The sequence below is a fragment of the Ammodytes marinus genome (assembly GCF_949987685.1).
Source record: "Ammodytes marinus genome assembly, chromosome: 8".
Classification (NCBI taxonomy): domain Eukaryota; kingdom Metazoa; phylum Chordata; class Actinopteri; order Uranoscopiformes; family Ammodytidae; genus Ammodytes; species Ammodytes marinus.
This window is the reverse complement of record NC_137212.1, coordinates 27,606,885-27,721,397: the sequence shown is the minus strand read 5'-3', so window position 1 is coordinate 27,721,397 and position 114,513 is coordinate 27,606,885. Positions and strand designations below refer to the sequence as shown.

Genomic DNA, 114,513 nt, shown 5'->3' with positions numbered 1-114,513 from the left:
CACTATAAAACACGATATAACAAAAACAAAACATAAACCCTTAGAATCCTAGGGGTCAAAACCATAGATAGGTCAAAACGCTGAGGAGTCGCGCTCACTCCGTGGCAGCAGGCCGCAGTACACACCGATGCGCGTGTCAGCCCGTGACGCGGCACCCATGAAGCGGAAGAGGAAGAGAAGAAGCAGAAGAAGAGAGAGAGAGAGAGAGGGCCAACGTCCTGCTCGGTAGTTCGCTGCTGCTCAGTGGAGTTCAGGTTTTATTCTCCTGACGGCGATGATTGACAGAGTCAGCAGAGGTTCACACGGGCATGTCCGCGCACTAGCTCGGTTGTTATCGTAACAGAAAGAACTGCAGCATGGCGAGTCGAGAAGGAGCCCAGAGTTATCGCCACTCTCATACGAGGACAAGAACACCATGTATCGGCTTGTTGAGGATGTTATTTATTGCTTTTATTCACACGACGCGGGCCAATAAACAAGGTTTGTAAACTTAGCTGGCTACGTCCGCATTAGCTCGCGCTAACTTCCGTAGGCAGGTTACCTCTACGGGCCAACTTTATCACGGCTAGCCCGCTACCTCGCTAACATTTCTTCCCTTCAAACCGTGCTAAATATTTGTTATTTCTCTTTAGCCACTGACAACATTGCATAAAGTAAAGAGGGCTGATATCATTGTATCTGGCCTTTAACGTCTCAGTAACTAAACGCTAGCTTCGTTTGCGGCTTGTTGTCATGTTGTCACCCTTTCCATATATGGCTAAGTTAGGTTAGGCTAACGCTATACCTAACAAACACACACAACAGAACAAGACACAGGCGGAAAGAGTAGCCCGTTAGCGTCATTGCTAGGTCTATAAGCTTAAATCAGCTCCTGTATAATCTTAATGCTTTTGAATGAAGAGGTGTCAGAATGGCAACACTAACGGCAAAATTGTCTCCCTGTTGCTGTCTCTCTACCTAACTCCACTTCCTCACACTAGACACATCATTGGAAATGTTTGAATCAACCAGGTGACTGTTGATTTGAAAACGTGCCTGAGGTTTTTTGATTTGACCCTGGCTGGGTGGCTTCCAGCTTGGCACTGATGGGTCCACAGGCCAGATGACAGCCGCGTTGTTATTTATCCAACCAGCGGACTGAAGGGTCCAGCTGTCAGATCTATACTGATCGTTTCAGGTCACGGTGATAAATTGTAGTGGCAATAAACAAAATACATTGAAATTCAGCCCTGACCTTTTGAGTGACCTAATTGTTCTAGCATATTACCACAGTGTCCTTTATTTAAGCAGCTATAGTGAGGCTGTCTTGGAGCATATCAGCAAGGACAGTACTCTGTGTATTGGAGTTCAGCTGCACAGTATCTGAGGGGACATGATGAGTTACAGTCACTAACGTCTGGGTGGCTACATCTTGTTAATATCTATACGAAATGTGTTCTGGTCTGGCCTGAGAGAAGGAGAAGTGCTCTCTGTCCTGACACCTCGTCTGCTTGCAAGTGTGACATTTAAAAAAAAAAAAAAAAAAAAAAAAATCAGAAGGACACTATCTTTTATGTGAGCTTTTTTATTACACAAATTTCCGCCACATAAATCTACCAGTCGTGTGAGGACAGCTCGATGTCCAAGATGAGCCGTGCCAACTTTGAAACGTGCCTGCTGCTGCTGCCCATAATTTGTTTACGATGGTTCCACCACGCGCTTGCAACACACAATACAGGCATTTTATATGTACGACAACAACAAAATTGAGGATCCTTACATGGTTTTACATGAACATATTGCAAAGTCACTTTGTCGTGCTACTACCAACGTCAACACTGCGAGCTTAACAAACTGTGGAGTCAGTCACTGTTAACGAGATCACTGCAGGTTGGACTTCGCTATTTAATCTGGACAGAATTACACAGGCACATGCCATTAGAAGGGCCATGTGATTTTTTTTAAAGGAGAGAAATTACAACATTTCCTGCTTCCTCTCCGTTTGGCATTTGTCAATCGTTACATTGGTCTGTAGTGCCACTGACTGTGACAGCATCTATTAGACAGATTGAGCACTAACAGAGTCCTTCTCTTGAGGGCTATTTGATATTTTTTCTCTTTCTTTTTGTGAAAGAGGTTTTCTAAATCGCTTGCTGCTGTGTCACACGAGAAGTAATGCTTCACAAGCGAGAGAAAACACCTTGACTTTGCCTAGACTTGTGATTAGTTTTCTTTCACTGTGTCTTGTCCCTATTTAGCCCTGTATGTGGTTCCACTGATATACACTAGGAAAACATATTTCTTCTCACTCTGTCCTGAAAGAGGGGACTTGAAATTGGGGGGGGGGAAAGATTCACTCCCCCACCATGACCAGATGCTGGCCCATGGCAGAACATCTCCAATGTTGGCTGTGTGTGATTTTAGTTGTGTAATTGTGATGTCACCATGACTCATTAGTGAAATCGAAAAAGGAAACGTATCCGAGGGGTTGTTGCATCAAGGAGATTAGATCATCTGCAACTGCTGCCGTGGCATTATCAAACATACGCTTCATAGAGCAGCTAGAGTGTCAATAGATTGTCCCAACGTATATGAACGGCTTGCCATGTTGAAAGCGTGCCGGGAACATGATCTGCAAAAGGTTGATCATGGTAGCACAAGCTCAGTGTGGTGTCGGGTGAAAAGCTTCTCACTTTATTCAAAGCATAATAAACGCTGAGTATATTGAGTGGAATTTTTAGGCTCTGTATAAGCTTGTAGATTAACACTTGGGAGTTAGGCAGTCAGTGCAATACATGTTCCAGTACTGAACGTCCTTGTGATAATAGCTTAGTGATTACTACCTTTTTAACAACTGGCGAATATGAGGGTGTGGTATTAGATGAATATATCTGTTGCAGACATGTCAGGCTGCAGACCCCTTATACACAGTTAAATGCCCGGTGGACTGAACATACACCTTCATAGCCTCCTGGGACAGACCAGCATGGAAGATGGAATGTTTCCTCTTGGTAGCTAGCAGCTGGTTCGGTCACCAAACGTCCACACACACCAAGCAAGAGTAGTATATGAACAAAGATAGCCAGTCGGTTGTCCCATCTGCTCTGAAAAGTGCAAGAGATTAAAGTTGAAGAGTTATTTTTAACAGAAGTATAACCGTTAACTGACTGCTAATAACAAATGAGTCTGGCTCTGGAGATTTAGGAGGAGGAGGTACTAGCAGAAATATATTTTTAGATCTGTCCAGTTCTGCTATAGTTTCACCGTCTAGTGTTCAAGTGTCTACAACTCTATTGTATTGCTAGAAATGGATTGTTTCACTTCTTGTTGATTATACTCATAAGGGCTTCCTGTCTTTTATTTCCACAGCATTCATTCAGTCAGACACAATTCTAGAAGTTTTACATTTTGGCGAGGGAAGCCTCTTACAGGTAAGTGCTATCATCTTGGTGTTGCTGTTAAGCCTGTAGTATAACTTAGCTCACATACAGAAACATTTCAACCAAAGCAGAGCAGCAAAAGTTTGAGTGGTTTTCTAATGACCTGCCTCTGAGTGTCATAATGTAAAGTCTGGTTAAATCACATTTCAATAATTGCTTATGTTTCTGTTCCGCTTGCAGGCCGAGTCTGACATTGATTTTAGTTTATATCATCAACAAAGGTAAGATTTAATGTTTAACTTTTATTTTTTATTTTTTTCTGTTAAATGACATAGTATAAGTGTGGTTGACGTAAACAGTTGCTGTTTTTATACATCTTCTATCTATATCAAGCATGTATAGGGGAGAACGTGGTAAATTGTCACACGGGTTGGTTGTCACAATCGTTATATCTCGGAACCAGAAGGCTCTGTCTGTGAAATTTTGGTATGTAAATATCCACAATTGGGGTCAGAGGTCACCTACATAGTCTTCCTTGGAGTTAGACTGCTGAATTTGAGGTGAGAGGACTGTTTGTGTTTTTCATGTCAAATTGAAAATATTTAGCTCCTCAGTATTTTTCGTCTAGGCTTTTACACAATGGGTTTATAACAAAACACTTGTTACCCATAAAAAGTGTGAAGGGTAAACTATAGTTTGGATTGTGGTTAGCAAGCTAATTAGTTGTCAGATGGTTGTTGGCCTTGATGCTAGCAAGAAATTCAAGTTGGGGTTGGTCGTCACATTTTTTGGGGGGTTGGTTGTCACATGTTATCCAAAGGCTGCAGCCAGAAAAGGAACACGATAACGAAATAAATTGTCAAGCTGTGTCCTCACTGACACCCCAGAGAAGGAGAGAATAGAGCAGGAAAAGGCAGCTAGCATGCAAAAGAAAAAAGGGCAACAAAATCAAAACAACCCAGTGCATCCCAAACTAGACCAGCTGCCAAGGCTACAGTAAGTTATGTAGGCCTATTTGTCAACTTGACAATGCAATTACACATTCAAATTTTGTTCTGCTTTCTTGTCTTCTTTTTAAGATTATTCCCATTAAGATAACATTGTGACAAACAACCCCATAGTGTGTGACAACCGACCCCTTGATGGGGTTGGTTGTCACAATGTGTAAGGGTGTCTTTGACGATTAATTTCTTCTTTATTACAATAAGATAGAAAAAGTGAGGGGTACACATTTCAAGCCAACACCTTAAGCTTCAATTTAATGTAGGAATGACTATTGAAAGATGTTTAGGTGATGAGCAATTCTCACTAGAGTAAAAAGTGTGCCTACTTACCCCGTTCTCCCCTACCCCACCTTGATTTAATTATTTTTTAAAGAGTTGTTACAAGAATATAGCCTGCGAAGTTCTTTTAACTGAACAACAGAAGGACACTTTATGATGCATCCAGTTTTAATGAGATGATATTCCCAGACAAAGTAGAAAACAGACAAGATACTTGTCCTGTAACAAATTGCCAAATGCGTTATCAGCCTCTGTGGTCATGCAAAGCAGTAAATACACAAAGTGTCTTTTTGTCAAGGCCAACCAACCTGGGTGGGAGCGGTACAGTTTGGTTCCACACGCAATTATTGACGTTGCTATTGTGAAAAGTTGGTAAAGGTGCCAAAATAAGCGAACTGTGCCGTACTTATTTTTTTGGGGTCAGAGGGTTGAGCTACACACTGCAGTCTGTTGAGTGGTGGAGAGAGTCATCACCTCTGTGCAACAGATGAACCGCCATGTGTAATCACCTTGGCAAGAGTGATTCATTTTGTTTTGAGAAAATGTTTGAGACGCAGCTCTTTGTTTATGTTAGTCACGTTCTTCTTCTTCATTGAATTTATTGGCGGGGGTCCCGCTGCTGTGATGTCATGATATTTACATAGCTGCCGCCTATCCCTGTCTGGCATAAACCCCGCCTACCAAGTATGGTTACTGTCAGCGGTGGAAATGGATCTAGGGATTCCATTCCATACCATACCGTACCAAAACGAACTCTACTGCTCGGTGGAAAACGAGGCAAGAGTATCGTGTAAGACTTAAAACCCCTAAAACAAAGAGCATCTTGAGCATCATAATCTCTAGCTGCCACAGCCTACAAGACAGTACAACTTTAAAACAGACAAGTTCGGTCTATAGCATGAAATGAATTAGACATGCAAAAAATAACTTTGTTTTTTTTGTCTTTTCTAAAATGACACCCATATGCACAGAACACCCCTCCTTCAGCATGTGGTGTTTTTCGTGATACGAATCGTCAGGGAAACCACTCGGTGGGTGTCACCTGTTGTCGGGGGCAGACCACATTGTGCCTCTCTGCTGCCGCAGCTTGGAAGAATTAAGTAAAACGGGGCCAGCCCACAAAGATGGGCTAATGTGGCTTTGACAGTTAGTTTGTAGCCACACTGTTGAGGCTGGGAGGAGCAGACAGACAGGCAGTTGGTTGTGTTTTTAAAATACATAGTGTCCTCCTTGGTTAAGTCACATTGCTTCTGTGTTAGGATCCCTCTGAGCACAGAGACCAACATACCGGTAGTTGACATGAGAATGCTCTGTGGGTAGGGGTTATTATAGTTTGCTTTTTTGTAGTTATATGAACAAAGATAGCCAGTCGCACTATTTTTCAAATCCAATCCAATATCTGTGTATTTTCTTTACATTTTTTGGTGGTGATATTATGCGTACGGTAATAAAGGTGCTTCCTAAGATCTGAACATGATCAATGAAGTAGGCAGCAACAGATCCTGAAAAGCAGCATTGGGGGAAAAAAGCTCATTTTATGATTACTACTTTTTTATTGTGTGCTTTATCATTTAGCTATGGTATTACAATTTAGTTTTCTTCATAGGGACTGTGTATTTTAGATCATGGCCTCAGTCTGATATACCAATGAGTGGATTGCAACCATATTGCACGATATCTGCTTGGATTGTTCCCATCCCTACTTTTTAGTATGAATCGCAAGCAGACTTCCGCCTCCTATATCTGGGCACTATACCATCTATAGGGATTGTCTAAGAACCGTGGATACTGCACAGATTTTGAATAGAGACGGTGAGTGGCTAGGGGGCTGTGTGTCCAACAGGTATCACTATTAACCACAGTTTCCAAAGCAGGAAGCAAGTGTAGTAAAATCAGTCCATTTACTTTTTCACATCATGTTTTAGCGTGGTGTGTGTGTGTGTGTGTGTGTTTTGTCTAGGTTTAGCATACAGCCAGCCTTTTTCTATTTGTACAGTGTGTTCCAATCCATAAAAGGGTTATCTTGCACAGGCATAGCATGACCACTCCCTCAAGTTGGGTTGGGGTTGGAGGGGAGGTTATTTTGCAGTTTGACTGGGTTTGTTTTAGGTTTTTACAATATAGAACTTCCCCTTTTTTTCCTCAATGTGTGCCTAGTGTTTGAAAATCCATTTGTCATTGTATCTCCTCCTAAAAAACTCAGTGTTATCTTTTGTGGGGAAAAAAAACGTACTAGTGGCTTCTATAGGAAAAATGTTTTTTTTTTAAACATATTCTCGCACAGGTTAAGGCTTAAGGATATTGTGTCACTAGACATGTGTAGATCTGAGGGCCAAGGAGGCACAGCCCTCCCCGTGATCACCCCGGCTACTCCAGTTACAAACACACACACACACACACACACACATTCAACACATTCAACACATTAGCTGTGTAGCGCCCAGGGGAAAGACTGCACAGAATTCACAGCCAAGATCCATTTGAATGCATTAATCCCACAAGAATTGAGTCAGTAGTTCTATTACTGAGAGGAGTGAAGACAGGCTATAGATGACAGATTATCCCCGAGGTAGGCTGCGTGGTCTCTGGCTCTGTGTGGATTACCACTGCTCCTCAGGGGATGGAAACCCATACCCTCTCTCCACTCAGCTCTGCTATTGGAGCACACTGCCACGGCCATTGTCTGCTCCCCACGTACACATAGGGCTTGGTAGTAAATGGCTGAAATTGATCTCTGCTAAATTGTCTGACTCCAGAGTATTGTTAAGGGTGATTACATGTGAGTAATGTAGCAGTGAATGAAGTAAAATGAAAAAAAAAAAAGGACTTCAGTAAAAGTTTCCCCCCGCGTGTCATTTCTTTACCGCTATCATCAGGCGTTGGCTTTTTCTACCATCAAACACCTGGGTCATGTACCACACCTGTACCACTGATGAACTTCTCTTTCCATATGATTTACATAAAGGCTCACATTACATACTTGTGTGTTAAGAGCGGCTACCCTTTTTAGGGGACGGCCTTGTCTATTGTTGAGATCCACCTGTTGTTGGACAGGTTTGGTGAGTCATGGCTGTGCTCCGACGCCCAGGCGGGTGCAGCCGATGCTCACTTGTTGCATTGGTTTGAGTGAAACACCTCACGCCGATGGTGACATTAAGAGTTACGCAGCTTTCTTTTTCTTATGCGTTTTGATCTATTATAGTCTTCGGATTTTAATGGAGCTTTTACCTATGGAAATATTAATATTCTATGGGAGCGGTCCCATGGCCAATTTAATGCATTGTTTCAAACCCCTGGCCACAGCCTGTGGTGTCGGTGTGTTTAGCCTTGTTTTTGTTTGATATATGCACACAAACATGGATACTTTTTTTCTTTTCCTGCCTTGGCTGCTGTTACATCTCCCTGTCTCTCACAGCACGTCCCCACACCGTGGGAACTGCCGACCTATACGATTTGAACCTCCAATGTTGGACTTCCACGAACAGTGAGTGGTTGTTTTATTCTTTTTTTATTGTTAATTTTTTTTTGTATTATCTGTCTCTTCAAAAATAAAAAATACATTTCACTTTGTACACATACACTTTCCAAAACAAGTGGATGGTTTACAGAGTGGTGCTCGGCTCTCAGAAGTGACAGACATCAGGCTCTCAACAATTGCTGAGGGAAAACTTAACCAAACCACATTCTTTAATGTTTACTTCCCGCGCCAGCATCTAGCTTCACCTAGACTAGGCTTAAGGGATGGCATTCCTCGCTGACAGTTGGTGCAAGTGTTGCCTATCTTACCAAGAGGCAGAGTGCAAATGATTTAGTAGCCCCTCAGAGGAGCGCCGTTCCCCTACACCAACCCACAGCCAGACACCCAGCTGTCTTAGCCCGTCCTCCAGTGTCCTACTTACTTAATAAACAATCCCCTTATCAGCTGTGAATGTTTTGAGGGCATGGACATGAAACCTTGAGAAAATTCTCACCCTAATACACTAGAAACAAATGCAGGCCTGGTGGACATGTTTACCTCTGCATTACGTCAACCCTTAGTGACACCTTATTCACTTTACTCAGAGGACCATGTAAGGGACTTTTCAGGTTGAATCCATTGAGTGGCCTTGTTTCCATCAGTATAGGTGCACCTTCTTTTATTTCTTGATGATGCATATAACATAACGTTAACTCAACGTCATTGTACATGAGGGTCACCCCTCAATTGGTCTCTCGAGGATAAATAAAAGTTACATGAAAAAATAAATAAATAAAAAATGAAAAATGGGGAGGATCATAGCACCAACTCCCCAAGTGTAAAGTCTCTGAGTTGATTGTCATACCATATTAAAATCAAAAGAAACCACAGTCTGCCTGGAAAGTGTGAAATCAAAGCAAACTTTGAATATTGATAGGCATTAGGGTAAATTGCAGTTAATGGGTTATAACATGCAAAGGCCACTTGCATGATCCCATTCCAAGACATGGACAATTAGGAGATTTAACCCCAAGCATCAGTAACACATCACCTTGTTAAGGTTATATCTGATATTTTTTCACCCAACTTGTTAAAAGTGTAATCCATTGCTTTGTGTATTATTGTTAACTTGCTCTTACAAAGACTTCTTTTTCTTCATCTGCAGGCCCGTTGGAATGCCAAAAATGGAGAAAGTTTATTTACACAATCCTAGCTCAGAAGAAATTAGTTTGATATCAATATCAGCGACAACAGCGCATTTTCACGCGTCCTTCTTCCAGAATAGGGTAAGTACTTCTCAGTTAATAAATGTAAATCCTTCAGAACTAAACAATCATCTAATCATAAACCCAGCTGTCACATCGACCTTTGTCTAGTAAAAACTTTGAAAATGCAGATTATCCTGTTATGACAAAGAAAAACACTTCCCTTGATCTTGAGTCACCTGGCTGTGTGTTGTTCTCAACAAGTTATTTGAATGTCATGCTTAATGAGCATTTTTTTTAATATGAATACATTAGAATGCATAGATATATAGCATAGATAGATAGCATATATAGATTAAAATGCAGATCAGAAAACAATGCATAATTCCTCTGTCTCTTGGGTGGCATTTTTATTTTATTTTTGTTGCTTTAAATTCAAGTAATAGTAAAGGGGCCTTCTTCAAGCAGCAACAGCAAACAAGTAAACAACAGCATATAGACACTGACTATTAAGTGGGAAGTCCTGTTGCAAACTACTGTACGTGTCAATAGATCATGTGACCACCACACCTCCAGCGATTGTATTCTCTCCAACTGTTTTTTTTTTTTTTTTTTTCTTTTTTTTTAAGAAACTGAGTGTAAGTTAATGACCCATGATGATCAAGAGGCACACAAACAAAAAAGAGTCAAAAGGACTATAAAAGTACACAGCAATATAATCAAGTTGTGGTATACACAGTCTTAAAACATGGCACATATACTTTTTATGGGCATTTAGTGCATAAAATAACAGTGAAATCAGTCATTTAAAACCCACAGGATGCAGTGTCCCGAGAGGATGGGTCCAAAATAGCTGTCATACTCTGCCTGTCCTGGAACATAAACTATCGCTGTGCCTTTGCTATGTATGAGAAAAGTTATTTTAGTGAAAGACCGCCTGTTGACTTCATGCAGTCCACTCTTTTTTTTTTTTTTTTTTTTTTTTTTACAGTTTAAGTTTAGTCGTATTTAGTCGTAGGCTACAGTTGCGTTTGCTTAGCTGATGAACAATTTAACAGGGCTCACACTCTTCACAATTACTTTACAATTGGCCTAAAAATAACTCGAGCAGCTGACTTTGTGCTGCAGTATAAGCTCTATCTATTTTGAAAACTTGTAAGATCTCTGATGTTGAAATGATCAGCGCAATGGTGTCATGAACAATCAACCAGCCTGTATTGTGTGTAATAGTAGTATAACTAACTGAAGGACTCTCCACTTTGAACCCTCAGAAAGAACCTTTTGTTATTATAGACACATCATCAAATTAACTTGCATCAATATTATATCAGTAACATTACCAGCTGATGCCAGCCCTGTGCAGGCGAACTGATTTTTAAATAGCTGCACACTGTGTAATAACTTTTTTTGTAGTACATAGCAGTAGCTAACTACAGTATGTATGTTCAGATATTTGCTAAAATGCAGTTAACAAGGTTAACCAGCAACCAGTGTTGGACAATGTATTCAGATCCTTTACTTAAGTAAAAGTACTAATGCCACACTGTAAAAGTTCTCTGGTACTGTGAAAGTGATGGTCCTGTGGTGAAAATGTTACCGGAGTAAAAGTATTTTGTTTAATCAGAAACATTTAGTGAAAAGTATAATTTAAAAGTAAGCAGTAAACTTGACTGTTATACAGTATGTTTTACAATTACTCATCGTTAATGTTAAATCATCATTTGTACCTGGATGAGGATGGATTTTGTATAGGACTGAAAGTAATGATTATTTTATTATATTATTATTCAAATAATTTATTGTTCATGAATTGATTTTCTGGTTTGTAAAAAAAAAAAAGATAATATAAAGTAAAAGCAGCAAAACCTCATATTTGAGGGTCTTCAACCATGAAATCTTGTACATTTGCATTAGAAATGACCTAAAGAATTGTCAAAATAGTCAATAATCGAATCGAATTTTCTGTCAATTGACCAATCAATTGTCTTGACTGTTTCATCTGTACTTGCATGAACCTTTGGACGTTTAGTCAAAGTAAAAGTATAAAGGAGCATGAAAAGATACGACTCAAGTTAAGTAAACATACCTTAATTCTTTACTTAAGTAGGTCAGTACTTGAGTAAACGCTCTTAGTTACTTTCTACCACTGCAAGAAACACAACACATTCCCAGCTCTGAATGTTAAAAACACAAAATAACAGTCGGGCGCATTCGTTGTTGCTTAAACCCATTAACTCAATTGGTTTAAATGCATCATGTGTTTTACTGCTCTGTTGTTAGCAGTAACGAGATGCTTCTCCCAACGTATGTTTTGCCATGCCGACAAATAAACCATGTTTCCTTTATTGCATGTGGAGACATGCCTTTATACAGGAAAGACCTGTTCTGTCCCTTCAGGCAAACTTAAACATATACTCCTTTGAGTGAAGTTGGGACACTGTAGTGCTTGCTAATATTTTGCCCCAAGACAGTGGTTATATAAACTAAGATGTTTGTTGCTCTTTGTCCATGCTTAAAAGGAACAGACAGAGTGTTGGCTACATGCTAGATACAAATTAGGCACTCTCATATTGTAGATTGATTCATATATCAAGAGGGGACACACTTAGGTCAGACACCAGTCACTGAGTACATTTACATGACCACTATCAGGTAATGGCAATAATGTGATTTAACAGGTTTACATGCGCTTAAGTAATGCCGTAACTGACAAAAACAAACAGTAAACATTAACCAGGCGATTAGTTGGATTTTTTCCCCAAGTACATGACATTAAATAGTTTTTTTTTTTTTCTAAACCTGTCAAAGCATCCTGTCTCTTATGGCTTCTGTCCTCATGCTGTCCGTCTTTGCGTTGTGCATATGATTAGAAAAAACAGAGAGAGAGTGTCAACCGCTACGTTGTAACACATGCACAGATGTTAAAGAACCAAAGAAAGCAGATTAACGGTATACGCGCGCGATTTTATGATCCGATGATGGCTTTCATCCGAAAACACAAATCTGTTTATGCCGTTAGTCCTTGAATAATCTGGTAACGCCATAAATTCGGATAGGGATTGATTTTATCAGTGTGCAAACTGTGCATGTTAATGTGTTCGATAATACACAAGGTATGGGTTGTTGTTTTTGGACATAGACGAGTTCAGTTTGAAACAAATGTCACGTACAAGCCGACTGATTCATTTGCTCTAATGTGCATATCAGTGGTTGAATAAAAAAAAAAAAAGATTTGGACCCCAGGTGTCTGGTTTACAAAGACATTGAGTGGGAGAGAAGTCAGTGTGGGTTTGAAGATGACACGCTGAAGCTTCTAGTCCTCTGTCACGGGATAGGCACGTATGAAGGCTTTCTACATGAGGGTCGACTAAACATAGAGATCCTTTACATGATACTGAATGATTTTGAATAGAGCATCATTTAAAAGCAGAACACAGAGCTCTTTGTAATACAAATGTTAATGTAGTTAATTGTCTGTCATCGCTATCAAGGAAATGAAACATTATTTTTAGTTGACTAATTGTGCATTAACAAAGCAAAAGTTTATGTAGTCATTTTAACGTCTTTAGTCGTGTGAATATGAACAAGGTTTGTGTGTTATTTCCTGCTTGAAGAAGGTTCCAGCCTATTTTTTACTATTCTAGCTAACATAATAGATGGCTTTCTCCTGCGCTTCTGCTAAGCCATTATCTGGTGAGAATGTCCCAGACTGAAGTCAATATTTCAAATGTTTTCTTTCCTCTGTCCTTTTTTTTTGAGACTGTCTGAACATTCTGCAGCAGCAGCAGAGGAGACACAAGGACATCCGTACATCCGTTTGCTATTCTATAAATTAATAGAAGGCCTCCATGGGAATCTGAGACGCAAACCACTGTAATGCTAAAGTTGGAGTGTAGCTGTAATGTTTTCATAGCACTTTTGAGATGTTTCAGGTTAGCTGTTTGGGGGTCAGTGCATGTCTTTGCCTTTCTGCCAAAGTGTGTTGTGTGTGTTTACAAGTATGGATCATTTATAATGTAGCCATCTTTTCTTTTCATCTGTCCTCTCAACAGATAATTCCACCAGGAGGGAACACGTCATTTGATGTTGTGTTTCTCGCGCGAGTAGTTGGAAATGTAGAAAACACTTTATTTATAAATACATCACATCATGGAGTGTTTACATACCAGGTAAAAAAAAAACAAATGAAGCAATACGTCTGATATGTTGAATGTGAAAGAGAAGTGACTCATTTGACCTCTTATCTCTGTCCTGGAGGTTTTTGGGGTTGGTGTCCCTAACCCCTACAGACTGCGGCCCTTCATTGGGGCTCGCGTCCCGGTAAACAGCAGCTTCTCACCTCTTATACACATACACAACCCGTACAGTGAACCACTGCAGGTAATTTTAGAGTTTCCACAATCTTTTAATGGTTACATTTGCACATGTTTCGATTTTGTTGTTGTGTGGAACAGCTGATTTTTAAAAGGTTGGTGGATTGATGTATTATGTATGTGTGGCTTTTTTCCATGTCTTCCCCTGCAGGTTGTGGAGATGTATTCCAGTGGTGGGGATCTACATCTAGAGCTCCCCACGGGTCAACAAGGAGGCACTGGGAAATTATGGGTGAGTTTTACGCCTCCAGTGGTTGTTTTTTTTTTCATTTGAAGTTTAAATACGATAATGGCCGTCAAGAGTATCCCACGCTGACCTCTCTCTCCCCCCCCCCCCTTCCAGGAGATTCCTCCGTTCGAGACAAAGGGGGTGATGAGAGCCAGCTTCTCGTCCAGAGATGTGGACAACCACACAGCTTTCATCAGAATCAAAACCAATGCCCCCAACGAAGACCAGTTCATCATCCTCCCTGTAGAAGTGGAAGTCACATCGGGTGTGTGAATAAACCTTTGAGAAAAAACCTAGAGTAACCATACTGTAATACTAAGAGTCCTCATTTTATTCAATATATTTCTCATTGTTTTGCAGCGCCTGGTATATACTCCTCCACAGAGATGCTTGACTTTGGTACACTGCGGTCACAAGGTATGGAGTCCTACAGAATGAGCTACGTGCTACAGTTGTTGTAGAGCAATCTTTCTCTTGCCTTTCTTACCTCACTCTCCATCCGTTCTCTTTTCCCAACTGCTTTGTCTTACAGATCGCCCAAAACTGCTGAATGTACACCTTTTAAATTCAGGAACAAAAGATGTTCCAATTACAGTGAGTATCCAAAGTAGCCTTTCTTAATTCCTAAACGGCCATCTTAACCCCCTCATGTGACCCCATTGTTTATTCATGCTTTACAGAGTGTACGTTCAACGCCATCAAATGAAGCGGTCACAATAGATTTTAAAGCAGTCACACTGAAAGCTGGAGAGAGCAGATATACCAAAGTTGCAAGCATTAGTTTTGATGGTAAGTAGTGTTTTTTGATATGGGTATATCTGACACTTTTTCACTTGGAAAAATGCAATCGGTTGGAGTCAGCTATTCTGGAAAACGCTTGTTGTCAAACCAACTTTTTCTCAAAACCATTAAATACCTCCTCGGGATCCGCTACCTGTCCATACTGTGTGCGCGCGCTGAAAATAAATCTGGTGTTGATACGCAGCCTGACTGTTAAACTGGTATGGTAAACGAAGGGGCACCACCGTAGCCAGCAACATGCCCATTTACAGAGCCTAGGCTGTGTATTAACACTTGATTTTTTTTTTTAGCGCACGCACACACAGTATGGACAGGTAGCAGATAGTGAGGAATTCAGTGATTTTGACAACAAGCATTTTCCAGAACCGCTGACTCCAAATTTTAAATAGATACGCCTAGCTAAAATAAATGCAGTCTTAGTTAGAATACAGGATATGTTGGAGACACAAGTTACTATTTTTTTAAGGGGTAAAATTTTTTTTTTTTATATTTTGCCCTTGTGTGTATCCTATAATAACTTTCTACTAGACATATGGACATTCTTCAGCTTTTAAAAGTTTTACATCATGCCCCATACTCTTTAGTTTTAGTATTGCATAACTTCCTCTTGTGGGGCCTGCATCCTTTTGCAGCACTCTTATCCACCGTTTCCATCTTGTTTTCTTTCATTGCAGCTTCAAAAGCAAGAAGACCATATCAGTTCTCTGGTAAAATTACCGTTAAAGCAAAAGAAAAGAGTTACTCCAAGCTTGAAATCCCATACCAGGCAGAGGTCTTAGAAGGGTGAGTCATTTTGTGGAAACGCATGGAGAGAGCGGGTGGCTTTATGTTACTATTAAAGATTTTAAAAAATCCTATAAGAGTTCTTAAATAAAAAAAATAAACAAATAAATGTTTCTGCTTCTTGCAGCTACTTGGGCTTTGACCACACAGCCACACTGTTCCACATCAGAGACAGCCCCGTAGACCCAGTGGACAGACCCATCTTCCTCACAAACGCCTTCAGCTTCGCTATCCGAATACACAATGTGTCGCTGCCCGAAGAAGCCAAAACCATGTTTAATGTGAGTGTCACCACAATAGGTTCAAACGGGTCGGTGGGCTTGTGAAGTGTCGGGGTCAATACTCAATATGTTTCTCTTTCCCCTTTTTAGGTGCATAACTTCAGTGCACCCATCGTCATCCCCCCACACCAGTCACATTACGTCTTCTCCCTCCTCTTCCGGCCAGTCCGACCCTCCATCCACATAGACAGCAATATCCTGCTCATCACAAACGCATCCAAGTTTCATCTGCCTGTCCGGGCCTACACAGGCTTCTTGGAGGTACGCAATCAATGGACCTACAGTCATTATTGTTATTTTAAGAATTATCTATAGCTTATATGAATTATTTCGGTTTTTTATGGGTGCCTGTTCATCCTTTTGCTGTAAATGTTTTCACTAAAATCAATCTAAAAAGCTGTTTTACCGAAAGTATACATTGTAATGGCATGATAACTTTCTATGTAGTAAAATAAAAAAAGTAAATAAGTGGGATTTTGGTTGCTGTGTTTTGCCGTTGTACTGTAAAATCTGTGATGATATGATTCTTGTGTGTGTGTGTGTGTGTGTGTGTGTGTGTGTGTGTGTGTGTGTGTGTGTGTGTGTGTGTGTGTGTGTGTGTGTGTGTGTGTGTGTGTGTGTGTGTGTGTGTGTGTGTGTGTGTGTGTGTGTGTGTGTGTGTGTGTGTGTGTGTGTGTGTGTGTGTGTGTGTGTGTTTCTTTGTGAACAGCCTCTGGTCCTGCCGCCCAGTCTGAAGGAGAACCTGCTGGACTTTGGTGTTCGCAGTGCTACAGACACCAGCAGCATCATATTTGTGGTGGTGAACAGTAATCCCATAGAGGTGAGATCACGCCTGATACTGCCTGCATGCGCTACAATCCACATAGAGCAGTAGCTGCTATTCCTAATGTGATCGTTATTTTCTCGCAGAAGGAAATCAATAGGTAGAACTTAGTTGCTGTATGATTGTCTTTCCTTTACATTGCCCAACACACCATTAGGTCCATTGTGTAAGGCCTTTTTACATTTTCTTTTAAATATGCTTACTTGTGCTTTTGAATAGCTTCGGTACAACAGTTATTTGTTACAACATAAGCCTGTATGCTGAAGACATTTCCATAGTTGTAGTCAATGTCATGCAGCTACACATTTTAGACAAATATATCCTGCAAAGAGTGCCATGCATTTTAAGCCTTTTCTTTCCCCTTAGCTGGAGATCAAGTCCTGGCTGGTGACGGGAGACAGTCTGTCCATGGAGCTACTGAAGACAGAGAAAGGAAACACAACAGTGTCCCTGAGTCGCCTGCGAGAGCTGCAGAACACTTCAGCCTCCCATCACAAAACAGTAAGAACTCCACACAGCCATTCCTACACTGCTTTTGGCTTCATTCTTCTGATCATCATGACATTACGTAACAGTGACATGACACAATAGGCTCTTCTGCAAAGTAGACGAGAGTAGCCGAGTGCAGTCGGGGGAGTGAGCAAAAAGCCTGACTGAAGCCGAGTTGGCTCGACTTGCATGTGGCGTCAGAAGTAGAGTCTTTGTTGCTCCCGCAGCCCATGGAACTCAACTGCAGCGCTAGGTCTGTGTCCGTCTTTATCCCGCGGTACTTCAAAGTCTCATGCAGCTGGGACGCAGCATGCCGCAGGTGCAAGTCAGACAAAAAGTCAAGCAAGACTTCTCGTGTATGAAAGCCAGTCAGTGCTGAGAACCAATCAGGAACTGACAAGTGTCGTCTGACTGTGACTCATATGATAAGAGCTGAATAAATATGAAATGAAACAGGATGCTTTGAAACATCAAAATTGATGAGTCATTTTTATTAGCTTCTTTGCTGTCTGTTTATAGTTGTGTTTTGCTGTTGCTGTAAGCTCAAACACTCAGTTGTCCAAGTACATTTGGAAATAAATTTGGGAAAAAAGTCTTTAAGAACCACACCAGATGGATTTTTTTATGAAGTGTTCTGTTATTGAATGTTTCTAACTAAAGTTACTGAATTTGAAATATGTTGCTATATGGTTGTTTGTGTCATGATATTTTATAACTTTATTTTGGTAATTAATTAATGAATGCTTTGATTTAGTCAAATCCATGCTTTTATATATATTTTTTTCTTTTCAAATCCATACCAAATAGAAAGAAGCTCATTTTTTCAAACAGAAAATTATCAGTACCAGAGAGTGTCTGGTATCACAACCCCTGTTCTAAAAACAAACATTTCAAATTTGAATTCCATATAATGCATTTGTTATTTTGGCCAAAACCAGTCAAATCAAATGTGCAACCTTTTCTTTATGTCGAGTTCACAAAATGTCTGACGAGTTTAAAAAAAAAAGTGAACAAGATCTTTAACAGATAACCACTTCCTCCCATTGAGATTCTGCAGACTGAGCACCACAAGGTCTTTTGCATTAAAAAAAAAACAAAAACAAAAAAACACTAACTAACATATGTTTTATCTCTTCAAAGGTAATATTAGCATCTGGCTATTATGCAGCATTCAGAGTGACACTTGTGGCCAAGGCACTGGAGGGCACGTATGACGGAGCCATACACATAACCACAGATTATGAGGTAGGTCACCAGTCCCAAATCTACTCTTTATGAAACACACAACTAGCTTCACGCTAATGCTAACGTGATTTCTCTGTCATTTCCCCTCAGATATTAACCATCCCAGTGAAGGCTCTCATCGCAGTGGGCTCGTTAAGCAGCTCTCCCAAACACATCGTTTTACCACCTTCATTTCCAGTAAGTACCCACCCCCCTCTATCTGATGTCCTGTACTGGCAACAAGCACAACATGAGATAAGCTGTCATATGCACAGCAGCAGCGGCAGCATAGTTTCCCGTGGAATGCCTTGAGGTATCACAGATCTTGACATGCCTGTGTATATATAATGTGTTTTTCTATAGGGGAAAGTTGTTCATCAGAGCTTCAGCATACAGAGCTCCTTTACACAGAAAGTGAGGCTACAGCAGATCCGCTCGCTCACAGAAGACATACGTTTCTATTACAAGCGGCTCCGCAACAACAAAGACGAGCTGGAGCCCAGGCGTAAATCAAAGGTGAGCCTCCGCCGTCTCCCTTGAGCGACAGTAGTGAGCCAATTAAGTTGTCCTTTTACAAAAACCAACATATATTTTTTTTCTTTCTTTTTCAGGTGGCAAATATTTATTTTGACGCCAGCTTACAGTGTGGTGATCACTGTTATGTGGGGCTGCCATTTGTGCTTAAATGTAAGTTTTTTTGTGTTGTCGTAACTGTCAAATCTCACAAAAAACGAGTCCAAATTAATGGGGGAAAAAACTATAAATATATTTTCTCTCCCAGCCGAGTCCAAGCCTCACGGGCTGGTGTTACAGGAGGATATCTGGGACGCTGATGTGGATCTCCACCAGAAACTCCTCAGGCGATGGAAAGAGCTGAAAGAGCGCTCAGGCCACAAGTAGGCACTTCTAAAGGGATTAGGGTTCATTGATCTCCGGGCTTTTGTCATCACATTTTAACTGTAAAATGAGTCACTCCACCCCGACGGGCTTTTACACAATATCACAAGATGTTTTTATTTTCTTACCAAAGGATTGAAGCCGTGTTTGAAGTCAACACGGACCTCCAGAAAAATGTTCAAGCTAAAATAACGGCACACTTGACCTGGCCCTCGCTGGTCAATTCCTCGCAGAGAATTCTGTTCCCGCTGACCAACACAAACGGCTCCTCTGTGAGTAGAAATAATCCGCCTCTTGTCACTACACGGGCACAAACACACACAGTTTTCAAAGGTGTCGTTTAAGTTGCCCGTTTGCAATGGAGATGGAACGTCTTTCTGTGTCTCTGCAGGAGGAGGAGGTGATTCTACAGAATCCTGCCGACGTCCTGGTCTATGTTCAAATCCTCCCCTTGGCCCTGTTACCCAACCCCTCAGTGTTTTCTGGAAAGCTGGCTGACAGGTGGGACATCTACACAACCCCGGCAGCACATTGTTGCTCTTTTATCTCCTCATCCAGGGCTACATTCACACAACAACGGTCTCGCAGGAATCTGTAAAATGTTTTCCTTTTAAGTTTGAAAAAAAATTCACATTTAAAAACACATTCCAAATTCACACAGATCCACAAAAAGGAACTAAAACTCTGTAGTATGCATGTGAAGCCAGTAGTTGGCAGTGAGACTTTGTAGTAGATAGCCCCTCTGGTGCAATTTTGCGCATACAAATGATCACAGTAATGGTGCAGCAAATCTACTATGTTGAAGGAGTGCAAGTCATTCAACTGATTTCACTCTAGAACCTGGTTTCAAAGGTTTTTTGTTTTTCAGTCCCCCAAAACGCTTTTGTTTAGTAAAGGAAGGGCCAAAATGTTAAAATGCTTTTACATTATATGTTGAAAAACATTTTCTTGTAAACGGACCCTTACTCTGACACTGATCTCCTCTGATTTTATTTTCCAGGTTGCCATTAGGAAATTTGTCAAACATCAACATTGACACAAATACCTTGGAGTTCCAGGTTCACAGAAATCAAGTGAGTGCTACGCGAGTGTCGTCGACTATCAGTCAAGAATTCAGAGAATGAGCTGTTTGGCATATGCTGTCATTGCTAAACACAGTCATGTTGTCCATGGCAGCATGAGGAAACAGTCATTGCGTTTACATGCAGACTCATAATCGGGTAAATAAACGAATAAGACTTCAACAGGACTTGTAAAATGCATGTAAACGCCTTTATCCGATCTACTTCGCACACAAATCGGCACATTAACGGACAAGCGAAGTCGGATAAGAACACCTAGATAACTCGTTCTTAGTCGACATTCTCTCTGCATATATACAGGGATCGGATATCGCATATCGGGAGTTCTCGTTCTGCGCTTGCTCGAGAATCCCTGCGGTGGATTTCACAAGGAAGTGGAAGGAGACGACGTAAAAAATAGAAGGGAACCGGACGTGGCTCTATAACCACTTGTTGAAAGGGCTACAGCGCCACCTAGCATAGCGGAAACAGCCAAGCATCGGACATTTATCCGATTCCTGAAAGGCCATGTATACTCGGACAAGTCACACGGTCCGTTCGAGTGTCTAGTTCGGTATATGTCTTAATCCAATCTAGCTGTGCCATGGAAACGCACCGAGTGTGTGTGTAACAAGCCTGTGTTGTTTGTTTGTTTGGCAGAGCTCCCTAATGAAGAGCAGTACAGGGTTCATAGAGGGATCAACACGACCCTTTGTGTACAATCTTCTCCTGCTGCCTGGAGAAGTCAAGTCGTTCAGTGTGAGGTTTACTCCCATCAGTAACCACAGTGTCTCCTCCCTCCTCATAGTCAGGTAAGCTCCAGCCTGTGAAGAACCAAACCAACCGGTCCCTTTTAGTCGGTATGAGCCTCCCCTCTGAAATGCTTTGCTCTGTTTGGGAATGTGTTTAGGAACAACCTGACCGTGATCGACACCATCTTACTTCACGGCCGAGGTACGACGGAGAGCCTGAAAGTAGCAGGGAAGCCTCCGGGACAAGGCAGCTCGCTTAGGTTCAAGATGACTGAGGCCCTGCTCAAAGACTGCACAGACAGTGAGTTTGTGTGACCCACTTTACACTGGTCATCCCTTATCTGGATATATCCAGATATGACTTAATACACTTTCATCTCTCTTTGCGTGGGCTGTATCCAAAACTTTAGCTGTTAAGTTACTACTATTAACAGTTAGTAGTAGTAACAGCTAGCAAGCAACAAGGCACACCCTCTGTATCAGCGTTTCTCAATCTTCTCCCAAAGGACCACTTGTTTGAGGCCATTTGATTGTCCACTCGTACACTGGTAGTTTTATAAACAGGGTTTTTTCCTTTTCATTTGAAAGAATATACCTGTCCCCACAAGCACAGATTTGGAAAATGATTCTGTCCACTAGGGGTGTGCACGTGTACAAGTGTAACCGTTTGGTAAATCATGCCCGTTTAGGAAAAATCAATCAGTGGGAGTCAGTCTAAAGACAGATGATCACTAGGCTATAGTTATGATCACTTCGAAGTCAAAAAGCAAAATTATGAAATATAGACCTCTTTTCCTCTATCTGTCTGCCTGTCTTTCTCACTGTCACTGCACAAAAATTACGTTGACCGTCAAAATATTCTGTTTAGCCCAAGAATCTCACTGATGACAATAATTATACAAATCCCACACAACTGCCTATCCTGTCTGAAGGAAAGGTTGTGAGGAGACATTTATCTGTCTCCTTATGCAATGTATTCAATATCCATTCATTGTTATTATCCCTTTTATTCATTTCAGAGATGAAAGCCAGGGAGCCAAACTTCACCCTCAAAAGAACCTTCAGAGTGGAGAACACAGGCTTGCTCCCGATCACCATCAGGTCGGCAGAAATCAACGGACAAGCTTGTGAAGGATATGGATTCAAAGTTCTCAACTGTCACGAGTTTGCCCTCAAGCCCAACGCTTCAAAAGACCTCATTATACTGTGAGTGAACAAACCTGCTATTTGTCATTGTCTGTGAGTATTTGGCCACGTCGAATTTGGAGCTCCACATTGAGCACAAGGTTGGCATAAAAATATCAGTGTTGATTGTTAACTTAAGTGTGTGTGTGTGTGTGTGTGTGTGTGTGTGTGTGTGTGTGTGTGTGTGATCACCCACAAGCTCTATTAATACTTGTCCTCAGCCTCTCTGGCTGAGTAAGCCTTCAGTAAGAGGATGAATTGGCTCTCTTGTCTCTCTGTAGACTCTGCTTGCTCCCCTCAGGTCTCATTTCTCAAGTCCACCCTCAAAATGGAAAGACACATATTCACTTGTTGGGTTTGCACTTGCTATCCCTTTACAGATTTCAAACCCCGAAAATATTCAAGTTAGGAAATTGTCCTTACATTTTCTTTAGTCAACAGTCATAATGACACCAACCCTGGATGTGTATCAAATATGTGTAATAGTGTGCTTGTAGTGTACAGCTGACATAAATAGTGTCCTCAAATGCAGTGTAGTGCTCGTGGTGACTGTAAGTTACATTTCTCCCATGAAGACGCTTCAGAGTTAAAACTGTCGCCTGTGGTTTCCTGTCAAACATTTCAGCAAAGGTGTCATTTAAAACCCTCTGTGTAGATATTTGCCGTTTTAGTCCTTCAAAATGCCAATAGACTGACGATCAAGTCTGCTTTGCTACGATAATAATGTTGAGCTATAAATCAATTGTAAACTCTCATAATGAATGGTTTGTTAAAAGTTTCTTAAACTGACCTGTTCAGAACTGTGTGCTTGTACATAGACTGTTCACCTTTATCATTCTTATTGGTACATGAAGCCTGGTTACATCACATGAGACATTTTGACACACATGTAAATAATCCAATGACATCCAAACTTTTGCTCACTGTTGACGATGTAACTAAACAGTTGCATACCATAGCTTTATGCATAGACTGCTAGCTCATTCAGTTGTTGCATCTAAATGACTCATAGATTCTTAGAACTAGCCACAACTGATGTCCTCTGGCTGTAACAAGGAGTCCTAGAGAGCTTTTGGTCTTCTTGAGTACATCCTCTTAAACTTCAACATTTCCTCCCTGTTGTCACAGGTTTACACCCGACTTCACGTCATCTCGAGTGATCCGGGAGCTCAAACTGGTGACCTGTGGAGGCTCTGAGTTTGTGTTTATCCTGAACGCCTCCCTGCCCTACCACATGTTAGCTGCATGTGCAGAGACGCTGCCCAGACCCAGCTGGGAGCTGGAGCTATACATCATAGTGTCTCTCATTATGAGGTGAGTAGCGCTCTGTATAACAACACAGCATTAAGACAGCCCCATAAGCACGTACACACCGTACTGTTTGGATTTGGTAAGACTCTTTTTTTTTCAACCCAACTACCAGTTGACATTTGTTTTGTTGATGTGTCTCCAGTTCCATGTTTCTGTTGGTGATCGCCACCTCCTACTTGGAGGCTCAGAGCATATGGGAGCCTTTCAAGAGACGTGTGTCTGTGGAATCCAACTCCAGCATGGAGACTGGGAGGCCATTCAATCTCAGGGAAATAGTGCAAATCCACAGTGACTCAAAGTAAGTGTAACACGGAAAAGGCTGACTGTCTATGGCTAACAACTGCCCACATTTTTGTTGTACTGTCTGGTACTGTGACTACTAGCTGGCCCCAATCACTGGCCATTGGGCAACTTTACTGAGACAGTTGCTTAGTGAGAGATATCTAATAGGATGATCAGCCAGGCCATTAAGTGGGACCCTTGAAAAGTTGGTAAAACTGTCACTGCAGCATGTTCCAGGTCATTCATCTTGTCTTTCACTATTTAGGTTGAATGATTATGGCGACCCAGCCCAGAGCTCCAGAGGGGTTTATGCGTCCAGCAACGGAGCGGCTCGGGTCGGAGGCAGACAGAGCAACGGCCGCACCTTATCGGACTCTGACAGCCAGGATAAGAGGCCCAGGCTCGCTGTCACCCGCCCATCTATGCAAGCTACTTCCTCCCAGCTGAGCAAAGGAAGCACAACCTCAGGCCAAGAGGGCCCTCCGGCCGGCTGCCAGCTGAACAACCGGAAGGTTCGCAGCACCAAACAGCTGGAGAGTCCCAGTTTAGCCGGGCCGTCGCTGCCTCACAGGGGCCTGGGCCCTGACGAGGGAGAATACGCCAGCCTGATAGGAGCCATGGACAACGACCTGGACCGACCAGACTCACACAGTGTGTCAGAGACGTCACAGGAACACAGCTCCCAGGCCATACAGAACAAAGGTACCAACATGTGTTTTTATCAGGAGAGAGTAGAAGAACCAATGTCATCACTCGCAGGTCTTTGAGCTTATGTTCTTCATATTGATTGCAGCCTTGGAATCTAAAGGGAAGCTGCGGGGCAAAACAAAAGCCCAAAAGAAGAAGGAAGAGAAGGAGAAAAAATCCACAGTAAAGAGTCAGGGAGACGAGCTGAAAGATAACATGGCCGACAATGACGACAGCTCCTCCACCACCACAGAGACCTCCAACCCAGACGTGGAGACAAACATCAAAGAGGTACGCCACACATAAAGGTCTTGTAGTTCAGCTGGAGTCCTGTGTTGTCATCATTCCTGTTAACTCTCCATGCATTGTATCTATCTGAGCTGGAATCTGGGCAAGATTTGACTTGAGACATGAAGGCAAAGAGCTCATGAGACTTGCCTGGGTGAAACATTTCTCTTATAGTAGCTCAGTAGTTTCCCCGCTCCAGCATATCGCTTAATGCTTGTGAAACATTCGGACCAGGTTTAAGGATGAAGTAGTATTGGATTTAGTTTTTTGCAGCGAACATAGTACAGACAGGTAGTGGATCGTGAGGAGATATTCACTGATGTTGACAAAGTGGTTTTGACAACAAGCATGACTCCACCTGTAGCTCATTGTGAAGCTTTGTGCGCAGTTGCACCTTAATTTTAAGTGTTTAACGGACCCATTCAGATGAGGTCATTCATTTCGAAGAACCTGTTTCTATTTGAGGACAAACGGGCAACACATTCCTTTTTAACTAGCAAGTCACAATGACATGATATTGACCTGGACTTGGTTTCCAAACACTTAAAAAGCACTTTGTCATCTACTGTAATGGTACAATACTGACCATGCTCCTATTCCCATTGTTTCTTCAAGGATCCTCTGAAAAAGAAAGGAAGGACAGTCACCGCAGGGAAAGTGAAAGAAGAACCTTCAATTTTCCTAATCAAACCCAAAATCAAGAAACAAGCATCCATAAAGAAAGAGAACCCAGCAGAGAAAGCCAGGTATGTTTATTGAATGGCATGTGTTTTTTTATTATTTTTTATTGCTGCTTTTAATTATTTAAACAAAACAAAAATTGACAAATCTTTATTGTCCTCAGTTCTCTGGAGCTGCCCTATGTAACTCCACTGGAGAACAAACAACGCAAGAGTTACACATCCAAAACCCTCTTCCCTCTCGCCAACATCCCAAAGACCAGACCCGTACAGAAACAGAGATGTGAGTTTCACGTCAATTCCTTCCGTTTTTTTCCCCGTCATTACCAGATGTGTTTGTGACACGTTTTGCTCCTTAACAGTAGATGGGAAGCTGGAAGATGGCCGCCCCTCTCTATTGTCCAAACTGTTGTCCGGTGGGGGCTCAGTGCCGGAGCTGGGGCACAGCAGCAGCTCTGAGGGGGAGAAGGAGTGTGCGTCTCCAGAGTGGGACATTCCCCTTTCCAAAAACAGCGTCCGTAAGTAAAGATCTGAATTCTGTCATTAGAGTCCGGCCCTGTCCATTAGTGGAAGCTAGCCCCTGATTGGTTAATGCAGTTGTCAGTCTAGCCTCCATTTAGACCGGGCCCTCTCCCCTACTTTCCGTCTGTTAGTGGAAGCCAGCACCCGATTGGTTTCTGTAGTCGATTACGTCAACATGGATCGACAAATAAGCTTGCGAGATATGGCTGGTCTCAAGACGCTAGTTTGACGACTACACAAACCAATCAGAAGCTTGTTTCTCCAGGCTATCCGGTCATGACCTGTGTCTCTCCTATTGATCAGCCTTACTATGAGACTAATCTGATTCTCTCCACACACACAGAAGCGGACAGTCTCCAGCAGATCTCCCTCCAGACAATGAACGCAGACCCATTCCTGAAGAGATCGGTCACAGCTGGGTTCTGCTCCTCTCCACCGACCTCCCCCAGTCTACTGTCCAGAGGCTCATACAGCAGTGTACTCAACAGTAACAGGTAGGAGAGTGTGAAACAATGACTGTCCACCAAGCAAAAAGCTTTAAAAGATTTTTGTATCACAAAAACAATAATCAAAATAATAATCTGCATTTACATGTTACACTTACATGTGACACTTTGTAGTTTGGTTTATTTGAAGCTAATGTACTTGTGTGATTCTTGCGGTTCTGAGGTCGTACCTTCATGGTTGAATGCGTCAGCTAAATAAAATGTAAAGTAATTAAAATGTGTAAAATCATGACGTTATTGGCAGTTATTACGTTATCTGTCATTATTACATTATTGGCTGCTACAGTGCTTCGAAAATGAAGTTAATAAGTATAGTATTATAGAACAAGCCTTTTTGTAAACTCTATTTTTACTAAACCAGATTATTTTATACATGTTTGACATTTTTGCAGTGAGGTAAACCAAAAGAAGGCGCCAGGAAATAAATTGTCTGCAACCACTCCACTCCTGGGTAAAAATGGGAACCCCACCTTTGCTGCTGTAGCTGCAGGTTATGACAAAAGCCCAGGTATAACACTTGATCAAAGGGCATACGTTGTTGTTCTGGTGTATGGTTCACAAGAGAGCGCTAATCTCTTGTGTTTTGTCGCCAGGTGGCTCTGGTCCAGGTAAAACTGACAGCCAGGGAAAGAGTCTGGCACACATGACATCAGTGGAAAGCGACAGCTCTGACAGGTAATGTGAGCAAAATGTCCACATTCACCACCAGGCATGGCGCCACGATACAATCTCAATTTTAAATCTTTACCTATTTTTTTTTTAATCTCCTATAGCTCTGGATTATGGAGTCCCCTTGACACCGCCAATAGTCCAAACTACCATTCGGCCAACTCATTCTCTGCTTTTGGACCCAACAATTCCTTCAACCTGACAGGAGGTAACCTGCGTGGCTCCAGGGTTCAGGAGCAAACAAAAGAATGGAACCTGTCTTTACAGTTTATGGTTGACTTGGCTGCATTCAAACTCAAGTGTGTTTGTGTTGTTTTTTTAGTTTTCAGTGGAATGAATCTCCCAAAGTCACCGGAGCCTCAGCAGAGCTGGCCTGAGTTCACCGCGGTCCCCTCCTCCATCTGGGACATACCGAGCAGTGACTCCCTGCACTCCTGGCCCAGCAGCTCCAGCCCACCCACTGCCCCGACCGCAGTAATGATCCCTCCTTTTGTTTTTCAATGGAGCTCGGAGATATCATTCAATGCTCTATTACTTCTCCTCTTTCTAATATTTTCTTTCATTCTTTTTTTCAGTCACTCCTGGGAAACGCCCGCAGTCCCTGGGCTGCAACCACACCCTTCGGAAGTTCCATTTGGTCGACGAGCGCAGATTCTGCCCTACACCCTTTTCCTCCCACCACCACCTCAACTACTCTGACCGACCTGGTGAGCAGCCCCGTCCCGTCACCGCCGGCTAACACCGAGATGAGTCGGACCTACAACCCGTGGAGCATGTGGCGCCCCACCCTGAGCAGACGCAGCTCCGAGCCCTGGCCTAGCTCCTCCGACAACGCCAATTAGACGGCAGGACTGCACTTAACAGAAGCACATCATGGATTTGATGTTTTTTTCTGTCGGTTGAATTCAATTCTTTTATAAATCAGAGAATCCCAACAGAAAGCTATGTTACCTGGAGTGTAAAGGCAATCGGTAGCCCAGTGCTGTAGGTTACCAAACCCTGCAATTTAGTTCTCTGCAGCTTTTATTCATGGGGGCAGAAATGCTAACTTTTTATTTGGATTTGTTTTAACAGGTGCCCCGCCATTACAAATGTTGATAGCATGGTTTGCTAAAGCCAGTGCAGACATGGTGCTGTTATAGAAAGAAAGGCTGGTAATGCTGCATTATTTCTAAAAGTTTGACACGGGGCAAAGAAGTTCAGTATTATCGTTGGAACAGACATCTTATTTTAAGCCATGTGTCTTCGCAGTCATTTTGGTTCTTATTGGTTTTCTTATACAAATTGGTTTGAAAAGTCAAATGAGCATACCTTTGCATTCAAGTGACTGCACCAGGCTTTTTTATTTGGCAGCAGGGACCTTTCATAATCTGAAAAGTGTTTCTTCAGAACACCAACAGCCCAAAAGCTCCATGAACGTTCATGTTGCCCGTTTTAAAGTGGGCCCTGCCCTAGAAATATCAAAAGTCTTCTGTGAGCATAAATTGGTCAAGTGATCAAAGAACACTTAAGTTTGAGGTTTGTGTTGTACATCGCCTCTATTTGTCAGCAAGTTTAAATAAAGGACTTCAGCAGATCATTGTGTACGTCACGTTGTTTCTTTATATTCAACCCTGTGATACATTGTCTTGGCCACTTGGCTGCAGCAGAAAGGAGTTGTGAACACATGGTTAATAGCTCTTTATATACAGTCTATGATTACAATGTTAAAATGTTACACCTGTTTGCAGAACACAAACGTCTTCCTTCATAGTTAGATTTATTCTTCATTATTTTGATTTTGATTGTACAGCTGATGCACTAACCACAACATTCTCATACGATATCTAACCCTACTGATTGGTGATATTATTTATCAGCCTTAATCATCTCTTCTACTTGGCAAGAAATATGGAATCATAAATATAAGCGTTGGAATTATTAATTCCACCAGTGCTCTTGATCAATTCCCATCCGTTTATGTCATGTATTCCACATTTTGGATGTTCATCTTGGATTTTAAAGGTGTAGGCCTACAAATGATCATCAAATTAATATTTACAATTTCTGTAGAAAGAGGAATTCCTGAATATGCATCAGTACTGGCTGTGCAGTCAACAGTGTAGCTTAACAAACGGCAGTACATCGATATACAGGTTACAAATCCAGTGTATACTTTGTCAAAGGGTGTATCATTTCTAGGAAGTTTATAAACAAATTAATGAACATTTTACTTGAAGCAGATATGTATTCTTGAATATGTGTGTGCAAATAGTATAGTATTATTAAATGTATGACTTAAAAGGTGTATACATTCTTACTTAAGTAGGATTTGAGCAAAACATCTGGCACATCTTTTTCACGTTAGATTACCTCTTGCATGGTTGTCTGACAGACTCCATGAGTAACTGACTAAACTTGGCAACATCACATTTAGTGAAAACACACACACTGTGGCTCTTCTTCAGCTCATTGGTGCGATCTAGTGCCATCATGCCACGAGCGATGGAACCCTGCAACTCCACGCGGACAGGACACTGGATTCTCTCAGTTACCACACTGTCGTCAATACAGGCTGCCATCGCGTAGGCATCGTAAGAGACGAAGCCGGGTCCAAAGTATATCTCTCTCTTAGTCAGCTTTTTCTCTTTGGAGAACTCCCAGCATTTAGATGTTATAATCTTCATGAAGCACGCAGCAGGTGCATCCTGATTGATCAGCCGCTTAAAGAACTCCTGCAAAATGATGTCGACAAAATGAGTTTGAAATAGTAAATGGACTCCACTTATATAGCGCTTTTCCCAGACTCAAAACGTTTTACATTGTTTTGTACATTCACCCAATCACTCATACACCGATAGCAGCAGCTACCACGCAGGGTGCAAGCTAACTATTGGGAGCAATTCGAGGTTCAATGTCTTGCCCAAGGATACTTCGACATGTGGCGGGGGATCGAACCACCGACCCTGCACTCGAGTGGCCGACCGCCCTACCTGCTTCGCCACAGACGCCTGCAGTCATACTTCTATTATTTATTTCTACACTAGAACATATCTTACCCATGTCAGTGCGTTTCTGCAGGAATACTCCCATGTTGCCATGTATGTAGGGCAGAGAAACTCTTCAAGAACAATGTAGGCTGACTCTGGATCCGATACAAAGTTAAACTCTGCACATAGTGTCACATTTCCTTTTCCTACAAAGACAAAAACAAGTTATAGGCTACAAGCCTACTACATGTTACAAATACAAACACTAATCACGTGGTGGTATTACCCTCCATGTTGCCACCCATAATGTAGAGATCTTTGAGCTTTTGGGGGAAACACGGATCCAGTCTGAGAGCCAACGCCAGGTTAGTGAGCGGACCAAGGGCCACCAAGGAGACCTGTGGAAAGCAGCACACTTCAGCAGTACCACAACAGAAAGCATCACACCTTACAGTAAGACCACAGAGAGGCTTCTCACCTGCTTCTGGTTTTCAGTCACCAGCCTAATCATTGCATTGACTGCATGCTCTCTCTGGATTTTCTCCTCCCACTTTGGGTCTTTGTCTTCAAACACATCTCCAAGTCCATCAGTTCCAAAGTGGTCACTAGTTTGGTTAGCGGCTCCAACCAGAGGACCACCAGAACCTCGAAACACTGGAATCTGCAGGGAAAGCTCTGTTCAGTGCAGCTTTCAGCAGGACTTGTCGAAAGACATGCTAGCAAAGCAGGCAGGAAATAATCGATCCTATGCTCTGCTTACAGAATAGGCTACTAAGGTTTCTTAGAAAAAAAATTATCAACCCATTTAATCACACTGCTAAACAGAATAACAGATTTTTTTTCTACAGTCTATGATAAAAACGCTTTTTTTTAACCATACACAAACATGAATAATATTTTCAGATTTACTCTGAAATATAGCCTACCAATGGAAGCTGGTTTATTAGTATGGAGGAGTATTAGCACCACAGGAAAGGGAAAACAATTGGGGGAGGATTTTTTTTTAAATGTATTATGCACCTCGAGAATAACGTTTTTTTTCCCTTTCCTGTGGCCCAAATACTCTTCCGTACATTAGCCTATTGCCATAGCCGTGTGATTATTATTGAAATACATATTTCTATAATTGTATTCCTGTTTGGTTTGTTGTTGCCTCTGTAGGCCTATGGAGTTGGCTATTATCTTAAGTGCTGTAGTTTAGCCTACCTCGCCCTGTTTTTCTTGATTTTGTGTATGCTATCTTATCTGTATTTCATTTCCTTGTATTCATAAAGATATAGCCCTTGTTAGGATGTTTTTTATTTATTAAATGTAGGTCTACTTTTTCATGTCAATCTATGATTGTCCCTAACCAATCAGCAACAGCAACCATACTGTTTTAATGTTGACATCGCGTTGGTCCAATAAGAATCTCGACTTTAACGAACTGCAGACATAAACAGAATAAATCATAACAAATATTATTTTTTTTCCTTTTTTATATCTTTATAATTCCAGATTTTCGTGGCTTTTCCTTCATACATCAAATGGTGTTGTGTAATGTACTGGGTGCTGCGTCATCCTTCATTGGTCTAAAAGTGACAAATCAAGCACATATGAGGTTTATCCCATCCAAAGGCCACAGTGATTGTTTTTAAGCAATCTCGAAAACAATTGTTTTTCTGCTTCATTCTTTTTTTTTTTTACATTAGAAAGTAGAGATAAGTTGGGGCACCCTTAGCTCAGTTGGTAAGGCCCCCCCCCCCCCCTCCGGGCCGGGCCCAGCAGCAGACCCGGGTTTGATTCCCGCCCACGGTCGTTCTCTGCATGTCACTCCCTTCTCTGCCCCATTTCACCTCTGTCTCTCTGCACTATCAATAAAGCATAAAAATGCCAAATAAATATCTTAAAAAAAAAAAAAAAAAAAAAAAGTAGAGATAAGTCGCCAACTAGTGTAAAGTATCATGATGCATTGGGTTGGTATTTCCTCCATCCTTCCTCAATTCTTTGAGTCACCAATCCCACTGGTTCATGAATTCTATTTTTATGACTGACTCACAATGACATTGTGCTTTCCTAACTTTCTGTTCTCTGTCCTCGTGTTTGGTATGGAAACCATGGCATTGTGTTTCTCTCTTTGGAAACTGCAGGGTGGAGAAGGGAAGACACTCAAATGTATAAAAAGAGTTCAGGCATAGCCATAACATGGCTTATCTAATCATTTAAATGTAGCAACATGAAACTTACCCCTTCACGCTCGCAGACGGAGAGCACCCTCAAAACATTCTGACACACGTGGTCAACTGCTGTGTTCCCAAACACACAGGTGATGCCCAGGATCTGAATGTTGGGTGCTGCCAAGGCCATCAGAATAGCCTGAGCATCGTCTATGCCACAGTCTGTGTCGATGATCACCTGCTTCTTTGCCATGGTTTCCTGTAAAGTTTTACATTTCAAAAATTACATTGAGAATATTCCATTAAGTCTTTCAAAGGATGTTTGGTTAAAAGGACAGGAAGAAGCATTACCTTTTTCTTTATGTTTAACATTGTCATACAAGTTCAGCAAAACATAACTTGCATTTTCATGTGTTAAGTAATCATATAGTGTAAGGTGTTTGCAGTGACTTTCATGCTTTTCACTTTTCTTTTTTTTATTGAACCAAACGATTAGATTTGAACTGACGCCGTCGCCTTATGTTTAATGTTAAACATAATGAAAACTATATCAGTGTAGTGATTAAGAACTATCATGGGAATAATAGTTAGTATTTTTTAAATGTATTATTATTATTAGTAGTAGTATTAATGTGAAGACTATTGCAAAATCGCAGAGAGATTGCTAAACTGGGTAGAAAACTAATTTGGATGTGTGTAATCAACAACAACAATTTTGTTACCATCTATAATTTTTCATTTAACTTTTATTTATCCTCGAGAGACCAATTGAGGGGTGACCCTCATTTTCAATGACGTCGAGTCAATAATACCATCTATTAGCAATAAACAGTGTGTGCACAGCTGCATGGTCAAGAACTGTAAGCTCACCCCAGCCCCAATCACTACTACTTGTCCATCTGAGCTCACCTATCTATCCTCTTGTACCAATGCGCCACCCAGTGTTCAAAAGCAATAACAACACATATGGCTCTAACAATTGTGATAATGTTTAGACCTAATATAGACATAATAATACATAATATCTACAAAGACAATAAGTCACACAGGGGGAATTTAGAGTGGCCAGTTAACCTAGGCTGCATGTTTTAGACTGTAGGAGGAAACCTAAGGATCTGAAGTAAACCAATGCAGGCACTGGGAGATCATGCACATTGGAGTCCCTCAAGTTCCTTTTGAAGAGCTGGAGGAATTTAATGAGAGGAGAACATTTTTTGTGTGTTTCTTGTGGATCTCGTCCATCTTCTGCTCAACACTGACAGATCCGTTAGTCTGACTGACCACTGGTCTCCTGCCGGTGGGCCTGAAGTTTATCTTCAATTATTTTTAGTAGACGAGACCTTTCCTCTGGTGGGTTTGGAATTCCTCCTCAACATCTGCTTTTACTAGTAAGAAACCACCCTCGCATTCACGCGATTCTTCTGATCGCAGTTTGATCTGGAAACAAAAAATGCGGAAGAGTTCCATACTTTCGACCACTTTCTTTTTGTCTGTTTCAGAGTCATACTATTTTATTTGCAAAGAAACCAATAGGCAAGTAACAATGTTCAATATTTAGGATTAGTTGTAAGGTTCTCTGTTGTAGCCTAAAACGTTATGTTTTAACTTTTTATGTAAATTCAGCATCCCGGATTAAAACTTTGCAGCAATATTTTGGTTCACGTCCGGGTCGATATCTAAGCATTGTATAGCTTGAACATAGTCAGAAGATGCTTTTTTTAAAAGTTGATAAAGAACGCTTGGAAAAGTCATAAGGAAAAAAAGTACACACCTACCGTTAGCCTGTGAAGTACAGTTACAAACCGTGCAGACCTCATCCGCGCGCCCCCAGCGCAGCCGCTCCTTAATAATTCCATGGTAGCACCGCTTGTTAGCAGTAAGAACAGGATATATTTAAAGTAGGTTTCAATTTCAATCTAAACCAAATACTGACTGAAATTACATAATTTCTTTTTTTTTTAACAGTTTAGGCCTACTTGATCATTTGTGTGTGTGTTGTAATTTAGCTTTAAATATTTTTGGACACCCCTATTGGTACTCGGAATGGTACAGTCCGCCAAACCATTACTAACATCAGGACGCCGTTTTGGAAATATTAGGAGTACATTTTTAATTTATGCGGATTAAAGATGAACCTAGGTTTATCATATGTGGTCAGCTTGAGGTTTTCACATTTCCAAGACCCGTTTGGACAAAACAACATTGAAAAATATGATTAAAAAATTACTTAGAGCAGGTCTAACCGCAAGGACTGTTTTTATTAGATGTATTGGCTAACCCTTCATTGGTAGGGGCCAGGGCCATAGAGCTGGAGTCTATCCAACACCTGTGCATCTCCTTTATACAATGCAGTGCATAATTACATTATGATCATAATGACAAAACAACAACATTCAAGACACCCACAGACACAATGATAACAAAAACATTTTAAACTCAGCACAACACAAAACACAGTGGGCTACCTAATTCAAATGATTCACAGAATGTAGAAATAAACATTTATAGATAAAGATAACATTAGTCAATGATGGTCAGACCAAACATGAACATAAAAGCCGTAATGAGATTATACACTGATGGTTTATGTGTTCATCTCAGCTACAGCTGCTTTACAGGTGAAATGTTAGTTAAAGGCCCTGGCAACCCAAATCCACTAAATCCTTGCAACTTTGGGGGGTAAAATCAGTGCTAATATGTATATGCAAGGTTTCAGGAATATCTGTTAGCCCCCCCCCCCCTGCAAACATACTGTCATGTCAGTTGGTCGACCATTTGAAAAATCCTGATTCGAATGTTGCCTTAAGGTACGAACACACTGCACATCGCCGCGCGGCGAGTTTCAATAGAAAGTCAATGTATTTCGAGCGCCGCCGCACGAACCGGCGGCGAACGGTTCACGCGGCGCGGCCAGGGGCGGCGCGGCGCGGCCACCGCAGAAGTTGAAAATATTGAACTTTTCGCCGCCGGCCGCGCCGCGATAGCCAATCAGCGTTCGGGACCACGTGCACATTCAATGAGTCATCGGGCGGCGGCGGACACAAATGAGCCAAAATGATCACGCGGCGCGGAACCTGCAATTCGCGCGGCCAACCGCCGCGCCGCGGAGTGCAGTGTGTTCGTACCTTTAAGGCGCGTGTCCACCTGCGTCAAGTCATATTTTGTTCTGACGCGACGCGGTGACGTATTCGCCGCTTGGGGGCGGGGGTTTGTGGGCTGGACATTATACGGTGACAGCGGGAAAATGTATCTCTAGATATGAAACCATAGCAACGGCAATAAACAATTTCTCGCCGCAGAGTTTCCATTGGCTGCCGCCCCACTTTTTGACGTTCTCATTTGCATAAAGTATCCAGCGAAATACTTTTTCGCCGCGCCGCTGTCGACCATTCGCCGCGACGTGCCCCATAATGCCTTGCGGTGGCGTTTCTGCCGTCTGACGTAGTTCCATAGGAAATGAATGGGCTTTGCCGTCGCGTCAGATAACTTGACGCAGGTGGACACGCGGCTTTAGACTAGAGCTATGTCTTGGGACGTCACGCGAAGGATCTCCGTTCAAAAACCCCAAAGCTAACTACAGGTGGCTAGTAAGAGCCACTGCATCTTGTTTTCATCATAGACAACTTATCATAGACTATATGTTATGACGTTTGATGCTGTAAGTAAATAAAATTAAAATACATTCAGGGTGACTTCTTTCAAAAACGCTGTATTTGTGGCTGTTCAATGCCTTATACTTCGGAAGGGAGATTGATAGGCCTACCACAAACAAATGCTGTGCTCAGCAGAAAAATAAGAACAAGGAAGACGAATAATTATAGAAGCCTGACCTGTTATGTGAATGTATACAATTGCCAGAAAAGTTCAACTGGGTTCGCTGTTGACTCACGTTAACTCCATGAAATGTTTTGCTAACTTTGTGCTCTTCATCATTCAGTAACCCTGGTTAAGTGTACATTGACTAAAGCTGTATTTCAGGCAATGTGATGGAATGCAGCACAGAGAAGATCATGTCATCATCTTTGTTTGCAAATATTAAATTACCGTATATTTAGCCTACATTTATGACTGAAAAGGTGTATACATTCTTATTTTAGTAGGACTTCAGCAAATCATATTTAATTCAAAAACATGAGTCAGTTGCATCTTTTTCACGTCAGATTACTTCTTGCATGGTTGTCTGACAGACTCCATGAGTAACTGACTAAACTTGGCAACATCACATTTAGTGAAAACACACACACTGTGGCTCTTCTTCAGCTCATTGGTGCGATCTAGTGCCATCATGCCACGAGCGATGGAACCCTGCAACTCCACGCGGACAGGACACTGGATTCTCTCAGTTACCACACTGTCGTCAATACAGGCTGCCATCGCGTAGGCATCGTAAGAGACAAAGCCTGGTCCAAAGTACACATCTCTCTTGTTCAGCATAGCCTCTTTGGAGTACGCCCAGCATTTAGATGTTATAATCTTCATGAAGCACGCAGCAGGTGTATCCTGATTGATCAGCCGCTTAAAGAACTCCTGCAAAATGATGTCGACAAAATCACTTTGAAGTGGAACAGACAGTCATACTTCTATTATTTATTTCTACACTAGAACATATCTTACCCATGGCAGTGAGTTTCTGCAGGAATACTCCCATGTTGCCATGTATGTAGGGCAGAGAAACTCTTCAAGAACAATGTAGGCTGACTCTGGATCAGATACAAAGTTATACTCTGCACATAGTGTCACATTTCCTTTTCCTACAAAGACAAAAACAAGTTATAGGCTACAAGCCTACTACATGTTACAAATACAAACACTAATCACGTGGTGGTATTACCCTCCATGTTGCCACCCATAATGTAGAGATCTTTGAGCTTTTGGGGGAAACACGGATCCAGTCTGAGAGCCAACGCCAGGTTAGTGAGCGGACCAAGGGCCACCAAGGAGACCTGTGGAAAGCAGCACAAATTACAGTAAGACCACTGGTACCCCTTTCACACCAACGGGAACCAGGTGCCAGCTCTGGGCTGGTGCTGGGGCCGGTTCGCTACTGGTTTCACTAGGGCTGCTCGATTATGGCAAAAATGATAATCACGATTATTTTGATTGATATTCTAAACACGATTATTAAACACGATTATTCACTGTAGGGATGCCCCAAAATGAAAATTCTGTAAATTATCTCAACATTGCATAAATTAAAAATTTGCTCCTCAAACATAGCCTACAACTAAAAAGACACCCTAAATAAATAAACAGTGAAACCTTCCAATCTAAGAGTAAAATTAATATTTTACTAGGGATGTGATTGTGAACAACTCATTTATTAGCACGTTGAGGAGGTATGAATCTACAAAAAGATCAACTTATTGCCTTTTTTTTACAGTGCAGGTTGAGTTTCTGAAAACAAACTGCACAGCAGCTGCCAACGTAATATTCAGACTTCAGAATTTGCATCAAAGCCCTAAAGATCATAAAAACAAGAGGCTTTATTTAAACGATGTCTGTGGTGTAGACTGAAACTAACGGAGGGAGGCGGATCACTGTATAGTTTCTCTAGTCGCGCTGTCAGTTTGGCGACATGGCTCTGTGTATGCAGGCTCGCTCAAGAAATGCAATCTGATCGCGGAAGCCTTCCACATCAACAACGTTAACGGGCAGGATATCCCTGGTTCATTTTAGCCGTAAAGCCACAGGGCTTTTCTGTGCAGCGACTCCCACTGGCGAGGTGTCACTGTGAATGACACCGTTACACACCGCCACTGAGTTTCAACTGGCAACTTGCTATTTCGCTCGCGCAAGGTGTTTGTGTTTCGATTTAACATCAGTCTTGGGCGAGTACTTTAACTTTATGCTGAATAAACCATTGCACTGCAATCGCTGAAAGCGAAAGTGTTCGGGCGGTGGCGTGGCAGAGCGCACACAGAAGGGTTCGCTGCATTTACCACACAATTACGGCGTGCGACACAATAATCGTTTTATTACGATTATCTTGTTTTCATGATCGGGGGAAGCCAAAATCGTAATCGAAATTGAATTTCGATTAATCGCCCAGCCCTAGGTTTCACCCTGGCACAAGTTGCGGACCGCTTCGTTTTCCCACTGACCAGAGCTGGCAAGAGAGCAACATCATGACGTCACGGTAAACGTCTGTGTACGTCGTCCGACGTCGGTGCTCTCCCTGCTAACCCTAAAGCTAGCGCTAGCTTTAAGCACAGCAACAGCGGTGGATACGTCTTATTTTTACACGTGTTGCCTCTCACTTTGCTTTGTTAACAAAACACGACCCATACAGCGTTTTCGCCAGTCGATTTAATTGCTACGTTCGCTAATTATGTTATGTTTACATCTCGTAGTAGCAGTGTTTTTAAATATGGCGGGCATGAGGTTTTAGTTGGTCTGGTTGGTCAGGATAATCCCTCCCCCGGCCCCTGATGTAGGCATTTCCAGACCAGCTCAAACCTGGTGTTGCTCTGGCACCAGTTTTTCCAGCCCGGAGCCGGCTCTCTCGCGGTGGGAAACCAAAAAACTGGTTCGAACTGGGCTCTAGCTTCGAACTGGCCCTGATTTTGCGTCGGTGCGAAAGGGGAAAGAGAGGCTTCTCACCTGCTTCTGGTTTTCAGTCACCAGCCTAATCATTGCATTGACTGCATGCTCTCTCTGGATTTTCTCCTCCCACTTTGGGTCTTTGTCTTCAAACACATCTCCAAGTCCATCAGTTCCAAAGTGGTCACTAGTTGGGTTAGCGGCTCCAACCAGAGGACCACCAGAACCTCGAAACACTGGAATCTGCAAGTTTGCAAGAGAAAAGTTCTGTTCAGCGCAGTTTTCAGCAGGACTTGATTATGACACTCAGCAAGCATGAAATAACCCTTAGATAGGATATAATAACAGAATACTGGAGGATAAACACTCCTGTTCATACTTACTTTTTATGTTTCATAAAGAATTATATCTTTAGCTATAAAAAATGTAATCTACCCATTTAATGGCACCACTCAACACATAATGACAGATTCAAACAAAAAGTAGGTGAAAAAGTGTGTTTGATTGCAGGTCACACTGCAGCTCGCTAAGCGAACACCAGGCCCTCACATTTCCATTCCTGTTAGCTGTGTAGCTCTTCTAGCACACACACCAGGCACTCAGCAGTGGTGACAGCTCTCTGATCAGGGACTGTGTATGCCTTAGGCCCCTTGGTGAAGTATTCCATGGCTACAAGTAGTAGCGATTACCCTGTTCTGTGGTAGGGAAGGGGCCCAAGACGTCAACAGCGGGCGACTGTGGCTCAGTTGGTAGAGCGGGTCGGCCGATGATCAAAGGGTTGTAGGTTCGATCCCCGCCCTGCCACCTGTGTCATAGTTGTTGTGTCCTTGGGCAAGACACTTAACCCACCTTACCTCGTGTGAATGTCGATAGTTAGCCTGCTATCGGTGTATGAATGTGTGTGTGTGAATGGTAACGTGGGAATGGGAACAGGTCTCCCTTGCAAAAGAGTCTTCGGTCTCAATGGGATTTACCTGTATAAATAAAGGTTAAAAAAAACTAAAAAAACAGCCATATTCTTCATGGGGGGGCACCTGGTACTGTTTCAAGGGGGCATGCAAGCACGTGTTTGCCTTTTCTTGACAGTGCAGTTGTCACATCGATGAACGAAGAACTCCACATCTTGGCAAAACTCTGGCCAGTAGAACCAGGACCTGAGTGTTTCCCCACTGAGTCATGGACAAGTTGAAGGATGTCACAAATGCCCCCAGGAGTCAGTCATCGGTGATGGAGGAGACCATCACAGCTGACCACGCTGTACCAGTGACAGTGCAGGGCTTTGGTTTCAGTATCTAGTGCTGAAACCAAAGTCGTGGTCGTTGGCCTACCCGTACCCAATCCTGGACACGGGAGAGGACAGGGTCTTGGCTCTGGTTTGGTGTTCTCAAAGTTTTGGTCTTAAGTTGTTGATAATGCCTTAGACCACCCATTGTTGCTTTCTGAGGGTCTTTTATCATCATTGTTTGCTGAGGTCGCCCGTAGAGCTGCTAGCACCAGAGTCTGGTTCCTCCATGTGCTTGCAGTACTTTCATGCCTCTTTCTCACAGGGGCATCCAGACATGCATTAACATGAAGGCGACAGCCTCTGGCGATCTGGAAGTTTAACTGTCCTTCAGCTCCTTTGAAATTGAGGAGCCAGGAAAGGGATGCATGGTCAGTGCCCAGGAGGAACTTTTGCCCATAGAGATATGGTCAGAAGAGGTGGAGACCCAGGATGACAGCCAGCAGACCTCTACGAGTGACACAGTAGTTCCTCTCTGATTTTAGCATTTTTATTCTTTATTAGACAGTTTTGGAGAGACAGAGATGGAATGGGGAACAGAGGGGAATGAAATGCAGAGAACGACCACGGGCCGGACTTGAACCCATGGTCTGCTGCTTCTGAGGACTGAGCCTCTCTCCACTACACCACGAGCGTCCCCCACAGTAGTTCCTCTCTGGTCGGCTAAGGGAACATCTGAAATAGATGATGACCAACTTGCTCTCCTTCCTGGGACAGCACTGCACGTTGCTGACTTGTGTCTACAAATGGTTGATGGGGGTCTGGGTAGTTCAGCACAGGGGCCTCAACAAGTGCTGAACAGAGCAGTGTGAAGGCCTGGGCACAGTCATCATTCCACTGGAAAGTCTTCCCATCTGGGTCAGCTGGTGTAGTGGGCTGACTATTTGATAGATAGGAACGTTACAGACAATACATTTGATGGTAATCCTACGGACAACAGCTTTAAGGAAGTAGAGATAAGTAGCCAGCTAGTGTAAATAAACATGGTGATTTGGGTTGGTAATCCCTTGGTCTTTCTTAACTTCTGGTCACCAGTACCCACTGGTTCATGAATAATATTTTCATGACTCAATGCCAACTTTCTGTCCCCATGTTTGGTATGGCATTATGGGTCACTCTTCTGAAATTGCAGGGTGAAGTAGGGATGATACTTAAATGTACTGTATAATTAAGCCATAAGTTTATCTTGTCATTTAAATAAAGTGTCAGGACACTTACCCCTTCACGCTCGCAGACGGAGAGCACCCTCAAAACATTCTGACACACGTGGTCAACTGCTGTGTTCCCAAACACACAGGTGATGCCCAGGATCTGAATGTTGGGTGCTGCCAAGGCCATCAGAATAGCCTGAGCATCGTCTATGCCACAGTCTGTGTCGATGATCACCTGCTTCTTTGCCATGGTTTCCTGTAAAGTTTTACATTTCCAAAATTACATTCGGAATTTTCCATTAAGTCTTTCAAAGGTTGTCTGGCTGAAGGGCAGGAGTTCAGAGCATTTTACTAGATGCTCACTTTAGAGTTTGATGGTCAGCTCTTCTTTGTCCCCAATGAGCCCAGCGACCTCTGCAATATTTGAAAAATGTAATGTTTTAATCTTCTTTATTCAATATTTCACAATACTCTTATAAGCATAAGACATTTCTCAATGAATTACAATTTCAAAGCTGAGCAGAATAGTCAGTAATAAAGTGCAACATGAACACATTGCAGAATAGACAATGAAAGCCATGCACAATTTAATAAGTACAATAATAAATAAATAAAATAGGCCTACAATAAACGAATAAAATAATGATAAATCATTACTTTCTGTCTGGGGTCAGATCAAATGACCTCTGCCACCTTTACCTCTTCTAAACTTGAGTGATTTACAAGGGCTGACCGCTTGTTCTTCTCTTGGTGGCTTAACTCACAATTCAACTTTTCATGCTTGTTCAAACTGACGGACGGGAATAACTGTGTTCAAGGAACTGCCTATATGGATGACGGTTTTAACCATAGTTAATTTTGAACTTTTTTTTCTCCAATTGTTTCCCTCCTGTAAACTTTTCTGGACAGTCTGGTAGGAATGTGTTCAGGAAAATAATTTCAGTTAGCCTATAAGTTGCAGCAGACGTATGAAGTTGAAGACATTCTTTTATTCGACACTATATTGGTTCAACGTTCGAGTCGATATCATAGTATTTGTTTGAAGGAAGTAATAAGATGCTTATCTGTTTAAGTTTATGCAATAGGCTTGGAAAAGTCATACAGTAAAAAGTGCACTCCGTCCTACCGTCAGTCCGTCAGTCCGTGAAGTAATAAGCCTCGTTCGACATGTCGCCGTCTTGCTAAGACCTGCGCAATTATGACGCTCGGCTTGCTGAGCGCACAGCATTTTTCCAGCATTTTTGTTGTGCGCTCAGCAAGACGCGCGTCATAGTTGCGCAGGTCTTGCTCAGACCTGTGCAAGTCGAACGAGGCTACTATGTCAGCGCAGCCGCTCCTGTGATGGGTTTAAAACTGTTGGATCATTCCATGGTTTACTAACATCGCTTATCAACAGTGAGAACATGACGTGTATATTTCAATCAAAATGCAATACTGATTTTAATACAATACAATACTGACTGAATTAGTGTCTTTCAGCTAGTCTAATCGTTTTCTTGAGTGTTTTTGTATTGTAATTTAGCTTTAAATATTTTAGGACACCCCTATTGGTCTTCAGAATGGTACAGTCTGCTAAACCTGCACAGGAAGAGTATACGGGTCAGTAGGACTGACGTTTGGGAAATATTATAGTAAAATGTTAACTTGTCAGGAGTTAATGTACACCTAGGTGTATCTATATGTTGTAAGCTTGAGGTTTTGCCATTTCCAAGACCCGTTTGGTCCAAGAGCATTGCAAAAGGTATGATGGAGAAAAAAAACGTAATAGCAGGGCGTGTTTACATCTGCTGCTAACCACAAACACTGATGGCTGTTAGCTGTTTTCACTTCGGCTACAGCGGATTAACAGGTGAAATGTTAGTTAATGTTCAATGAACACGAAGCTAACTAGAGGCGGGTAGCTAAAGCCACTGCATCAGAAGGTGACTTATTATGGATTACACGTTAGGATGTCTGATGCTGTCTAATGTTGCTGTAAGTGAAAACGAGGACATTCAGGGGTAGTAGCCTTCGACTTTTAAAATACGTTGTACAAAGATTGTTTGATGTGATCAGATATTCCTTATATCCATCTACATTGTCTCTTATCAGTAGTCCTCCATCCTCCTTTTATATCTTTGCTATTTTTCCTAATAAAAATGCCTGTTCTTTCATCCCCAGAAAAGACACCATCACACACAGTAACCCTCAGCTAATTCTGCCACACATCATTTTCAAGTGGCTGTTCAATGCCTAATACATCAGAAGGTCAGGGAGCAAACCTATCTAGGCCAGCAGCAGCAGCAGAGGCGTCATCGGGGCTACAGAGACCCACCACCGATGGCCCGGAGCACCGCGGCCTGATCAGCTCCCTGGCCCGGGATGCTGCCAGAGTCAGGAGGGCATCCAGCGCTGAGATACACCTGCAGTGGACCTGTCCCGTCACACACTCGCGGGAGAAGTTCTACACGGTCTGCTCCGATTATGCGCTCCTCAACCAGGCTGCCTCTGTGTACTGTCCCCCAAACACAGCCAGGGACGCGGGCCCCAACAAGCAGCAGCAGCAGCAGGATGATGATGATGAGGAGGATGGTGGTGACGGGCTGCTACTTGTGAATCCCTTAGCCGACTTCAGTGTAGGCGAGGCCCATGTGGGATCGGACGGGGACTGTGACATGGTGGAAGTGTCTTCCTCTGGCTACACTAAGCCCATCTTGGCCTGGGAGATCGACACCACGGACTTCAACGCTGTGCTCTCTAGGAAAATAAGAACAAGTAAGACGAATGATAAAGGATGATTTGTGTAAATGGGTAGAATTTTCAGAAAGTTGAAGTGGGTTGGGGCAGTCAATAATGTTATAACATCTCTGAACCAACAACGTAATACATTTTTGGCCATAATGTAATAAGTTATTACAGTATTGGGTATTGGCTTGATGTTATATTATTGTTCAGGTTAAAAAAATAAGAAATCCTTTAATAGTGTAATAACTGGAGTCGATAATGTGATAATACATGATATCATTTGTTATACTTATTTTATTGTATTTGTATGTTACCTGCTGTAATTACATTACTGGCTCGGCTTCTACAAAAGTTTTGACCAATGCTGTATTCCAGGCAATGTGAAGAAGGGCAGCTCCAAGAAGATGAAGTCATCGGACAGACTCAGCAGAAACCTGCAGGACGCCCCTCCTCACGCCTCAGTGGAGGAGATCAAACAGAGGAAAGTGCTAGACCTCAGGAGATGGTAAGGTTACATTAGGCCTTTCAAAAGAGACAGACAGACGTGAACTTCATATCAGGCTCTTAGGAGTGCTGTGAGTTGTTAATATGTTATGCGCTGTGTTGATTTCTTCTCCGCTTCAGGTACTGCATCAGTCGGCCACAGTACAAGACTTCCTGTGGAATCTCTTCATTGGTGTCCTGCTGGAATTTCTTGTACAGCACTCTGGGTGCAGGGAGGTGAGCGGCACGTAATGTCGTCTGTCACACTTCATCTATAGATACAGCTTCAGAGACACTTGAGTGTATATTTATTTGCTTTTTTCTAGTCTTCCGCCCATCTCCCAGGAGGAGGCTCTGCATATTCTGGGCTTTCAGCCGCCTTTTGAAGATATCAAGTTTGGTCCTTTCACTGGCAATGCTACTCTAATGCGGTAAACACAACTCCAGTCTCTTTTAGATAACCATGTCATGTGGAAATGCATGAGGCTCAGTAATCGGTGCATATTTTTTCCTACAGGTGGTTCAGACAAATCAACGATAACTTCCGAGTGCGAGGTTGCTCCTACATTCTGTACAAGCCCCATGGAAAACACAAGACGGCAGGAGAAACCGGTGAGTCCCTCAAGCTTTTTAGACTGTCAACTCGTTAAGAGATGAAAAACCAAGGTGATGACCGTTCAAATGTTTCTTAGCCGAAGGAGCGCTGATGAAGCTGACCCAGGGGCTTAAGGATGAGTCTATGGCCTACATTTACCACTGTCAGAACCACTACTTCTGCCCAGTGGGCTTTGAAGCCACGCCACTTAAAGCAGCAAAGGCGTATAGGTAAGTCACATCCCTGCTAGTTTAAAGGTGGAGTCAGTGATGCTGGAAAATGTTTGTTGTCAAAATCAGTTTATAGGGACTTTAAGTAATGACGGTTGAGAGGACCGTCGTTTGCTCACCACAGCGGATTGTTAGGAGATATTCACGGATTCTGACGAAAAGTAATTTTGACACCAGAATCGCTGACCCCACCTTTAAATTGATCTTTTTTATTAGTGATTGATCTGCTGACTTGTCTGATTCATTTGATCAGTTGTTTACTCTAACATGTCAGAAGTCAAAGTTTTGAATCCAAACATGTTCAGTTTGTTATAAAATGGAGAAAGGTAGAAACACATGAAGCTGTTACCAGATTACAGTATATAAAGCTATTTCTGCTGAATATCTCTCTATTGACTGACTGATTATTTGGATGAAAGAAGCGTTTGAGCCCTAAAGAGTTTATAAACTGATAAGTGTTGCTGTTCTCTGTGCAAAGGGGCCCTATACCGACAAATGAAATGGAGCACTGGATCCTCATTGGTGAACCCAGTAGGAAACACCCAGCTATTCACTGCAAAAAGTAAGCTCTGTGTCTGTAAAGTCTGCCATATTTCATCATGCACTGTAGTTAAGCTGTTTAACATGAAGCCTCTATTCAGATGGATGGACATTGTGACCGACCTCAACACACAAAACCCAGAATACCTGGACATTCGCCACACAGAGCGGGGCATTCAGCGCCGCAAAACCAAAAAGGTTTCCCATCTCAAACCACTTACTTTATCATTTGGTGCCTGTGTTAAAGGTGGAGTCAGCCATTCTGGAGAAACCTTGTTTTCACAATCACTTTTTGTCAAAATCAGTAAATATCTCCATGATCCACTTCCTGTCCGTACTGTGTGTGCGCTGAAAAAGAAATCTGGTGTTAATTCACGGGCTAGGCTCAGTAAACGAGTAAAGAACTGGTATGTAAAAAGCTATGAAAGGGGCCCACAGTAACTAGCAACATGCCGGTTTACAGAGCCTAGGCTTGATTTCCAGCGCACACAAAATACATACAGGTAGCTGATCTTGAGGAGATATTCTCTTTATTTTGACAAAAGATTTTTTTTTGGACGACAAGCATTCTCCAGAATTGCTGACTCCAACCTTTCAACTTTTCTGTGCGAGAGCCTGACTTAAAAAGAAAACGTTCCTTGTTGTCACAGGTGGGTGGCAACCTGCACTGCATCATGGCCTTCCAGAGGGTGAACTGGCAGAAGCTGGGTCCCTGGGCTCTGAACCTGGAGAACCTGCGTCATGACTTCCAGCCTCCCTCGGGCACAGAGCGGGCCCAGGGCAGCATGGCAGCAGAGGAGCCCGAGGAGAGAACCACGCCCTCCAAACGCCTGGCCAACCTGGGACGCTCGCACAGCACGGGCAGCAGCAGTCAGAAAGACAGCAGCTGGAACAGACACCAGTCCAACAGCACAGACAACAGACAGAGGAGCTCCCCCGACAGCGACATCGAAGAAGACAACATCGCAGACTGAATAAAGGGTCGCGTGTGGGAGTTAAATAACAGACGGTACAACACAGTAGCCCCCTAAGATGCATATTAAAGCCACAGTGCGTAACTTGGTGCGGCACCCCCAATGAGGAATTCTGAGTAATTACAACACCACTGTCGGCGCTTCTACATGAGGTAATTGTTCCGTGATCGCTGCGCATGGATTTTGATATACCTTCTACTGTACGTCCAGGTTTTTTCTTAGCAGTAGAATCGACAACTGAAACATTTTTTGGGCGCTTCTTGGGATTTTTTCTCATGGAGAAATACAGAGAAAGTTTTGCGGAGCTGATAGGCTTAATCAACTTTTTATGTCAACTCGTTTGGTGATGGCTTTGAATGTATCCGTCATTCATTTATATGGAGAAGTTACGCACTATAGCTTTCCGTTCATATGGCGAACTTGTGAACAAAAAGTTGCTAATTTAAACATCACAGAAGTTAAAGAGCAAAATGTTAATTCATTTTCGAGTCAGATACAAGAGACGTTAACTTAAACATAAGGGGATGGGCACTTCAACTTAGCCATCATTTTCGGGGCCACATTGTAGTGCTTTTAATCAAGCATTCTGTTAAACTGAGTGTTGGATATGGTCCGCCTACTGAAACAGTTTATTGTGCCACTTCCGTCTTTAAGCAGTTTCTAAGAACAACTGCTTAAATCAATAACAACTGCAGCTACGCGAGCTAGCCACATTTAATGACTCTCTAGCGGTGTGGTCAGTCAATAGAGATATGTGACTATTACTGTTTTAATGTGTTTCATTCAGTATAGTATGGAGGAAACAAGCATTATTTCTGTCATGACTTGATCATTCATCGGTTGCTAAACGTGGTAAAGAAAGAACATTATGTGAAAGTCAAGGTCATGGTGACATGCGGCACAAAACAATACATGGACAGAGGTGGAAAAGAATTACCCTTTAAAAAAAACTGAATTGCAACATAAGCTTCATTTTGTGATTTTAACTTTGCAGTCCACTGTATTGTAACGTGTTTCTGTTATTTTCTCCATTCCTGTAATCACACTACTGGATTATTTTTTTCATCTTGACCTACTACTAATAATCAAGTTTTTTTTCTGACTTTATGGTTATATATATCACATCATCTCAAACCTAACTGCAGTTATCCTCTAATATGAGTGCACATTATATTCAACTAGAGCCGTCTAGGAAACACACAACATCCACAGATTCTCTGTAAATTCTGTTCAAAGTTGACACACTTCCATTACTCATTGTAAAGTGGGCTTGTTTAGCTCCTGACATTCAGTGGTAATGCCGTCCAGTTTAAGTGATGTAAAAGCAGCTGACATTGTGCTGTGCTTAGTGAAACCTACGGTAAGACACTTGCGTAGATAATCCCCCTTTTTTTTTTTGAAAGGTGGGATTCGCTATACAGAAGTGAGAGTGGGATCCCTCTAATGTGAAACCTTAGAGAGAGTGAAGACGTCCTGGTTTATTCTCATGTTTAATCGACAGCCACAACTTGTTCCTACAGCACCTTTTCGCTGCCATTTGTCTTTGACCCACTATAGATGTCAGTGTGATTTCATGTAGTTTATTTATTTATTTATATTCCAATAAAATAAGCTTTTTATATATTCCTGGATCATACATCTTTCTTTACATTCACATGTTCAGTCCAGTCACACACTGCACAGGCTGCTTCCTTTCAACCCTCGTCGTAGCTCTGCTATGTGGGCGGGACCAATGCGGCAGCAACCACCTGATGGACGAAGAGACTCATCAGAAAATGAAAGAATACACAAAAACTAATGGAAGAGAAAACCGTTAACCGTACCTATCAAAGCGGCACCTTGCTTCATCCATGTTTGACTTAGCCCGAGTATTGATTGGGATTTTTCCTCTGATGTTATCCACCTTTGCGTGGAAAAAGAAAATAGTCAGCAATGGGAAAGTATTCAGATCATCAACTATTAACACTCCTTGCCCACGGACTCACCCCTGGCTGTGATCCCACTCCTCTCCACTGTTGGGGTAAACCACCCAGCTCATGTCTGGGCTGAGCAGAGAGCAGCCAGAGTCCAGCAGAGGCTCCACCAGGGCTGGGGAACAGCAGTTGACTCCTACAGCAACCAGCTGAGTGGATCTACCGGCCAGCTGCACTGCATCGCTGAACAGGCTGCCATCAGATATACACTTCCCATCCTGACAGGGACAGAAAGTGAGTCGTTGTGGATGACTGCACACAGCAGTTAAAAAAAAAGAATACTGTTTATCAGCCATTGTTACCTATAGCAGCAAATAATGTAATAACAGCTGATAGTCATAACTGCCAATACTTAAGCATTGTTAAGGTTATATAAGCCAATAATGTAACAGTGGTTACATTTTGCTTTAAATGTAACCACTGTCTGGTTGTAACATTATTTAATGGGTTATAAAAAATCCTTTAGAAATGTAATAACTGGATAAGATAATGGAATAATATACTTGAATCACTTTTCAATGTGTGTTCAATCAATCTTAATTCCATGACACTTACCCTTACTATTGCAACCATTGGTTCAGAAATGTTATCACGTTATTGATAAGTTACTACATTATCGGCTTTTATTACATTGAAACCTGAGCGATTATTGCGTTATCGGCTGCCACATTACCTTACATGAGAAGGAGAGCCAGGCTTTGGAGTCAGGGAACTCTCTGAGCAGCTCGACCACAGCCTGAGCCTCTTTGATACTTGGGATTGTCTCAAAAGCAATGAGATCGGCTCCTGCTGCTGCCAGGCCGCTGATATGTGGACGATGCCAAGCTTTGAGCTCCTTGGAAGAAGAACAAAAAGACACCCGAGACCAGAGATAAACCACCACTTACACTGAACAACTTTACAAATAAATCAGGAATAAATAAGGCAAAATGTAGGCCAACAGTCTGCTATCAAGTTTTAAATTTCACATTTGTGACCGTCACAGCCTGCATAAATACTTCTCTCTTTTGGGGGCCACTCACTTCGACACTCATCTCCTTTGCATAAGCTCCTGTGTACTCTGAGCCGTCGAGCAGAAAGGCCCCGTATGGTCCAATGGAGCCCGCCACCAAGGGACGTCTCTGCCCTAGAAAGATAAATGAACAACAACAAAAAAGAAATGGAATAGCGCCATAGTTTACCGGTACACTATTTTTTGAACAGCCAATAGTTGTAGTTGTAGATCAAAGATGGCCCTGTTGTGTACCTGCTGCTGGACGACTGTCAGAGACAAATGTGTCCACTGCCTGTTTGGCCAGGTGGACCCCAGACATCAGCAGCTCCCTGGCACGCTCTGGGCTCACGTCCAGGTGATGGATGAAGCCTGTAACGCTGGCCTGGTATGTGGCTGTGGAGATGACATCAGCGCCACTGAGGAGAAACCTGTTGACAAATCATGTTACAAAGTCATTTCGACAGTTGTTTATTACATATTTTGTAGGGCGGCGATCAGTTATACTATCATCACAATAGTCACTAAATGTCTTGCTTTGTCCGATCAACAGTGCAAAAATTCTATTTACTATATAGCCAGAGGCAGACAACACAGATTACTTTTCTTTCAAACAATTCATCGACTCACTCATAGCAGCTTAAATATGCATACACTTACCTGTAATGAGCATCCCTAATGGCCTGGGGGTTAGAATGCAAAAGCCTGGCGCTCCACAAAGGATCTCCCTATATATGCGAGAAACAATCAGAATCATGGCTTTAAAAACCCAGATTTGTATGACTAACTTGGTCCCGGTTTATCCAACAAGAGTTTAGATGTCCTCTTGCCTTTTGAATTTATGACATCATTTACTCATTTAAGGCATGTTGACTTGTTTTATTACTGAGTAAACAACCTTGCAGTAAGTATATTGCATCACAGCATACTTGCTTTAGTTTAGATCATAAACTAACTAGGTCAGAGTGATGACGAGTCAAACACTGAGAGGAATACAATGCAACATGGCCTGTGAGCAGATGGTCAATAGTCTTGCACAGCCAGACCACACTATAGTTAGAAGTACACTGGCAATAGTTTAACTACTTTATAAAGTGCTATACAATTCTATACTATACAATTGCGAGCTACTTGTTCTGCCCTTGAGTATTTTAAGCTATATAATACATTGACTCCATTACATTTATTTGGCAGGTGAAGTTACTTGAAGAATAAAAAATAAGGAAAACTATAATGAGCAGCACATAAAATACAGCATCCAGTAAATTCAACAACTCAACACAACAGTATACATTTACAACATGAAAATGCAACAAACGTGTTTTTACAATTAATCATCAAGTATGATCATTCATCTTACAGTGACAAAAACATTCTGGCTGCATAGTGAGCACTTAATTATTCAGTCTAAGGGTTTTTGATGATTGTTACATACATTTTGAAATGATGGTAGTACTCATTGTGTTACTTTGACTTTACTAATATGAGTATAGTTCTTCTTCCACTATTCTCATAGACAATGTTATTATTACCACACCACAAATGATAGGTCAACTTTTTCCCTTTTCTTATCAGTTGCCAGCCACTGGAAATACAGCTCTACAGCACAAAGGTTGCCTATACAGGGTCAAAAGTTTAGGTCGGATTTTGTGTCACTGTTTTTCTTTACTTTTTTAAATAAAAAAATAAAAATAAATTACCGAATAAAATAAAGAATCATTGCTGCATTTTATTACATTTAAATGTTGAATTACCTTGTATGATATTAGATTATATTATATTTTATAATTGTGTAATTATAATATATTAGATTATATTTATTAATTCCAGATCAAATATACAGTCAATTATATTACATTTGAATAACGTGGTTAAGAAGTAGCTGTCTACTCTCAGCTAACAAACTATAGACCTATAACTTTAATATAGATATAAAGTTCTTAACATGAAGCTGTGCAGTGCTAAACAAATTCAGTTCAGTTCAACCAGTCCTAACTGATAGCAAAGAGACCTAAGTTAATACAGTGAGGCAGGTTCCTGTAGTGTTAGTAGACTAGTGATACTGTCTTCTTACCTGTAAAGTGAACCCTTGCGCTTCCAGTTCTGTTGCTAATCCTCCATCCAAGATTAATGGTCCGTTATCATTCATGTGCTGTCCGAGACGAGCACAGGACGCCATGGAGAAACACTGAAGTTATGTACAAAGCTCTCCCTACTACCACTAAACACAACGTTTTAACAACAACTATGCCTGGCCTGCTACCGTAATGATAGAAAGGCAACTACATAAAATACTTCACGTTACTTTTCATTGAGTTTTGTTGTTGTTCCGGGGTTTAGAAAAGGTTCAAATGTTGCCTTTACTGTAGCTCGAAATCTAAAGATGTCGGGCTATTCTTGCCTCTGCAATAACACCAAACCACCACAAGATGGTGCAGCGGCAGTGCAATGCGCCAGATCCAGTAGATTTGTTGGGACCGTTGTATATAAACGTGGCCCAGCCAGAGGGCCCAAAGCCCAACATAATTACCAGCACATTGATTATTTAACTATAGTTATTTTTCTACACTGACATTGTGTTAATGTGCCACTTGAACAAAGCCCAGTATATTAACATTTTATTTTCTTGTCTACCAATATTCATATGTATATTAACTAATTGCATGATATGTCTGACGTGTATTACTATATTTCATGTAGTAAACTTAATGTTACTTTTGAAATCTGTATGTTTGTAAGAATTATTTCACTCCTGTAAAAGTTAAAGCGGTTCAATCTGCAGAAGGATTTACAAGTACATTATTTTTTGAATGCACCATGAACGCACCATGGGTTGTCACCACAGTTACTATAGAAACGAAGCATAGCCCGGGATAGCAAACGTTTGCTAGCTGCAAACGGCGTTGAGACTTTTAAACTTTATTTATTTGGCTGAAATGGTAAGTTTAAATGTCCCTGTTCGATAAAATGAATGCGGAAGCACTACTCAGGGAAAACATGTAACCCAGTGAAGTAAAAGCATTGAATGGACCAAACAGATAACAGTTTGCTAACGCTTGTATAGCGAACACAGCTAACAGTAAGGTAGCGCCGTTACGCTGAGTAAAAGGAGTTTATTGATTGTTGGCATTTTGGAGTAGTCAAATGTAGCAAAATGCAACAACAAAAAGTGGTAAATGTCGAGTCAGTTAGCATTGTCTGGCTAAATCTGTAGCATTAGTACTGCTTGGGTTAGTTCAAATATAACTTACACGTGAAATAATAAGCTAGATATCAGTATCAAAGTCTAGAACACATTATGTTTTTTTTCCAGTGTGTGCTAATACATGAGAGGTGGCAGGTGGTCTACGCATTTTAAAGTTTATTGTGAAGGACCTAAATATTTTAGCCTGGGTGCTGTCTCTTGACTAACATAAAAGTGCCATGATTGAATGAATTGATTATTTTATATTGTGGTATATTGTATACCACTGGTATACAATATATTTTCTGGTATAATGAAGTATCTATCTATCTATCTATCTATCTATCTATCTATCTATCTATCTATCTATCTATCTATCTATCTATCTATCTATACTCTGGCAGTTTAGGTTGTACTTGTTATACATCATTCTGCAGAGCAGAGAGTTTGTTTATCTTTGCCAGACAGGGTCATAGGTGATGTTAACAATGGGCTGCAGACAAGGAAACACCTTGGGCGTGTTGTCATTCACAGAGATAAACACACATTTGCACACAATACTAGTTTCAGCATAAAATCTTTAATTTAACCTGAATTGCCTGACTGCACTTTTTGCAAAGAAATAGCTGGAAGTCAAACACAGGCTCCTGTTACTACTATGAAGTGACAGTACTGACAAATGAGCAGCAAGTATTACTAAGTGTTAGCCTAACTGACTAATTCACTTTTATCAAATAATTCTTTCTATGTAGCTATTTGTGTACACTGCCTTTTGAGCTCCTCTCAGGATGAATAGAAAAAGATCCATCCTCGCTCAAGAGTTGATATGTGAGATCATACTAAGGTATTCTAATGGTACATAAGTCATTGTCAGTACAATCGCAATAAACAGCTAACTGTTATTTAATGCCATTTATTTGCCTTTAAGTAAGCCTGAATCATTGGGTTTGTAAGAACACAGACTGCTCAATGAGGAAAACCTGTAGCCTCCACAGTCCTGGCCATGTGACCAATCTCAGCTCCCAAACCACCTTTTATGAACTTGCTGCGACTTGAACATTTTCTGAGCTGAGGAAATGCATAATTTATTATTGTAAGGTTGTGCGGTTGAAAGCCAGATTTTAAATGTGTACTGCATGACAGCAACATAACTTTTGACAGGGGACATTACCTAACTGAAGTATGCATCAAGTCTCTGCAAGATTATTGTAATAAAAAACACATTGAGTGTCAAGAAAGTAGGTGAGGCAATCCATCTGAATGCAGTGTGAATACATGCAGTGAGAAGTAGTTGAGAGAGTGATATAAATTCCAAATGAGTTTTAGTTTATGAGCTTAAACCATACAGTCAAAGCGGCTTTAACGGGCAAATATTCTGATATCACCCCTTTACAGATACAGTTACATCTACTGCAACAATATTGGAGTTTTGTACACAGACAGAGATGCTACTTAAAGCTGTAATTATTTGGTATTCATACTCATTCAGTGTTTATCTTTTGTCATTTAGGACTATTGTTAAACCATTTGCGTCTATATATCTGGGACCAAGGCCTAAAAGAACAGAACTAAAACAAATTACGCCAACATTCTGAGTAGTACACAACATTTTTAGCTCAGGATGTCTTATTTTGTGCATCCCTATTATTCTGATTTGATCTGTTCCGTGACTTTACCAGGAGGATCGCTACGCCTTTCTTGCTGAGTGGTACGACCCTACTGCAGCTCTCCTGCGCCGCTACCAACTCTTCTACTACCCCAAAGACAGCTCAGTGGAAATGGTAAGCAGTAGTTATGTATCCAGTTAATCCTTTGTTTTAACTTGCTCTTACTTTACATTGGCTGCTTCAACTTAATCCACTCATAACGTTGATGCTACTGTCATTTTATTGATAGAGCTCTCTATCCTCAAATCTTTTTTTTTTTTATGATGACCGGTATGTATTTCATGTCAAATAATTGATATAGACATTAATCAAATGTGGATATAAGTTCAACAGTGTTCTTTCACTGCTGACATTTTGAAAATTGTGCCTCATCACATTTGCAACAAAGGCTATACCCTGGACTGCTTGATATGTGATTTTCATAGACTTAACAACATGTTTGATTTTAATATTGCAGTTTGATGTTAAAAACCAGAGAATATTTCTGAGGAGGACCAAAAACAACGACATTTATCCAGTGGACCTGTTTGTTGGGAATCGGGTGAATGTGTTGTCACGGCAGCTTAATATTATCGACTATGGAGACCAGTTCACAGCAAACAAACTTGGCAGCAAAAAGGAAAGGTATGTTGTGATAAACGTCACATGATCCCCTGTAGTAACATGACTCAAAGCTTTACATTGCTCTGACAATAGATCCCTGCTGTGACTGTGGCTTATTATTTTTATTTAACATTATTTTCAGAGATTCATAATCCATATTTTGCAGGATTACTCACAGACATAACGTTAAAGCAAACTCTGTACTAAATTGTCAGTATGGTTTAGAAAAAAGGGATGGTAAAGGCTAATTGCAGCTGTAATGCCTTGATTGACAATTGTTATTAACCTTTAATGTCATCATTTAAAGGAAGGTCCTTTCAAATTCTTATATATTGTTAGTTATTTGATGCTCATCAAGCAGCATCTGCTCTTGAATGACTTACAATCAGATTATTCACATAAAAGAATGTTTTACTTCAGTTGTATGTGCTTGACTAAGTTTGACTAACTTGCTAAGTCACATTGTATTAGTGATTTGCTTTTTCAATTGCTCTCTCCATTTTTTTCAGAACCCTTGCGTTAATAAAGCCAGATGTAGTGACCAAGATCGGAGATGTGTTGGAACTGATTTACTCCTCCGACCTGAAAGTGACCAAAGCCAAAATGACAAAGCTTTCATGGTAAGGTCAAAGCCTGGCTGGTGAGAGAGTCCACTTATGCTAGAGTTGTGAGTTGTGAATCTTTCAGACACGGGCAGATCACAGATCAGTGGCACTTTCCTCACATCAACAGATGGATGGCTCTGTGTTCTCACCCCCATTAGGAACATATGGCATGCCAACTGGAATTTAATTAACAGTTTTATCAGATGCTCATTCATGGTGCAATTTAAATAATCATACCCATCTCAGTCTCAGATATAGCCATTTGTATAATGAGCATTGCTGATAATGCATCTGTAATTGTAACAATTTGATTGCCAGACTTCTACTTTTCATAGTGTTTTGTTGTATTTAAAAGGGTCTGACTATTATTACAAAAAAAATTTGAATGCACGTGATAGATTGCATTCAAGCCAAGGCTGTAGGCAGGATTTTAGAAATACTGAGGTTACCAGTCCCCTCTGTGTCCTTTTTTCCAGCATGAGAGGCTCAATGGAACCTTTTCCACATAGCCAGGAATTAAACTGTAGGGGAGAAATGCAGATGCCTTTATCTATTATTTTGTTATCCCAAAAGGAATCACATTTACCAAATATTGAGTAAGGAGGAAACATAGAAATATAAAAATAAATAGTTCAATTTCAAAGTTCAGTTAGTTAGCTTACTAAAGTCCAAGTGAAGTACTGATTCTATCTCTTTTCAGAAACATCCGGGGGAATTATGAGAAAGTTAAGATCATGTTTCCATTCTTATTATCCACTAAGTAGATCTGACTGCCAAAAAGAAAATCCTGGTTGAGAAATACTTGGTCTTAAAATGCTAGAGGTTTGTTGGGTTGAATATGTTTAATACAACCTGAGCTCAACAATACATTTTATGGCTGACTAAAGTAGCATGAGTTACCCACACTATTACAAGGCTGTGGCAGGGTGCTGTTACTGCAGTTCAACTGTGGGTGTATTAACCTGAGAACATGTAAGCATTACTGTCACTGAAAAATAATGAAATATATACAAACTGTATCAATTCATATAATCATTTCATTATATCAAATTGATTGCCTCTTGTATCAAAATAAACACTGTCCATAGTTAATGGTTTTCTAATCTTACAGGAGCCAAGCAGCAGACTTTTATGCGGAACATCAGTCAAAGCCGTTCTACAAGTGAGTGCCTGTAAATGATTTGCCAGTTTGGAGCGCCGGTGTGAGCCTGCAGAGAATGTTTCTAATAGCCCGGTCACTATCGTTAACAGAAACATGTGACAGTAATCCTAATGACCTTGTAGTGACATCTGAACATATTTAACACAGCTGACCTACCGCTGCTAGGAATGCCACTCGTATGAATAAATGATCGGGTGCTGTTGCTCCATTTGAACAGTAACCTGGTGCAGTATGCGTCCTCGGGGCCTGTGGTTGCCATGGAGCTAATGGGTGATGAGGCCATGTCTATCTGGCGGAGGCTCCTGGGACCTGCAGACTCTGCTGTGGCGCGGAAGGAGGCCCCACTGAGCGTGCGTGCCCAGTTTGGAACAGATGGCATAAGCAACGTTGGACACGGCTCTGACTCACTCGCTGCAGCAGCAAGAGTGAGTGGATTTGAAGCTAAAACCTGCTGTATTCATGTCCACGTTTGCCCCTTGTCCACCGTGCTCCACATCCCAAGAAATTATTATGATTAATGCCATTTCTGAAGTGTTTTTTATTCCGTCCGTCTTATTAGGAGCTTGAATTTTTTTTCCCGTCCACAATTGGCCACGGTCCCTCTAATACAGCCATCTACACAGACTGCACGTGCTGCATCATCAAACCCCATGCCATATCAGAAGGTACAGAACATTTACCTATCTATTTGCAGGCATTAATATTTATATGAATTTATCCTTCTACAGCTTCTAATCAATGTGTCCATCTCGGTCCTTGTCCGTCGGTTGAACCATCAATCAATTCTGCTGTGCAAGAGAACACTGATTTGTTTCTGCCCTTCCACTTATTGCTGTTAATATGTTTCTGTCACACAAAGGCACTTTTTTTGTGGTTCCAAAATTTGGCTTTGCTATGTAATCTTTATTTTCGGACTCAACCTTGAGGGGCCTATCCTCAGTGGTACTTTTTTTTAATCTGATATTGACCAAGTTTATATCTATGTTTTTGTGCTCCCTTTTTCTATTTTCAGCAGCGTGGGATGTCAACGACGGTCTATTTGATGGTCCTGTTAACTTTTCATGTAGCAGCACTGTCTGTTCAAATATTAAGTTTGCCCAATACTCTTGATTTATTTACCTGCAAAACGAATGACATTCCCATCATCCTCAGCTCTTTGTACTCATTCAAAGCATGCTAACATGCTAAACTCAGGTGATAATCATAGTAAATGTATTAAGTAGCAGCATTAGTATTGTCATTGAGAGCCTATCAGCATTGCTGATATTAGCATTTAACAACAAGGAACAGGAACATCAGAAAAAAGGGAATTGTATTTGAATATGGCCGAGCAGAAATTACACCATTAGAGGTATTTTGAAGTGTTATTTTATTCCTTCTATGGTCCATATACCTTTCTCATCGTAGGACATTTTGACCAATCAAAATAACATTAATTGCCTGTGTTATTACTCTAGTTTCACCTGTGCTCTCATGCCATGACATGTTGAAATGTTGTGTCCCGTGAGAAAGTTCTATGAGAGTGGACCCATTAAAAACCCCACTTAACTGTGGGCATGTTTCGATATGCTGCAGGAAATAATTGAGCAACTGTTAAACTCATAAACAGCTCCAAAATAAATTCCTTGAAAACATAGGGTATGCTTTTGCATAATTGTTTCAATATAACTAATGATTATTATAATGATGGTCATCATTTATTCTCGACAGTACACATAAGGGCCTTTTTAATTGAGGTTTCAGTGTATTTGTCAAAATCTCTCTCATAGTTCTAGTTTAGTCTTTTTCCAAACAAGGGCTGTTGCCTTCAGCTTGTCATTTGTACAAATCCAACAGCCACAACTGATCAACCGAAGGCCTGTATTTGATGCGGGGGTGTATGCAACCTTAGAAATTCAGCCCATACATTTTTCTGAGCTCATAGCGGTTCAGCAGCTTTATAGGTATTTGCTTGCACAAGACATCGTTTCAAGCAGGCGCTGCTGTCTACAATATAACTGACAGGTCTTTTGTTGCTAAGACATGACATGAGACCTTTCCTTAACACACTTACCAGAATGCCATTTGTCTTTTGTAATGGACGGCTGCCACTTTGAAAATGCCGTGCGATCTCCTCCTACACAATTAAATCAATTTCTGAGTGAGCCAGAGGTGCCTGCAATATCTTGTTTGAACAATTGGTGACAAGTAGCAGGACCTTTTGAGAGGCAACAAGTATTGTTAATCTACAATAACCCACAGTAACCCAGTCTGAAGGGTTTGGCCGGCCATGCTCAAAGTGGGATTGATTTTTGGTATCCCTTGAAGATCACTGAAGAGGCCAAATTACGCTACAGGTACGTGCACAGGGCACAGCCAATCACAGTGGTGAGCCAAGACGTTGTGCCTGAAAATGCACTCAGACATGACTGGAATAGAGAGGCTTCTGTTGCCAGGCACCCAGAATAGGATCACCTAGCAACAGCACTAGCTGCTTGTGGAGCAGCACTGTTGAGTGTGTGCCTATCCTCGACTGCTGGCTGCTGCTTGGGCAGGGCACAGAGGACTCAGGAGGTGGTTACTCACCTAATACAAATGGAACTGGACTGTGACAGAAGCATTACCCAAATAAAACTCTCCCTTGCAAAAGAGTCTTCGGTCTCAATGGGATATACCTGTATAAATAAAGGTTAAGAAGACAGTAATGTGTTATTCAATCAGCACTGGCTGCAGCACCTGGTCCAGACTGAAAGTGGTGGTCACCCTCAGCAGCATTTAGAATCAGTGGAAAATGACACCTAGTATCCCAGGCTGAGGAGTGCACAGGCTACTGCTTTATCAGGATGTCAGACTGAGATAATGGGACTGGCGCCCTCTCTATGTGTGTCTCTGTGCAGCCTTCTGACCTTCACTGTGTCATTGGTGCACCTTCGTCACCGGGGTTGATACATTTTGAACAGTAATGTACGGACACAGTGACAAGAGGTCCAGCTCTGTATCTCGCTCTTTTGACAGTGTGGACAAACATACTGTCTACTCCCCTCAGATAGACAGGACATCTGTAAGACAATCTCACTGTTCATTGAACAAAGGAGACACATAAATCTGAGGTCATTACAATATGCAACAACCTAATATTTATGTCTGAATAGAAGCGTTACGATGGCTTCATGGCACATTCAATGATATTAACCAGGCGTTTAATATAAATTGGCATACTGTTGTTGGTCTGATCTACACTGTTATGCTTAAATAACTGTGACTGCACTGCTGCCACATCAATTATTTGCTTGGGATCTTATCGAAGAGTTTATCAAAGCACTGAGCATGTCACTTAACGGCTCATGCATGTGAACATCTTTCATGTGCTCACAGGTCTGACTGGGAAGATCCTGAACACCATATCTGCAGCTGGATTTGAGATCTCAGCCCTTCAGATGGTAAAAGCTTATCAAATGATTCTTCTGCCCGTATTGTGATGGTCCTGGAGAGTCTGTCACACATTTGATTTGTTAAAATAGCACTGTCCCCTCCTCCATATAAATGAGTGTGCTCATATGCCCATTCATGTCAGCTTTACTCCTGTTACCAATAAGTGCACCGTATTGACTTTCTCTGATCCATTTGACCTCGTATCTAAAGTCAGCGTTACTGCTGCAAACAGTGACCTCTCACAGTCCATTTGTTTTGCCACATCAGATGTGGCTTTTAGGACAACAACAAAAATCAATCAGGGATTTATCATTGTGGTCACATGCATAGTGTGTTGTGCAAAAAAGGGAATAAAATGAGTGCAAAATAGCAATTCATGCAGTGCCTTGGTCCAAAGAATTTCATTTCATGCTATTCATCTTCTCAATCAATTAGTTAGTTAGTAAGTTAGTTAGTTATATTAAAAAAGGGCTTCTGTGATAATGGAGCTGTTGTCACAATTATAATGCCGTCATTGTGTTTTCTCCTGTTCTACTAGAGTGCATTATCTTTATTCCATTGTTATTCCACCTTTCATTTTCACACTGGTTATTCTCGAGTAATATATCCTTTTCACAGTTCAACGTGGACCGGGCAAATGCAGAGGAATTCTTTGAAGTTTACAAAGGTGTTGTTACGGAGTATTCTGTGAGTATAAACACTAGACTGGTGTGCCATCATAACAACCACCTGAAAGATTGATCTGTCACTTGTTACTTTTGCCAAAAAAAAACCAAGACAGTCTTATCTTTGTCAAGAGTGACAGGAGAAAGGATTTCCAGTTGATTTGTTGCCATTGTACTCTCCACTGTCCACCTTGCAGAGTATGGTGACCGAGCTGTGTTCTGGACCCTGCATGGTCCTAGAGATCCATGGCACCGACGCACCGCAGTCATTTAGGGAATTCTGTGGGCCCGCCGATCCAGTGAGTCCAACTTTGTCAAATATTATTTGCCATATCATTATTATGAAGCCTGTCTGACAGGTAAAAGGCCAAGTGCTTCGGTCAAACGTGGTGGAAATCATTATATTGTCTGCAAATGATTATTCACCGTTTGAACCGACCTTTCAAAAGACAGGCAACAGAAAATACCATTTATACACCTAACATATCACCTGTCACTACAGTTTATTCAGTCCATGCAGCTGAAATGAATGCAGTCAGAAAAAACCTCTCTGCAATAAGAGGTTTTTCTAATATTTACTCAATCCACAGAAATATTGATTTTCTTATACTATAAAAATGAAGCCATTTCTACAGCTGGTTCTTTAATCTGAGAAATGCAACAGCAGTAAGTGATTATTGTCTCTTTTTTTTGTTTGTTCAAAGTTATGCGTGAATGTAGTGCCAGTGCAGCCTTTTATGTGCCTCTCTCTCTGTCCTGCATCTTGCATAAGCCTGAGTTCAGTTTCTACTAAGTGTCTGGAACACATCTGCTGAGAAGTCATTAAGCCTGGCAGCTAGAAGACAAGTGACACCATGTATTTATAAATATACTGTATATATCACATGAAAAGTAATTCAGACCTGTTGGTTCTAAAGAATCCTTTATCAGACTAAATAAGCTCAGAATGAATTGGACAATGTTGTTTAGCCCTTTTTTTTTACACTAGGAGCCAAGAATGGATTGCACGCGCTAATAGTTCCATGATTTGTGTAGAAATAGCATCCTCATTCTGAGTTTAGCATCCTATCCACAAAGGATATGCACTAATTATATGCCGGCGGCGGCGCTAATACGCCCACAACATTTGGCAACCGAGCAGAGTTTGCCCTCCTTTTGTGTTTAAGTGAGTAAGCGGATCTCTTCCCAGTTTCTCAAGAAAGCAGAACTAAATTTGAAAGTTTAATTGCATTGTCAAGTTGACAAATACATTTGCCTACATAACTTACTGTAGCCTTGGCAGCTGGTCTAGTTTGGGATGCACTGGGTTGTTTTGATTTTTTTGCTCTTTTTTCTTTTGCATGCTAGCTGCCTTTTCCTCCACTATTATTTCCTTCTCTGGGGTGTCAGTGAGGATACAGCTTGACAATTCCTTTCGTTATTGGGTTCCTTTTCTGGCTGCAGCCTTTGGATAACATGTGACAACGAACCCCCCAAAAAATGTGACGACCAACCCCAACGTGAATTTCTTGCTAGCATCAAGGCCAACAACCGTCTGACAACTAATTAGCTTGCTAACCACAATCTAAACTATAGTTTACCCTTCCCACTTTTTTAGGGTAACAAGTGTTTTGATATAAACCCATTGTGTAAAAGCCTGGAAGAAAAATACTGAGGAGCTAAATATTTTCAATTTGACATGAAAAACACAAACAGTCCTCTCACCTCAAATTCAGCAGTCTAACAAAGACTATGTAGGTGACCTCTGATCCCAATTCTGGATATTTTCCTACCAAAATTTCACAGACAGTGCCTTCTGGTTCCAAGAAATAACGATTGTGACAACCAACCCGTGTGACATAAAACCCCGTTCTCCCCTACAAGGGTCTGTGTTGTGTTAAATAGCACCATTATTAATGTGGCAATTAAGACGCTGGTCTTTGAGAATTAGATGGTATATATGCACCAAGGCTTATTTTCATAGGAATGGGGCAACTTTGCGCCCAATCTTTGCATGCATCCTTGATTTAAATACATGCAAACGGAACAGGTGCTCCCAGGACGCTGTCTGCTTGGCAGTGCAGTTTGAGTGCATTTTCCCCTTTGCGTTTGCTTTGTGAATTGGATGCTATCTCTTTCTTGCTAAAGCAGCACAACTCTTTCTCAAGATCGTGTGGCTTATGTGATCAGATAGAGAGAACGTTGGTGAAACAAAGGTGTGTGTGTTTTTGTGTGTATGTGCATCCATGTGTGTGTTTGTGAGTACTGTGGAACCAGTGCTGCAGGGCTGTGCTTGTGCGTGATGGGAAATCTAATCACTCCATTCTCTGTTTAGTTACTCTTACAAGTTGTCCATGACTCAGCGTTCAATCTAGTTAAAAATAGATCAGCTTTAGATCTGGTCATTTCCTGTTTCCGTGATTTTTTTCTTGTTCTTTTTTTGAATGATTATGTTTTTTTTTACTTAATCGTTAGTCCTCCTGGTCACTCTCAAAATGTTACTGACATTGCAGCCCCATAGCCGGAATGGGGTAAGTTAATTGTCTAATGATTTCCAGGTCACATGACACTATAGCACTGCTCATTGATGCCAAAATAATTAGGCCTTTGCAACCCCCTTCTGTTATTTTATTAGTTACCCCCTCTCCACATCTGCCTCCGGTTTGGTCTATCAATGGTGACACTAAAAGACCCTGTGTACAGAATGTTTATTTGATTGTTCACCTAACACATTATTTGGAGAGCACACATTTCTCTTTAAATAAAAAGGAAAAGAAAATCGCAATAAAGAAGTAAGTAGTGTTTCAAGTTTAAATGTGTACCAGGTTATAATTTCCAGATAGCTTGGGCATCATATCAACAGTGAAGAGTGGCATCAATATATACGAGCAAAATGTATACAGTTTTTTACTGTTTCCTCAAATCGCCAATATATTTGATGTTGTTGAGGCTGCTGCCAGATGCTGCTTATTCATTTTTTTTTCTCTATCAAAGCCTTTTTGATGGCTTCAGACTTTTCTGACTCACCATGAGGTCAGGCCATTTCATCACTTCTGTGACCTCACACTCTCCTCAGTATTGTCTGACAAATAACCTTAGCATTAGCAATCCTACTCACCATTGCAGTTCAGTCATGTGATACACCAAAGTCACAGCATCACTGACTTGAAATGTGGTAGACTAGATCAGTGTGTTCGAGGCTGGCTGATGATGTCACCACCAGGGCATGTGTGTGTGTGTTACATTGTTCTGCTTAAAACCAAAGTACAATACATTTTAAAGACATTCCAGACGTCACTATCAGCCTGACAGATTTTACTGGAGAAACACTGTAAGGTCAGACTGTATAAAGAGGTCAGACAGTTTGTTAGAAGTCAAGGGTCTGTTGTTTGTGCTAAGAACAGGCTATTGATTAATTCCAGTTGATTCAAGGCTAATCGATAACAACAGAAGTCTTGTGTTAATAAGCACGTGACTGTGCACAGCTGAATGGCTGGATAAAGTGACCTCAAACAAACTTGGTCACAGATCAATTTGATTGGAATATACACAGAAGAGAACAGAAACATCAATATAAATAGACCATGCCTTTAAAGGTGGAGTCAGCTATTCTGGAAACAACTTATTGTCAAAATCGCTGATTAACTAAATCAGTGAATATCTCTTCACAATCCACTACCCGTCCGTACTGTGTGTTCGCTGAAAAAAAGTGGTGTTTATGAACAGCCTAGACTCCGTAAACTGGTATGTAAACAAAGGGGACCCACCGTAGCTTGCAACATGCCCATTTACAGGGCATAGGTTTTGTATTAACGCAGAATTGTTTTTCAATTACAGACACAGTATTGACAGGTAGTGGATCGTAAGGAAATATTCACTGATTTTGGCAACAAGCGTTCTCCAAAATTGCTGACTCTGCCTTTAACTGAGCGTCATGTATCTTTCCATAAAGGATCCTCATGTATTCACACCTCCACGCCCTTAGCTGCCTTGCATTGCACGCACTCAGTCATGAGATTGTCTTGTGACGTGTCCTGATATCAGAGTGGACAGACACAGCGGCCCTCTGTTACTGAGTCCTGACCCAGACTGTACTCTCTACCCTTTACCATAGAGTTGTATTATATATACACTTTCCCTTTAAATCAGCAGCTTTATAAATCAATGGTGCCCCCATTCGACCTTCTACTAATGACCAGCTCATCATGGTCACAACAACATGCTGTGTTGCCTCATTTTGTCTTACAGTAGATGTGAGCGGAAAATATGATCACATAGACCTGAACTCCCAGTGACATGTTTCTAAGATACTATCCCTGCATCACAATGATTAAAAATAGACTTTCCCTATTGATTTTTGACCCATCTGTCTAATGCATGTGGTCAAAGATATCAGCTGTCCCTAGTGACCGCTAGGCTAAATTTAGTGCACTGTAATACTGGCAAAAAGTACATCTGAGTGGAACAGAAAATGTAGCTGCATTTAACCTGATTAATGTTATTTATTTATTTTAAAGGCCCTGGCAACCCAGAGACCTAAATATATGACATTAATATTGTGTTTCTCTACAAGCTGTTTACAGTTATCCAATTAAAAATTTATTTTCATAAATATTATAAAATTTCGTCTAAAAAACTGCTTTTTTGCTGTCTAGAACATTTTGCAGGGCGGTGTGGGCGTGGTCAATAACGTTCTGTAAGGGAACGTTCTCTCACTCACGGTGCTGAGCAGGTTTAGCCCAGTTCAGACCAAAGATTCACCACACAACGAAACGCAAACTTGAAAATGTTGCAAATGCTCAATGAGCCTGACTGGCAGTTCACACTGCTGCACGGGCTGCGACGGTAGCTGGTTTCCCTAGCAACGGTGAATGCTTTGGCACAGCTGAGAGCGCAGCTCAGAATCACTTGCATCCTGCTAGAAAGTAACTTATTATTATTAGCCTATATAGGCTAGCTTTGCAATTAGTTGTATGCTATTTTTTCCCCACCACAACCGCAACCTATTTAATTGAAACAGGTGTCTGTGTCACAATGAAAATATATAAAAATATCTCTGTCTCATAGCCTATTTAGGCTATTGTTAGACTATCTCTTATTAGTTTATTTCCCATTTAACTTGCAAAAAATCTTATTTTAGGCATATGCATTTTTAAAATCAGATTTTTCTGTGGATAGGAGTGGGAATAGAGAGAGAGAGAAAACGGAGTCTGATTATGTTTCTCATCACGTGAGCTGATGCGATATACGGTTCAACAGTGTGGAGACCCGCTGTTGAAGTAGGCTACAGGCATAGCCGCGGAAACATATTCTCAGAAGGGAGTGCTTACAAAAAAGAAGCTCTGCCTGCACTTAAATAATAACTCGCTACATTGATTAAAAAAAAATGCATCACCAATGCAATATTGTTACATGCAGCGGTGACACATGCCGTATTGGGCCGATTATAAGAAGGAGTTTCCCCCTGGGAATAGGTCGTAAAAAGTCGGGTCGTTTTATATTCGGGGTCTAATATTCAGCGTCCATTTATGGACTGACCGTTACCAGAGCGATCATTCAGCTTCAGGGCTTGTGTCCAACTTGTTTTTTATTTTTTCGGGTGGAGCACTGGCTGCGCACTCAGATGCGGCCGGACAGTGGTGTGTGCGCTTGGATAGAGAACGATGTGACGAGAGGAAAAAGAGGCACGTGAAATGGCCCCACATCCCCAGCACTGAATTCAAAGCCTCGACTCATTATGTTGTGAGTCGACGTGTCAGAGGCATGAATCGGCGCAGCGATCGACGTCGCGCAGTCAGTTAGGAGACATGTCTCTGTGTATCAGGGCTCGGGACATGCAATCGGCTCGTGAAAGCATGTCCCCTCTACAACGTTAACGTGCAGGAATCCCCGGTGATCATTTAGTCTTAAACCACATAGTTTTTCTGCACGGCGGCTCGGCGAGGGCTCACTGTGAACGTCACCATCACAGTGTTTCACCGGGGTGCGCGCTGCTTCGCTCAGACGGGGCTTTGAGTGTAGGCTCAGGCGCAAATAGACAGTCTGTATCACTTGCGCGGCACCAGAGAGATGGCATAGAATTGTTTTTATAGTCTTTAAGAATCGCGTGACGTGTGAAAACAAAACTCCAAGCCAAAATTCGAATTTGAAATTTTCTAACGAGAAGTCCAATGTATGTTGGAGTGGAGATGCGTGTGAAAACGGCTTGTCATGCGACATTCGAATCAGGATTTTTCAAATGCTCGACCAACTGACATGGAAGTATGTTTGCAGGGGTTGGCAGCTATTCCTAAAACCTTTCATATACATATTAACATTCATTTTACTCCCCAAATAACATAGTTACAAGGATTTAGTGGATTTGGGTTGCCAGGGCCTTTACATATACACAGTTTGTTGTTGATTAAAGCTACTGGTCACCATTGTAACTTCATAATGGAATTGATCCTACCAAGCTCTGTAACATCATATCAGGGGATGTTACATATAAACTATGGATGTTTTTCAATGTTTTTGTTGTTTGCCACCAAGCTACATCATTTAAAATGTATGAGTAGTTTTTCCAAATGTCTTTAGCAGTTGTTTACCCTTCACTAGCATGTCAATGTGTGTACTGTATGTTTGTGATTGGTTAGAGCAATGTTGGCAGGAAACTTTGCAAACTAACTTAAAGCTGCTTCACAGTCGAATAGAACACACTGGCAGTGGTATACATTGTGGAATGACCAATGTGTGGCTTCAGTGTCTCCGTCACACACAGAGGGGTTGGACATTCAGCGAAGCATGAAGGATCAGACGTGAGACTTTTGGAATTCTCAACGGTCATGTAATCAGCAGGTCACTCTGCCCCTGCCATTACTGTCCACAGAAGCCAGAAGTCTTCATGTGAACATCAGTCCAGCACACTATACGACTCATTAAAATCAAATGAAACTCTGGCAGCTGGCCACTCAGGGGTAACTAATGCAATTACAGAGAGCACTGCCTTGCAAAGAATTCTTTTTATCACTAAGTAAATCTCCCCCTAATTTCCCCTTTGACGTCTTTGGCTTTAGTCTCATGGGTTACTGTCGGCCATTTTGCAGATAGTTATACACAGGTTAGCTGTATTTAGACGCACAGCACAAAGTTACACATCATTACAGTGTAATGGCAAAGTTTATGTCACAACTGAGCGGCCATATTAGGAGTCTTCTTGTTCACCTTCTTTCTGACTAATACAATCTTATTGATGCTGACAATGATACCAATTAGCCAGATGATGGCACAAAGAGTCATGTCACCAGCTGGCCTAAACAATATGTATATCCCCAAAACCATTGACCTGACTTTATTTAATTTTATTAGAATATTGTATTTAGTTACCCTGATATCAAGTTGATGGACTGAAAAACATGGCCGCCCTTTTTGATCAAAAAAGCATTAGCCAAAAGACATTAAAGCAGAAGTAAGTTAATATGCGTGTTAAATCACTCTATATTCATACAGCAATAACGTAAACAGTATGCGTAGTTCATAAGACAGGTCTTCTAGTCATTCAGCTTTCCAGTAATTGCCAGATAAAATTTGAGTGTCCCGCTCGTTTTTATCCAATAAGGAGAGAGAGCGCTATAAAGAGGCGGGTCTCTGTGCCCATGAACGATGACTTGCTGATCTCCATCGCGGAACTGAAGAAGACGGCTGCGCGTTCATGCAACTGACTACATTTTAGAGGTCAAGGTCACTATGAATGTGCATACTGTGAATGCAATATCTCTGCAATTCTTTGAGGGAATTTCTTCAGTTCAAGTGTGTCGACTGACTCAAAGATGAACTGAATAGATTTTGGAGGTCAAAGGTTACTGCAACCTAACATATTGTGAGGTAGCATTGACCTTGTACCATATGGTAGCTTCTTAGGATCTATACCATCTTTAAAGCTTTGCCCTTCACCGCTGTACTTTCACTGTTCTGCAATTATATGCCAGGCAGAGTTATATAACCGCCAGGCGTAAGTTCTAGTTTCAAAATTCAACACATTTTGAAAAAGAGCCAAAACTGAACTCCGTTGACTCATAGTTCCCACGATCCTTGAACCTTGCAACAATTTTTTATTTTTTTTTCAAAGTCAATTCAGTGCTGTTGTGGTACAATCACTGGAATGAGGAGACTTGTTTTCCACGAGGTGTTTGTTTTAAAAGACAATGAGCGGCTTAAGGGAGGAGGCGAGGTTGATTTATGACATTGAAAGTTGTTCCCGCCTTTTGTGTGCGCTCTCATAAAACACTGGAGGATAAATAACTTGTCAATGGGAATCTTTCAGGGGGTGTTGTGGGAAGGTTTTCTAAAGTATATGATCAGTTTTGAGTATATTCACTGATGTTGACTCTACTGCTGAATAAGATAAAACTATTACTTTTGTTATATGCTGTATGCAGAGCTTTGGAGTTAATGCTGCTCTTGGTTTAGTTTTTATTCACATACTGATGGCGTACCCCGTGGGAGGGTAGCATTTCCTGCAGGCAACGAGAAGCAAAAGGGCAAGAACACCCGGCTATGACCTTGGGAGAGTCTGATGTTCAAAGGAAATACAGACAGACACTTGAGATAATGCTTCTGCCTGGAAAAAGCATTGCACTTGATATAGCTTAGTGCTTTACTAATGTATTCATTGAGCAGTGATAAGGAAACAATTAAAGGTATGGGCTTTGTTTTGAAATAGTTTAACAGATGCACTAAATATAAAGTAGTCTTATATATGGCATTCATGTAGTCGGCCTAGTAGAGCTGAGCAGAAGTATCTGTTACAGTATAACATCAACAGAGTGTGACTATGCTGTGGTTTTCACCTCTTCAATGGTAATCGGTCGCGCCCTGTGTAAAAAGTTTGCTGAGTGTCTGTGTTTTGTCACTTCCTTTTTCACGATCACATGTCCATTTGCTGTGTAATCACTTTGTCTTAGTGACATGCAACAGGACAGGATGTTCAGTTTCAAAACTCCAGCGTATCATCATCCTCACAGGACTTGTTATTTTGGACAGAGAGTGTGTCATGTCATTGTTTTTGGTCCCTTGTTTAATACCAATAAGATGATTTGTGCATGTTTGATCAGCTAAGGATTCACACATCGAAATGTTTTCATTCAACAGGAAATTTCAAGGCATCTTCGTCCAACTTCACTGCGAGCCCTTTACGGCAAAGACAAAGTGAAAAACACAGTCCACTGTACAGACCTCCCTGAAGACGGTGTCCTAGAGGTGGGTGGTATGCCTCTGACACACACACACATTGTACTCCATGTACCGTAGAATACTCCCACATTATTGAATCTGTGACGCTCCCCTTATCCTACAAATAAGGTTTCCTCATTGTCTTTGCGGCCATGCATAAATAAGTACCGAGCATTTATCCAAGAACAAAACCCCCGACTTTGTGAAGCGGCTCCTTTAGAGCAGTCTCGTGACTGTGCTCTGTGGGCTGGGGGCAACCTTAGCTCACACTGGGTTTGAGGATAACAAGAATGGCAGAGGAATTTCAAACAAAACCATTGTTTTGTAGGGAGTGGGTCTGACCCATCGAGCGTCATTGTTCAGGAAAACTCCTGATCTGTGGCCCTGGACAAATGCCTCCTTGTTAAACATTAGCCTGTGACTGACTGAGCTGCCATTTTCCTAAGACTGGGGACATAGTGGCCAAGAAGGGGCTTGTGCAGGGGAGAATTAACTGTGTGAACTTCAACAATGTCACTATTCTGAAATCAGAGCAGGAGCGACAGACTGATGATACTTTGATGTTGTGTTTTTAATGCAGTGGTTACTCTAACTCCTTTTCAATTGCTTTGACAGGTGCAGTATTTCTTCAAGATTTTGGATGGGTGAAGGCAAAGGAGAAAAGGTGTCACTACATACTCAAAGACTTCACAGTTGTCTCAGTTTTCTGTTTATTGTTTCAGCCTTATGCAGATTAAATAAAGTGACAAGAGCAGAGTCCTGACAAGTGTTTTGATCTTCAACATTGATTTAAGTATTTTCACACCAACTAAACATCTTATTACACGGGATACTGCATTGCCTCTGATATTCTTTAATGTTTTGACCAGCGACTTTGGTATTGGATTCATACATTAAACTTTGAAAAAAATGTACAACTGCATAAATATAAAATTCTTCCACCATGAAAATGGCTAAAACATTCAATAGTAAGTAGCATCACGTCATTGTGATGTCTCCAGCAAAAAACAGATTTCAAAGCACTGAGTTGCCACTGTTTCCATGGAGGTGACATTCTTCTAGGCTGGACCCACAAAGCTCTACACTATGAATTAAGAATGAACAGATGTAAGAGTATCAAACAGAAATATCATCAAACCATATCCTACAGCTAAGGTGAACAACAACAAAAAGAAAGGTTTACAAATGTATCCTTCCACAGTCAACTTGAACAACTTGGATAAAAGAAACACACACACAAAAAAAACGAAAAAGATTCCATGGAGCGCAGTCATTTACTCAAACATGAGCCTTAAAGGTTCAGAGTACCATGCTAGTATTTCAGTTAGTCAGAGCACATTAACACACACCCACATAAACTAACACACCTGCACACAGACACACACTCACACACCTTGGACCACTAAAGCTGACATAAGACAAAGAGATTACATCAGGACTATACTACAGCACTGGACACTCCAAAAATATATAGAAACCACATTGGGATGAAACACTTTGGGGGACAGAAACACACCTCGCTACACGTCAGTAGTGGAATTGCAGTTTACAGTAAAAGATGAACACATCCCATGGCTCAAGGAATATTTTCATGTACAGTAGAATAAATATTTTTGCTATTGCTACTCTTGTATTTTACATTCTACTCCTCGACAAACACACAGAAAAGCTAGAGTAAAGCACACAGATTAAGTGTAGGTCCTGTATATTATGAATGTTCAAAGACTAGTGGTGTTTATCTGAACTCTTTTATTATCTCTACATTTGATTTTGTTTCAAAATGTGAGTGCTAATCATGGCTGAGGTCACGAGGTGATTGTGAACTTAACATCAAAACGTCCTTGGTAGCGGTCTTTATCACTGTACGCGATGTTTTCTCCGTATACTTTGCACTCGATGCGGAGTTCCTCATTAAACGTGAGGTTGGTAAACTGAATGGCCACCAGAGGCTGCAGGTACTGGGGGTGCAGCAGTTTGCCGTAGTAGGGGTAGTACTGGAGAGGAAAGCCCTCACCGATGCCAAAGTACTTGATCTCTCCAATTTTGCTTTCATCCTCGGGCCTCTGCAGACAGATCCATAGAAATTAAAATGTAACCTTTTTACAACGTTTATACTAGAGAATTTGATGCTGTCATATCCAACCTACCTTATTTTTGCAGAAGATGGGGATCAGATTGGGCTGTATTTTGCTCCGCACTGGCTCTGGGAGTGTCACATTGTCAGAAAGAGTCTAGAAAGAGAGAGAGACTGCTTGATGAACAACATCTCGGGCAGGTACCTATGTTAGGTCTGACTGTGGCTGCCAGCAGAACCAGGAGCTGCAGCTTGCATGAAACTCAGCATGATTTACAGGTAAGTATTTGTTGAGAACAATATTGAAGAATGTCTTTCTACTGCAACTCTGTTTGTATATCAATTATAGTATAGTGCTTAGCATTGCACTCCTATAAAAAAAAGGAGAAATTGTCTCTTATTCCACACATTCTTCTTCAAAAAGCCACATACATTACCCACAATGCAACCCTGGCTGCCAACAGTTTGGTGGGAGATGCAGTGTGTTTCGCTAGTAAGAGTAGTAAGCTAGTAAGTAGCCGCTAGACTCAAGCAGAGATGAGGAAACCTGTAACCAGACAGAAACTATGTAGTTTGAAAATGATAATAAGAACCCTACATGCACCTATTCTACTTTCTTTATGTTGAGGGCTCTGGCAAAGCAACACCTTAACCAATAATCCACATCCCACTGATGTACAGTGTCTTTGCAACATACAGGTTACATCAAAATAAATCCATCACATCAAACTCAGTCTGCAGCTGGATGCCTGAAACTTTACTCTAATGTGTCAGTAATGAAGACCAATTGTGAACAAATATAACTCTTTAAAACCACTACAACTATGTTTTATTGTTTGTTTATTGTGCCTTTATCAGTGGGAATGCGCCAATGATAAGGAAGTTATAATGTTGTAAGTGTGCTGTAAACCTACCCGTGGCCTGAAGTTGACAATCCTGTTGAGCTTGACAATAATGCAGGGCTTTCCGTCCTTGAAGCCGAAGGTGGGGTCGCTGTCCCCTGAACAGCCTCCAAGCAAAGACTTGCGGAAGCGGCAAGCTCTCCTCTGTCCCTGGTCGCTCTCCAGAGCTCCACGGTCCTTGTATGTCTGAGGAGTGTCTGCAAATGGGCCAAAACAACACACCTTTAAATATAAGCCAATACCAATAAAAAAAAGCAACACTCCCTATTCATTCTTACTACTGTGTATATGGAAATATGAGAAGATCACACAGATTTAAGAGGTATTATAAGAATGTATTGTTAATTAATCTAAATAATAATAAAAGCGACAAATCTTGATTGACCAGTGCAATATGCCCAACAGGGTAGAGTATGTCTAGTACCCTGTATGGGGTATACTTGCCTCCACAGTCTTCAAATTTCATCTGATCGGCCTGACGGTCGTCATCATAGAGTTTAACGAAAGCTGTCATGCTTGCCACATACTTGCTATATGTGTCCGCAGAAGACAAAGTGAAAGCAATTTCAGATTTTTCTGAGCGAGGGGTGTGTGATAGACCTGAAAAAAGCACAAAGTTGTTTTGTTTAAAACAAAACGTAATTCAGGGAATTGATTCATAGAAAGTTAAATGCAAGAATTTATTAGTGAAGTAAAATTCCTGACAGAAGCCACAAAGTACAACAGCATGCAATCCTTCCTGTGTAGAAGAACCCTGAGTCTCTGGTAATATTATCTTAGGAAAACACAATGTAGGGTCTTGGGGATTTCCTCACATGGTCTCTGTCAGCTCTTTATAGCAGTAATTTTCCATAGACCTTGTGGACAAGGCCTCAGCGAGGCGTGGCATCAAGAGAATGAGATGGGTAAGAGGAGGGAAAGGAAACAGGACATTTATTATCCTTTTTCCCAGCCTCACTGCTGGATCTGTTTATTTAAGGCTGCTGTACTGTGAGCAACATTCTGGTTACAGTATTTGTGCAACAGGGACAGAGAAGTTGAATTCAGTCATTTGAATTTCAGTCGTGGCTTGTGAAAGTTCACCAATCCGCTGCCCCCACCCATCCACTCTCACGTGTGTCTCTCTCACAATGGAAACTTTTAGCCCCAGAGTGAGAGGCGGGCTTACGCTCTGAGAGAGAAAAAAAAAGAAAAAAAATCTAACTACTCCCTGCTTCCTTTATCTTGCCACTACTGGAAACTCACTTCAGCTCAAAGCGCTCCACACTTGTTTCTCTGCCAGGCAGCTCTTTGATTGTGGACGGCTGACAGACGAAAAGGGCAGTGTGTGCATGAGGCCGCTCGTTTACAATGGCTGCTAAAAATACCGCCAAGGCTGGAGCATGTGCTGTGCAAACAAGTACTGGCACAACAAGACCAGGCTGGACCCTTAAAACCTGCATCGTCTCCAAGCTTGCGGGGAAATGTTGAAAACGTGCTGGCTAGCAGCGGTGTACAGCACTGTGGCAGTTTGTGATGTTTTCACAAGATTACAGATTAGAATTGTTCTCCTCGGAAAAACAGGATTAGGGGCCTCTGAACTGTGACAAAACTAAATCATTTTTTACAAAGAGCGAACCATAAACTCCGGCTGCTGCACATACGCATGTGTATGTAAACATGTGTCACACAGCACACATGAATGGCTTTGGTAACACCGTGTGTATGTATGCTACAACCAGTCCCCCAGTAGCCCGAGGGGGGATACATTGACTGGCTGGGAGGAGTGAAGGACAAAATGGCTGAGCCTATTTATTCTAAGGTCAGACAGACGTCTGATAGAGGAGGCTGCTTTAAGGCACACCCCAACATTCATTCTCACTACCTGAACCACTGACAGCCCCATCTTCACAGAGACTCCAAACACTCCTAATCAGCGCGACAAAAAACTACTCTTTCAATGGCTGCTGTTTGCTTGAGCTCTTGAGCTGATGAAAAAAGCCTTACTGAACCAAATCACTCCAACAAAAAGGTGAAGAATATATATTTACCTGGGGGGGCGACCCGGTCCTGATAGGTGGGTTTGTAGTTACTCAGCGTGAGCAGCAGTGCCTGAATGGTCCCCACGAAAATCCCAGCCAAACAAATGTAGAATATCAAGTAGAACATGAGGATTTTAACTGTAGGGGGAAAGGGTTACATGTCATTAACAAGGTCAAATGCAGAGCAAAAGTGTCAGATATTCTCTGATATTAGCTCCTCACATGTTAGGACTTTTGTACTGCTGTAAACATTCAGAGATGGAAAAATAGGATGACTTTTTAAAAACCAACCCATTTGAGTAGTATTAAGAGTGATGAACTTTTTTGAATATTACACGGTTTTGATTCAAGACCAACTTGCATAAAAGAGCAAAATGATATTTTCAAATTTGAATTATCCAACATAAGTTCAGGTCCTTCACTGAAATGAAGTGTGTTCAATCATGGGGAAGATAAGGTGAGAAAAAGCGCTTAAAACTTCTCCCAGAATGCCACTTCGTTTGTATTGAGGAACAACATTTGGACAAAACCCTCCAGGGACAAAGAGAAAACCCTTGGTAACTGCATGTTCTAATTCCTCCACAAACGACTTGTCTCTTCTCATCATGAAGCCCATGAACCCCCCCCCCCCCTGCCTAATTTAAATTCTACTGCAATTATGCAACAGCAGGGGGGAGGGGGGCACGGTTCTAGTTGAACGTGATGAGTCACTAGTGGTTCCTGTCAGCATCACAGCCACCTCTCTCACACAGACCCTCCCTCCCCCGCACTGTGGCCACATACAACAGGTTCTGCATTAGCGCCGTCCTCACTTCTCTAACAAACAATGCTTCACTTTGTCTTTATCCCACTTAATTCGTACCGTTTGTTGAAGGCCAATACTTGTAATTAGCATCCATTATTTGCCAGCTGTCAGCCATTTTTCAGGCAAGAGCAGATAAAGCAATACTTAAAAGTGTACTCTCTGTGTTTCTATCACTTTTAGATTAGCTGGTTTGAATCAGTCTGGTACAGATGTGTATCCATGCTACAACTCTGAGATGTAATACTGTGGTCCTGATTGGCGTAAAAAGAATTTGGGGAGTGATCTCACAAAACAAAAACAAAACTCCCATGGGATTTGTATCTTCCAACTGCAGCTCAAATGAAACCCGCACAATGTGCAGTTTGAGGTCCCAAGCTACAGCGAAAAACAGCCTCAACTATAACGTACGTCACTATCCTCGTTTTGCAGTATAGGTTTATTTGCTTATCCATGCACCTCTGGAAGTTATTGGAATACATAACATATAGAAATATATTTTCAAATCGATGGAAAGATCTTCTTACTTTGCTTATTCATGTTTCTGTTCAATTCATTTGACCATCAAGAACACAGGGCCTTGATTTACAATTAAAAAAATATATATTTAGCCCGAAACTGACCTAATCTGGGGGTCGCCCTTAGCTCAGTGGTAGGGCGTGTGCCCCCCCTCCCCCCAGGCCGGGTTCGATTCCCGCCCGCGGTCGATCTCTGCATGTCACTCCCCTCTCTGCCCCATTTCACCTCTGTCTCTCTGCACGGTCAATAAAGCATTAAAATGCAAAAGAAATATCTTTAAAAACTGACCTAATCTTCTGGCTATCTATACCACATGTCATGTTATATGTCAAATCTCATTGGATACTTGATGTCCGATTACTCTATCACTAACATACAGTAACATTATAGTGTTTCTGATTGTGGGCTTGTGAACTCGACACACAGCCAGATGGTCCTCAGTCTTCCCGTTCCTGATGTAATTGCTGTTGTTGCGACACCTTCCTAAAATGTCTCCCCACTGCAGTAGCATGTCAAAAATCAGCCATAGAGAAACCCGTTTGGCGGGTTGATAACTGGTTCAACTCCATCTAGACGTATCTCTTGCAACCGACTGAGAAGTGTGCAGGTGACTGAGCTGGTTGACTGCCCTCTCCATGCCTAGTGTCTCGTTGCACAGAAAACAGAATGAGCAATGAATCCAGCACGTGATCAACATTCCTTTATTTTATACTCTAGTCTGTGCGTACAGACAGACAGACAGAACTGTGTCTATGCGGCACTTTGTCTTGTACCACAGCTACAGAAGCTTATGAACCTTTCTCAATAAGAAGCTGAATCAGGAGTTAAACATTGTAAAAAATAATGCTGAATGTCTACAGTTTGGAGAGAAAGCGTCTTGGTTTTGTTCTGATATGGCAACAGGTTATCACAGACTGCAAACCAATGTAAATGCACGGTGGAGCTATTTACTAATCAGCATTTCTGCATCCGTAACTGGACTGCTGTGCAGTGCACCTGTTGAGAGGGAAACTATACACTGCCTGACACCCGTGCTGAAGAGTTGTGTAGGATTACAATTGTGCAGTGATTTCTTTAGGATAGGCCCCTTAAGCAAAAGAGATGTTGCAATCGACACCTGTTGCACAGTGAGAGTAGTATTTGGTAAACAATCTCCCGCTTTTTCTCACGGATGCAGGTGAAGTTGAGGCGTGTCAGACTGCGAGGTTATAGCCACTGTTGACTATTCACTTTAGTATCAGCAACATTTCTTTTCTGGTTCAAAGCACAATGGGGGGCGTTGTAGGTGCATGGATATATTTCAATATAGGCCTACAGTTCCCTGAGATACGGTCTGTATCAAGAAAGACAGGAAAGCAATCCTATCCAGAGATGATACAAGTCAACAACTGTTGGCCAGAAATGTAAATAGCAGAGAAACTGGCCTTGTGTTGGGGAAGGGCAGAGTTTGAATGGAGAGCACCTCCCCCACCAGACTGCCGCAGCATGTTGTGAAGGGGGCCGTCACCACGTTCACACCTCTCCGATGTTGCTCCACTTTAACTGATGCCTCTGTTGTTGCTCTATTCGACGCTTCTACCAGCTCTGCAGTGCTGTTTCTCTGAAACCCTCTTAATATTCTTCCACTTCTTCTCAAATGTCAAAGTGAACACAGAAAACAACTGAGACGAGCCGCCGCCTGTCTGGCACAGACACTCGCCGTTTTCCTACCGACATGTTCCAAAATGAAAACGGCTGAGAAATAACAGAAACAGTTCACACCGTCCAGCTTTACTGACTTAAAATGTCTGACTCGGCCAATACAAACATCTGATGATGGTTTCGGCATGCGCGCACGGATAGCCTACCTGTTGCTTTCAGAGCAACAACGCTCGCTTTTTTCTTTCTTTTTATAGCGAGTGCGACACTGTTCTCCCCCACGACAGAGATATTAAGCCTGTAACACATGCATACTAACCGTTTATTATAACTACAGAGGTGGTGACAATGCTGAACTCATATCACGTGATAGTTTACATGGATCTGAAAATAGTTCCGTTAACTTAAAACTCGCCATTGAACACTGTTCGCACCGGCCAGCTGTGACGGCAGTGGGTAGGCTATACGGCTACGTGACATGTGATTTGGTCGACGATGAATTAGCCTTTCTCGGAAAACCAACTGTTCATCTGAGCTTTTGTTAATTAAGTTGTGAGAAAAGAGCGCTTTAAACGGGCAGTTAAGTGTCTACCAATGTCTCCATTTTTCAGGAGAGAGAAAAAGAAGAAAAAAAAACCTTCTCGGAGATGGAGAGGGGCGGCCCTTGAGACATGTGAGTCGTGATCTGCTTCACTACAGCACCGTGTTGGTGTTGCCAAGCGGTGTCTGGCCGAACCCGTCTGCATTTCACACGGGGGAAATAAATGCCCTCTTTTAAACGGTTTAATGAGCTCAGTGGGCACTATATAATCAGGCGCGCAGTTATCCTATCAAATCAACAGGCACTGCTGACCGTATTAGGAGAGCATTCCCCCGTCTTAAAGTATTGAAAACAGTGTTAAAACGCTTAGAGCTGGATCTAGTAATCTTGGGTTTGAGTGAAATGGTAAGGGAGGCACCTTCAGCAGTCATAACTGGGCCTGTGCACGGCAGCCACAGATTAGCTATTCGGGTCATTATTGAGAGGAATAAAATGTCCCCGTTCCTTCATTTGCACTCCCAGTGATGGGCTAAAAATATAGAACAGGGGTGGAGCAGGCAGCGATGCACACAGGAAAAACCAACCCAACTTTCACCCAAAAGCTTTAGTGAAAAGTCGTATCCCACCGCTACACACTGTCCTTCAGGATGACCTTTTCATAAAGGACGTTGTATTAATGAACGGCCCGATATAGGGGCTACGCCTTGGTTAATCATTTGCTATTGCACAGTAACAACCATCAAACTACTGTATAGGCTTAATGTGAAATCCTATGCGCTGAAGTTAAAACAGTCAAAGAAAGAAAATATCAAGGGGACAAATAATTAATTAATAGAGCGAGTTAATTGATTTTATCTTTCAAAATATTTAGCCTTAATTTTTACTAAATTCGACCTATATTCTGTGTAGTGGGCTAACTCTCTGAAATGAGCTCCGATTCTATAGGCTATGTGTTTATTCTGATTTGACAAGACCCAACTTCTAACGAAACACACAGCCTCCATTGAAAACCGAAGTCACGACGCAGCCATGAGCTCTAACAGGTGCTGTTTGTAGCCTACTGTCAGGAAACGGAAAAAGAAAGGAAAAAAAAGAAAGAAAGAAATCCTCAACGAGCGCCGACTCTTTCCACTCCCTCAGCCAAACGTGCTAATTGTTTGTTTGACATCGTGCCGATCCTGTTTGAACCGTATTTAGCTACTAGTTACTTTTGTCAAATAAAAAGGAAAAGATACTTACACCAACTGCATCCTGTTCGTCCTAGAAACTCCCTTTTCTCCGCATTCCAAATAAATGCCCTCCATCCGCCGTCGCTGTCTTTATTTCCAGACATGTTAACTCCCGGTAATATCTCCTTCTTTCCCCCTCGGTTTTTATCTGGTCTAACGGGTAGGTGAGGCTAGTTTGAGCTCAGGCTGTTAACTGTCCCCGACAGGAAAGCGAAAGGACAGTTTCTTACCCGGCTCCACCAATTGTACCACACACAATTTATCTCTCATGGAAACCGGCTCCGCCCGCAAACTCCCGTAATAAGTTACCCCCCGAGGAGGGAGGGCTGAGCCTGGCAAATCACAACCTTCCGCTGCTTTTTGCGTAAGAGCTAAACGAAGGGGGGCTTCTTGCCACAGGCTAGCGCACTACTGAACGACAGGGAGACTGTCACTGTGGGGCTGACACAAAAATGTCCAACAGTTGCCACAGACGTTTTAAATGATGCTGGTGCCATGGTAACCGATGTGCTCCACGTCCTTCGACGTCCCAAAGTCAAATGTGGTGATATGTGAAGCCAAACGTGCTTTCTCTGATAATTACAGCACCAAAAGAAAAGAGGCATACACATTAGTCTTCACCACAGGTGTGAAAGTGTAGCTTCATCCAACAGTGGGTAATAGGCTAGGCTACTGTAGCCTACCTACATTGACATTCAGACCCACTGGAGCAGCAGGTGCCATGATTGCATGCTATAGCCTACACAAACAAACTGCACTGAGGAAGTGCTATTCACAAGTTAAAATAGGCCTAAAACACTTTTAAGCTATCATTTGTTTCACTTTAGCCTCAGCAAGACAATAGTCTATAGTAGCCTTTGACAAGTCACTACTAGTAAACATGTGCTGTCTGTTAATTAGGCAGTTACCGCACCAACAAAAAGAGACATTTTTATAATAGGCTAGATTCAGATGGATCATAAGTTATCTAAAGGAACTTGTTTTGAACACTGCTACAAATGGTCATAGGCTATAGCTAAGTCTAATGTTGGTTAGCATTGGATAGCATGAAAAGTTAATAAGAATGTTCAAAAGTTTAGCTAAACCGGTTGTGATAGCTTAATTACAGCACAAACACATGCATAACCTTGATACCACTATGAAAGGAAATTCTTGGTTTGTTGTAATTAGTGGTCCATGTTTAGTTGAATCTGAAATTTGAGTGCTGTCTGGTAGGCTACCTAAACTCATTGTCACTGGGTCATGAGTCATAAAAGGCTGATACTGCATGGTGGTGCAGAGAAGTCAGATGGTGACTGACTGACCGTCAATGAATACTTGTGTAAGATAAAAAAAATGTCCCAGTTATTAATCAAACTCATTTCCATCAAAGCTATTCTATTCCTAATACCTCCATTTTTTGAGTAATTGATGCCTAATGATAATGTAACACACACATTTAGTTCTTATTCATGCTGAGTGAATGGAGGAATTCTGGACAGTTGCAAATATGGTGAAAGCCAAGAAAAAAATATGCTGCCACGCTTAACAGGGCTTCTCGTTATCTTTATATTATCAGTTGAATCAACAACGCCCAGTAGCCATAGTGTTAAAAAGTCTTCAGAGTTAACTAACAAAGTAATAAAGTTGAGAAACATCAAATAAAGTGAGCTACTGATTACAGAGGAATTTTTTTAATTGAATTGCAGTTTGTTATTACAGCGTTCACAATTCTGTGTGGGTGGCTCTCTGGGTCTGCTTTCTCTCCTCCCTGTGAGGGAAGACAAGCACAGTGCCCTGTAAGAACTAATCTGTAAGTTTCCACTTAAATGCCTTTATGTTTTATTACTTGCTCGTGCCAGTTGTTAAACACACAGCAGTCACTTAACAGCTTGCGCAAGGTTTCAAATCACTCTGCTACGGTAGACTATATACATGTTGGCCTATAAAGGGTAAATGCTGTGGCTCGTCATGTAGTGCTTTATGTTTCTGTATGTTACAGAGGTAACAGCAACAGTTTTTTTTTTTTTTGCCAGCTGTCATTCTGAGCACACATGGCTGCTGTAAGATTTACAATAATAATAACAACACTTAGGCTATTTATTACTGTCAAAGTCCTTCTTAGTAACTCAACACAGAACGTTACAGTAAAAAACCAAGACTTGTTTTCTACTTCTGAGTGATCAGTAATTCCTGATATGTGCTGGGGCCTGTTTCAGGTAGCTGGTTTTACATACTCTGGGTTTAACCCTGCGCTCTGAGTTGGTAAACTCAGAGCGCAGGGTTGATAAGCAACTCTGGGTTTTCGGTTTCAGAACAGTGGATCAGCGTTGGGTTTATCAACTCTGAGCGTGTTCACTCTGGGTGGAGCGTGTGCATAAAAGCCATCGTCAATGGATCGCTGATAACATGATTCACCATGGAAACAGAAGAAACAAATGATTGATCCTCCCACTTCTCCACTTCTCAAAAAAGAAAAAAAGAAATCTCCGCTCCTCCCACTAGAGTTAGAAATATTAACGAATGAGTTTATGGTAGCCTATGGAGAAGAATTAACGGGATATTGTCTCATAACTCTGATCTAATCTCCTCGGCAATTCAGAAAAAAAAACAGAGCAAACATTTTTTGTCAAGAGAATCATTTCGCTTCCGTATGAGAAGCCGTAGTCTATTTTAAAAAGTTACGCATATCAGCTGTAAAGTAATAAAGCTGGCGCGGCACAGCATTGCTGCTGACAGTGTTTTATATTTGCTGTATAATATGTTGGCAAGCTATAGTCTAATAGCCTACTGTGCAGCAAACAGAACAGACTGTCGCTTCTTTTAAATGGGGAGTGAAAGACATTAACGTCAAGACACATTAGGTGACAGTTTCCATTGAAGAGCCTGATTGATTTATTACCAGATCCATTTTCCTCAAGTGATCACAGTTTACATTATTATATAATTTTTATATTCATATTAGGCTATTTAACGAGGCTCGTCTGTGACTTTAGGATCGCACAAGTGAACTGTAACGATCGCGTGCAGCCGCAGCGTTACATGAATCCACCTGACATAAATCTGTTCAATGACACAGACGTTAAAAAACATACAATACTAATTGGTTTATTAATCTGAATGTAGAGCATGTCACGATGTGTAAGGTGGCCGCCTATATGAACGGACCGAGGGCTGAGAACAAGGCTACTGATCAGATAAATGATTGGTCAAACGTAAAATCATCAGGAAATGATAAAAACATCCCGATGGAGATTTCTATAGAGTGATTTTGCTTCAAACTGTACAGGGACGCGTGTGACAGTGACACTCTTTCTTCAGTCGGAGCTGCAGCGTAAAGTGAAAACAAACTCGGGTAGGTCTAACCACCTCCCGAGCAGGTTAGACCCACGGCGTATGTTGCCGCAGTAACTGACTCTCGGTTGCACTGAACCTGCTACCTGAAACGGAAAACCCAGAGTTTCCACCAACTCAGAGCGAACAAACTCTGGGTTGCCTCAAAACCAGCTACCTGAAACAGGCCCCAGGTCTGTTTTCCACACCACTTCAAGTAAACAATGGAATACACTCCTTTGTGAGACCATTGATTCGGGCCGTGATAACATAGCAGCCCAGTGTTTGCATGGATCAAGGGTTTGCCAAGATTACCAGGAGGTGCAGCATTCTGAGATAGGTTGTGGATGGAATATGGTATGCAGCGTGTGAGCTAGACTGGAGCTCATCAACAATAGTGTGTCTAAGCAGCCGTTCAATGGTCAGAACAGAACGACATGCAAAAAAACTGAACTCTTCTTAACAGTTATTCTTTCCTGCCAGAACCTCTCCAAAACACAGCAGGCCACATTTGCTTCAAAGTTAGGCTAGTCTTCTGCCTTTTATGTCTGTTTGTGCTAGGCTTAGGTCATTTTTTTAAACATAAAATGATTTTTTTTTTGTCAAACATCCATAATTTGTTTTTGCCTGTAAGATAGCAGCAAGTGACAATAATTACTTTTCACACATGTCTGTGGCTAGCCTGGCACCGCCCATCTACTTCCGCTCAATTTTCATTTCCCTTCAGTAGTCTGGGCCCCTCAACAGAGGGAGTGGCTGAGAACAATGACGTTCTGGTCGTGCGCCAGTTTCACTTGTAGTCAGTCAAACTTTATGCGATTGGTTGGCAGATCCAATAGTTTCTAACTTCAACAGACACTAGTCTTCAAGTTAGTTAATGTTTGTCAATTGAGCGATTCCAGACCTTCTGTACAAATGAAGTATGACGGTCTGGTAGGACCAGTCTAGTCTGTGGCTGGAATAAAATTAGGAATTGTGCAGCCACTGAACAAAACGCTGACATATTATCACTTTATATAGTTGATATAAAAATGTTTTTAGCAAGCTTTTGCTGATTTACCCTCATTTGTAGTTGCTTTTATTGACCACCTAAATAGATACAAGTCTCTTTACCTTTGTTTGGATCTCTTTCTAATTCCTGAAGGACGTTTCGGGCTCTTTAGTAGCTAAATGCTAGGCTGTGTGGCCTTTGTAAGTTTGTCTCTTTGCTCGCAGCTGACTAATGTGGCATCAGTTAATGGGGATAATTTTAATAAACAAAGCAAACAAATAAACACTTGGCAGCTCTCTGGCACTTGGCAGCCAGTACCAAAGACACTCGCAAGAGTTCTGAGAGTGAACAGAAACAATTTGATCCGTTGTATTGATCAGACATTACTCTTTGCCTCGTGCTAAAATATGGCCACAATCCACATGTTTTGCTGTCGAAGTACAACTATTATTGGACAGACTCATTATAAACCACACAGATCTCTGTTATTGAAGGAGTCTATAGTCACAATGTGTATTGTTCTGATAGAAAGTGTAAGATACTGTCAAAGCGAAATGTACATTGAGTTAATGACAGCCTTAATACACACTCAGGAATGTTAATCCATCAGCCACTTTCAAGCGGATGTACATCATCCTTTGGTTCTCTGCTCTCCCTTACGGTCTCTTCAGTTTGCAACATCACTTTAAAGAATGGAGACACAGGGATTGAGTTCCATGGAGTGTAAGCTGTGAGAGAAAGCTGGCTGTATCATTGACCTATGATTTTAAAAGAAATTACACATATATTTGAGTGTCAGACAGTGCTATTTAACTGTACCTTCTCTGCACATTGTGATAGAAACCTGACAGAATGATAGCTGTCTGTTCAAAGCAGTATTCATGTTTGTCAAGTCCTCAAGGTGATGACCATAAAAAGTTTGAGAATGTTGTCGGTGCAGTGCGCAGTAGTCACTACTGAAACACTTCACACTTTGAAAATAACAGATGATTTATCCGCTCATGTCGTTTCACACCAAAAAATATTTCCTTTCTTCCATTCATGAGCAGGAATGATAATCTGACAATAATCCATATTAATGGCTGCGTACTCTTTAAAGATAGATGTCCCTGAGATATGTATGTATATGTGTGTATGTGTATAGCAAACATAACCTCGGTAGGTCCTTTTCCTATGCTGTATTCACATACAAGCATGTCTTTGTTACTAGCCTTCAAATGACACACCTTGTGGTTATGGTACTTCCAGGAAAAGTTGACATGACTTTCTAAATTTAAGGATTATTGCAGGAGGGGGCATGCACATCCTTTCCTCCTTAACTTCCCAAACAACACATGGACCCTTTGATGCCATGTGGTGTGACCTTTTACATGTGTGGGGCAGCTCTCTCCCTGTGTGTGGGGCCCTGCCTGTTATGCTGTGTCTCGCAGGTGAATAAGCAGGCCTAACCACGCCATCACACTGTGCACACAATGATCAATAACACACTGGAGATTCCAACAATACCCTCTAGATGAGCTGGCAAATGACTGCCTATTAAAGATTCAATTATTTGAAGCTACAGGAGATCAAAACATTACACTACATGATAGTTAGAGACTTCTTAATCGTAAAAAAAACACTAAATTCATGAATGCCAAACAACTGATTTAAATCTGACTGTAAAAAGTGTGCATTAGAAATGACTGAGGCGGTTGAGTGTCATTCTTTATGACTGCCTTCATCCCTTTCTTTAAATTGGCTTCAGTTTCAAGTGAAAGAGTTCAACATTTGGCCCTACATAATGTAAGTTCTTCCTAAATGGAGATTAATGTATTACATTCATTTTCTATTTCAAAACATGTATCTGGAGATTAGCTGTTAGTGCATAAGCCCAAGCAAAAGCCAGGTGTAATTATTGCGTGTCTAACTGAATTGAGAACAGTAACGTTTTCTTAGCTTGCTAACATGATCAGTTGAACTGGGAAACAATTTTAATCAATTTTATTTTCTTAAAGTTATACAGTATACCTCCAACTAAACAAAATGTTACCTGAAACATTTCACTAAAGTAGGGAAACATTTCTAAAGTTTAAATGGTGCTATATTTAACAAATCCCACACAAATAGCTAGTTACTACAGTATAGTCAAAGGTAAACTATATGACTCCTTGATACAACAGGCGTACTCATTTTCACATGATCAGTAAGGTCCATGCATTTGCTGCAGTTACTCTCACTATGCAATGAATACAGAGAGACATGGGGGAGGGTCATGTAAGTGATGTTTGCTATGGAGTGTGCTGATGGAGAGCATACCCTGCAGGGTAACTGGAAGAGCAGTTGTCTGAGTTACATGGCAAAATCAATAAACTGCACGTCACAGTATTTTCCAAACAGTGACCACAGCAAAAGTTCATCCTTTTAAGAGATGGTAAATCGGATTATATTTCCTTTGCAGAATGTACAATTATTATTATTTGATTGTGCTTACTAAAGAGCATGCAGGTTAGCTTTAGTGTAAAGATTAGAAGCAAGGGGAAACTGCTACCCTAGGTAGGTCAGTCAAATAGGTCAAAAGTTTTACAAATTCATCTACCAGCCCTTGGTTAGGCATACTAACTAACATGTTGAATCATGTTTTGTTTTATACGAAAACATTTTAAATTCAAATTTGTGATTTTGCAGATTTTGTTCTGGAGCTGTGTCTCTTGGCATTAGGACGTGAATCATTTTTTATCAACTTGTACTAACATTTACCATTTACATGGAAGTAAACGTTAATACAAAGTTCAAATCAGATCTCGTAATTATGACCTGTTTGCTGTTGTTGAGAGCTCATATTAATTTAGTTAAGTTTTATTTATTTGTCACATACACAATTGCACAGGGCAATGCGTAGTGAAATTCTTATGTACCAGTCCGTCTGTAATTCAACTATATAAAGTGCAAGATTATAATAATGATTGGGTGGTCACTGGGTGGTGGGCTAAGTGACATTGTCAGTCTGGTTTAACAGTCTGATGGCTTGGGGAAAGAAACTCCTCCTCATCCTCTCTGTGTTGGCCCTCAGCAGACGGTAGCGTCTCCCTGAAGGCAGCAGGGTAAACGGACTGTTTTTGTGGTGGCTGACATCACTAGTGATCTTTTTGGCTCTTTTTCTGCATCGTTTGATGTGAATGTCCTGCAGATTGGGAAAGCTGGTCTTGATGGTTGTCTCAGCTGAGCGGACCATACGGTATTAAGAGATGTGTTCACAGTTTTGTCTTTCATACTGTACGCTTATTAATTCTATGTGGGTTTGATCTGTTTAAACTTAAATCTATCATGTTTCTGACATCTAACAGCATCTAATGACCCTCTCATGATATTTACAGTCTATCTTTCCACCAGATATATTATTGCGATTAGCCAAATATTAATCATTAAGAAACCTTGTCCTTGTTTACTCTTTGCACTTGGGTCAAGACAGAGTATTGGTATTCAGAACCCAACATGAAGTCATAAAGACATGTTGCATGTGCTTGTGATTCGTAAGATTCACCTTCAGCAGTAGAGTGTAGTAGGCGCGTTAATATGCAGCTCCATACCTGTCTGGTAGCGCTCACTGACCCAGTTCTGCAGACAGACACAGTGAAAGAATCAATGTGTGGCGCACGTTCAACTTGGAAAAAGTGTATAAATCAACCCGAGTGTGTTAAAGTCAAAGTGAAAGTATAAACTTATATGGCTAACATCATAAATATTTCATATGCATTTTCAAATATTCAAGCGCAGAGCGTTTCTATCACAGTCACTGAATGAACACCGGCGGCTGACAAACAATACAGCATGAGCCACATTTTCCACTCCACTGTGTGATTTATCATCACTGTCACCATGCTTCTCTCTGCAAAGGATTAGGTTACAGATACCAGGCCTGTTTGTAGAGATGCTCCATTAAATGACATTGAGACAGCAGTTAATTGCACAGTATAGGAAACTGATTACTCAACAAACGTTTATTCAAAACATCTACAGTATTTAACAAAAAAAAACAAGTCCTCTTGCTGAACAGTAGAAATAGGTTGAAAACATAACCAAAATGTGCCGTCCAAAATTTCCATTTCACTGGCGTTACAAGATACCTGTTATTGTGACTATTGTCAGTTTGTATCCATGATAGCTAGCTCTCTTGTCTAATAGAAACACTGTGCATGAAAAAGTTAAACGTCCAATAATGAGTTTAGACTAAGAACTGATAACATGATGTAGTGTCCAAAAAAGTGCCATTGCTGAATCTCCTCTATTCAGCCTCTGTCTGAAATGCTCTTAAGCCCCGCCCTCCAAAAAGCCCAGTCTGCTCCTATTGGCATCTGGGGTTGTGATTATTACAGGTGGAGGTAGTGCAATGTTAGGTTGGTAGTTAAGGGGTGTGGCTTCTCCCTTATGGTGTCATAAGGGGAGACAAATCTTCCTGGGGGTTTTTAACATTGGTTTTCAGAAAGGTGGAGGTGGAGAAAAAGAGAGAGAGTTTTTTCCTCTAATACCTTAGGAGTCTGTAGACACACTGGGGACCCAGCCTGGTCCTACCAGACCATCGTACTTCATTTCATTTGTACAGAAGGTCTGGAAATGAAAATTGAGCGGAAGTACGTAGGCGGGCGGTGCCAGGCTGACGGGGACCCATATTAATGTTGAAAAAACATGAAAAGGTGAATTTTGCATAATGGCTGACCTTTAACTTAACAGCATGATGAGTCCTCCCAAATGTTGAATGTTGTAAAGGACAGACATCTTGAATCTCTAATGGCACATAACCAACGCTATGAGGTATGTTGTTGTTATCTTGTCAGTAGCGTATCATGGAAGTTGGCAGCATGTTTCCCAGCAACCAACCAACCACTGCCAATGATAACCCCTAATATATCTAAAACAGTTTGGCCCTATTTTGATAAAGCTGCAGCATCGTTATTTAGTTTATATTTTCTTTCACAAATAAAATAAGACAATTTACAATTCCTAGTTTCTCTTCTACTGAGATCAATGCAGCAGTGTTGAGCCTCTGGAAATGCCTTTTTTCTCGGTCTGGTAGCCAGACTTTCCAGGATCCGTCAGAGGAGATGGGACAGAGTTGTTGAACTGTTAGGTTTTTTCAAGCAGAACTGATACATTCACTCAATTTGTGAGTGACCGTGTCAACATATGAAACAGAATTATGTGCAGTAAATAATACAAAAAATAAATTGCATAAGGGCACCTTGCTCTAGTATAGTCTACTATCTTGATCCTTGCATATCTTCTCCGACATAACCTTGAAGCCTGCAGGGTGTGTTGTGGCATCCGTATAGTCAAATAAACTAGAACAGGGTATCATGCGCCTGAAATACTTCGGCTGTGATTATTTTCCAGGCAATCGTTCCCGCTCTCCCATTATCACTACTGTCAGTGAGGCTTATCTCTGCCTGCGTGCCTCACCAGCCACGGCACAGGCACATCCTCGAAGCAACCCCAACGCATTGTTCTAATGAGGTTATAGCCCAAAGCAAAGTGATTTGTTTTGCAGACGTTATTATGGTGGCCTTTTGGCCAGCCCCTTAATTTCATCAGTGACGCGCTATTAAACAGCAAACTAAGGTCTTATGGGGAACGGTGGACCATGCTGAGGGACCTTTTGACATCCTCACAGCAGCAGTTGCGTAACCCTGCATACCAGAGATAGTTGTGTTTTTAGAAATAAAGGCATCACGCTATTCATCCATAATTACTACCTAAGATGTCTAAATTGAATTAGTTATGATGGTTTGCTTTTCATTCATTCTTTCAAATATAATGACGTCTTTGATCGTTTACTAATCTATGAAGCAAAAACATAATGAAATGACAGAAATAGTGCCTTTCTATTAATTACATTTCCTAGCATTGAAGTATAAGAAATTTTAAAACAAAACACAATGAATGTCACAGTACTTTATACATACAACGGTTTGCGTTTTTTTAAGCGCAGGTGGAGACATGTTAAAAGTGTGTTTTTGCTGACTCACATGTAAGAATGTGTACTAAGCGTGCAGTCTAATAATTCATAAAAAGATGACAAAAAGGTGACACATCACCTTGTGATTCGGGGCTTGACAGCATTAATCACGGCTGTATTTGGAGTAGTTCATATTAAATTGCCATGGATACAAAGTCAATCAATTACAGCTTTGCATATTCTAATGATCCTGGATGATATTTGCATGCCCTTTTCAAAATCATTCCAGCATTAACTCATCAAGCTGCTTCAACTATTAATACACTTCACTGACATTCAGCATGTTTGGGTGCACTAGCAGTTTAATATCGCACTCCCAAAACAGATTTGAAAAAGGAGGGCCAAAATCGAGCAACAGAGGCCTGGATATCCTGACTTCTGGCCCCTAGAGTTGATCAAGCTTGTTAAAGATTTGACCCTACATTTCCTATAATGTAACGATTACTTTTTCTATGCCTGAATCAAAAATCAATCGTAAATGACATTCAAGAAAGATCCCTGGCCTAACTTACTTAAGCCAGGGACCTTCTTTTTTAATTTTTTTTGTGCCTAATTAGAGAGAGACAGGCTGGAAACAGGGGAGAAATTGGTAAGACATGTAGCAAAGAGCCGAGGGCTAGAATCACAGCCCCGTCGATGTTTCAACCTATAGGGGCAGTTACCATACAATTTATATCCAAATATGTTGAATTTACATGCGTTGTACTAAAATACGGAGAATTTGACCTGGGACAATCAACAACACTACTTAATTCCCATTTTGATTGGTGGTAAGCTGAAAAAAGTGTTTTGGGGGTTTGGTTACACTTTAAGAACTTGGCCTTAATGGTACACACTCTACCAGTTGAGCTTCTGGACTGCCTCCATGATTGACATCTTAGGCCCAGAGGCTATAAAAAGTGTATGCTAGTATCTTTTATGAAACCCTCCTGCCTGCCTGGTAAAAGTGCATGTCTTTCAAACTCCACAACTCTAGTTTTTAACACAATATTTATGTTATAAGCCCAAGCTGAGAAAAACCCTGTCGCAGCACGTCCTCCTCTAAATGAAACATGTTTTCGATTTTCCCCTATCACAAAATTCTCTCAAAAAAAGCACAAAAATCATTACACATGTTGATGTAACAAAGATGAAAGCATTTTCTGCTCCGACACTGCCATGACTAAAGATGATAGCAGGACTTGGTTTGATTTAAAGTAACAACTTGGTGAAGATATTGAGACCTTGTCTACCTGATACATATTGTGTATTATCAAAGCTGTGAGCAGTTGTAAGAAATGTCCAATGCAATATAACATTATGTATAACATGTGTTTTTTTATCTGTATTTTTCTCTTTTCTTTTTAATATTTTAACTTGTATATGAGATTGCTGTCATGTGTGTTAGTTATCTCATGTCTGTTCTAAAAACATATTCAAAAATATGTTAAAAAAACAACAACTAGATGTTACAAAAAAGAAAAAATTATAAAAAAGACTATGAAACCTTTGTTACCATGTTTGTGGAAATAAACGGCAGTCTCACTAATTAAAGTCAAAGTCAGAGGCCTTTCGATCCATCCATCCACCCTGACCAGCCTTCCTGTTTATGGCGCGATAATAACGTCGTCACCTCACTTCTTCCTTTGCTGCAGACAGACAAAAGTCAGGATGCCCGCTGCAGCTAGAGGGCTTCGTCACTGGAGTATAAACACATGTTGTTTTGGGGTACTCGAGGAAACCACTGACGCTCTCGTTTTCCGTTCGGGAGGACAGTCTCCCCTAATGATGTCATCGGGGTTATTTCCCTTAAGCCTTGCAATGCTGCCTCCACAGACACAGAGGATATTGCACCACAGTTTTATAGGTCGACATCAAGTGTGTAAGTGGACTGGTATTAGCAGATGGATCATCTATTCAACACAGCGCACTGCCTACCATGTGTGTAGCTATCATGCGTCATCATCTTTAAACATGCTTGTTTTTGACAGTAGTATTTCTACATGTATTTCTAGTGTATGCTGATTTTTTGGGGGGATCTGATTTGAACATGAAATGTCTGTACTGAAGTAGCTCAAAGCTCTGCCCCCTCATGGCCCTTTGATACTGTTCAAATTCTCACATTTCTTCCTTTTCACGGTATCATTTTCCAACATACTTATTTATTTTGTAGTTTTGGTTGAACTTTAGTGTGCACACTCAGTACTCTGACCTCGACCAAACAAAAAGAAACAAACTAATAAAAGTGTACACACATGGCGGAGGAAGAATCACAGGTTGTTCTCCTCCTGTACACACTGTCTCGGGACTGTCAGCTCTGAAGAATGATTTGTGAATGGCACACTCTCTACTTGGCAGCTGCTAATGCCCCCTTCATTTAAATACAGGGCTCATTCTGGCCACTGGGACAATGGAAGTCTGTCCTGGTGCCGAGAAGACCATCACTGCCCTGACAAGCTCTCTATGTAGGGAGGAGATGAGTGATGATCTGTGTGTGAATGTGTAAACTGCTGTGTAATAATCTGGATGTTTGGAATGAGCTTTTTATATATCCCATCAGAATAAACACAGTAGTAGGTTTCTCTTGTGGAAAACAAAAGAGTCCCTTATTATCTGACATCCCATAGAAAGGGGCTTTTGAGTGCCACTGTGTTAAGGGGACGTTAATCAACACACTGCTTGAATCTTTTCTGAATGAGTTTATCATAATTCAGGATGATGCCAAAGTGTCCTCAAACAAGGCATTATGTTGTCCGCCGTGTGAGAGCCTGCAAATAAAGGGAAATTCCTGTTAATTAAAGTTGTATTCACTTAAATTCGCCTGTTGCGCCTTTTGTAATATGGGTCCCCGGTGTGTCTACAGGCTGTAATGAGAAAAAAACAACCTTCTCTCTTTCCATTACATAACCATATCACCAGGAGACTACAGTCCGATACAGGCACTGGGTAAGTGCATTGAACAAATCAATGATTGGATGTGCCAAAATTTCCTTCAATTAAACAACGATAAAACTGAAGTAATTGTCTTTGGTGCCAAAGATGAACAATTAAAAGTCAGCGCACAGCTTACATCCGTTATGTTAGAAACCACACCCCAAGCCAGAAATCTTGGTGTTGTTGTAGACTCCGACTTGAATTTCAAGAAACACATAAAATCAATTAATAAATCAGCCTACTACCACCTAAAAAACATATCAAGAATTAAAGGGCTTATGTCTCAGCAACATTTAGAAAAACTTGTCCATGCATTTATCTTTAGTAGACTTGACTACTGTAACAGTGTCCTTGCAGGCCTTCCAAAAAAATCTATCAGACAGATTCAGCTAATTCAGAACGCTGCTGCTCGAGTCCTCACTAGGACCAAAAAAGTAGATCACATTACCCCAGTTCTGAGGTCTTTACACTGGCTTCCAGTCACTCAAAGAATTGATTTCAAAATACTGATGTTGGTTTATAAAGCACTAAATGGTTTAGGGCCAAAATACATTACTGATATGCTGATACGTTATGAACCGTCCAGAGCCCTTAGGTCGTCTGGGACAGGTCTACTTACAGTCCCTAGAGTTAGGACTAAACAAGGAGAAGCAGCTTTTAGTTATTATGCACCAAAAATCTGGAACAAACTCCCAGAGAACTTGAGGTCTGCTGCAACTCTCAGTTCTTTTAAATCGAGTCTGAAGACTTTTTTGTTTCCATTTTAACCTGCAATTTTCATTTTATTTGCTTCTTTTATTCGCTTTTAAATGTTTTATAATGTGTTTTATGTATTCTAATCTTGCCCCTGTAAAGCACTTTGAGTGGCCTTGTGTCTGAATTGTGCTATATAAATAAACTTGCCTTGCCTTGCCTTGCCTTTCCCCCCACATCCACCATTCTGAAAAACCTGTGTTTAAAAAACCCTCTCTTCTTATGATGTCATAAGGAGAGAAACCACACACCCCTCATTACCAACCTACCTTAGTACTACCCCCACCTGTGATAAGCACATCCCCAGATACCTCAAACCAGAAGTTAAATTCAGGGCCAATCAGAGCGGACTGGGCTTTTTGGAAGGCGGGTCTTAGAGAGACAGGCTCTAAAATGGAGCGTTTCAAATAGAGGCTGAAAAGAGGAGATTCAGCAATGGCACTGTGAGAAATATAAAGGATTTTTTGGACACCACAATAAGAAAACAGTTTCCAGTAGAAGCCCAAATTATAATTTTGAACCTGAAAATGTACAAAATATGTGACCTTTAAAGCTGTCTGAATGCCCCACCACCACACTTCAACTACCTCTGTTTCCCTCTGTTTCTAAGGAACAAGAGACGTTACCCCTCAGGACTGCTTTCACTGTTGAAGGCAGCTAATCAATTGAATTAATCTTGACTGACTCTTAAATGGATTTAGCCGTGTGGTGAATCATTAATCTGGGGGTTTGCAGAACTGTCCAGTATCATCAACAGGTATGGCAACTGTCAGCCCTTCTGCCAATGGATGCGTGCTGCTCTCTTGTCCTTTTATGGTCTGGGATCAGTTTCAAAGTTTGAAAAGCAATTTAGACTCTGAAATACCTTTGCAAGTAATTCTCTTGTGTGCTTTCTTTTTTTTCTTCAAAATGCATTTCAAAGAAACTGTTGCTTCAAGTAAAAAGAACTGGACACTGATGCATGGGGAACGATTGAATGCATGAGTGGTAACCTAAAGGCTCAAGATGCAATAAAAGTGGCCTTTGGAAAAGGACTGAGCGCTGGCCTGTATGAAAGCCGGTGCTGAATTCAATAAAAAGCAGATGAGTATTGTGGATTCCAAATATTTATTTTAGAAAAGACTGGAATTCGTTCATGCACATCTGACCAAAAGCTGGTGTTTTTCTTTAGACACATACTCGTCACTAAAGTGCATTCAAATACTTTGTTTGGGAATTTCACTCCCCAAGTCATCAGATTTCTATAGAAGTGGATTTCAAAGAACTGTTATTTTGCACACACACACAAAAAAGCAGCATCTAGCAGACAATGCACAAAGCAGTCTGGATTTTGCTTGGTTGATTTAGAAAATTTAGAAAATTGATTTGTGTGGACTGGCCTTCAGTCAGAGGTGATTTGCACTGAGCACTGTGTGTCACAGTCAGATCGTATTGTCAATGAGGCCCTACATTCCCCTAAGAGCCAACAGCACTGTTCTGAATAGAGCTTTTAAAACAGACAGTAGTGTACTCTATAAATAAATACACCCCCCCCCCCCCCCCCTGTTCTGCTCCATTTTGACTCTTGTGGAACTCCTCATGCAGTGACTTGCACACTATTCCTGAACATGTGCTGTTGTTTATTTTTAGATGCTTTGAGGATTATCTATCTCCTACATGGATTCACATTCCCGGCAACACAGTGATCAAATGGAGGTCTCTCCTCACTCACTCAGAGCCAACAAAAAGTATCCATTGGGTTGTCTTACAGGGACACAAAAAAACATTTGAAAACAATACTTTATCAGATGTTTTCATCATAGTGTACTTCATGTTAGGATCATTTCCTTGAATCCAGACAGAATTTTTTTCTTTTTCTGATAAACCTTGAAGCAGAATTCATGACCGACGATGACAGATTATAAAAGCAATGATCAGAAAAAAACTAAAAAGTAGACTTCCTGGAGAGATTTTGCACATTTTCTGCCTCAGTATTTTTAGCATTGTTTTAATGTTAATGTGATTTGTGATACTGGTGTAATAGATTTAAGTAGTGCATTTTTATGTTTTCCATAACACCTTACTACACTGAAGCATGTCATGACTTATTTAATACTCTAAACATGTTTTATATTTGTATTGTATAAAGTTTTAAGTTTTTTGTTTGTTTGTACCAATATTCTTGTAATTTTTCTTTCATCCACTATTTTAAGTGTTTGAAAAAAAACTTAATTTACACTGTTTTTAATCTTACTGAATAAGCATGCAGAGAATGTACTCTGAATCTTGAATTATATTTGACTAACGTATCTTACATTACGATCACATCAAGCCATCATTGGGCCATTTGCCAATCTTCGCCACGGTCTCTCTCCACACAAATATTTCACAGATCTCCACTGCTAATGTGTCCCAGATGTGGGATCCACACTTCCTGAACACATTCTAATCAAAATGTCATTATTATACTCCACTGAACTTCTGACCTTCCTTCTGACATCTTGTCTTTGGACATTATGTGGTCACAAGAAAAATCCATTATTAAGACATAAGGTATTTCATCATGGCCAAACACAACACAAACTAATGCAACACACCACACCCCATGAGCTCATTTTCTACCAGAGCACAAACTTACTGCCAATCCGCTTTAACAAGAGCACGGTTTTCACAGGAACAGGAGAAGCTGTGGGAACACTTTAATAGCTGTTATCTTGTGATACAGTGAAAAAAAGGATCACTGATTCTGCACTCAAACTGTTGTGGGTGTTTTTTTTTACAGAATGGAAGAGTCATGTTAGCACTTAATTGTCTTCATCCATGTGCCCTGGGAATTATTGTTGTTATGGATGGAATGGATTTTATATTACATACATTCTAATCCTTAATGTATTGAGGCGCTGCATTGATACAGCCCTGACCACCAACACATCCATTATGCCTCTTGACTATCCTTCTCTTTCTGTGTCTTTCAGCCTCAAGAACAAATCTCCTATACGGAAGACATGAAAAAAAGGTCACAAGTATGCAGATACATTTCTTAGGAAAGGTCTTGGTTATTTCCTAAAACAGCTATAGTTATAAGCAATGTTTTTTTTAAATATCATATTGTTTGGTTAAAGATAATGTAATGCTCATGTTGAAATGGTTGTAAAACTGTTTTATGGTTCATAATGACCAAATATGTTGAAGAGCCCATAAAGAAGATAAACACACTTCAGAGTTAACAACTTGAGCAATTATGACACGATAAGCGCCACATACATATCTAAATTGCATGTTATCTGTCTTTTAAGGTGAACCCTTATCTACGAGGAGACTTTTTCTGAACGCTCTGACTCAGAGTCCGCCTTAAAATGTCAAGTGAGGTCTACTTTTTTTGGATTGTCCCGTGGGCAACAAATAACACATCAGCCTGGATACAAAACATCTGGTCAACAAAAGGCTTGGAGGAGTTTAAAACTGAGGCAGCTGTTGGGGAGCGCTGCAGACAGACCCATCCCTTCAACATGAACGCTGCTCCGGTGCTGCTGTTGGTGGCGTCCTCTTTGCTGGCCACGGTGGCAGCTCAGAATCACGACCACCACGACATGGGCTGGGTCAATGGCTACCGCCAGGGCTTCAACTTCCAGTGTCCCCACGGAGAGCTCCTCGTGGCAGTGAGGAGCTACTTCAGCGAGGCGGAAGGCTCCGACCGCTTGTGGAACTTTGAGTGCCAGCCCCCACCTGAGACTATGGGGGAGCCCAGTGACTGCTGGTGGGACGACATCGCCAGGGCCGGGATGGAGTGGTAGGTCCTCTGTGTAGTTTGACAGTGGTTTATTTACCTTGAGTTTAGAACTTCTTTGACTTTTACAGGCTGTGAGCTGAGGCTCACTGGAAGACAGTCACATCTGTTTCACGGTTCGCAGTAAAACCAACAAGCATGTTGCTTACATTCATATCGTTTAAAGGTGCAGTGTGTAGCATTTATTGCCATTTTTCCAGAAACTGTGACACGCTGTGAACATTTGGGTTTGTTCATTTGTTGATAATGGCCCAGATACGCATTTGGGAAAGACATTTATGACAGAAAAATCCATCTAAAGGTCACATCATATTTGGTCGTAAATATTATTCAAATCAACAGGATATAAAATTCCTCAATTACAATAATGTCCCTTCACTGTATACATGGACCGACAACACAGGTTGTTAAATGTCACTATTAGCAGACAACAGAGGCCCATACGAGGCCTTTGTAGAGTGTACTGCTGAAACTGTTGTATGAACAAAGCCACCCGTGTTGTTGGTGGGTGGGTCACATACACACGAATGGAAGACCTCCAGTCCTCATTGAGAGCATAATGAGTGTCAACTGAAACTAGATGATGTCTTCAGTCATTTAAAGACCAGGCTATTCAAGGCTTTGCATATTCAAACTACACCTTGTTTTAATGTAAGTATGTAGCAGGCGGGAACTATTCTTATGTAGAGATTAGTTAGAAATGTACACCAAGTTCCTTCCAGGTGTAACAAAATGTAAACATTGTGTAAACTTGGACAATTTCAATGACATTTCACAAAATAACACACAACATATCTCATTTAACATAAAGTAAAAGTTAGCTAGGTTAGCATTATTGGATATTCTCCAACCATTCAAAATTGCATGGCTACTACCTCTAAACCTGAATATAAATCTCTACATGTGGGCATAGCAAAAATTTTACAGAAGATCATTATTTTTGAATGTCCCCAGCTTGTGATGCTACGGCGACTTCCTGTTTTGCCTAGTTGGTTGTTTTTTTTTGCGGTCAGAGATTCTAGTGTCCGATATGACTAAAGACATTTTTAAAAGTTTTAACTAGTGCAAGCAGATCCAGTGAATTACCCATTTCAAGCATCTGGTTGTTAAGACCTTGGGAAACAATCAGAACACACTTTGCCAAGGACTTACAAGTAGCTGGTGAATCCCAATCTTTACAGCCTGTAAAACTAACCGATGTGTCTATAACACAACCTTCAACATAGATTTCCCCTCAGACTTAGAACATGACTACCTCTAGTGAATTTAAACCAGAACAGGCTGTGTCAATCACCATTCAGAGATTTCACTTTGTATTGTATAGTCCGCAGTTTTTGGAACTCAGAAAATCAAGATATTAAAGACAGACTAGGCCTATGCAACAATTATCCACAACAGATTCCGCCAGTCATTCACTGAGAAGGAGAAGAACACGGTTGAATCTGTGTATTTCCTTCTTATGACTGGCCTCCTTTACCTGAAGGTAATATTTTAATTTCACCACACAAAAACCACACTTTCACCTAAGCGTGTTCTACTAACCATCAACTGCTCAGTTAAGGCTGGTATGATTCAAGGGGTTGGATCAACCTTTATGGAATTGTGGCCTGACATCTCTGTGTAAACAGCAGCTGGAATCACGCAAACCAAACACACGGCTGCCTGACTCAACTATAGCTGCTTCAGATAGCTTTTTCCATGGAGGACAGAACACATTTGTGCTCCTTACAATTTATTTTAAGATAAGTTTGAGTGCAGCCAGCCCACCGATTCTAATCAAACACTGTGGACATTATCACTGCCATGCCTGCCTCCCTTTGCCACAGCGGCCAGGACATTACCCTGAAGGGAAATGACCCCCATTGGCTGAATGCCTGATGCCTGTGCCAGTGTTGCCATGACATGCGTCCACACATCTTGCAGTTACTTCTGCTTGGGCCTGGCATTTTCTGGTGTGTTTTGTGGTGACAACAAAGTTTATCGACCATAAGCAAACGGCACTGTCAACAAACCAGTATTTATGACATTTTTATTTTTATCTTGGACTAAACATTTTTGTTGGACGAATAACCTTAAGAAACCTTAAAGCTTTTGTTTGAAAGAATGTCTTGCATTTAACAGGGTAGAGTAGCCTGTGGGGTGGCATTTTAACATCTTTTTTTAGTCCTTTTATATCTCTTCTGTTTGCTCACTGATTTAAATTAAAACTTATTTACAACTGAATGACTCTCATGTGTTTTTGCAGGACATCAACGTGCACTCGCAACGGGCTGGTAGCGGGTGTGCAAAGCAAGTACTTTGAAGGCCTCCTGGACCGGGAATGGCAGTTCTATTGCTGCTACTACAAACGCCGCTGTCCCTACGGCTGCATGTACGTTTCACAGGCCTATGGACTTGTTGAAGGAATAGGTCAACATTTGGGGATGCTTGTTCCCCTTCTTGCTGATAGCTAATATGAAGATTGACACTACTCTCATACAGTGTCTGTTTAGGCTATATGAAGCCTAAGCTTAGGTTAGCATAAAGACTGCAAGTAGAGGAGAACACATTTCTATCCTTTGTTTAGTCGTTACACAAACAGAAATGTAAAAATAACAACCTCCTGATTTTACGGAGGTTAAGTGCCAGACAATTTCTTAACTCTGAGGTTGCTAGGCTAGCAGAGGTTGCCAGCCTTCCCCTAGCCAGAGGATAGCCCCGCAAACAAACCCCTTGTAACATTTTCACTTCAGCTTTTGTACAGATTGAACATACAATATTTAGTTAATTAAATAGGACTATGCAGATTATTTTCACCTTAAAAGCCAGAGCAAGAGATAGCTATTAGCACCTGCAGTTTTTTTTGTCAAGCTAAGCTCCCTGTCATATGGCTGTAACTTCTTATTTAGTGTAACCTACAGTCATCACAGTGATATCAATCTTCTCATCTAAATCACCACACATTATCAAACAAGCATATTTCAAGAACTATCCTTTTAAAAGGTGTATACATTAATACTTGATTCACAAAAAACATTCGTGTAACCAACCAACGATACAAACTTTGTTTTTTTCTCTCCACAGGAAGACGTCTGAAGTTCCTCAACACTACAGAGAAGAGGCAGAGATGGTCGTCCCTAGTTATGGATACTTCATCCGAGGTGCCCAGACCACCTTCAGTGGAGTGCTAAGGTTAGCTCACAACATCTTTTCTTTTTTCCTAATAACTTCTTATAGTTTGGATCTAGAATCTGTCAAAAAACATTTTGAAATACACTCATGGCTGAGCCTGGAATCACAAAGTCTACGGGACCAGAGTTTATGATCGCTGAACTGACAGGGTTTTTTCTTTATCTTGTTTCAGAGATCGGCAGTGGAAGTACATCCTGTGCAGAATGACAGACTTTGATTGTGAATTCGAGAATTTATAGAGCGCAAGCAGCATTTCTTCCTATCCATAAACAGTTATAACTAAAATACATATTCACCCTTACATGTAAAGAAAGGCATACAACTGGCATCATATATAACTGATATGATTTGTGTTTTTACTTATAAAGGATCAACCTCAGGCATGGGATATTTGCCTAAGGAAAATGCTAATACAAACGCTTTGTTAAAAATTAAAATACACACAAAAGGTCTACAAGGAATTTGGGCTCCACCAGTCCCTTTAGATGACTGAAGTGTTTTTCATCTGGTCGCGGTGGAACTGGAAGTCCTTTGGCAGCACGTGAAAGTGGTTTTTCCAAAACAAACTCCATTATCTGATGCTGTGTCCATGGTGGTGTAATAAACTGCATCAGGCTCTGCTCCGAGACCTCTTGGTTGAGGTCACGTGACAGTGATGCCCAAACAAAATGGTTTCAGGCCAATTTCCACGGTCATAAAAAGCCTTCAGAGAGCTGTGGGGCATGACTGATTGGGATATTGTCTTGGAGGTAACACTTGGAGCCATTTTAAATGTGTTGGTAATAATGAATAACTCTTTCGGTGATCACTGTGTAACATGAGCCTTTGTCCGCGATGGAAATAGTCCCTTCTGCTTTCAATTGACTTCACATTCCTCCGTCATTAACGTGTCTTGCTCAGCTGTACAGTACTCTGCTTTCATGTCACTATACTGGTGTGGAAATTGGATTAAAAAACAATCCCCTTCTGATTACTTTGTGAGGTCATGTTTTTAATGTGTGGTGTGCTCATTTGGTTTTGCAGGTTGAAAAATAGAAATACCTCAATGAATATAGAATGTTTAAAATCAAATATAAGAATATGAATTGAAATGTAACTGAATACACTAGAGTTGAGTCAAGAGGCTTTGGGAGAAAGGATGATCTAGCTATGTGAGAGTATAAACCCTTCCAAAGGCATGGAGAAAATGAACTGCAGCCTTGACGATATCATCAGATCCTTTGGGCTTGGACTTGGCTGAAAGTTAAACTCAACACGGCCCTAATTTGTCATAACATGCTGCTGGAAAAAGGGCTGACATCAGGGAATAAATAGTCCAAGAAAAATTATAAACACATAGGCTACAGCTCATGCTTACTTCCAAGTAATTAGTAATACTTCGATACTAAGTCCAGCAGATGGTTAGTTTAGCTTAGAAATAGAGATGCAAAATAGGTGGACAAGTGTAGTCTTTGGGGTGACTGTGGCTCAGGTGGTAGAGCGGGTCGGCTGATGATCAAAGGGTTGGAGGTTCGATCCCCGCCCTGCCACCTGTGTCATAGTTGTTGTGTCCTTAGGCAAGACACTTCACCCACCTTGCCTCGTGTGGATGTCGATAGTTAGCCTGCTATCGGTGTGTGAATGGTAACGTGTAAATGGGAACAGGTCTCCCTTGCAAAAGAGTCTTCGGACTCAATGGGATATACCTGTATAAATAAAGGTTAACAAAAAAAAAGAAAAAGTCTGCCTCTTCTTAAGTTAACAAAAGAACACTATTTCTTGGTCCGTTGGACTATTTAACCTTTGGACAGAGCTAGACTAGCTGTTTCCCCCTGCTTTCAAACTTTATGCTAAGCTAAGCTAGCTGGCCACAGCTTCATAGGCTTCAAAACAGAGAAATGTGAGAGAAGCGAGTACGAACATTTCCCCCCCAAAAAATCAAACCATACCTCTAAGGATCGTATATGATGATTAGACACACTAACTACAAATGTATTAAAAATTAATGTTTACATGGGGAGATGAAAGCTACTTTTTGACTTTGGAAAAGTATTTTAAGTAGTTTTTAGCATCAGTAGTAGCATTTTCTTAAAGCTATCAGCTGTCATAGTCACAAAAACTTTTATTCTGCAGAATTGAGAACTGAATGTTCGGTGAACTCTCCACTTATGAATGTGTTTTCGTCCAAATCAAAACATAGGCTACGTAATTGAGCAAATATGTTTAAAAAAAAAGAAAAGAAAAGCAGCCACTTTGTCTTCATTCTCGTTCCTTTTAGTTTTGGACGGGACAAGCAACATTTCTCGTCCAGCTCGACTCTCCAAAGTGCCGATCAAATCTTTTCAAACTTAATGGAGTGAGGCTGAGGAGAAGGTCAGTCGGCTCGCTGCCCCGTCGTGAATAGAGCTGGGGAGCGGGCCAGTAGCTTTCAGCACTGTTTGTTTACGGCAACTGCTCTCCAGAGGCACAGGGCCAAGAGCCACAGCGCGACACAGCTGTCCCCTGAGCCGGTGACCGATGGCGGGACACACGCCTGCACTGGTCTCTCTTGGCCTCACAAACCTACTGTCCCTGTGGTGGAAGAAAGCCTCCTTCCTTCCTGAACTGGGAAAGACAGGGGGGACGGGGGGGATATATTGTCCTGCTGTATCCTCTCCTCTCCTCCCGCACACACATTTCATTACAGCTGGATGAAAAACAATCCTTTCAAAACAATGTTCACACTGGCTGTAATTTAGAGTTTTATGGGAGGAGAAAAACAGAACTATAGAGAGTCTCCATTCCACAATCACTTTTGGGATCTGTAGTTATAGACACCATATAATTAAGAGCTAAGTATGCATTTATGGCAACAAAGCCCCAGAGAAAATAAGGGGATTTAACATTTGATGAAAACCTGCTTCTGGTTTGAGAAGAATCCATGAGATATAGGTTTGGATTATCAGCATATAAATAGATCCAAGTGCGTAGGCTACTCACGATAGGACGTTAGAAGGAAAACATAAAGAGACGAAAGATAAAGGGGTTACAATTCATCCTGTTGCCTCATGACAGTCCATTCAATACTTGTGAAAAACATTTCACTAAACCCTTCTCAGGTTGGAGATCATCTAAACTTCACAGCAATCCATCCAAAGGGTGTTGATATATATTTGGACTCACCAACAAACAGTACCACCCCTGGAGCTATCCTAATGAAAATACATTACATTAAACGTAAGCATAGAAGTATATAATATGCAATATGTGTACAATAAGTGGGGATTCAGTGCCGTAAGGGGACATAATTAAAGTGAGCCATAACCTTGTCTTTTACCAATGTGAAATGATGAACTGTCTAATCACGACTAATATGTTACAAATTGTTTTATTGGCATATGGTGGTTTTAAAAATACGGCCACTGTGTGGTTAAAGTTGAAAAACGCACACCATAATGTTAGCTGGTGCATTTAATGCCCAAGTTCATGGCTGTGATCCAATGAGGCTTCTGTGCAGCCAGAGGTAAGAATAAGACAGATAACAGCTTCTCACAGTAAGCATGCATTGCTGCATTCAGAATAAAAATCTAAAGTTTATTTCAGTGCTTCAAAACAAGTTTGTTTACTGCTTAAAGTGCAGAAAAAATGTGGTCAAAAATGTACACACGTCTGGCGTAAATACCTCAAATGACTAAATAACAACATATTGTTCTACAAGTGTTTTTAAAATGTACCAAAACAGATTAAGAAACTTGCTTGATACCCAATATGTAAAGTCTGGCTTGGCCTGTCACAGCAGGTTACGCAACAGTGTTATAACATCAATTGAAAGCTGAAAGAAGAGCCATAATTTCGTGTTTTGTAAGTATGTATATAAGCACTTGTGATGCTGTATTTTTCTGGGAGTTGTAGTTGTTTTCTGTGCTCACATTTAAACTGTTTAAACGTTAACTTTGCATCACTATCGTCATATCACCATTACTAATCTTAAATAGTTACATATAAATACATTACCTCTTCTTGATGCATCCTGTGGTCTCTCTTTCACTCGCTTAGGCGCTGGTGTATCTTTCTATATAGATGTTGGAACCTTTGTGATTTCAGGCTTTACACTCTGAAGTTACTGACCCACAGAGGACTGCACCAGATACAGTAAAGCAGAGGACTTTTGTTGGGAGTTTAGTTTACAGTGTGGATATCCTGGAATAAGAGGCTAATGCAGTGCTTACACCAACTGAAAAACAAAGTATTCAGAATCAATATTACATTCTTTAGGTTTCCCAATTATTCTTGACATTTGCATCCTCTTCAGTGCCTTTATTAAATATTATTGCAAATGGTATTTGTATGTTTTATATAGCGACAAACTGTGACTTCTTCAGATATATTAAATTTGGCACAGTGACGACCCTTCAAACTTTCCGGTCCATCTTGCTGTCCAAACATACCAGTGAACAGCGAGGTGTGGTGTTTGGATGTGGGAGAGCCCGATTGAGTGAGCACCATGCAGAGTGACCCTGACCGAGCCCTGGGGCTGCACAGATAGCCTGTTTATTTTAGGGAGCCTCTGCCGGCTCTCACTGTTTTAACTTGAGGACAAAAACAGCTGCATGTTTCATGTCAGACAACAAGGGGCCCAGCTCAGCTTGGCCAACTCTCTACTAAAGAGCTCTTAGAAGATGTCATTTAGAATGGGTTGAATTTATTGCATATGTACACAATGGAGAATATCAAACCGACGGGAATTCAATCTAATAGCCTGTCCCATTGATGTCTGCTTTCTACAATTTTGTAATATTACAATTACAAAAGTTGAAAAGCAACATTTTTTCCCAAGGAATGTCCTTGTTACTCTTTGTAATTAACAGACCACATTTTGAGGAATTTCAATTGACTATTTCTTCCGTCGACAGCCCAAAAAAGGCTGGATTTTCAGAGGTTTTAGATGATTTTATTAACATTAAAGCATAACTATGGAAGGTTTGCCAAAAATCGGCCACAGGATAATGACAGTATACATTTCCTTTCATTTTGCAAGATTATTTTGTTGTCAGTTGTTGTAAAGACGTAATGAAAGTTCCTAACAGAGTTTATAGGATGGGAACATGAGAGGGAAACAACAAACAAGTCCCCTGGTGAGGTACACTGTGTTAAAGGAGAAGTAAGTGATAAGGTACTTTTAGCGAACTTCCTGTAAGTGACTGCAGTTAGCAGTCCCCTCCCTCTGCCCTACGTCACCACCACATGAACACACCTGCCGTCTTCTTGAGATAGTGCCGCGATGGAGAGCAGCAAGTCATCGTTCACAGGCACAGAGACCCGCCTCTTTATAGCGCTCTGTCTCCTGATTGGATAAAAACGAGCAGGATATTCGAAATTGTATCTGGCAATTACTGCAAAGCAGAATGACTGGTAGACCTGTGTTATGAACTCTGCATACTGTTTAAGTGAAGAATACTGTTTAAGTATGAATTTTGAGTGATTTAACACGCATATTAACAAAAAAATATCACTAACTTCTCCTACTTGTTTGAAACTATTTAAATGTTTATCTGTAGCATAGAAAATTTAGAGTCTAAATGAATAAAAAGTAAATAAAAGTAACGTTACACATTGGGGCTAACGTTAGCCCCAAGAAGATAGTGGTGATACCAGACCATTTCGACCTGTAGCAGAAAAACCTTGGACTGCATTAAAATGAGAAAGAGTGCTTTTTGTTGCTCACAAATTCACCATTCAAATTATACGATTAGTGTGTTACTTCTTCTTTCAGAAGTTACACAGTGTTATTTTAATGGCTACCTTTGGATGGCCACCAACGTGGGGTTTCTTTTAAAACAACATCACTGCATCAGAAAGCTGACAGCCTTACTCAATCTAAACTGGCAAACATGTGGCAGCATGAGCAGTACAATATGTGTGCGCTGTAGCCTTCTCTGTTTGGTGGTGTGAGAGCAAATACAGGTTTAAAGGATTTAAAACAAAAAAAGAAACATGTGGCAACCGGTGGCTTGTTGGGCACGGCTCAGTTGAGGGTATGTGTGGGGTGTGCCATCCTCTGTGATTTTTTTATTTTGAGGACATGATTATTTGAGTACTCATCTGAGGTCCTTGCTTTTATGATGGAGCTGGACAGAAGACTCTCGCTCTCTGGCAGCACTTTGGGATATCTGATTAGAGCTCAATCACATTGAGTCAGAAACTATAATCCATTCAGAAGAAACTCTTCAGCCGATCTACTGCAAATAACGCTGACTGGTTATTCCACCAAAGTCTTGATGAATCTATCATTTTGTGGGAATAAACATGAACAGTAAGCTGATGGGAATCCTTTACTCCCCATCTGTTACAGTTCCCAGTTGCTGGCCCTTTGGGAAAGATTCTTTGCATTGAGGACTCAGGAGGGAGCTCTGCACTTGTGTTTACTCAGTCAACTCGTGTTCGTCCTGTGATCACAAAATGGTGGTGTCGGATAATAGAAGCTGGTTGAGATTTAAAGTTAAGAACAACAGCAGCGTAGTTTGGGGTTTGATTTGAGAAGGCAGCCAAATCGTTGTGGGAACAAGAGGTGTAAAGTGAGCTTTGTGACCTACTGGTTCCCAGCCGTCCCTTTGGCTTTCTCACTTTCTCTGCTTGCAGCGCGCCTTCAGACAAAAGCATCATTATTGCTCTTGGATTCTTCACTGGTGAATTCTCGGTAGTGAAACAATGCAGAATAAATGAGATGGTTTATTGCCTGCGATGGAGAGAGTTGAATAGATCCACGAGGAGTAGGCCAGCATCGGATGTTTCCAGTCATTCAGACTCTAAGCAGGAAATGTTAAACCACACTACTTTATATGGCAGTTTTTTTTCTCTCTCATTAGCCATGATGAGCTTGTGGCTGCATTTCCTGGAAGGCTTAGAAATAGACAAATGCTTCCAAAGAGAGCACAGTCTTTGTTTTGGAAAGGTGTCGGACCTTACTCTGTGATTTTATTGGATCTCCCTGCAGGTGGAAGGTCAAGGCTGTGAGTGTAAAAGATGTACTGAGGCTTGTCAGCGTGTTAATCGGCCTGTTGGCCAAAGGCCCAGGCAGGGAGAAGAGCAGGACTCTAACAGTATTGTGTTACACAAAACAGGCTCTTCTCACACCATCGAGCACGTGCTCCCGGTTGTGTGAGACCTAACAGTGACTCACAGTTTAGAAATACTCCCACAGTTTCTCAGGACATAGAAAATACATCACAGGGTACAGAGAAGTGCTCAGAAGGACACGCGTGGACATGCTGGATATGGCCATTCCCTTTTCTCCCCATCAATCCTTACTTACTGATGGTAAATGTTGGCAGATAGATTTGAAAATTTCAATTTAAAGAACAAGGTTTTTTGAATGGCTTGATGTCTGAGGAAAACTTCTAGAAGATCACTCACTGAGTGATTTTACATGACAAAACATCGTAGTCGTGGTTAATATGAGAGATGAAAAATAATGGTGTCATCTCGTCTGTGGCCTGGGAACCTTCTTAAAACACACATTTCTATTTTTGTGTCAGATTAAACAAAAGAGATACAACATGTTAATAAGTTATTTTTTACTTTGGAGAAAACAGGGCTAGCGCCACCTGCTTCCAATCGTTTATTTAAGCTTGGCCAATCACCCCCTTTGCTCTTGCTCCATATCTACTGCACATAACCGCAAAATGCCAAGATATTCCTCCTAAAGCAGATGCTACTGCATCGTTAAGAAACACACACCCTATCGCCTTTCTCCCACTGTACGTCTCAACATGAAATTTAATTGGATTAAGAGCCATTCAGTATAAAGGGAAGGACAATTGGGGGAGGGAACACCAGGAACTGCCTGTTTGAAAGTCTGACGTTTTCATTGGCTTTGAGATCATTCTGTCAGACACAGGTTTAAAACATATGCTGGGATTGGTGTTGTTACATGGGCCTTCCTTACAGATATGAGAGAATCTTCCTACCTTACAACATGAACTGTGGGCTTCAAGGTGCAGACGAACTTATCTAAAACAAGATATTTAAAGCCAGGTGCTGTTGAAAGAAGCTAAACACTTTCATCTTCTTCAAAATCACACGTTGAAAATAATAATCAAAGAAATAAACCCTTGTACAATTGAATACATTCAGGGGACTTCTGCAATAGCCTTATTTATGTTAGTATGACCCCCGTAGTAGCGTATGGTGGCTAAGCTAATGTTAGCTAGTGCTAGCAAAGTATAGATGATGTGTGTTGTAAAGTCTGGCGTCGGTTCACTAACTTAATGACTCTTCTCTAACTTTGCTTACCTTACCTTTTAGAATTGTCCATTATCTTCTAATAGTCACTTGAGATCATGTTTAACTACATTATCTAGAATCATTTTTTTGGACCAATGCTCTTGAAGAAGGGGTGTTCACCAGTCTTCAGATGTGCTAGACACGAAAGATTATTGATTAGTGTCACGAGCATGTGGCCTTTGGTAGGTAATTTGTATTGTATGTCAGCTGTATTTTCTTCATGATTCCCATGATGGGCATTGACTAAACTAACCACAATCCTGTCATCTCAGCAATCCTCTACATTTGTTGTGCTCCCGCAGCACCCAGAGACACTAAAGCTTGTTGAGAAACAAACTCCCCGGTTGTATTGCCGCCGGTTTGCTGTAAATACATGTAAAATGTCAGCCGCTTTTTGCCAGCCAGACAACAAAGCACTGAAGGATAAGAAGTAGTAGTGACATAAGCAGAGCTGAGACTGGGAGCTCTTGCGTCATCATCCTCCATTCATGGTCTACAAAGCTTGGTTTCCTTGACAAACCGCACTGATTGCCAGTGTCCCCCAAGGTATTCGGCAACACTTGATTTGATTTGATTCAATTTATTTCAGACATATCAACATACAAAACAAAATGAAAAGCATGGAAATACAATAAACTAAAATGATGTTTTCACAAAAAAAAGAAAAAAAATTATCTGTATTGCTGAGATCCTTGGGAAAGGATCTGGGTAAACTCGGAATTGTACAAATGTTTCTCTTGTTCTATATTGTGGATAACTACTGTATAACTGTACTAAAGGTGTGCCCGCATCATCCCCGCCCATTCTTGGCATGTTCACAGCTGGCACAGAGGTTCTCCTCAGGCAGCGCGTAATGGAAAACTACTCCAGTGCAATAACAACCATAGAAAGATTTCTATTACTATGTCTGGCCTAGGACACAGCGAGAGCAAGACCATGAAAGATAAGGCAGTCTCCACTTGCTCTGTTCCCCAGCTGTGTCTGTCCTCAGACAGTCAGACACCTTTATCTTGCCCAGGAGACTAGGTCACAAACAAGATGTTTCTGAATGCCTTCGAGCTCCAGTTCAGAGCCATTAGTGTAACAGGACAGATAGATTAGAAATGTACAACTCAAAGACCTCAACTCAAGATTACAAATCATCTGGCCATCCCGTAATTTCCTTCAAATAGTTTCCTTAACTCTTACAACATCGCACATCATGTGTTAATGTGGTGGGCAGAAGTTTATTTTTGAAGTCCAAGGAAAAAGTTCCACAATATTAAGAAAAGACACATCTGCTCTCAGGTAGGGAGCTAGATGAGAAGATTGGTACAACTCAAATATCTACCAGTAACATTAACGGCAACAGCAGCCAGTAAGCTTACCTAAGCATAAAGGCTGGAAACAGGGCTACAGCATACAGCCTGCTCTGTCTGAAAGTAAAGATCTCTAATTAACATGTCACATCTTGTTAGTTTAATTTGCACCAAAAGGCAATCTGCTAAGTTTTTCTCTTGTAGCTTATCAAATTTAGATTTTTTTAAAGACCATCGAAGCTAGTGTGTTTTCTGTGAAATAGTTTACTTACGAGTGAAAAAAAAAGGTCTGAAGGTCATCACAGCAGGCCTTAATCTGGAGACGACCTGGTTGGTGTGGAGTAAAACTAATGGCTATCTATCACCTTTATCAACTGTCTGGGGACTTGATTTAAAACCAGTTTGTTTTGGACGGACAAGAGAGCTTATGACTAAAGCATATTTGCTTTAAATTCAATGAATTCATAAGTTCAGAGTCGCGAATGATAAATGTGTGGATATATCTTATATCCACACAAATAAGGCACACTTTTCATGGTCTTCTTTCAGGGTTTTAAGGAAACATACTTAGTGCTATAGTGTCTACATTAAATATTATTAATAAATATTATATTATTAATATATTACACAAATAGTGGCTATTTATTCACAGGACAGTTAGTTCACCATGCCTGGGAGATTTCATATCAAGGTCAAAACTTGGCTTTACGATAAACAGAGGAAAAAATAATGTCTTTATTCCTCGAACATTTTTTGTGTGCCGTCAATACGGGCTCGCTTCAACTGAGAGTGGAAAAAGATTCAACAGCAAATATACGACCAAACGCCAAGTGGCCAACCATGCGGGTAATAGGGGCACTGATCAGTACTATTTCTCTGCTCCACAATACCAGAGGCTATGTTTACTCCCTCTCTCTCGTGTCAAGGTTAGAGACTGATGAGAGCATTAGTGTTGACCATTTCGGCGTGAACGCTGAAGTCTGTGATGATGAGGGCATCGAAAGCGTGCAGTGAATTGAGAGGGATGGTAGCCTAGAAAGACAAATATAGATTACGTGGAAGCCATGAATGACAAATGCACCCAGAACTAAAAGCAAACTTACCAGGGATGGATGGAAAAACAAATCAAATCAAATCAAATAAACTCTATCTTATCATTTGGAGGCTTTCAGGCAAAACACGGACAGAAAGCAAATTCCAATTATATACTCAACCTTAGGAAGATTGTAATAGTCAAACTGCACAGATAATAAGAAGTCTAAGGAATTATATTGGACAGGAGAATTGGTTTTGGTGTGTGAGCTGCATACAGAGAAAAAGAATCCTCGGGGCCTTGAGGCTGATTTTCCATTTGGTAAAGCTAGTGACGGCGTGAGTCACCATATTGAAAACAATAGAACATCTTCCGTGACATAAGATCCATTAGTATGATCAGGCAGCTAGATGGACGGACGCACAGCACTGAAGCAGATCAGCAGCCACAAAGACCTGTAGGTCAAAGGCATGCAGGGGGAGGGAAACCCATAGCACTTAGAGATTATGTGAAGTGAACAGTTACGTGTTAATTTAATCATGGCTAAGATTCATGGGTCTTTTCCGGCTCTTGCTGAAGCAGGTTTAGATTTCAGCATTGCTAACAGGAATAGCCTGACATTAGCAAATGCCTTTCTTGCCAAGAGTAGATGTAAACATAGTTTTCTATTTTATCTTTGTGGTTGACTTTAAACATTAGTTTTGTACGAATTAAACAGAGCAGATCCACATGGTAAGCCTTCGGTGATCATGTATGTATTGTATACACTGCGCTGTACATCCAGCCGTAGAATCTACAACTTAAACATTTCTAAGGCGCTTCTGGGGATTTTCCTGAGCTCCTGCACCAGTGTCGGAGGGGCAACACAGTTATAAACACTGCCATACCGAGAAATACAGGGAAAGTACTGTGGAGTTGATAGGCTTAATCAACTTTGTGTCAACTTGTTTTGTGATGGCTTGAATTTAACCGACATTCATCTACTGGATATGAAAAAGTAACTTTAGGCTTTCAGCCTTTATAATATCTCGACTTTGAGGGCCTCACATTTCCCTCTTCTTTGCATACATCTGAAACCCTTGACAGAGAAGTGTGTCGTTTTTTTTAACCCGTCTCACACATACACCCGCCTTCCTGTTGTGAGACATGAAAGCCATTGTCTCTGTGCCCCAAATCCAAACAGTAGACTACCTCTAGAGAGGAGGAAATGAACAGTGGAGTGAATGCCTTGTTATAAGAGGAAGTGGAAAGATGCTCAGAGCAGCTATCCGGCTGTGGCGTGACGGTGGATCAATGCAGAGCTACCACACAAAGGTGGCTTTGTTGGAAATATGTTTGAATGTGATGCACAGGTTAGATTTAACACTGACGTATGTGCTGGTTGGAGCAGCATACAAATGTCCTCTGACACAGAACCTCGCTGATGGGATGCAAATAAACTCTTTCCCAGCGTTGGTATAAACACTCAGGGACACGTGCTGAGGTGCCTGCCAACAGCGAGAGTAAACATATTAAATCTCTGCCTCATAGGAGGGGGAACCAGATACATCAAAGCAGCGCTTTACAGGGAGTAGAACAGGACGGGAATGAGAAAACCCCTGAAATAAACTGACACTTTTTTGTTTTTGTTGTTGTGCAATTAAAGGTGGAGTATGCCATTACAGAGAAAGCCTGTTGATATTTGAACTAACCACCAAAAAAATACACCCCTCCCTCCCTGCTCCGTCAAAGGCCAAGACGTGCTTTGCCGTAGCAACAGCATCGTCACAATGTCACAAACGCTGCCTGTAGTTGATTGGTCAGAGAGGTGTCGACGGTCTTGGTCCTATTGCCTTTGTACATGCCTGGGCTGTGTATAAACACCAGACCTTTTTATAGTAGTGGACGGTGAGGAGATATTCGCTGATTTTGGTATGAAGTGTTTTGGATTGGAATCACTGACTCCACCTTTAAGAGGCTTGGACTCAGTTTGGTGGCAGCTGAGAGAGTAAAGTAACTTACTGGTTCACTCCGTGTGGGAGTGAAATGCTGAGGCTCATAGTCACTATCAGGGATTTCTTGTCAGGGTTTAGTTGAGTCTACAAAGGCAGCTGAAAAAAGATGTTGGCCTTAAAAGACCTGACAGGTGGTCAGTTGAAAAAGTATGTGTAACTTGCAAACTATACGACTGCACTTCAGTGCCTATTGCCACATATTCCAGAGCTCAAGGGAAACTTCTTTCATTACCAGGTGACAGCAAATACACAACCCATAGATCACTTTGTTTTCAGCTGTAACTGTGATTTGCCCTTGGTCTGGTCAGTGTGTTGCTGAACACTGGAATGCAGTGTTGACAACACATTACTGCCCAGTGTTTGATGTCAGGTTCGGTATGTGACACATGGATGAGCAATAAATGATGTGCCGCCCCTCAACTGTGGGGGGAGTAATACATACAAAAACAGAGGGGTGGTATTTAGACTAGCTTACTATGTGTGCTGTGCAGACAGTTTTAGGTTTGTAGTGCCAAGTTAAACCCAATCCGAGGCTGCTAACAAATTACTGAAATTCTATGTTTCTATAATGGATGGGGAGGATTCACACTCCCTACATTTTATTTTGGGGGAAAACTGACAATGCAGGTTTCTGAGGCACCTGTGTTGACTTTGGCAAGCTCCTCTTTGGGTTATTACCAAATCCGTGCAAAACTATTCCCATTAGTCGCAGCTGTACTTTGTATTTGGCTCTTATTAGCAAGTGTTAGCATGTTGACATGCTGGAACAAGATGGCCAACATCTTCTAAATGTCAGAATGTTAGCATGTTGGCATTAGCATCCTTAACTACATAACATGGCTGTAGAATCTGGGTGTTGTTAGATTTAAATGAATAATCAATTATTCAAGATTATATTTGATCCATTAATTGATCATGTAAACAGTAGGCCTAATTTGTAGTAATCATGGATACCAATACGCTGTTGAAGTATTTGATGGGCTTAATTTACAAATAAAGAAAAGTATCATATTCATTGCATTATACTATGAATGCCTATGTATATATATATAAAAAAAGGTTTGTATTAAGTTAAATGTCTT

General features: G+C 41.2%; 8 protein-coding genes across 11 annotated transcripts; 4 read left to right on the top strand and 4 right to left on the bottom strand.

Moving 5' to 3' along the window:
* The first annotated feature begins 205 nt into the window (after positions 1 to 205).
* On the top strand, positions 206 to 28,721 carry tmem131 (transmembrane protein 131). The gene is made up of 41 exons (XM_080033093.1): positions 206 to 480; positions 3,349 to 3,410; positions 3,600 to 3,640; positions 8,058 to 8,126; positions 9,265 to 9,385; positions 13,357 to 13,473; positions 13,562 to 13,684; positions 13,829 to 13,909; positions 14,021 to 14,171; positions 14,267 to 14,323; positions 14,439 to 14,500; positions 14,587 to 14,695; positions 15,382 to 15,490; positions 15,618 to 15,771; positions 15,862 to 16,032; positions 16,481 to 16,591; positions 16,961 to 17,095; positions 18,224 to 18,328; positions 18,419 to 18,505; positions 18,671 to 18,823; positions 18,919 to 18,994; positions 19,089 to 19,203; positions 19,338 to 19,476; positions 19,596 to 19,705; positions 20,205 to 20,277; positions 20,926 to 21,077; positions 21,176 to 21,318; positions 22,037 to 22,223; positions 23,331 to 23,516; positions 23,656 to 23,811; positions 24,061 to 24,497; positions 24,589 to 24,773; positions 25,386 to 25,516; positions 25,615 to 25,733; positions 25,813 to 25,968; positions 26,316 to 26,466; positions 26,871 to 26,986; positions 27,072 to 27,153; positions 27,252 to 27,355; positions 27,470 to 27,621; positions 27,723 to 28,721. The coding sequence occupies exons 1-41, from the start codon at positions 357 to 359 to the stop codon at positions 27,987 to 27,989; spliced, it is 5,379 nt and encodes a 1,792-aa protein (XP_079889219.1). The 5' UTR covers positions 206 to 356; the 3' UTR covers positions 27,990 to 28,721.
* Positions 28,722 to 28,738: 17 nt separating this feature from the next.
* LOC307254645 (inosine-uridine preferring nucleoside hydrolase-like) lies at positions 28,739 to 34,112 on the bottom strand. 3 transcript variants are annotated; one of them, XM_080033106.1, is made up of 7 exons: positions 34,048 to 34,079; positions 33,554 to 33,709; positions 32,343 to 32,531; positions 30,595 to 30,777; positions 30,403 to 30,514; positions 30,186 to 30,322; positions 28,739 to 29,861 (listed from the first exon to the last, which is right to left on the bottom strand). In XM_080033106.1, exons 3-7 carry the CDS (start codon positions 32,523 to 32,525, stop codon positions 29,496 to 29,498), a joined length of 981 nt encoding a protein of 326 aa, XP_079889232.1. In that variant the 5' UTR covers positions 32,526 to 32,531; positions 33,554 to 33,709; positions 34,048 to 34,079; the 3' UTR covers positions 28,739 to 29,495. The 3 variants fall into 3 exon arrangements, with proteins under 3 accessions (XP_079889232.1, XP_079889231.1, XP_079889233.1); XM_080033105.1 differs by lacking the exon at positions 33,554 to 33,709 and having other exon boundaries at positions 34,048 to 34,112; XM_080033107.1 differs by lacking the exon at positions 33,554 to 33,709 and having other exon boundaries at positions 34,044 to 34,093.
* A 1,036-nt stretch (positions 34,113 to 35,148) lies between these two features.
* On the bottom strand, positions 35,149 to 42,464 carry LOC307254647 (inosine-uridine preferring nucleoside hydrolase-like). Its single transcript, XM_080033109.1, has 7 exons — positions 42,372 to 42,464; positions 41,609 to 41,659; positions 41,313 to 41,501; positions 38,873 to 39,055; positions 37,104 to 37,215; positions 36,887 to 37,023; positions 35,149 to 36,799 (listed from the first exon to the last, which is right to left on the bottom strand). The coding sequence occupies exons 3-7, from the start codon at positions 41,493 to 41,495 to the stop codon at positions 36,434 to 36,436; spliced, it is 981 nt and encodes a 326-aa protein (XP_079889235.1). The 5' UTR covers positions 41,496 to 41,501; positions 41,609 to 41,659; positions 42,372 to 42,464; the 3' UTR covers positions 35,149 to 36,433.
* A 380-nt stretch (positions 42,465 to 42,844) lies between these two features.
* On the top strand, positions 42,845 to 46,813 carry LOC307254641 (basic immunoglobulin-like variable motif-containing protein). Of its 2 annotated transcripts, none has more exons than XM_080033100.1 (10): positions 42,845 to 42,986; positions 43,406 to 43,999; positions 44,345 to 44,474; positions 44,594 to 44,689; positions 44,779 to 44,883; positions 44,970 to 45,064; positions 45,145 to 45,277; positions 45,756 to 45,839; positions 45,919 to 46,015; positions 46,468 to 46,813. In XM_080033100.1, the coding sequence occupies exons 2-10, from the start codon at positions 43,474 to 43,476 to the stop codon at positions 46,789 to 46,791; spliced, it is 1,590 nt and encodes a 529-aa protein (XP_079889226.1). In that variant the 5' UTR covers positions 42,845 to 42,986; positions 43,406 to 43,473; the 3' UTR covers positions 46,792 to 46,813. The 2 variants fall into 2 exon arrangements, with proteins under 2 accessions (XP_079889226.1, XP_079889227.1); XM_080033101.1 differs by having other exon boundaries at positions 42,986 to 43,094.
* A 1,599-nt stretch (positions 46,814 to 48,412) lies between these two features.
* LOC307254646 (homocysteine S-methyltransferase YbgG) lies at positions 48,413 to 52,038 on the bottom strand. The gene is made up of 8 exons (XM_080033108.1): positions 51,830 to 52,038; positions 50,416 to 50,483; positions 50,011 to 50,186; positions 49,787 to 49,890; positions 49,438 to 49,599; positions 48,777 to 48,982; positions 48,615 to 48,694; positions 48,413 to 48,539 (listed from the first exon to the last, which is right to left on the bottom strand). Exons 1-8 carry the CDS (start codon positions 51,932 to 51,934, stop codon positions 48,460 to 48,462), a joined length of 981 nt encoding a protein of 326 aa, XP_079889234.1. The 5' UTR covers positions 51,935 to 52,038; the 3' UTR covers positions 48,413 to 48,459.
* A 574-nt stretch (positions 52,039 to 52,612) lies between these two features.
* nme7 (NME/NM23 family member 7) lies at positions 52,613 to 70,995 on the top strand. The gene is made up of 12 exons (XM_080033103.1): positions 52,613 to 52,694; positions 54,619 to 54,720; positions 55,064 to 55,230; positions 55,719 to 55,829; positions 56,926 to 56,976; positions 57,194 to 57,401; positions 57,536 to 57,641; positions 60,331 to 60,395; positions 61,006 to 61,074; positions 61,250 to 61,351; positions 70,161 to 70,268; positions 70,857 to 70,995. Exons 1-12 carry the CDS (start codon positions 52,692 to 52,694, stop codon positions 70,887 to 70,889), a joined length of 1,125 nt encoding a protein of 374 aa, XP_079889229.1. The 5' UTR covers positions 52,613 to 52,691; the 3' UTR covers positions 70,890 to 70,995.
* On the bottom strand, positions 70,954 to 80,226 carry atp1b1a (ATPase Na+/K+ transporting subunit beta 1a). The gene is made up of 6 exons (XM_080033110.1): positions 79,978 to 80,226; positions 75,248 to 75,376; positions 73,662 to 73,817; positions 73,230 to 73,414; positions 72,389 to 72,472; positions 70,954 to 72,304 (listed from the first exon to the last, which is right to left on the bottom strand). Exons 1-6 carry the CDS (start codon positions 80,069 to 80,071, stop codon positions 72,047 to 72,049), a joined length of 906 nt encoding a protein of 301 aa, XP_079889236.1. The 5' UTR covers positions 80,072 to 80,226; the 3' UTR covers positions 70,954 to 72,046.
* A 17,073-nt stretch (positions 80,227 to 97,299) lies between these two features.
* Positions 97,300 to 101,835, top strand: dpt (dermatopontin). The gene is made up of 4 exons (XM_080033111.1): positions 97,300 to 97,697; positions 99,940 to 100,065; positions 100,758 to 100,865; positions 101,038 to 101,835. The coding sequence occupies exons 1-4, from the start codon at positions 97,417 to 97,419 to the stop codon at positions 101,102 to 101,104; spliced, it is 582 nt and encodes a 193-aa protein (XP_079889237.1). The 5' UTR covers positions 97,300 to 97,416; the 3' UTR covers positions 101,105 to 101,835.
* Positions 101,836 to 114,513: the final 12,678 nt, after the last annotated feature.

What these genes read in the sequence shown, in the direction of transcription:
- tmem131 (XM_080033093.1), top strand. Translation starts at nt 357, where the DNA reads ATGGCGAGTCGAGAAGGAGCCCAGAGTTATCGCCACTCTCATACGAGG. An exon ending in TCCAGGTTCACAGAAATCAA is followed by an intron (nt 20,278 to 20,925) that starts GTGAGTGCTACG and finishes TTTGTTTGGCAG; the next exon opens with AGCTCCCTAATGAAGAGCAG. An exon ending in GAAAGCGACAGCTCTGACAG is followed by an intron (nt 27,154 to 27,251) that starts GTAATGTGAGCA and finishes AATCTCCTATAG; the next exon opens with CTCTGGATTATGGAGTCCCC.
- LOC307254645 (XM_080033105.1), bottom strand. Translation starts at nt 34,089, where the DNA reads ATGAGGTCTGCACGGTTTGTAACTGTACTTCACAGGCTAACG. An exon ending in CTGTACTTCACAGGCTAACG is followed by an intron (nt 32,532 to 34,047) that starts GTAGGTGTGTAC and finishes AAAACTTTACAG; the next exon opens with GAAACCATGGCAAAGAAGCA. An exon ending in TATGGGTGGCAACATGGAGG is followed by an intron (nt 30,323 to 30,402) that starts GTAATACCACCA and finishes TTGTCTTTGTAG; the next exon opens with GAAAAGGAAATGTGACACTA.
- LOC307254647 (XM_080033109.1), bottom strand. Translation starts at nt 41,495, where the DNA reads ATGGCAAAGAAGCAGGTGATCATCGACACAGACTGTGGCATAGACGAT. An exon ending in TGACTGAAAACCAGAAGCAG is followed by an intron (nt 37,216 to 38,872) that starts GTGAGAAGCCTC and finishes TGCTTTCCACAG; the next exon opens with GTCTCCTTGGTGGCCCTTGG. An exon ending in TATGGGTGGCAACATGGAGG is followed by an intron (nt 37,024 to 37,103) that starts GTAATACCACCA and finishes TTGTCTTTGTAG; the next exon opens with GAAAAGGAAATGTGACACTA.
- LOC307254641 (XM_080033100.1), top strand. Translation starts at nt 43,474, where the DNA reads ATGCCTAATACATCAGAAGGTCAGGGAGCAAACCTATCTAGGCCAGCA. An exon ending in CTCTAGGAAAATAAGAACAA is followed by an intron (nt 44,000 to 44,344) that starts GTAAGACGAATG and finishes GCTGTATTCCAG; the next exon opens with GCAATGTGAAGAAGGGCAGC. An exon ending in GGCAATGCTACTCTAATGCG is followed by an intron (nt 44,884 to 44,969) that starts GTAAACACAACT and finishes TTTTTCCTACAG; the next exon opens with GTGGTTCAGACAAATCAACG.
- LOC307254646 (XM_080033108.1), bottom strand. Translation starts at nt 51,934, where the DNA reads ATGGCGTCCTGTGCTCGTCTCGGACAGCACATGAATGATAACGGACCA. An exon ending in TGACAGTCGTCCAGCAGCAG is followed by an intron (nt 49,891 to 50,010) that starts GTACACAACAGG and finishes TTATCTTTCTAG; the next exon opens with GGCAGAGACGTCCCTTGGTG. An exon ending in GGCTCTCCTTCTCATGTAAG is followed by an intron (nt 48,983 to 49,437) that starts GTAATGTGGCAG and finishes TGTCCCTGTCAG; the next exon opens with GATGGGAAGTGTATATCTGA.
- nme7 (XM_080033103.1), top strand. An exon ending in CTTGGCAGCAAAAAGGAAAG is followed by an intron (nt 55,231 to 55,718) that starts GTATGTTGTGAT and finishes CATTTTTTTCAG; the next exon opens with AACCCTTGCGTTAATAAAGC. An exon ending in CACTCGCTGCAGCAGCAAGA is followed by an intron (nt 57,402 to 57,535) that starts GTGAGTGGATTT and finishes CCGTCTTATTAG; the next exon opens with GAGCTTGAATTTTTTTTCCC.
- atp1b1a (XM_080033110.1), bottom strand. Translation starts at nt 80,071, where the DNA reads ATGTCTGGAAATAAAGACAGCGACGGCGGATGGAGGGCATTTATTTGG. An exon ending in GAAATTTGAAGACTGTGGAG is followed by an intron (nt 73,415 to 73,661) that starts GCAAGTATACCC and finishes GCCCATTTGCAG; the next exon opens with ACACTCCTCAGACATACAAG. An exon ending in TTGTCAACTTCAGGCCACGG is followed by an intron (nt 72,473 to 73,229) that starts GTAGGTTTACAG and finishes CTCTCTTTCTAG; the next exon opens with ACTCTTTCTGACAATGTGAC.
- dpt (XM_080033111.1), top strand. Translation starts at nt 97,417, where the DNA reads ATGAACGCTGCTCCGGTGCTGCTGTTGGTGGCGTCCTCTTTGCTGGCC. An exon ending in GCCAGGGCCGGGATGGAGTG is followed by an intron (nt 97,698 to 99,939) that starts GTAGGTCCTCTG and finishes GTGTTTTTGCAG; the next exon opens with GACATCAACGTGCACTCGCA. An exon ending in ACCTTCAGTGGAGTGCTAAG is followed by an intron (nt 100,866 to 101,037) that starts GTTAGCTCACAA and finishes ATCTTGTTTCAG; the next exon opens with AGATCGGCAGTGGAAGTACA.